Genomic DNA, 144179 nt, shown 5'->3' on the forward strand with positions numbered 1-144179 from the left:
CCCCCCGCCATGCCCCCCGCCATGCCCAACATGCCCCCCATCCCCGCCAGGCCCCCCGCCAGGCCCAACATGCTCCCCATCCCCGCCAGGCCCCCCGCCATGCCCCCCCGCCATGCCCAACATGCCCCCCATCCCCGCCAGGCCCCCAAGCCAGCCAGTGGCCCCAAATCCATATTGAATTAAACTCACTTGTTGGTCTGGAGGACCGTAGAGTAGCGCATACTGGGGGAGGACCCCATCCACAAGTTTCTCCAACTCCTCTCCAGTGAAGGCAGGGGCCCTTTCCCCAGTCGCAGCAGCCATTGTCCCTTCCAGACCGAGGTCACAGCAACACTTGCAGTATAGGTCCTCTCCTGTGAAAGTTCAAGTCGCAAGTGGATAAGTAGATAGAAAATGGCGGTCACGTCCGCGGCGGTGCGTCCCGCCACCGCCGGCGCCCTTCGCCATTGGCTCCTGAAACCCATAGGCTTCAATGTTAACCAATGCGGCTTCGCGCCGCGGTCTTCGCCCGCCGCCCGCCGCGGTGTGCCACGCCAGCGCATTGACCTCACATCCCATTGTCACACTTCACAGGTCAGGCAGCCGCCATTTCCAGGGCCCACATGGCTCAATTTCAACTGCGTCACACAGGCCTAGGCCTTGCATAGCCACTCAGACACGCCATTCACTGCATAGAGAATCGTATACTGTGCTAGCTGTGAGTACGTACCTGTGGGTTGCTTGACTGTGTGCTCCATGTTGTCCTTCCAAGGCACCGTCCGCTGGGTTGGGCGAGGAGACGGATGAATCCTCCCGTGTACCGACCGCTGGTGGACCTGTCGACAATGGAAGAACGCCACATTATCCTGACCTACCGTCTTAACCGTGCCACTATCCATGAACTGTGTGCCCAGCTGGAGCTGTTTCCCTGGGCCTCTGCCCCCTGGCCGGTGTGCCCACTACCACTGCCCCCAGGTCCCTGTTGTTGTTGGGGTGGTGGGTTATCCTGGGTGCCCTGTAGTGCTAGACACACCGCAGATTGACGCGCCCTGGAGACAGAGGCATGGGCCCGCTGGGTGGGAGCTGTGCTGGTGTTCCCAGAGGGGTTTGGGTCTGTAGTGGCCTGGGCCTGTGTGAGGGGAACCGACTGTCCAGAGGTCCCCGATGGTCCGGGCTGGTCATCGGTGTCCAGGTCGACAGAGCTGCTGTCATCGCTGACGGCCTCTTGGGTGGGGGGTGTGGAGAATTCTGGCCCCTCCGCCGCGGTGTGTTGACGGTCGGGTCCTGCAGGGGTATAGAGGTATGGTTATAGTTTCAATGTGTGTCATATGGGTGTATCTGTGGGTTCTCGTGTCCCCAAGTGCTGGCATTCGTGTGTGGGGGCTTTGGTGAGGGTGGCTTGTGGGGGGGATGTGTATATGCATTGGGCATGCTTTGGTGATGGGTGTCCATGCTTAGTGGACGCATGCAGGCCTAGGTTTTGGGATGTGTGGGTTGTGATGGTGAGACATTGGCGGGGAATAGGTGTGCTGGGGGTGGGGGTGAGGATGGTGGTGGGGGTGAGGATGGTGGTGGGGGTGAGGATGGTGTTGGGGGTGAGGGTGGGGGTGAGGATGGGGGTGGGGGTGAGGGTGGGGTTCGAGGATGGGGGTGAGGTTTGGGGTCTGATTTGGCATGCAGGTGGGGGGGAAGCAGTATTGAAGCTTCAACTTACCAGTATCCATTCCTCCGCCGACTCCTGCGAGGCCGTCAGGATGCAGGATGTTCAAGACTTCCTCCTCCCATGATGTGAATTGTGGGGGTTGAGGTGGGGGTCCTCCGCCAGTCTTCTGCACGGCGATGTTGTGCCTGGATACCATGGAACGCACCTTCCCCCGTAGGTCGTTCCATCGCTTCCTGATGTCTTCCCGATTTCTGGGGTGCTGTCCCACTGCGTTCACCCTGTCGACAATCCTCTGCCATAGCTCCGTCCTCCGGGCAATGCTGGTGTATTGTATCTGTGTGCCGAACAGCTGGGGCTCTACCCGAACGATTTCCTCCACCATGACCCTGAGTTCTTCGTCTGTGAAGCGGGGTTGTCTTTGGGGTGCCATGGGGTGGTGTGTATGATGTGTGGGGTGGAGTATGTGTATTTAAGTGAGTTGAGTGTGGTGGTGTGTGTTGTTTTGTGTGTGGATAGTGTGTGGGTGATGGTGTTGAGTGGCTGTGGCTGTTATTTTTTGGATGCTGGTGTCTCGCTCTTGCCTTCTTGACGAATTTTTTAGCGTAGGGGTTTGTGGGTGATGTGGGTGTGTGTTTTATATTGTATTGTGTGTGTGGGAGTGGTGTGTGTATGTGTATCAGGTGTGTGGGATTCAAATCGTCCAATGTGGCTGAGTTTTGTTCGTTTGTGTGTATTCTGACCGCGGCGGTGTGTCCCGCCAATGGAATACCGCGTTTGAATGACCGCCGCGTGGATTCGTGGGTCGTAATGGGATGGGCGTATTTCTGTTGCCGTGGCGGTGGAGGTTTGGTCACCTCCACCTTTCCGCCGACCGCTGGTCTGGCGGTCTGTTGTGGCGGTCGGATTTTCGGAGGTTTGCCTTCTGCGGGTCAGAATGACCGTGGCGGGTTTCCGCGACCGCGGCGGGATTATGGAGGATTTCTGACCGGCGGTAGGCGCCTTTTACCGCCGAGGTCAGAATGACCCCCAAAGTCTTTTAGCTGACTACTTGGCGCAGGATTGGGCGTAAGTCATACCTCGCACTTCTAGTGCGCAAACCTCCATGCTCAGGAGCACAACCCGGAGGGGTTTGCTCAGTCAATGCTGGTCCGACGACCCTCTCCGTCTCTTCAGATGTCGTTGATGGACCACCATTTGTGTCATCTATTTCGCCTTCCTCTTCAGCCGACTCCCTCAGGCCAGCCCTACGAAAATGTGACACGTTTCGGGTCACTCTCTGTCTTCCTCTGGACGCAGTTATCATCGACCCCTTTACTCCAATGACCTCCCATACCTCAGGCTCAAACGGTGTCCTGAACTTCCCTCCTCCTCGCCGACATCTCACCACGACTCGATCTCCTTCTTGAAACCCTCGATATTTGGCTTTTCGTTTTACGCTGGCCCTCTGATTAGTGATCGCTCGTCGTCTTTAAGTGGCCTTGACATCCAGCACAGGAGGTTTCCACTTAGGACCTGCTGGAATACAGTCACGTGGAGACACCTTGAACATCAGAGCAGAGGGGGCACACCCAGTGGTGCTATGGGGTGTTTGCCGATAAGCACTCAAGAACTGGTACAAACACTGTTCACTGTCTTCTTTTTGCTCAACTCCAATTCGGAGGGCCCTATTCAAAGTTCGCATAAACCTTTCAACGTCCCCATTTGCCTGAGGCCAGTAGGGCATTATCTTACGATGATGAATCGCCAACCAATCGAGATACGAGCGAAATTCTTGCCCCTGGAATGGGGGACCATTGTCTGTTCTAATTTCGTCGGGAAGACCAAACAATGCAAACGTCTTTTGCAGAACTGGCTTTACATTTTCAAACGCCGTTGACGATACAACCTCGACCACAGGGAATTTTGTATATGAATCAATCAAAACAGCGGTCAACCTTCCATCCGGAAAACTCCCAAAGTCCATGCTCACCTTTGCCCAAGGTTTCAAAGTAGCAGGTTCGGTTACCACTGGGCAACTCGGAGGTTCCATCGATGTGATGATACAGGAGTGACACTTCCCTACCATGTCATCAACTTGCTTATCCATACCAGGGAACCACACTTTGGCACGTAACCTTGCTTTGGTTTTAGCGGCACCTTGATGCCCTTGATGAGCCAACTCAACTACTCGAGACCAGAGACGCTGCGGAAGCACAATTCTTCTTCCTCTCAGAACCAGCCCATCATTATCGGTTGACAGTTCATCACGCACCTTCCATATACTTTGCATAGCCAACTTCTGATCTGGGCATGACACATTGGTCTTCTCTAGAAAATACTTCCATTTCTTGCGGCTCAACGCCTCTTTGACATGACTCAGCACCACATCATCCTGGGTAGCACTTACAATGTCAGTTACGAGAAGAGCATAGGGACATGCCGACTGTACGACCATGCTGACGAAAACCTCAGTACTTTCTTCATCTTGTTCTTGGTGAGCATCAAATACCTTCGAAGAAGGGTGACGAGACAGATAGTCTGCGGGATTATTCGCCCCAGGTCGATAAACGACCGTAAACCTATAAGGCTGAAGCAGAACAGTCCATCGTTCAATTCTCAGAGGTGCAAGACGTGGGCTACCCGCAAACAACGAAACCAAAGGCTTGTGGTCAGTGACCACTTGAAACTCATGCCCATACAAATATAGGTGAAAATGGCGGCACGCCCATCGAATGGCTAGCGCTTCGCGCTCAATCTGCGCATACCTGGTTTCAACCGCCGACAAAGCCCTACTGGCATATGCAACAGGGATCCACTCCTGATGTCTCTGTTCTTGCAACAGAACGGCTCCAAGCCCAACGGGGCTCGCATCAACCACCTCTTCCGTTCTCCTGCTGGGGTTGAAATAAGCCATGGTCGACCTGTCTAGCAATGCAGCCTTAATGTCCACAAACGCCTTGTGTGCATCCGGAGTCCAGTCCCAACGGTGTTGCCCTTTCGTGAGCTGTCAAAGAGGTTCAGACATGGTGGCAAGTTGTGGTATGAACCTTCCACAATACGTGGCCATTCCTAGAAAACTGCGAACTTCCGTGGGACTTTGTGGAACAGGGGCTTGACGGATTGCTTCAGCTTTCCGTGGGTCTACTTGCAGGCCTTCTTTCGAAAAGATATAACCAAAAAAAATCTACAGAGGTTTGATATAAAGCACACTTCCTTTTGTGCAGTGTCAACCCTGCCTCTGCTAGTCTTTGCAACGTTGCTCTAAGATGGCGATGATGCTCCTCTCTCGTCCGGGAGTGTATCAAGATGTCATCACTCAGATTGATTACTCCTGGTAATCCAGACAATGTCTCTCTGATTGCATTCTGAAATACCTCGGCGGCCGAGGATACCCCAAAACTTAGGGGGTCATTCTGACCCCGGCGGTAATTACCGCCATGGCGGAGGTTGGCGGTAGCACCGCCAACAGGCCGGCGGTGCTCCGCCAGGCATTCCGCCGCGGCCAGAAGCGGAAAGCCGGCGGTGTACCGCCGACTTTCCGCTGCCCGTCAGAATCCTCCATGGCGGCGGAGCGCGCTCCGCCGCCATGGGGATTCTGACACCCCCTACCGCCATCCTGTTCCTGGCGGTTCTCCCGCCAGGAACAGGATGGCGGTAGGGGGTGCCGCGGGGCCCCTGGGGGCCCCTGCTGTGCCCATGCCACTGGCATGGGCACGGCAGGGGCCCCCGTAAGAGGGCCCCACAAAGTATTTCAGTGTCTGCCTAGCAGACACTGAAATACGCGACGGGTGCGACTGCACCCGTCGCACCTTCCCACTCCGCCGGCTCAATTCTGAGCCGGCATCCTAGTGGGAAGGTTGATTTGCCCTGGGCTGGCGGGCGGTCTTTTGCGGCCGCCCGCCAGCCCAGGGCAAATCTCAGAATCACCGCCGCGTTCTTTTGACCGCGGTGCGGTGTTCTGACGGCGGTACCTTGGCGGACGGCCTCCGCCGTCCGCCAAGGTCAGAATGACCCCCATAGTCTCTTATATCTTCTTAGCCCCACATGTGTCGAGAAGGTGGTGATATTTCTACTTTCAGGGTCTAGTTCCAGCTGATGATACCCAGCGTTGAGATCCAGTTTCGAGAACCACTGTGCCCCATTCAGATCTGCAATAATGTCATCCATTGTGGGCGTTATGTGTCTCTCCCTTCGAATAGCCTTGTTTGGCAACCGCATGTCAACACAGAGACGAATCGCTCCAGGTTGTTTAGGTTTTGGCGCGATCACCAACGGTGATACCCAAGGTGTAGGCCCGTCTACCTTTTCAATGACTTCTTGGTCTTCCAGCAGTTGCAATTCTTTCTCAACGACAGGGCGCAAATGGAACGGCACTCGACGATGTCTTAGCGCCACAGGAACCACACTGTGGTCTATGTGCAGTTTGATGCGCTTTTCTTTCAACCGTCCTAGCCCCTCAAAGAGCTGCGGGAACTCATTGAGAAGCCGTTCCACCTGAGTGTCATAGACTTGACGTGCAAAGAACACCAGTTCTAACCCTTCTGCCGTGTGACATCCTAGCAGAGTGCCACGATCCCCAGCCACCACATAGAACTTTGCCTCTGTTGACTTGTCCTCACTGTTCACAGCCACTTCCACAGTTCCTTTGAGAGGAAGGGGTTCTCGTCCTCCATAGTTATATATCTTGGTAGTCGTCGGAGTAAGTAGCGGGGCAGGTATTAGTTTCTGGAGAAGAGTTTCATCCATGACGCTGACAGACGCCCCTGTGTCAATGAGTACGGATACGAGCATGCCATTGACATGAACGTCGCTCATGGGAGGCGGTCTCTTTTTTTGTTGCCTCCCTCCCGTGAAAGAAATTACAAAAATGTCCTCTTCTTCGTCTTCATCGAAAACTGGGCCACTCGCCATCGCGTGGTCCCTTACCTCTTCCGTACTTTTGGATACAGCTCTGACATTAGCATCCTTTCCCTTCTGATCTCCTGGCTTATTCTTTCTGGATCTGCACACTCTAGCAAAATGGTTTGCCTTGCCACAGCGGTTACACGACTGTCCTTTTGCCGGGCACCCCATGTTCGCTCGGTGTTCATTGCCACAGCTTCCACAAACCCTATCACTGGGTTTGGCAGGGTTCGGTTTACGCGGTGCTGCCTGGCGTGCCTGGACAGCATCCGCCTGTTCCTCCTTTACCTGGACAGCACGAGTCGATGACGCTGCAGCTAACGACTGACCTCTTACGGCCGCCATCGCGTCTGCTCGTACCGCAGACAGTTCATGCGATCGTGCAAGAATCAGAATATCATCAAGGGACATACCCTGCTGTCGAAGAATAAGCTTTCTTAAGGCATTGGACCTGCAGCCTTGGATGATCTGCGCTCGGATCTCTTCTTGCTGGTTAAGCCCTGTGCATGAGCTCACCAGTTTTCTCAACCTGGCGTAAAACATATCCATCAACTCAACTTCTGTTTGTTGCGCCTGTCTCAATTTAAAACGTTCATAATCAGAATTAAGTTGAGGATCAAAGTGCCTATTTAGAGCAGTTACCGCTGCATCAAAGTCAGACTTGTCCCCTGTATCAGGGAGCGAATCAAAGAGCTCCTGTAGTTCATCTCCTCCCATCAGCAGCATTACAGACCTACGTACAGCCCCATCCATTTCTCTTGTTGCGCAAAAATAGTTTTCTAGGCGATTTATCCATAAACGCCATCTGGGCGCAGCAGTGGCCGGGTCAATCAGTTGACTAAACGGTGGTAATGACGTGAGTGAAGAGTGAATACTATTATTTAACTGCGCTGGGAGTTGGGGATTCCCTGGTGGTGGTGGTGGATTGGCATTGTCTTGGGGTGGGGCACTCATATTTGCACTCTCACGCTCCACTGATTTACAAAGTTAGCATTTTATTCTTATTAATCCTTACTCTCCTATCTTTGGATTCCACCCTCCTTTTGTTTTAGCGCTTTATGTTTTTTTTTTCAGAATATTCTTTTTAGTTGATGATGGCTCACCCACTACTTGTTCATTGTTTACATTTTTTTTTCTTTTCTTCTCTTTTTTTTTTTTAATTGGAGGTCACTGCCTGCCAGCTGTACCTCCGGCTTTCTTTGGCACCAGTCTCCAGTGTTTTTAATGCAGAGACCCGCGTTCCCCGTGTTCTTTTAGATAAGTTCCCCTGCCCCGGGGAAAATAACTCATTGTTCTCTGCTGCTCTCTCGCAGCGGCAGGACGCTCAGAGGAGGAGCGCCCGACAGGGAGAGCACTCTTACGTCACTGCTGCTCTCCCGGCAACAGGACGCTTCAGGTCGGAGCGCTCGATGGAGTGTTTCGCTCCACGTGGTTTATATTCTGGGGCAGGCCCTCCCAGCAACAGGACGCTTGAGGTGAGAGCGCTCGACGGAGCGTTTCGCTCCACGTGTTTTTTTTTTCTCTCTCTCTGGGGCGGGGCGGGGCGTGGCTCACCGTATACGGTTTCCCGCGGCAGGGAGCCAGGCCGCACACTCTCCCGGCAACACACCAGGCGGTCAGTCTCCACCAGGCCAGGACCGACGATCGCCCTCGTCCCCGAGACTATGCCGCGTCTCCACCTCCACAGCGGCCGACTCCACACCACGTTCACGCCGGTACGTTTATTCTTTTTTTTTTTCAGGGTAGCTTCACCTCATCGCTCACTTGTTGTTTACCCTTAAGATGCGTGGCATGTCGATATCCCGCTCGTCGCCAATGTAATTGTGTTGGGGTGCCCTAACAATTAGCACTCGGAGACCATGCTTGCTTGCTGACACACATGAGACTGCGTCACCGCAGTTCTCTCTTTATTTTATACTTGTGCTCCGTGCCCCTCCCGGACACGCAGAGCACGTTGTACAAACAGGGAGAGCCCGCATGGCTCCCCGCTTACTCTCTACATCCTGCACTGAGCCAGGCTCTTGGAGCTCGTGCAGAATGGGAACTATCACTGATTGTTTTTTACTTTACTAGGCCTGCTCAGGGTGTAATGAACAAATCAGAACACAAATGTTTTTGTCAATTGCAGTTTCTATAACTCATTCCCTGATTTTACAGTTCTGGACTACTGAAAGAGTCCGATCATATGAAGATTTGCTCGTAAAAATGTCTAGAACTCGGAAGTTCCAGGAAGCCTATGCCTAAAGGGTAGGGAGCCTAAGACATTCCTGGCCTCGTGGCATTATTTTGCTTTAATTCAACACGGGGTGGCCCGCCCCATTAATATGCAGGGAAGCAAAAGATAAGCTATATCTATGGTTGGGATACTTGGTGTTATTTAGTATGTTTGTACTTTACATTTCGCACTTTAGTATATTTGCACTTCAGCACAGCTGCACCTTTAGCATATGTCTACTCTATTATGATCTTTGTGGCTCTTTAGATGCAGTATATTATGAAATCGATGTGAGGTCTATATTTTCTGTGGGGTGATCTAAGGGTGTATGTGTTTGATATAATTATTGTATCAGTTGTGACAGAAAGCAGGGTAGAAGCTGCTTCGTATCACCATGTGACCTGTTTTTTAAAGATACAGAACACTCACAGAATGTTTCTCCCTTGTTTACAGGTGTGTTTAGTATGTTTGCACTTTACATCTGGCATTTTAGCATATTGTCACTTTTTTGCACGTATGCACTTTCCACGCATGCACCTCTGTATTTTTATTTTTGATAGTACATTATGAAAATGATATGAGGCATATATTTTGTTGGTGTTTTCTTCATAGTACATATTATTTTCTCATCAGTGTACTACTGTCGAATTAAGACAGGTATAACCTGCCATTTCTGCTCACTAAAATAAAGAAGTGACAGAACATGCCCTTAGTGGTTGCTTGGCATTATTAGTGATGAACAGTGAATAAGCAGTTCAAGAAATTCAACTATGGCTTATTTTTTAGAACTGGAATAACTTTGTACAAGGACGTAAGAGATCGCTAGGTATTTTATATGTTTTAAAATAAAATAAAATCATATAACTATTACTATTAACGGAAACATTGATACATCTCATGATAACGGGTGAAAGCATTGCCCAAAACGCAAGAAGTATTTGACAAACGAATCTGAGTGGACTGAAGATGGTTCATTTAAATTCATATTAGATCAAAGACAAGCAATTTGATGTAAATCATTGAAAGATACAACCACATTGACTGCCCCAATTGCGTAAGATGTGCTTATCTGATGTTCATTATACTTTATACACTTTGTTATTGCCCCTGAGAATTCTTGGTGAGCACTCCAGAATGTAATTAACTTTTCACAACATTGGAAGAGAGGGGTGATTTCAAAAGTATGTCACCAATTTATGGAGCTATTCATTTTGGCACTTTTTAAATCAAGAAGAGTGTAAGGTTTAGCCTTTTTTCCAACCAGAGCAAAGGCATTTTACTTAATAGGAGTCGGAACAATGCATGCTAGAACCACGCAAGCCTAAACAACGCAGTCGGAACAACTACCGCATTGTTACCACGAATGGCTTTACCATGAATGCCTGAACAATGATTTTTCGTTGTAAAGGCATTGCTGGTAAAGGCATACGTGAACGGCATGCGTGTTTCCAGCATGCGACTCCCTCCACCCCAAGCCCTAAAACAATCGTACCCCAGCCCCCCACCCCGCCCCTAAAAACAATTCTACCACTACCCCAACCCCCACCCCTAAAACTTAAACTACCCCTCGCCCCTAAAACTACTGCGACCCTCCACCCCCCTAAAAATTAAAAATACCCGACCCCCCACTCCTACCCCGATCGCCCACCACCAAAAACTAAAAATACCCCAACCCCCACCCTTGCCCTTAAACCTAAAAATACCCCAAACCTGCCACCCCAACCCTAAAACTACAGCAACCCCCACCCGCCCCTAAAACTACTGTGACCCCCCACCCCGCCCCTAAAAATTAAAAATACCCCAACCCCCCACCCCGAAAACCACAGCGACTCCCCACCCGCCCCTAAGACTAAAAATGCCCTGAATCCCCACCCCGCCCCTAAAACGGCCCCAGCCCCACTTACCTGATCGTGTCCTCCGATGAAGCTGACTCCCTTCTTCTGTGCCTTAACCACGCATGTGTGTTGTTCAGCACATGCGTGGTTAAGGCACAGAACAATAAAGTCGTGGTTAACGAATGCGTTGGTCCGCTTTCGTTGTTCACGACTTGGTTGTTCCGGAGTCATGGTTGGGGATGTTGCCCCATTTTACTAAGTGCAGGTGTTATATGACCACGATGCATAAGGACAATAGAGTGACAGCCAGACCATATTTTTGGTACAGTTGCTGCACATTAGCCGTAAGAATAAGAAATTATTCAAAGTCTCTAGAGACACTTTAAAACATTTATGATTTTCAGCAAATATAAAACTAAAAATATTTGGAGGGCTCAAGTGTAGTGTAAATGGCAATTGGGACAATGCAGATGATTGAAGAATCACACTCAAATTCTGACTAAATTTAATGTGTATTGTTCCTCCCAAGCAATAGTGTTTCTATGATCAAAAGGATTGAATACATTTGAAATCCGCCACTGACATCACAATGTCCATCTTTAACCTCGAGAACAAATTAGCAAAATTTGCTAAGACAGAGGCAACTGATTTGTCGGAAAATACTGAACCCTCCAAAATATACTGTATATGGATGTTTAGGAGAGGGTCCTGCTGTCTTTACTGAGCAGATATGAGTTCTTGATTGAACACTTTCTTGTCTTGGAAAGGCCACTGGGGGTCAAATATTTGCATATATCCTGGTTGGTGAGCTTAAGAGAAACAGAGGGGAGCAAGAATTCGCCAGGTCTTTGTGCTTGCAAAAGTACATCCACGTATATGCCACACAAATTCACTTGAAATTACATTCACAGTAGTTCCACACAGTTAGGATGAGGAGGAATGTGGTGTAATTATAGGGAAACTATGGACTCTACAGTGTGTGAAGGGTGGGTAGACGTACACGCAGTACAGCCATACTTGAATCCCCTGCACCAAAAAAATATGAAATTATTTCCACCAGCCAATAACATCTCAATATTGGTTTTATGGGTAAATGACTCCCTAAAAACAATTGGCAGCAGGACCCTTCAGGGTACTCACTGTCTCAGCAGCAGCTTTGGGTCTAATGAGGATACTAGCATCCAGTCTGGGGTATCTAAGAAAAAGAAAAAAAATGACACAATGAGCTCCTTCAAACAGCTATTGATTTCCACCCCTTCAGCGGTCTTGCCTGCAAGTTCGTGACTGCTTGTATTCTTATGGGAATGTGAGAAAACACATACATAATACTGTATACATTCTAAACGTTTCTGTGTGCAGCCAGTTTGTTCCATTGATTCACATTCCTCGTGAGGATGGCCCACACGAACAAGTAAGTTTTGTGAAAAGGGTTAGGGCAAAACTCACTTTTTTCCTTACTCATTTAGAGTTTGGGAAACAGTTGGGTTTTTGAGGATGGAGCCTCAGCCGGCAACAAAATGGTAAATCATTGATCTAACGACCTGACTGCCACAAAACTGCCAAGTCCCTGCCTCATTTTGAACCTTTTGACGTCAGACAGCAGAGCCTCATTTAGCCTTGCCAGCAGAGACCTCAGACGTAGTAACCCGTCTGCCAATGCTCTATGTTGGGCAGGGCTTCTGTCACTGATTACCCATGATCTGGTGCCCCAAGACAGGCATGATGGTCACAGGCAAGGTAAAAGTCGGTATCCCTGTGGCATAGAAAGGAAAAATCTGGCGCTTCTAATACTAACTTTTGCTGTGTAAGTTTGTTTCGGAACAAAATGAATGCCAAGTGGGGCAAATAAACAGTGCACTCATTTGGCATTCGATTGTGCCTTCAGAGTAACCCGTCCTTTAGGAGATGCACTCAAGTGACAGAGATTCCTGCCATGCGCCTGGGAATCTCTCGATGTAGTGGACAGAGAAGAAGAGGAAAGAGAGATTTTTAGTTTGTCATCATCCATATTCAGGACATTAAACACATTTATGAGGCCAAAGAACCATAACGTCCAACTTTTTTCAGACAAAACAACATCTCACTATCTAGGCTCCTGAGCACAATTTCGCTTTCTTGCAAGCAGCGTCATAATTAAGGATTTTGAGGGCACTGGGCAAGGCATATTTTGGGGGCCCCTGTAAGTGACAATTTGTTAATGTAGTACCCACTTCTTGTTAACACAAGAATAGCTATTCTCATAGTGTAATGATCAGAGAATCTAGATTTCATTAAAGACACAGAGGCTACCATTATGCATTAACCCTTTTATTTGCCACTCCTGCAGCACCTTTAAAGAACTTTCAAACAAAAAATTCTAAACTAGAATCAGAACTCGCAAAACTGTCGCAGTTAGCACCAATTTCAAATTGGTGCTAACCCATTCGCAAAAGGGGTCCCAATGGGACTCCTTCCCTTTTGTGAATGCATGCAAAAACATTTTTTCAGAGCAGGCAGTGGTCCCACGGACCATTGCCTGCTCTAAAAAAATGAAAGGAAAACTTTTCATTCTTGTTTTTGAACTGCATTCCGTTTTCCATTAAGGAAAATGGGCTGCATTAAAAAAAAAAAGCTGCTTTATTTAAAAGCAGTCACAGACATGGTGGTCTGCTGACACCAGCAGGCCACCATCCCTGTGAGTGCCGCCATTCCCAATGGGGTCGCAAATTGCGACCTACCTCATGAATATTCATGAGGTAGGTCATTTGTGACCCCATTGCAAATCGCAGACAGTGTCATGGACACTGTTGTACATCCTGTTTTGCGACTCGCAAATTGCGAGTCACGAAGACTCGCATTTTGCGAGTCGCAAAACTGGATCTTCGTTCATGTGGCCCTTACTGTTTTAGAGGCGTAATGCATCTGGATGAAAAGGAGTTTATGCATGGAAGAATCGTTTAACAAGGATTCGAAGATTCAAGTTTTCTTAACATGTTCGTGTCTTCTACATTTAAAAGAGGACTACCGTTCTGGGAATGGACTATTTATGCATTAAAGAGTTCTGATTCTAGTTTGGAATTTTTTGTTTGGAAGTTCTTTAAAGATGCTGCAGGAGTGGCAAATAAAAGGGTTAATGCATAATGCAACATTCTGATGCTACTTCCCTAACTACTGCCATGGTGAATTGTATATTAAATATGGTGCACACATGGTGGAGTTAGGGGGGCGCTAAGGAGCGGCACCACTTTTCATAAACTACCCCATGGTGTTTCATCACTTACAATTTTCAGTAAGGGAAAGTGTTTTAGAAAAAAGGCAGGCACAAGCAAAATGCTAGAAATCAAGGCAAATCCCTAAACAAGAGGTCCAAGAAGCTTTTTTTGAGTGAAGATTGCAGGAGGCCACACTCCTTTTATCTAACAGCTAAGCTAGCAACCAACCATGCGTGGCTTTTTTTTTTTAAAAAAAAGGCTTAATATCACCTAATGATGGAATCAAGGTCTCGCGTCCAGGATAAATCTCGTCACTAGCCGCTGCTGAACCGGAGGTAATGACTAGTTAATAGGGTTTTACATCTTGCCATTCTTTCCAGCCCTTGTCCACATGAATCAGCCGAGGCCTTTCCTCCCCTCCATTCTTAACTAACAATTTAAGCTAGTATGATTTACACGTCAAAGAGCATCTGCGGGCGCGTCGTGACTGTAATCCAAGAAGAAGAAGAGAGAGTTTAAGAGTAATAGAGAGCGATCCTTCCTCTATGGTTAATGTTCTTGAGCTAATCTGGTTTGAGGGGACATTCGGAAACTCCCAGGATCTTGCATCCGACTTAGCATCTCAAAGCTTCACTTGCTTCGTTTGTTTATACTTCACGTCAATCATTGAACAATGTGGGAGAGGTCCTTCAGAAAACTGGAAAGAGAAATCATTGAGAGATATCTTATTAGACAATAAGAACAAGTCACTTCCTGAGTCACACTGGCATCCACATGAACAGGGTTTGCTGAATAGCCAGATGCAAGCGCCATTTCTTGAATCTGCGGAGTGCAGGTACAGGCACAACAGAGAGTGTCACATCTAATGTGGTTTTGATTGGGGGCACAAAAGGGGGGCCACAATGGATAAAACTTGTGGGGTCCCTTACAGCCTATAAACCAGGGCCAGAATGGCCTGCTGGTCACCAGGCATTATAGTGAGCTGGCATGATAAGGGTCAGTTTCTAAATAAACAATGCAAAAAGAACGGTTTTACAGTACAATTTAAGCATGTTTTAAAACCAACCCCACACTGGGTACTCAATTCCACAGCATGCACAGCTTGAATGCATGTGGGGTGGAAGGGGTTGAGTGGATGGTCCTATGCCCAAGTCCTGTAACTGGTACATTTCAGTTTTTTAAATAAATTAACACCATTACATTTAAATTATTTTTATAACTCTGTTTTTATTGAGTTTGAAGAACATGATCAACAATAAACATACAGTGCAGTGCTGGTTATTGCGAGACATGGCAGTATCATTTTATTACAGTACCAGAGGGCCTCATTCACATAAATCCAAGCCAAGAGACGATGGCAACCACTGCAACTGAATTTCCCACAGGGCCCCCCACACCCACTAAAGATCCACCTGAGACCCGTCATTACACGGATTATGTACAGTAGAAACATGATCTCACCATAGTTGCCTATCAAATATCCAATTGGTTCAAAGTGTACCTTCACCCCCTTCATCCTCTGTACTTTTTGCTGAATTTGGGTCCTCCACTCCAGCGAACCATTCCAACAATGTGTCCCAGGCCACCACATCTGTTAAAGCCCCCTCATCCCTGCATGTCAGGCGCATATGCTGTTACTCCGCAGCGCCCCATTCCATCAAATCTTGCAACCAACAGGGGATTGAAGGACTCCGGGCACTCATCCAACTAATAGCTACCCTGTGCCTGGCCAACACCAATGCCAACTGCACAGCTTGTATGAGACATGTCAGTGGCGTCACCTACTTACCCAATCCCGTGACCTCTTCAACTCTCCCTACCACTTCCTCCCAGAATTTAAATACCACCCTACAGGTCCAAGCCAAATGTAGGAAGGAAGCACCAAAAGTGCCACACCTAGGACACCCCGCCCTGCGTCACGGGTCAATCCTGTTTAGTTGGCTAGGTGTGACGTATATGTCCTGTGCACGAAGTTGAAATGCAACAACTTAAATCTATTATTACATGACACCGTGCGCACCAGTGATAACGCCAGATCCCAATCAGCGTCCTCCATGCATTCACCCAATTCACGCTCCCACGCTCTACGTGCCACACTCATCGCATTCGGGTGTTCATCCCGAATGGCTTTGTAGAACCGGGTGATCAGGTGCATACCCTCACCCCAATTAATCAGTCCATTCAGCACCGCCAAGGCCTGCAGGGCCATTAGAAAACAACACCAACTATCACGAGCCACACTCTCCATTTTTGCATAGTGTAAATACTGCCCAGGACCCAGACCAAATGTATCCTGAGCTTCATTAAAGGAAATTAACTCTCCATTGGGGTATGGATCTCCAACCACCTCACAGCCTCCCGACCTCCAAACTTCCATTGACATCAGATTTTCTATTTCCCTAAAGGGTTCCAAGTCCCATATCCTCAACTCCCTGTCAAACGGACCCGTCAGAGCACATTCTTGACGGCCTGCACCGAGATCCAGGCTGTGGCCTTGACCAGATAGGGACCGACCAATTCAGACCGACCACACGCCATCAATAGATGAGCCAACTTCCGTCCGTCCAGCAGTCCTGCAAACAATCTCTTTTCCCAATTGTCGGACTCCGTCATCCACTTTGCAGTGTGCTGCAGGTGCACCACGTTGTAAAAATGTGTGATGTTGGGGATCAGCAACCATCCCCCCTCGAGATCCTTCTGCAATACAGGCATCACCACCCTACTACGTTGACCGGCCCAGACTAGAGAGATCAGCAAACTATCCAGATGGTAGAAAAGCAGAGCGGACAGCGGAAACAGGGAGTTCTGAACCAGGTACAGTCACCGTGGCAGGAACACCATTTTTGCCACTGCAGCCCTACCCATTACAGAAAGAGGTAATCTGTTCCAGAACGAGACTGAACGCTCCAGGCCAGTAACTACACGTTCTACGTTATATTTTCCATGCGCCACCACATTGTGAGTGACCCACATGCCACGATACCGAAAACTCTCAACCTCCCACCTGAGTCCTACACTTGGCAAATCATCTTGTGGGGCACCGTAAAGGGACCCCAAGGGAAACAGGAGTGACTTCTTCCTATTTACTTTAAGACCTGAGATCACTCCGAATTCACTCAACATCTATAGCAACAAGGGCACAGAAGCACTAGGTTCCTGAAGATATACCAGTGTATCATCTCCATATAGGGAAACAATGTGTGTAGTCTTCCCCACCTGGATCCCCATGGTCCTAGCTCCTCTCAGAACCAGATCCCCAGCGGTTCTACCGCTGGGCAAAGAGAAGTGGCGAGAGCGGGAATCCCTGCCTAGTACCCTTGACGATCTCCCAGGAGTCAGATACCTCACAACCTACCTGGAACCGCGAAGAGGAGGCAGTATATAGTAACGTCACCCATGCGCAAGAACCTGGGCCAAACCTCATACCCTACAACACCTCTAAGAGATAGTCCAACTCAATAGTGTCAAAGGCCTTCTCTAGGTCCAATGACACTAGTTCCATCCCATCCTCCTCACCTTCAGTTTCATGCAGAACATGTGCCAGGCGACAAAAGTTATAGGTCATGCTGCGCCCAGGAATAAACCTGCATTGATCTTCGTGCACCAAACTCTGAATCACCCCACGAAGCTGAGTAGCCAAAATCTTACACAATGGCCCTCATTACGACCCTGGCGGTATAGAACCGCCAGGGCCGCGGGACGCGGTGGCACCGCCGACAGGCCGGCGGTGCCCCGCGGGGCATTCTGACCGCGGCGGCTTAGCCGCGGTCAGTAAAGGGAAACCGGCGGTCTCCCGCCGGTTTCCCGCTGCCCCCAGGAATCCTCCAAGCCGGCGCAGCTTGCTGCGCCGGCTTGGGGATTCCGACTCCCCCTCCCGCCATCCAGTTCCTGGCGGTTCTCCCGCCGGGAACCGGATGGCGGGAGGGGGAGTCTCGGGGCCCCTGGGGGCCCCTGCAGTGCCCATGCCAATGGCATGGGCACTGCAGGGGCCCCCGTAAGAGGGCCCCTACAAGTATTTCACTGTCTGCTTGGCAGACAGTGAAATACGCGACGGGTGCAAATGCACCCGTCGCACCTTCCCACTCCGCCGGCTCGATTACGAGCCGGCATCCTCGTGGGAAGGTCGTTTTCCCCTGGGCTGGCGGGCGGCCTTTTGGCGGCCGCCCGCCAGCCCAGGGGAAAACTTGAAATACCCGCCGCGGTCTTTTGACCGCGGCGCGGTATTTTGGAGGGCGGAATTCTGGCGGGCGGCCTCCGCCGCCCGCCAGAATCAGAATGAGGGCCAATATCTTTACATCACTATTCAGCATGGTAAGCGGGAGAGAGGAAGAAGGGTCCCCGGGATCACCCCCAGGCTTAAGCATCAAGCACACAATGCTCTGGCGCATGGTTTCTGGCAACAAGCCACGGACTCGGGCCTCCTCGAACACCACCAGGAGCCTCTCCTGCAGGAGTAGGGAGAATGTCTGGTACAACTCAACCATAAAACCATCACCCCAGGAGATCTACATTTGGTCATCGCATTGATTGCCTCACTCACTTCTTCCACAGTAAGAGCAGCCTCCAAAACATCCCTACTCTCTTGCTCCAAACGCGGGAGCCGCATCTGCTGCAGAAATCCCCTCACGCCCTCATCGGGGGTGGCGCGCCAGCTCTCGATACCCTTTGCAGGTGCTCCATCAGCACCCAAAGGATGTCCGTACGTTTAGTGATCATTTCGCCACTCGTGTTCCTAATGTTCACAATGGAGGGCACTTCAAAATCCACGCCAATAGCTTGCCAGATATGTAGACCCCCGCACTACCACCTTCAAAGCATCCCACTCAATACCCCTAGACGTCATTGTGTTCCAGATCAAGTCCATATATTCTTTAATGGTCTCCCCCACCTTCACACGATTCCCTGCGTTAGTCAGGAACTCCGCAGGCATGTGCCAGGTACTTACTGATCCAGCTGCATCAGACCCCCACCGCAGCCGCATCATCACTGTTGTGTGATCAGACAAAAACCTACCCAAGTGTGTGACATCCAAAACCTGCGTGCTACTCAGGCCGCCCAGAAGAAACCGATCCTGCCGAATATAAGTGTTATGTGTTTTGGAGTGGCACGTGTACTCCCTATCCTGCGGATGCAGCTCCCTCCATCCATCCCATAATCCTAAATTACTGCTAACTTCTGTTAGGGATGTCACCATCAAATGCTTAGTTCCCAGCCCCGGCGGGAGACAGTCCATTTCCCCATTCTGTATACAGTTATAATCTCCAGCCCACACAAAAGGCCAATCCACACCCTCCCCCAAGATCTCTGGTATTCTGGCATAAAAGGAATATTCATCTGTGTTAAGCTGCATAAGTGTTAAGGATAATGATGGGGGATCCATCCAATATGCCCTCCATGAGAACGTACCTACCCTCGACATCTGCTTCACTGTACACGTGGGTGAACGGGACCCCCGGGGCCACCCATATGGTTACGCCCCTCGCATAATGGTGTATGAGAATGAGAACATCTGACCCTACCATTTTTTGGGATAATTTTTGTGCTTCCTCCTCAGTCGAGTGTGTTTCCTGAAGACAGGTAATATGAACCTTATGTCTCCTCAGAAAGGAGTGTACCCTGTATCACGTGGTATACCTCTTCAACCTACGGACATTCCATGTCAACATATTAATCTGTTGGCCCATACTGGTAGTTAACCTCCATCCCTCCCTCTGGATCTCCACCCCTGACCTCCCCTACAACTGTGAGAAGACAAGGAGAGTACACTTGGCCCATCTCACCCATACGCCTGCACTGCTGAAGCAAACTTCCAATGTTGATAAACTTCACCAACCAGACACCTCATACTCCCAACCCCTACCCCGAATAAACAGTAAACCAAGCACCTCAAACCATACTGTAGATCCATGCTGTAGATGCTGCCAGGACAATATACTAATCCCCAACTACCCAAATAAGAAGTCCTAACACAACTGTGGAGTGACCACCTCCCATCCCGGCTCCAACAAATGCCAGAATACCAACCCAGCGTAGATTGATATTATCCAAGGCCCCCCCCATGTTCAATACATTCCATAGTTCAAATGTTCTAATGACGCCCCAACATGACCTTGCTCTTAGGTCAGCCGCACCCCTCCTCATGAAAAGAGTGCTCACACTAGCCCCCAGATTGAGTGCACAGCTGTAATTTCCAGATGTGAGCAACATAGTCAGACCTGCGCAGAGATCCTCTCCGCTCCCCATTCGAACCCTCTGCCAATCCAGCAGTCGCAACCGCCAATGTCCTGTCCTGTTGTATCACAGTTCTATGGGCAGAGCCTGTGGCTGCCGCCTGAGTCATGGCATCCTTCTGCTGACCGCCGTCTCTGGTTCTCCAGTCCGGCCCGTCTGCTCCAGAGGTCCCAGGAGCCATCCCACCTGTCTTCTCCACCCTGCCCGGAGGTACTTTGTCCCACATCTCCAGCCATCGCCAAATCTCCTCCTGTCTTTCGAAGAAGTGGGACCCGCCACCCAAAAGCACCTTTAAACACGCTGGAAACAGGAGCATATATCTAATGTTCATGGCACAAAGCTTTGCTTTCACCTCCAGGAACCCCTTACGGGAGCTATGTACCATGTTCGTGCAGTTAGGATAAATGGATATATTGCAGTTCTGAAATACCGCCCTGTCAGATTCCCGGGCTGACCGCAGGACACAGTCTCGATCTTTGTAGTTCAAAAGACAGCCAATGATAGCCCTCTGTGGTGCGCCAGGCTGGGGAGGTGCAATGAGGGCCCTAGGAGCACGTTCCACCACAAACACCCTGGACAGCTCCACCGGCTGCAGCACATCTCTGATCCAACTCTCCACTAAAGTTTCAGCTGCGACCGCTCCGCACACTCTAGGAATCCCAGCAATAGGATGTTATTCCGCCGGGAACTTCCCTCTGTGTCCTCCAGCCTCGCCTCCTGCCGTCCAACTGTGGAATAGGCCGGCACCATCTGTTTGCGCAGGTCCCCACCTCCGTTTTCAACTCCACAATGGAGCCCTCCGCCACTTTGACCTTGTCAGACACCATCCTGAGGTCCGCCCGAAAAAGGTTGACCTCCACTGCCACCATCTCTATCTTTCCTTCGAGGGCCACCCTAGAGCCTTGAATAGCTGCGAGAATCTCAGCTTGTGAGGGCTCCTCGGTATTCGCTGGCTCACTCAGGCCATCTCCTTTCCCACCCAATCGGGTTTGGCTTTGCTGTAAGGGAACCAGAGTGGTATATTGCTCCGTAGTGTTACCTTGTGACGCTTCCGCCCGGTGGTTCCGCTCTATTCCACCACCGCCCAGGAGCCAAAAGGCCCCCCTGTCTTGACCGACTCAGGGAAAAGGCAAAAGTCCCCGGATTTACGTTGCAAGAAGTTCAGGGTCAACTAATCCTCCAGCTTCAGGGTGCTGTTGTATACCGTCTCCCGGCGCACCGCCTCGGAATTGGGAGAATCGGGCACCTCCAGTGCCTCCTCCCAACAAGTCCAATGCCACTCGTCTCAGAGGGCCCAAGTCCAGACCCCATGCCGTTTAATCAGGTTCCCCCACCACCGCAATCCGTGCAATGGCCGCTCCTCACCAACTCGTGTGGCAGTTCCTTTGGCCTATCTCAGTCCCCTCCTTCTCGCGGCTTCACGGGCCGTCTGCCCCTGACCAAGTGTGTGCCAACCACCAGCTCCCAGGCAGATCGCCAATCCAAAGGGGCACACCCGACAGCGCTGTCTCACGCCGTCCAATGCTTGCGTGTTGGCGCCCCAAAGTGCATCACATGCCGTCTACAGCCCGGGGGCCACATATGAGGAGGCCTCGACCCCCAACAGTGTGCACAAGGCAAGGAACAGGCTGCCGCCAACCAGCAACATGCACCTCTGAGCCCCGGCAGCCACGCCAAGCACGGCCCAGTGAAGCCTGCCAACATGGTCCTGATCAGGACACTGGAGTTTCATATCTGGGGTCGCTCCATAGGGACACACTCTGAGCACCGTCCCATGACACTGGGGGGTGCCAATCACCTCAGGCACCCCAGGATGCATCAATGCAGGATGCAGCCGGGAAGCTGGGGTTCACGAGGAGCGAGTCCCGCTGGCCATTTTGCTTGGCCGTGCCCCAAACCATTACATTTTAATTTACTGTAATTTTACTTTAACCTTTGTATTTTCAGTAAAAAACATGTTTCTTTTTTAATGTAAAGTAAAATATTATCATTCACACAAAAAGGACCAAAGGGGGCATTGAAAGACCCAACCTGCATCACTCCCAACTAGAGTCTATACAGACAAACGGGATGCAAGAGGTTTGGATTAACCAAACAACAACAAAGTCATATCAGTCCTCTGTAATAATTGAAAGAAGCCACAAAAATGTCTGTTTTAAGGATGGAAAACCCTCACTCACCATTTTAATTGTATGCTTCATCATCGGGTTCCTCCTAAAAGTTTGTGTTGCAGCCTGCCAATAAGAGCGAATAGATTTGTGTGAGCCTCTTGCTTATTTAACAGGAGAAAAAGTCCTTGTAGCCAATAAGATGGCAGCATTATTTGAAGTTGCATGCTTGTGGGAACCCTGAGATACTCTTGCGTACCCAACAGACCACAAATCTATACATTTTTAACCTTGATTTCTCAAATACTACTAAGCTGATTTTTACAAATCACAAAAAGGATACTTCCTGTCTAAATATATAGGTTTTTACCAAATTTGGTGTAATTGTGCTTAGCCGTTTTGTCTGTATCCTTGTCTGCTTTTCCCAATAGAAAATGCTGAGGAAAAAAGAGTTTGCAGTGCCCCCTTTCTCTAGGCCCCAATTTGACCGATCATCCCAAAGCTTTAAAGGGAAGAGCTGAGTTAGATGATTTTTTTCTTCAATTGTGCTGTGAAATTTGCACATACAGAGCCAACGTTATTCGCTAAAGAAAAGGATGCTCTTCCTATTGCAACTCTGACTAAGTTGCCACTGTGTAATATATGCTTACACAAAATGTCAGCATATTTGTAATGAGGGCCATCACTGACTTGAACCTGAATCTAATTTTACACATTCTATGAAGAAAATATCTTCAGTTGCCAAGTATGTCTTCACTCTTGGACATAGAGGCATAGCTAAATAGCTATTTAAGTTAAGTAGAACATGACACACTCATCTAGGCCACACCTTCCTGCTGCTATTGGATAACGTGTTCTTAGGGCCTGATTTGTAGAGTGGTTACTATGTCAGGGCAGAGGAGTATTTTACTCCATCGCCCTGATGAAGTAACCACACTCCAAATTAAGAAGTGACCACTGCCCCAGCATACAACTCATATTGGGAGGAACTGCCATTACAGCAGATCCTTCCAGTGCAATGACAGTGTGCAGCACAGCTCCATCACCTTGATGGAGCCACACGGCATACTTTCAATTTATTTTTTTATTTTCAAAATGAAAATCCAATAAAAAGAAAAATAACTACCAGTCACAGAAAACGAAAAGCAGTTAGCCAAAGAAACAATAGTTGAACCTATCCTACACCAGGTTGAACTGCTTGGTAGCTATTCCTCTTCAAAGCGTTAACTGCTGCTCCTTTCATGGAAGCAATCCAACCGAGTTTGCCTGGCCACAAAAACGAGAATTATGGGTAGTTTTTGGAGAAAGGAGACCTAGTAATTAAGGGAGACGCAGACTTCACTCGAATAACACCAACCTCTGTCCTTACCCGCGCAATAGTTCCACACCAACAGCCACCCTCCATCTTCCACAGGTTGACAATGATACCAGAGTCTAAAAAGCAAAGAAATATGCATTAAAATGTAGTTATCAATTGAATCATTGTGAGATCTCAAGTTGTCTTGTGTCAGGTGTGAGTAACTCATTCAGTCCTTTCATGTGTAATGCAGGGGTGAGCATGTGATTTTCCCTTTTGCCATCATGTATCCAGGACTATAAATGCCAGAGAATCTACACACAGACAAAGGATTTACTGAATCTCTTTCACATGCAGCATCACACATTTACAGCAGTAGAGAAAATATTGCAGCATTTTATTTTGTCAATTAGTTCTCTATAGCAAGTAGAAAAATGGGCATGCAAGGGGGAAAGCTAAAAATAATGCATTGGAGAGAAAACAAAGAAAAACAAGAATCGTAGTGCTGAAAAAGGGCTTAACACACATATGCAAATGATAAACATTACTCAGTATTATTCAAGAAAAAGGTACAAACCTCAGGGGATCAAATAGAGCAAGACACAGTAGTATAGATATCAGACCTATCTCTTCTAAAATCTCTAGATGACCTAGAGAGTACCACTGACTCAGAAACTGTGGTAGAGAAGAACATTTTAAAATAGTACTAATAGCAGTAAAAATAGTACACACGTCAACCAATTGTAGTTTAGAAATAAAACCAGAAAAACAGCTTTAAAAGGAACAAAAGATTGTACTATGTAAACTGATAGACGATCATACCATAGAAATATAACATGCTCGCAAAGCAGTTAGCATGAGCTAAACAAAATGAAAGAGAAACACTCAGACAACTCTCAAAATTACCATGACAAGGAGGACTTTGAGTTCAACTCTCTAAAAACACAAAGAAAGTATACAATGAAAATTTACAAAGTTGGAGGAAGGAAGGTCTAATAGATGAAGATGAATACAGATTCCTCAACAGTCAATATCCTATTATGGCAACAATTTACTTTGTCTAAACAGTACATAAAGACCAACATAATAAAGAATCTTCACTCCTCCATCTCTTATTTTATTCATCTCAAACCTCACCCTAAAACTATAATCTTCCACATAACTTTTTCCAGACTGATCCTTTTTTTTTATCACTCCATTATTCTATTTCAGTGCAACTAACAGACTTGCAAGTCCACTGCTCAAATTAACTCATATTTTCCCATACTAATCTACCAGTAGTTCTTTTTTAAGTTCCAGAGTAGCATGCTACTCACCAAAAAGTGCTTTAACACCTCACCAGGAGTAGTAAGTGCTATATAAATACAATTACAATAAACCACGAGAAGACTAACAGTTTCTGCCTTCAGTTACCGTTTTGAAAACATGCCAACATATAGAGAATTTTTCTTAGCACCTATGGTAAGTATTTTAAACCCGTATCTCCAAGCCTAAGGTAACTTTTAAGCTGTATCAACAACATTCCTTGAAACAGCAGATACCACCTGATAACTAAGAATCTGATTTCATTATATGCATCATTCGAACATGGGACTAGCCAAACAACATGTAAGTACTTTGTGGCCAAGGGTGCACTAAATTCTGTAAACAATCTAAAATGTTAAAAGAAATGTTTAATATCTGCCTTACAAATAACATTTCACGTCTGATACACAAATATACAAGCAAAAATGTGGCACTGCCATGGGTATTTCTTTTTCAGCAAGTTATGCCAATCTATCTCACTAAGATAAGGGAGGAAAATGAAGTAGCGTGGAGTGAAAAATGCAAGAATACATTTGCTAAATCAGGTTCAGCTACATTGATGACTTTCTAATCATATGTGATGGCACCAAAGAAGAATTCTGGAAGTATTTCGAATTTCTGAACAACAATAAAATGAATCTTAGAATTGCGTATGATGTAAGCAGTGAGAGCGTAACCTTTCTGAATACAATAATCTATATCAAAGATAGCAAATCTAAAGCACCTTGCACTGTAAGTAAACAGCAACAAACAGCACAATTTATATATGCAGTCATCCACATGAACAAAACAAAACGTCATTTATGGTTCGCCTGCAAAAGAACTGCTCAACAGAAGATGGGCCAGGACAACGTTTTTTCTGCATGTTTGTTAAACATTTTTGCATCCGTCGAATGGGAGCACAGGAAACTTCCCTGCAGTGTCCTGGGGATGGGGTCTCTGGGACACATTTAGTGCGTCTGTACAAGGGGCCACAGTATGGCTCAGGGAGGGGAGGGTTGCACATGCCATTCCCAATTGACAGATTGGTCTGTGGAATCAGGTCTCTGGGGACTCTTAGAGGTTTGGGGAGGGGGTTGCATGCCCCCCTTTGCTTATTTTAATGCACACTCTCTGTGGTTTGGGTCCACATGCCCTCAGGAATGTTTGGGGAGTAGGGCCTCATGACCTCACCCCTTAATTTTTAACTTTACTCCTGAGGGATGAGGTCCGCGGGGGCTGGGAATGGCCTGGGGAGGGGCACCACACATCCTCTCCCCTCACTGAATATTTTGCACCTGCCAGGCCTTGCTCCACCCCAGTGACACCTTGTGTGAAAATGCTGGAGCCATGCTTTCTTTTTTAAATGTTACTGTAGTTTCACAGATCCCCAGTAAATCTGTGGTGAAATAAAAAAATATTCTTGGCCCCAGGGGAGTCACACTGGGACTACCCCCAGCCCTAAGAGGGACAAGGAACCTACCCTGCCCTCATGTACCTTTTTAGCCCTTTTTTTACAGGACCAAGGACTCAGTCGCCAAGCCCAAAAATGGGGGCTGACAAATCTTTGTTGATGTGATGGCAGCTAATCAGATCTTATCTTAAGATCTATCAGCTCTGTGGATCCTCTGTGGCATGAAATACACAAAGTGTTTGAGCCTTAATTTGTCAAAAACTGCTGAATGAATTTACACCAAAACACAAAAGCACACTTTAAGGACCAATATCAAGCTTTCTGCCAAACTGGGTGTATTTATATTCAGCTGGCTGTTTTGGTCGTAGTTGTGTCTAATAGGAAAATGAATGGAGAAAAATGATTTTGGTAGCACCCACTTTTCCTCACACATCCCGATTGACTGATTACCTTGAATCTTTCCAGGAAAGAGCTGAGGTGGATGAAGTTTTCTTTTGGAACAGTTTGTGAAAATGTGTCAAATGGTGCTAAAGTGATTAGCATGCAAATATATTCAGTTCAGTTAAAAATGTATTGTGTAGTTACTAAAAACCCTTCCAAACAGCGAGTTTCTAATTAAAATCTAATAATCAAAGTGCTATGTGCAGCTGGCCATTGTTCACATACAATACCTAATTTTAAGTCTACCATTTGGCAGAATCCCATCGTACCTAGAACAATCGAAATACAGTCTGCAACAAGTAGTAGACTATATATTCTTTAAAATAAATAAAGGCAGTATAATAACAAGCGTTACCAGTGAAGTGTCTCCTTTTAAGTCAACACTTATATTCAAATTAACATCTTAAGGGCAGACCGTTCTGTGATAGGCTCAACTTAACAGACTCCCAGTAAAGCTGAAACACACTTTCAACAATTAAGTACCCCTGAAAATTGACTAAAACAATCAGTTAAAAATTCAAAAATACAATTAGCAGGTACATGGTATGTAATTGTGATGGCATGTCTTCTGTGATAGGCTGTATTAACATGAAGGTTGTCTAATGCTATGGCAATGCATTACCTTGGATAGGATGCCCCCATAGATAGCTAACATGCTTGGTAATTAAGGACTAACCTTTATTACGCTTGGGTGCTGGAGCCGCTGATTGATTAAGCAACTGTCTTATTGATTTAACAAATTTGGCGCATCTCACCAGGGCCCAGGGAGCAATGGGCTTGAAGCAAGTGGCAGATGCGTTCAGATATGTGCGCACCCCAGTGGTCAGAAAAAGCAGTTTGAGCAAGAGTCTCAATTGATAGTCAGGAGCAGGACAGCAACATAGCAGACGCACCCATGATTATTACTTATAATTGCATAGTTTACGGCCTCTGTTATCACCTGAGCTTACCCAGGCTAGATTAAAATCTTTTATGGGGAAAACTAATAGTCTCACATAAAGGATCGGACTTCGCATTTCAGCATTTATTGCTTTCGTCAAATGGGGTTGTGGTTTCTGTTTGAGATGAGAATTGTTCAACGGCTGGAACAATGCTCAGTTATCTCCCATTAGTCGGTCTTGTTCCCAGGAGATAATTTTTATTTGCTTCTTGATTGCCCTCTTCCAGGCAGAGTATGGGAAGAGCAGCTTCTTCTATCCATAGGGTCAAGATTGCAGTTCTTAGTTGGATAAACCAGGGATTACCAGGAGTTTCAAAGATACATTTCAAAAAGTTTTTTAGAGAATACATTTGAGCAATTCTAGTTCTGATAGAGCATTTCAGCAGGGAGGGTTTACATTCTAATGTTTGGTTGACTAACCCCAGTTCTAGTCCTGATCTTTAATGACAGGCGTTTCTTGGTTGGTAAAATATTTGTTTGTATAACTTTGCTGTGAGTTAGTTCAAAGGTTGACTCCAGTACTCCAGGATATGCCTGGTGACCAGACTGCAGGAAGTAGTCTGGTCACCAGGCATATCCTGGAGTACTGGAGTAGAATTTTAAAATAGGAACACCCGATGCACTGCTTTGCAAGTGATTCAGCATGCATATATATGTGTTTGTGTGTGCTGTGTATGTGTGTGTGTATATATATATATATATATATATATACACATGTTTTGGATTACAGAGGAGTCAGATTGAGTATTCTAAATCCAATTTAAGTAGGATAAAGTGTTGGACTTTGGAAGGGTTAGATTTACTACTCACACTCCAGCATTGTGAAATAAGCATCAGCAAAATCAGAGTAAGTGTTAGAATTTGGTGGGGTTAGATTTACTGTTCACACTCTAGCATAAGCACAAGTTGTTAAAATGCTGGACTTTGGATGGGTTTGATTTACTAATCCCACTCCAATGTATGCATCTATAGAGAAAGTGGTGGACATTGGGGGGGATTAGGATTACTATTCCTACTCCAAAGTTAGCAAAATCAAGGAAGGTTTTGAACTTCCTAAGGTTTAAATGTACTATTCCCTCTCCAATCTAAGCAACGCTAGGTAAACTGTTGTATTTTGGAGGTGTTAGATTTACAGTTACCCATCCAACATAAGCAAAATAACGAAAAGTACTTTGGAATTGATAGATTTGCTACTCCCACTCCAGTGTAAGCAAAGCAGTGAATGTATAGGACTTAGAAAAAGTTACATATCCCATTTAAATTCCTAATCATTAAAAAAGCATGTACATGCCTAACAACATAAAATTATTAACATATATTTAAAAAAAATATATATATGCTTTATAAATGAATGGTTAACGTTCAAGGCAATTGACCAAAAATTTGAATGCAAAAATAATTTAACAAAAAAAAAACAAAGGACCATATTTATACTTTTTTAGCGCTGCATGTGCGTCGTTTTTTGACACAAAATCAGCGCAAACGTACAAAATACAAATGCATTTTGTAAGTTTGCGCTGCTTTTGCGTAAAAAAATGACGCAAATGTGGAGCTAAAAAAGTATAAATTTGGGCCCAAATAAGTAACTTTCACATACATACTCATCCCTCACAACTGCCCAAAAAGCCACAAAACTCCCAAAATATAAATTAAATTATAAATAAAACAATAATAACTATTAAATAAAACAAACAGAAATAAAATTAATAAGTATAAAATGCATTTTACAAAGTTCACTATTAAATACAAATATAAACAAATTAACAAATAATTAAAAAACTTTACATAACAAATATTCAATTAAATTATTTACATAATTAATTCACAATTGAAGCAAATACCTTTCTAGTAAGATTTTCTAATGGTGTTTCCTGTCCAATTTCTTATAGGGGACTCTGATACGTTTAAAACAAGTATGATATTTAGGTACCATAATCATTCCCACATCAGATAGTGTTGACATGTTTCAAGCATAAATGAAGCCCGACCTGGGTCAGTGACCTCTATCAGGACTTTGGATCTTCACTTTTCTTCATATGATACCTAAATTTAGTTATTAAATGATACAGGGAATAAAAGTATCCAGATGTATACTTCGGCTTTTCGTTGATGACATTAAGACAATACCCTGTGCAAACAGGGAATGAGCCCCATGGAGGTGTTGGGAATCCCTCCGTTTAGTCACACATTCGTTAAGATAGGTAATCGCTGGGCGCAACCATACCTGTGGCAGACTTCCCTCTTCTGCTAGTCTAGTTCCACATGATAGCCCCTAGTTACCTCTTCACATATTGAACAGTGTAGTGATAATTCCCTTATGATGGTTGTAAGAAGGTTGCTTGATGGTTTAGGGGGTGGAAGCCCCACTCAGCCAACAACCATAATCCTTGTCAAGATGAAAGACAAAAGTCACTAAATTAACCTCTACTTAACCCTCTGGTAGCTTGGCACAAAGCAGTATAGCTTAACTTAGGGGCAAAGTGTAAAGTATGTATGCAGTGCACAAACAGTTATGAAGTGAAAACAGAACACAAGAAAAATCTCAGCCTCAGTTAAGAAAAATAGTGTAAATTTTAATATTTTAAGAAATAAAACGAGACCAGAAAGTCAAAAATCCAATTAGTAGAACTGGAGATATGCAATCTTAAAGTTTAAAATAAAAATATGGCGAAGAAGCAGAAAGCTTTTGAGGGTATTTGGTCATGCTAGACCAGGACAAAGTTAGAAGTTCAGGCTGACTGCGATAAAGCGCAAGCTGGGACAGGACCACGTTTGGCTAGGTGGGCAAGATCGACTGGCATTGCTGTGCAAGGCTTCGTGTCACTCAGCCCCAATGACACTTTCTAGTGAGTGGCAAGGCTTTGCAGGACTTTGCATCACTTGGTGTTGGTTCCAATGAAGCATTCAGCTGTGCAGCGAGGCTTTGCGGGACTTTCCATCACATGGCTTCTGCTCCGATGGAGCTTTCAGCTGTGTTGTGAGGCTTTTCAGGGTTTTGCATTTCACTGTGTCACATCCGATGAAGCTTTCAGCTGTGCAGCAAGAGTTTGTTGGGCATTGCATCATTCGGCATTGGTTCCAATGAAGCTTTCAGCTGTGCGGTGAGGGTTTGTGGGGCTTTGATTAGCTTCACATCAGATTTGATGGAACCTTGAGTTAGGCAAGTAGGAGTTCTCTCTGATGCTAGCCAAGGGTATAGGACCTGCGGAGACATTCTTGGGGATTAAGGACTCACTGCAGTAGGGCTGAGGCAGGTCCAGTTGCAGGTCCAGGCAGGTCCGGCACAGCAGGTCAGCTGGACAGTTGCTGGGAGGCATCTGGAGTTTGTTGTGTCTCTGTAGCTCAGACCTGGAGGTCAGCCAACTGGAGTCACTCAGGCTAGCCAGGGATGAAGTGACCAGGCACAGTCTTCTGACAGAGCATGGCCAATCTCAAGCAGCAGTTCAGTCCTCTGTGGAACAAGGCTGGCCTCAAGCAGCAAGACATTCCTGTGGGGCACAAGACAGGCCTCGAGCAGCAGGACAGTCCTCTGGTAGCAGCAAGGCAGTCATCTCAAAAACAAGTCAGGCCTCAAGTAGCTGGACAGTCCTCTGGGGAACAAGGCAGGCCTCAAGCAGCATTGCAGCTGGGGAACAAGGCAGGTCTTCTTCTGTAATGTACGGAGGTCCAGGAGTGTACTAAAGAGTGGCTCAGGAAGTGCCAGCCTTTGAAGTGGGGTTATTTTCTAAACTATGACCACATCTGGTTCTGGAAAGTTCTTTCCTTCCCCCGCCAAGGCTCCAACAAGTCTGAAGTGGCAAAAGGCTGATGTCAGGTTCTTTTGTGGTGTGCTCAAGCTCTATGAAATGTAAGTGTGGCAAGAAAAAAGCTCTGCCCCACTATCCTGGCAGGATGGCCCACCCTGCCAATACCTAGTCCCCCTTTGTCTCACTGACTGGGAGGAATACACAAAGGCTAACTGCCAAGCTATTCTGAATCATGGTACCCAGGATGCAGGGAGCAGGCACCAAATAGTTCAGACAAGAAAAGGGCAACTTTCTAAAATTGTCATTTTCAGAATTGCAACTTAAAATCTGACTTTAACTTTAAAGAGGATTTGAATTACAATTAATTTGAGTTTAAACATAATTTTCTTATCTGCTCCCCCACTGGGGAGATAGGCCATGCAATAGCGACAAATTACTTTAGGAGTTTTTCACTATCAGGACATGTAAAACTTAAAGCCAGATACCTTGGCCCATATTTATACTTTTTGACGCAAAACTGCGCCAACGCAGTTTTGCGTCAAAAAAATTAGCGCCGGCTAACACCATTCTGAAGCGTCATGCGGGTGCCGTATTTATTGAATGACGTTAGCCGGCGTTATCCGCCGGCGCCATCTGGTGTGCGTTAAAAAAAAACACGTACACCAGGCAGCGCCGGCGTAGGGGGATATGGGGCTTGGGCGTCAAGAAATGGGGCAAGTCAGGTTGAGGAAATTTTTGCACCTCAACCCGATTTGCGCCATTTTTTTTCACTCCCAACCCCCATAGAAATGACTCCTGTCTTAGCAAAGACAGGAGTCATGTCCCCTTGCCCAATGGCCAAGCCCAGGGGACTTCTGTCCCCTGGGCATGGTCATTGGGCATAGTGGCATGTAGGGGGGCACAAATCAGGCCCCCCTATGCCACAAAAAAAAAAAAAAAAACTTACCTGAACTTACCTTAATGTCCCTGGGATGGGTCCCTCCAGCCTTGGGTGTCCTCCTGGGGTGGGCAAGGGTGACAGGGGGTGTCCCTGGGGGCATGGGAGGGCACCTCTGGGCTCCTTCAGAGCCCACAGGTCCCTTAACGCCTGCCTTTTGCAGGCGCTAAAAAACTGCGCAAAAGCGTCCGTACGTAATTTTTTTTGACCCGCCCACTCCCGGGCGTGATTTTTGCCCGGGAGTATAAATCCGACGCACATGCCTCGGAGTCGATTTTTTAGACGGGAACGCCTACCTTGCATATAATTAACGCAAAGTAGGTGTCCACGCAAAAAAATGACGCTAACTCCATGGACTTTGGCGCTAGACGCGTCTAATGCCAAAGTATAAATATGGAGTTTGTTTTGCGTCGAAATTGCGTAAAAAAAAAGACGCAATTTCGGCGCAAACGGAGTATAAATATGCCCCCTTGTGTTTTAAATACAATGCATCTGGCCCTATGAGCCTTTGGGGCCTACCGTAAGGGGTGATTTATATGTATTAAAACAGAAGATTTACACTTGGCAAAAGGTCCCTTTTGACAGGTCAAAATGGCAGTTGAAAACTCAACTTTAGCCTGCCTAGGCAGACCTTATGGCCCATATTAATACTTTTTGACGCAAAACTGCGCTAACGAAGTTTTGCGTCAAAAAAATTAGCGCCGGCTAACGCCATTCTGAAGCGCCATGCGGGCGCCGTATTTATTGAATGACGTTAGCCGGCGTTATCCACCGGCGCCGTCTGGTGTGCGTTAAAAAAAACCACGTACACCAGGCAGCGCCGGCGTAGGGGGATATGGGGCTTGGGCGTCAAGAAATGGGGCAAGTCAGGTTGAGGCAATTTTTGCGCCTCAACCCGATTTGCGCCATTTTTTTCCACTCCCAACCCCCATAGAAATGACTCCTGTCTTAGCAAAGACAGGAGTCATGCCCCCTTGCCCAATGGCCATGCCCAGGGGACTTCTGTCCACTGGGCATGGTCATTGGGCATAGTGGCATGTAGGGGGGCACAAATCAGGCCCCCCTATGCCACAAAAAAAAAACTTACCTGAACTTACCTTAATGTCCCTGGGATGGGTCCCTCCAGCCTTGGGTGTCCTCCTGGGGTGGGCAAGGGTGACAGGGGGTGTCCCTGGGGGCATGGGAGGGCACCTTTGGGCTCCTTCAGAGCCCACAGGTCCCTTAACGCCTGCCTTTTGCAGGCGCTAAAAAACGGCGCAAAAGCGACCGTACGTCATTTTTTTGACCCGCCCACTCCCGGGCGTGATTTTTGCCCGGGAGTATAAATCCGACGCACATGCCTCGGAGTCGATTTTTTAGACGGGAACGCCTACCTTGCATATAATTAACGCAAAGTAGGTGTCCACGCTAAAAAATTACGCTAACTCCATGGACTTTGGCGCTAGACGCGTCTAACGCCAAAGTATAAATATGGAGTTAGTTTTGCGTCGAAATTGCGTCAAAAAAAATGACGCAATTTCGGCGCAAACAGAGTATAAATATGCCACTATATGTATTAACCGCTTCTGTGCCTTGGACGAGGTCACCTCGTCCAAGGCACAGGGGAACTTGGGGGAGCGCTAGCGTGCCCCCCCATGCACCCCCCTTCCCCCCAAGGCGGGGATGGAAGGGGAAGACCTTCCCCTTCCACCCCCGACCCCCCCGGCAATCCAATGACGTCAGCGCGCGCACAGCGCGCCGACGTCATCTAGTGTTGCCGGGCGCGCTGGAAGCCATTTGCTTCCAGCACGCGAGGAGGAAAGGAGCTCAACAGGTGAGTCCTTTCCGTTTTTTGGGGGGGGGGGGAAACAGACACGGGGGGAAAGGAAAGGGTTTTTCCTTTCCCCCTGTGCCTGTTTTCACAAGATTCCTGCTCCATGATCGCGGGCAGGGCCTGCGATCGTAGAGCAGGAATCGCCACTAGACCCAAGGGATTTTTTGTATTAGGTTTCTTTTGGGGGCGACCACTTGGGCAAGTGTCGCCCCCCTGGGCGTGATTTTTGCCCGTGAGTATAAATCCGACGCACATTCCTCGGAGTCGATTTTTTAGACGGGAACGCCTACCTTGCATATAATTAACGCAAAGTAGGTGTCCACGCAAAAAAATTACGCTAACTCCATGGACTTTGGCGCTAGACGCGTCTAACGCCAAAGTATAAATATGGAGTTTGTTTTGCGTCGAAATTGCGTCAAAAAAATGACGCAATTTCGGCGCAAACGGAGTATAAATATGCCCCCTTGTGTTTTAAATACAATGCATCTGGCCCTATGAGCCTTTGGGGCCTACCGTAAGGGGTGTTTATATGTATTAAAACAGAAGATTTACACTTGGCAAAAGGTCCCTTTTGACAGGTCAAAATGGCAGTTGAAAACTCAACTTTAGCCTGCCTAGGCAGACCTTATGGCCCATATTTATACTTTTTGAAGCAAAACTGCGCTAACTCTGTTTTGCGTCAAAAAAATTAGCGCCGGCTAACGCCATTCTGAAGCGCCATGCGGGCGCCGTATTTATTGAATGACGTTAGCCGGCGTTATCCACCGGCGCCGTCTGGTGTGCGTTAAAAAAAACCACGTACACCAGGCAGCGCCGGCGTAGGGGGATATGGGGCTTGGGTGTCAAGAAATGGGGCAAGTCAGGTTGAGGCAATTTTTGCGCCTCAACCCGATTTGCGCCATTTTTTTTTACTCCCAACCCCCTTAGAAATGACTCCTGTCTTAGCAAAGACAGGAGTCATGCCCCCTTGCCCAATGGCCATGCCCAGGGGACTTCTGTCCACTGGGCATGGTCATTGGGCATAGTGGCATGTAGGGGGGCACAAATCAGGCCCCCCTATGCCACAAAAAAAAAACTTACCTGAACTTACCTTAATGTCCCTGGGATGGGTCCCTCCAGCCTTGGGTGTCCTCCTGGGGTGGGCAAGGGTGACAGGGGGTGTCCCTGGGGGCATGGGAGGGCACCTTTGGGCTCCTTCAGAGCCCACAGGTCCCTTAACGCCTGCCTTTTGCAGGCGCTAAAAAACGGCGCAAAAGCGGCCGTACGTCATTTTTTTTGACCCGCCCACTCCCGGGCGTGATTTTTGCCCGGGAGTATAAATCCGACGCACATGCCTCGGAGTCGATTTTTTAGACGGGAACGCCTACCTTGCATATAATTAACGCAAAGTAGGTGTCCACGCTAAAAAATGACGCTAACTCCATGGACTTTGGCGCTAGACGCGTCTAACGCCAAAGTATAAATATGGAGTTAGTTTTGCGTCGAAATTGCGTCAAAAAAAATGACGCAATTTCGGCGCAAACGGAGTATAAATATGCCACTATATGTATTAACCGCTTCTGTGCCTTGGACGAGGTCACCTCGTCCAAGGCACAGGGGAACTTGGGGGAGCGCTAGCGCGCCCCCCCATGCACCTCCCTTCCTCCCAAGGCGGGGATGGAAGGGGAAGACCTTCCCCTTCCACCCCGACCCCCCGGCAATCCAATGACGTCAGCGCGCGCACAGCGCGCCGACGTCATCTAGTGTTGCCAGGCGCGCTGGAAGCCATTTGCTTCCAGCACGCGAGGAGGAAAGGAGCTCAACAGGTGAGTCCTTTCCGTTTTTTGGGGGGGGGGGGAAACAGACACGGGGGGAAAGGAAAGGGTTTTTCCTTTCCCCCTGTGCTTGTTTTCACAAGATTCCTGCTCCATGATCGCGGGCAGGGCCTGCGATCGTGGAGCAGGAATCTCCACTAGACCCCAGGGATTTTTTGTATTAGGTTTCTTTTGGGGGCGACCCTGGGGGCAATTTTTGTTAGTATTTGGCCCCCCCTGGGGGCAGATCCGCCGATTTTTCGGCGGATCTGCCCCCAAGGGGGGGGGGGGGGGCGAAAACCACTAGACACCAGGGATTTTATTTTGTGTGTGTATTTTGGGGGCGACCCCTTGGGCAAGGGTCGCCCCCCCACGGGGGCAATTTTTTTTAGTATTTCACCCCCCCCCCCGGGGCAGATCGCCTTTTTTTCGGCGGATCTGCCCCCGGGGGGGGCGAAATCCACTAGACACCAGGGATTTATATTTATTGTAAAGTTTCTTTTGGGGGCGACCCCTTGGGCAAGGGTCGCCCCACTGGGGGGCTATTTTTGGGCTGATCTGCCCCCAAGGGGGGGGGGGCGAAATCCACCAGACACCAGGGATTTTGTTTTTATTGTTTATTTTGGGGGCAACCCCTTGGGCAAGGGTCGCTCCCCTGGGGGGCTATTTTTTTTCTGTTTCGGCCCCCCCCCCAATGGCAGACCTGCCATTTTTTGGACGATCTGGCCCCCGGGGGGGTGGAAGCACACTAGGCGCTAGGGATTGTGTGGTGTGTATGTGTGTGGTGTGTGTTTGGGGGCACCCCTTGGGCAACGGTCGCCCCCCTAAAGTGGGGAAAGTTCGTATTGGCCATCTCTGCCCCTATTTTTGTAGGCCCATCTGCCCCCAAGGAGGGCAGAAACCACCAATGCGGCAGGGAATTTTTTTTTTGTTTTGTGTTGTGCTGGGGGAGCCCCCTTTGGGAAGGGTCGCCCTCTAGAGGGGGCACATAGTTGTTGCCCATTTCTGCCCCCCTTGGGGGCAGATTGGCCAATTTTTTTACGCCCATCTACCCCTGAGGGGGGCAGGATCCACTTAGGTACCAGGGACAATTTCTAAGTTCTTGGTGGTGGGGTGTTTGTCAACTGGCAAAGTATTTGTATTTGTGATTATAACAATTTATTTCTTCTTTTTCTTCTAGTTCAACGCTTTTGCTTCCTTTGCTGTGGATCTTTGCGGTTTTGGCAGTAGTTGTCCTGCGGTTTGCATAGTTGCATGTTTTAGGTAAGTGAAAGCAATTTACTCCAAAGGAGTATTGTTGACATGCATGAATGACATGATTGTAGGTGGTGTACTAAATGCAGTATTGTGTGTTTGACATTGTCCTTAGATTTGAGCACAGTGATGTTTGTGTTGTCATATGTCTAATTTGCTTTTTTATTTTTTATTTTTAGTGGGATATCATTGGTGATTGCTGTGTCTGTGTAGAGTAGTTGCTTGGTGAGTAGCTTTTTCAGGCAAGTGAGTGGTATAGTTTTTTGTAGTACATAACTCTTTGTGATAAAGCTGCACTTTGTTTATTACTTATTTTAGTGCTAGTTGTTGTTGGCAATCCATTTGTTGTTTGTGAGGATCATGGCTAGCTGCAAAGTGACCGCTCAGCAGGTTGTTCGCATGCTCTTTGAGTCGTCTTCAGACCATGATTACGACACTGACTCTGCATCTGAGGCAGAGGAGGAAGCAGGAGATTCTGGAAGTGAGTTTTCTGTCCGAGAGTATTCTTCTGATGAGGAAGCTACTCTCAGTGCAGATGAAGGGCCTGTGTTAGAGGAGGACATTGATGTGCCAAGAGTGCAGTAGCCTGGGGCTGAAGGGTTTCCCATTAGAAGACCTGACACCTGGATCGCCCCAAACATGGAGCAGCCACAGTTACCTGCATTTACTGGTCTCCCAGGGTGTAGAGTTAATACGGAAAACTTTTTGCCTGTCCATTTCTTGCAATTGTTTATGGACAATGTATTTTTGGAAGAGATTGTGGAGCAGACAAATTTGTATGCAGAGCAATATTTGAGGGACAACGCTGCCAGACTTAAGCCTCAGTCTAGAGCTACTCAGTGGGTTCCCACATATCTGGAAGAGATGAAAAGGTTTTTAGGTTTGTCTTTTTTGATGGGGTTGATCAGGAAGCCGTCACTGGCTTCTTATTGGTTTACTAGTCCCTTGAAGGCAACTGCTATATTTCCTGCAACTATGACACGTAATCTGTATTTGCTTCTTCTTCGTATGCTGCATTTTGTAGACAATGCTTTAGCCTTGCCCCGAGATCACCCTGATTGTGACCGCCTTTTTAAGATTAGGCCTGTCCTTGATCATTTTGTGGATCGGTTTTCAGAGGTCTATGTTCCAGGCAAAGAGATAAGTGTTGACGAGTCTTTGGTCCTTTTCAAGGGGCGTTTAGTTTTTAAGCAGTACATTGTTTGTAGTTTTGTGCTTATTTTATAATTAGTGGTTTCTTTGTTGTTTATAAACAAAAAAAGTGATGGCGGTGTGCGTGGGGTGGCGCTTGGCTGGCGGTGTGCGTGGGGTGGCGCTTGGCTGGCGCTGTGCGTGGGGTGGCGCTTGGCTGGCGGTGTGCTTGGGGTGGCGCTTGGCTGGCGGTGTGCTTGGGGTGGCGCTTGGCTGGCGGTGTGCTTGGGGTGGCGCTTGGCTGGCGGTGTGCGTGGGGTGGTGCTTGGCTGGCGGTGTGCGTTGGGTGGTGCTTGGCTGGCGGTGTGATTGGGGTAGCGCTTGGCTGGCGGTGTGCTTGGGGTGGCGCTTGGCTGGCGGTGTGCTTGGGGTGTCGCTTGGTTGGCGGTGTGCGTGGGGTGGCGCTTGGCGGTGCCAGCCAAATGGCATTCCACACTCCCATCAGCTGGTGTGTTTCTTGTATCAGGCATGTGGGCATATGTAAGTGATGGGCCCTTGAGTGGCGCGGTCTGTCGATGTGAGTGTTGTAATGTGCTGGGCCCGTGGCTGGCGGTTCGAATGGTCTTGTGCGTGTCATGTATGAAAGGTGTGTGAATAGACTGTAAAGCGGTTGGTGCCTTGTCGCGGCTTTACAGCTCACGAGCTGTGAGTCATTGGTTCAGTTTTTTGCCTTTCAGTTATTAGCAGTGCATTTCATTTTTGTGAAATCTCTTGTTAATAAAATTTGATCCACTGAACCATCAATCACCCTCGTGCCAAATCCAACCAGTATGTGTGGTAAAAATGACAAAACCTGCTTCGCTGTAATCAGGCGTCGCAGCACACCTGTGACACGCTAGGTGCCTCGGGTGGGACCCCGATGACGAAGCATGCCACCAACTTGGTTGGTGGGTGAGGGGTCTTCTTCACATAACCTAAGTGTGTTTCTTTTCACAATTTTAGTGTTGGGCACATCACGGACGTATGTGCACACATCAAAATGATATATTACAAAAATACCTGTGTTTGGGGGGGAGGGCCCTCCTATGTTTTTGGTCCTGGGTGCGGCCTTCATCTAGGGAAATCTACTAAACCCAGACATATTTTAAAACTAGACACCCCAAGGAGTCCAGGAAGGTGTGGCTTGCGTGGCTCCCCCAACATTTTCTTACCCAGACTCCTCTGTAAACCTCAAAATTTGCATAAAAAAGCATATTTTCCTGACTTTTTTTAGTAGGATCACCACTCCAGCACAAAATTCCTACTCCCCAGTTTTCCCCTCAGTCTCCCAAGTAAAATGACACCTCACTTATGTGGGTCCCCAAAGCAGAGTCCGTCTAAAGATGTATAAAAGAATATGCCCTTATAAACTCGCTGTGCTATCCCTTCTATCTCTTCAAGTTTTGGGCCTTATTCTGTTGCAGGCACCTGGCCCACCCACACAAGTGAGGTATAATTTTTATCAGGAGACTTGGGGGAACGCTGTGTGGAAGGAAATTTGTGGCTCCTCTCAGATTCCAGAACTTTCTGTCACCGAAATGAGAGGAAAGGGTGTTTTTTTAGCCACATTTTGAGGTTTGCAAAGGATTCTGGGTAACAGAACCTGGTCCGAGCCCCACAAGTCACCCCATCTTGGATTCCCCTATGTCGCTAGTTTTAAAAAATGCACAGGGTTGGTAGGTTTCCCTAGGTGCCGGCTGAGCTACAGGCCAAAATCCACAGGTAGGCACTGTTTTCTTTCAAAAAATGGGATGTGTCCACGTTGCGCTTTGGGGCATTTCCTGTCGCGGGTGCTAGGCCTACCCACACAAGTGAGGTATAATTTTTATCGGGAGACTTGGGGGAACGCTGGGTGGAAGGAAAGGAAATTTGTGGCTTCTCTCAGATTCCAGAACTTTCTGCCACAGAAATGTGAGGAACATGTGTTTTTGTAGCCAAATTTTGAGGTTTGCAAAGGATTCTGGGTAACAGAACCTGGTCCGAGCCCCACAAGTCACCCCATCTTGGATTCCCCTAGGTCTCTAGTTTTCAGAAATGCACAGGTTTGGTAGGTTTCCCTAGGTGCCGGCTGAGCTAGAGGCCAAAATCTACAGGTAGGCACTTTGCAAAAATCACCTCTGTTTTCTTTAAAAAAATTGGATGTGTCCACGTTGCGCTTTGGGGCGTTTCCTGTCGCGGGCGCTAGGCCTACCCACACAAGTGAGGTATCATTTTTATCGGGAGACTTGGGGGAACACTGGGTGGAAGGAAATTTGTGGCTCCTCTCAGATTCCAGAACTTTCTGCCACAGAAATGTGAGGAACATGTGTTTTTTTAGCCAAATTTTGAGGTTTGCAAAGGATTCTGGGTAACAGAACCTGGTCCGAGCCCCACAAGTCACCCCATCTTGGATTCCCCTAGGTCTCTAGTTTTCAGAAATGCACAGGTTTGGTAGGTTTCCCTAGGTGCCGGCTGAGCTAGAGGCCAAAATCTACAGGTAGGCACTTTGCAAAAATCACCACTGTTTTCTTTCAAAAAATTGGATGTGTTCACGTTGCGCTTTGGGGCGTTTCCTGTCGCGGGCGCTAGGCCTACCCACACAAGTGAGGTATCATTTTTATCGGGAGACTTGGGGGAACGCTGGGTGGAAGGAAATTTATGGCTCCTCTCAGATTCCAGAACTTTCTGCCACAGGAATGTGAGGAACATGTGTTTTTTTAGCCACATTTTGAGGTTTGCAAAGGATTCTGGGTAACAGAACCTGGTCCGAGCCCCACAAGTCACCCCAGCTTGGATTCCCCTAGGTCTCTAGTTTTCACAAATGCACAGGTTTGGTAGGTTTCCCTTGGTGCCGGCTGAGCTAGAGGCCAAAATCTACAGGTAGGCACTTTGCAAAAATCACCTCTGTTTTCTTTAAAAAAATTGGATGTGTCCACGTTGCGCTTTGGGGCGTTTCCTGTCGCGGGCGCTAGGCCTACCCACACAAGTGAGGTATCATTTTTATAGGGAGACTTGGGGGAACACTGGGTGGAAGGAAATTTGTGGCTCCTCTCAGATTCCAGAACTTTCTGCAACAGAAATGTGAGGAACATGTGTTTTTTTAGCCAAATTTTGAGGTTTGTAAAGGATTCTGGGTAACAGAACCTGGTCCGAGCCCCACAAGTCAAACAAAATGATGATGGACGGAGTGCTGACAATGCAAACACTCACCCCCAGTCACAGATCTGGGTTTAATCCATCGTTTTTTTGCTGCCCATGCCATTCCAGTTTGGACCCAGCCATATGCAAATCAGTCTTGACCCTGTTCCCTATGGGAACAGTCCAGCCCAAACTGCCAGGCCAGGTCTTCCCTGGACTGGAAACAAGCATCCTAGGACTGGTTTCAGAGTTTCACCCCTCATCAGCCAGGCTAGCTTGAATCCAGTGGCATCGGAAGCACGGGACCCACGTCTGGGCATACCCTTCCCACATAGGGCGACATTAGCCAAACAAAATGATGATGGACGGAGTGCTGACAATGCAAACACTCACCCCCAGTCACAGATCTGGGTTTAATCCATCGTTTTTTGCTGCCCATGCCATTCCAGTTTGGACCCAGCCATATGCAAATCAGTCTTGACCCTGTTCCCTATGGGAACAGTCCAGCCCGAACTGCCAGGCCAGGTCTTCCCTGGGCTGGAAACAAGCATCCTGGGACCGGTTTCGGGGTTTCACCCCTCATCAGCCAGGCTAGCTTGAATCCAGTGGCATGGGAAGCACGGGACCCACGTCTGGGCATACCCTTCCCACTTAGGGCGATATTAGGCAAACAAAATGATGATGGACGGAGTGCTGACAATGCAAACACTCACCCCCAGTCACAGATCTGGGTTTAATCCATTGTTTTTTTGCTGCCCATGCCATTCCAGTTTGGACCCAGCCATATTCAAATCAGTCTTGACCCTGTTCCCTATGGGAACAGTCCAGCCCGAACTGCCAGGCCAGGTCTTCCCTGGACTGGAAACAAGCATCCTGGGACCGGTTTCGGGGTTTCACCTCTCATCAGCAAGGCTAGCTTGAATCCAGTGGCATGGGAAGCACAGGACCCACGTCTGGGCATACCCTTCCCACTTAGGGCGACATTAGCCAAACAAAATGATGATGGACGGAGTGCTGACAATGCAAACACTCACCCCCCGTCGCAGATCTGGGTTTAATCCATCATTTTTTTGCTGCCCATGCCATTCCAGTTTGGACTCAGCCATATGCAAATCAGTCTTGACCCTGTTCCCTATGGGAACAGTCCAGCCCGAACTGCCAGGCCAGGTCTTCCCTGGACTGGAAACAAGCATCCTGGGACCGGTTTCGGGGTTTCACCCATCATCAGCCAGGCTAGCTTGAATCCAGTGGCATGGGAAGCACGGGACCCACGTCTGGGCATACCCTTCCCACTTAGGGCAATATTAGCCAAACAAAATGATGATGGACGGAGGGCTGACAATGCAAACACTCACCCCCAGTCACAGATCTGGGTTTAATCCATCGTTTTTTTGCTGCCCATGGCATTCCAGTTTGGACCCAGCCATATGCAAATCAGTCTTGACCCTGTTCCCTATGGGAGCAGTCCAGCCCGAACTGCCAGGCCAGGTCTTCCCTGGACTGGAAACAAGCATCCTGGAACCGGTTTCGGGGTTTCACCTCTCATCAGCCAGGCTAGCTTGAATCCAGTGGCATGGGAAGCACGGGACCCACGTCTGGGCATACCCTTCCCACTTAGGGCGACATTAGCCAAACAAAATGATGATGGACGCAGTGCTGACAATGCAAACACTCACCCCCAGTCACAGATCTGGGTTTAATTCATCGTTTTTTTGCTGCTGGGGGTGAGTGTTTGACAATGTTCAGCATTCCGTCCATGACTTGTTGTTTTTGCTTTGTCGCCCTAAGTGGGAAGGGTATGCCCAGACGTGGGTCCCGTGCTTCCCATGCCACTGGATTCAAGCTAGCCTGGCTGATGAGGGGTGAAACCCCGAATCCGGTCCCAGGATGCTTGTTTCCGGTCCAGTGAGGACTTGGATTGGCAGTTCGGGCTGGACTGTTCCCATGAGGAACAGGGTCAAGACTGATTTGCATATGGCTGGGTCCAAACTGGGGTGGCATGGTGAGCAAAAGAACGATGGATTAAACCCAGATCTGTGACTGAGGGTGAGTGTTTGACAATGTTCAGCATTCTGTCCATCACTTGTTGTTTTTGCTTTGTCGCCCTAAGTGGGAAGGGTATGCCCAGACGTGGGTCCCGTGCTTCCCATGCCACTGGATTCAAGCTAGCCTGGCTGATGAGGGGTGAAACCCCGAATCCGGTCCCAGGATGCTTGTTTCCGGTCCAGTGAGGACTTGGATTGGCAGTTCGGGCTGGACTGTTCCCATGAGGAACAGGGTCAAGACTGATTTGCATATGGCTGGGTCCAAACTGGGGTGGCATGGTGAGCAAAAGAACGATGGATTAAACCCAGATCTGTGACTGAGGGTGAGTGTTTGACAATGTTCAGCATTCTGTCCATCACTTGTTGTTTTTGCTTTGTCGCCCTAAGTGGGAAGGGTATGCCCAGATGTGGGTCCCGTGCTTCCCATGCCACTGGATTCAAGCTAGCCTGGCTGATAAGAGGTAAAACCGGTCCCAGGATGCTTGTTTCCGGTCCAGTGAGGATCTGGCTCGGCAGTTCGGGCTGGACTGTTCCCATGAGGAACAGGGTCAAGACTGATTTGCATATGGCTGGGTCCAAACTGGGGTGGCATGGTGAGCAAAAGAGCGATGGATTAAACCCAGATCTGTGATTGGGGGTGAGTGTTTGACAATGTTCAGCATTCTGTCCATCACTTGTTGTTTTTGCCGAGCCCCACAAGTCACCCCATCTTGGATTCCCCTAGATCTCTAGTTTTCATCAATGCACAGGTTTGGTAGGTTTCCCTAGGTGCTGGCTGAGCTAGAGGCCAAAATCTACAGGTAGGCACTTTGCAAAAATCACCTCTGTTTTCTTTCAAAAAATTGGATGTGTCCATGTTGCGCTTTGGGGCGTTTCCTGTCGCGGGCGCTAGGCCTACCCACACAAGTGAGGCATCATTTTTATCGGGAGACTTGGGGGAACGCTGGGTGGAAGGACATTTGTGGCTCCTCTCAGATACCAGAACTTTCTGCCACAGAAATGTGAGGAACATGTGTTTTTTTAGCCAAATTTTGAGGTTTGCAAAGGATTCTGGGTAACAGAACCTGGTCCGAGCCTCACAAGTCACCCCATCTTGGATTCCCCTGGGTCTCTAGTTTTCAGAAATGCACAGGTTTGGTAGGTTTCCCTAGGTGCCGGCTGAGCTAGAGGCCAAAATCTACAGGTAGGCACTTTGCAAAAATCACCTCTGTTTTCTTTAAAAAAATTGGATGTGTCCACGTTGCGCTTTGGGGCGTTTCCTGTTGCGGGCGCTAGAACTACCCACACAAGTAGGTATCATTTTTATCGGGAGACTTGAGGGAACGCCTGGTGGAAGGAAATTCGTGGCTCCTCTCAGATTCCAGAACTTTCTGCCACAGAAATGTGAGGAACGTGTTTTTATAGCCAAATTTTGAGGTTTGCAAAGGATTCTGGGTAACAGAACCTGGTCCGAGCCCCACAAGTCACCCCATCTTGGATTCTCCTAGGTCTCTAGTTTTCAGAAATGCACAGGTTTGGTAGGTTTCCCTAGGTGCCGGCTGAGCTAGAGGCCAAAATCTACAGGTAGGCACTTTGCAAAAAACACCTCTGTTTTCTTTAAATAAAATGGGATGTGTCCACGTTGCGCTTTGGGGCGTTTCCTGTTGCGGGCGCTAGGCCTACCCACACAAGTGAGGTATAATTTTTATCGGGAGACTTGGGGGAACATAGATTAGCGAAACAAGTGTTATTGCCCCTTGTCTTTCTCTACATTTTTTCCTTCCAAATATAGGAGAGGGTGTAAAAAAGTAATCTATTTGAGAAATGCCCTGTAATTCACATGCTAGTATGGTCACCCCGGAATTCAGAGATGTGCAAATAACCACTGCTCCTCAACACCTTATCTTGTGCCCTTTTTGGAAAAACAAATGTTTTCTTGATAGCTATTTTTTACTCTTTATATTTCAGCAAATGAATTGCTGTATACCCGGTATAGAATGAAAACACACTGCAGGGTGCAGCTCATATATTGGCTCTGGGTTCCTCGGGTTCTTGATGAACCTACAAGCCCTATATATCCCCGCAACCAGAGGAGTCCAGCAGACATAACGGTATATTGCTTTCGATAATCTGACATTGCAGGGAAAAGTTACAGAGTAAAACGTAGAGAAAAATTGATGTTTTTTTCACCTCAATTTCATTATTTTTCTTTTTCAGTTGTTATTTTCTGTAGGAAACCGTTGTAGGATCTACACAAATGACCCCTTGCTGAATTAAGAATTTTGTCTACTTTTCAGAAATGTTTAGGTTTCTGGGATCCAGCATTGGTTTCATGCCCATTTCTGTCACTGACTGGAAGGAGGCTGAAAGCACAAAAAATTGCAAAAATGGGGTATGTCCCAGTAAAATGCCACAATTGTGTTGAAAAATTGGGTTTTCTGATTCAAGTCTGCCTGTTCCTGAAAGCTGGGAAGCTGCTGAGTTTAGCACCGCAAACCCTTTGTTGATGCCATTTTCAGGGGGAAACCACAAGCCTTCTTCTGCAGCTACTTTTTCAATTTTTTTTTAAAAAAAACGAAATTTTCACTGTATTTTGGCTAATTTCTTGGCCTCCTTCAGGGGAACCCACAAAGTCTGGGTACCACTAGAATCCCTAGGATGTTGGAAAAAAAGGACGTAAATTTGGCTTGGTTAGCTTATGTGGACAAAAACATATGAGGGCCTAAGCGCGAACTGCCCCAAATAGGCAAAAAAGGCCTGGCACAGGAGGGGGAAAAGGCCTGGCAGTGAAGGGGTTAAAAGTGAAGATTTAGGCCAGGCAAAAAGTTTATTTTACCAGGTTCAAATGGCAATCCGAAACTGCACTACAGGCTTCAGTTGCAGGCCTGAGACACGTTTAGAAGGCTTCTTCATTGGGGGGTGGCACAATGAGTGCTGCTGCTCACTAGTAAAATGTAAGGTACAGGCCTTGGTGCATGTAGTGCTACATACTAGGTTCTTACAAGTAAATTAAATATACCAATCAGGTGTAAGCCAAACGTACCATGTTTTAGGGAGAGAGCACAAGCACTTTAGCAGTGGTTAGCAGAGAAAAAGTGCACATAGTCCTAATGCCAACAAAAAGAGTTCAGCAAAAGAAGGCAAAAGTCTGGGGAAGAGTTGCAAATAGGGCCAGGTATAACACTGGCTCACTGTACACTGTTGGTATTTTACATAAAAAACAATATTAGTTGAATGTATCACATGTGACATTTAAGTGAGCAGCCATGCCACCCCAGTTTGGACCCAGCCATATACAAATCAGTGTTGACCCTGCGCCCCTTGGGAACAGTCCAACCTGAACTGCCAGACCGGGTCCTCCCTGCGCCAGAAAGAAGCATCCTGGGACCGGTTTCAGGGTATCACCACTCATCAGCCAGGTTAGCTTGAATCCAGTGGCACAGTGAGCCTGGGACCCATGTCTGGGCATACCTGGGCACACTTGGGGCAGCAAATGCAAAAACAACAAGGTGATGGTTTAAATGCTTAAATTAATCTCAGCCACTGGCAATAGCTCTGGCTGTATCCCAATACATTGTTTTTTTGCTCACCATGCCACCCTAATTTGGGCTCAGTGATATGTAAATCAGTCTTGAACCTACTCCCCATGGGAACAGTGCAGTCTGAACTGCAAGGTCAGGTCCTTTTTGGACCATAAACAAGCATCCTGGGAAATGTTTTGGGGTATCAACTCTCATGAGCCAGTCTAGCTTAAATACAGTGGCACAGTGAGCTTGGGAACCACGTCTGGGCATACCCACCACACTAAGGGCAGCAAATACAAAAACAATAAGGTGATGGATGGAAAAGCTTGAATTAATCTCAGCCACCGGCAATCACTCATGCCGCATCCCAAACCATTGTTTTTTTGCTCAGCATGCTGCCACAGTTTGGACCCAGCCATATGCAAATCAGTCTTGACCCTGCTCCCTGCGGGAACAGTCCAGCCCAAGCTGCCAGGCCACGCCCACCCTGGGCCAGAAACAAGGATTCTTGGACCGTTTTCAGGGTATCACCCCTCATCAGCCAGGTTAGCTTAAATACGATGGCATAGTGAGCTGAGGTCCCCTGTCTGGGCATACCCGGTGCACTTAGGGCGTAAATGCAAAAACAACAAGGTGATGGAAGGGATGCTTGAATTAATCTCAGTCACTGGTAATCCCTAGGGCCACATCTCAATCCATTGTTTTTTTTGCCAACCAGGCAACCCCAGTTTGGACCCAGTCAAATGCAAATCAGTCTTGACCATGCTCCCCATGGGCACAGTTGAGCCTAATATGCCAGGCCAGGTCCTCCCTCTGGCTGGAAACAAGTATTCTAGGACTGGATTTGGGATATCACCTCTCTTGAGGCAGGCTGGCTTGAATCCATTGGCACAGAGAGCCCAGGCCCCACATCTGGGCATACCTGATACAATTAGTGCACAAATGCAAAAACAACAAGGTGATGGAAGGAGTGCTTGAATTAATCTCAGTCACTGGCAATCACTCAGGCTGCCTCCAAATCCATTGTGTTTGTGCCCAACATGCCACCCCAATTTGGATCCAGCCATATGCAAATCAGTCTTGACTCTGCTCCGCATGGGCACAGTCCACCCTGAACTGCAAGGCAAGCTACTCCATGGCCCGGAAAAATGCATCCTAGAACTTGTGTCAGGGTATCACCCCTCATCAGCCAGGTTAGCTTGAATAAAAATGTTGTCGGTGCCGTACATTGGGACGCCGCCGGATGAAATTTAAATGTTGACTTTACTTGCGGTTTGTTTTGAGCCTCAGAGATGTGTGCAGTGGTGTTTCGGAGCAAATTAATGCTCTAAACTAGAAGGTATCATGGGACATAGCTCGTCTCCCTTGACTGTTTTAGAGTGTTGAGAATGAAGGGTGATTGTATTAAAGTGTCCCGCTCAGCCGAAGATTTTGCGAGGGAAACATGTTCTAAAACGTGATACGTATTTTTAGCTGACAGGATAGATTAACGAGCGGTGTGAGGTTTGAAATATGGTGTAATTAATGATGAGTTTTTTATTGGTTTGGTTTGATCAATTGGGGGAATGGTCTGAATGTGTTTTTTCTTGCTAAAGAGGTTTGAAAGTTTAGATTGTGTTTAAATGAGGGGAATTTATTGGAATAAATAGTATATATGTATTGTTTTTAAGAGACTCTATGAGAGTAAAGAATATCTGGAATGAAGGATACATTACTTTATCTGGAGAAAAATATTACTAAAAGAAGTGGATGGGAATAAGGATTATTATATACTGTAAGTAAGAGTTTTGTGGTAGTGATGTTTCTTGGTGAAGTTGTTGTTGTTTAAGGAGTATCTAATTGAGTGAATCTATCCCTTTTAGATCTGAGGACATTGGAAGACACAGTGGAGAAGACGTGCGGTTGAAGGTTGAGTGAGTCTGAGGTGAGTAATGATGTGGTTTGTATTGCAGCATAGTTTTTAGAATATGAAAATATAATATTAAGGTTTGATTTTTTGTAATTGTGTTGCCTACCTATTAGTCCTGAGGAAGACCCGTGTTTTAGCTTGGAATTGGCCCAAGAGTTATCAGTTGGTCGAAACGTTGACTCTAACTTTGTAGCCTGGATTGGTTTTGTCTCTGTCTCTTTGGAATGGAGTGAAGGACACAAGTGCGGAAGTGGACCTAGATTTGAATAAGTGGTGATTTATTGAGATGAATGGTCAACCAACAGGCTTCCTTTAAGTTTAATCTGTTAGTGGATATGTGGGTGATTTATTCTTTGTTTCTGTGTTTCTAATCACAAGCACCTGCTCTTTGGCACTTCTTATGTTCTTCTTTTCTTTGATGTGATAGGGTAAGATTTTTTAGTAATATACAGTAATGCATGGAAAATAATTGTATAAATATATTAAAGGATGAATCCTGAATGTTATTTATTTCTATGCTGCAAATTCTTTGAAAAAACAGTTTACTGTTTATGCTTAGAGGATTAACCGGTATGGTGCCTTGTGCGAGGTGATCTCGTCCTGCACCTGGGAACCAGGGGGGAGCGCTAGCCCCCCACCCACACCCCCCAGTCGTGGATGGAAGGGGAATACCTTCCCCTTCCACCCCGACCCCCCCCCTCGGCAATCCGATGACGTCAGCGCGCTTACAGCGTGCCGACGTCATCAAATATTGCCGAGGGACACGCTGGAAGGTGAGTCCTTTCCTCTTTGGGGGTCGGGGATGGAACAGACACGGGGGGAAAGGAAAGGGTTTTTTCCTTTCCCCCTGTGCCTGTTTTCAGTGGATTCCTGCTCCAGGATCGCGGGCGGGGCCCGCGATTGTAGAGCAGGAATCCCCACTAGGCACCAGGGAGTTCTTTTGGCTGTTAGATTCGGGAGCGACCTCTTGGGCAAGGGTCGCTCCCCAGGGGGGGCCGAAATCCACTAGACACCAGGGGCGTTATTTTTGGAATGTTTTGAATGTTTTTTAGGGAGCGACCCCTTGGGCAAGGGTCGCTCCCATGGGGGGCTTATTTTTTCTGCATTTCGGCCCCCCCAGGGGCAGATCAGCCGATTTTTCTGCCGATCTGCCCCCAGGGGGGGCCGAAATCCACTAGACACCAGGGAAATTGTTTTTGCCACGTATTTTAGGGAGCGACCCCTTGGGCAAGGGTCGCTCCCCTTGGGGGCTAATTTTTTCTGTATTTCGGCCCCCTTGGGGGCAGATCGGCTGATTTTTTGGGCCGATCTGCCCCCAGGGGGGCCGAAAACAACTAGACACCAGGGAATTTTTGTTTTTTGTTTTAGCGCAGTGACCCCTTAGGCAAGGCTCGCTGCCCCGGGGTAGATAGGCCATGTTTTTGGCCAATCTGGCTCCTGGGGGGGTCGAAACCCACTAGGCGCCAGGGATTGTGAGGTGTGTGTGTGTTTTGTGTGTTTGGGGGCACCCCTTGGGCAAGGGTCGCCCCCCCGAAATGGGGGACAGTTCATATTGGCCATCTCTGCCCCCCTTGGGGGCAGATGGGCCTATTTTTGTAGGCCCATCTGCCCCCAAAGAGGGCAGAAACCACCAATACGGCAGGGATTTTTTTGGGGGGTTCCCCTTTATTTATTTAGTGCTGGGGTGCCCCCCGTTTGCCCCTTTTGGCAAGGATCACCCCCTAAAGGGGGCAGAGAGCTGTTGGCCATTTCTGCCCTCCTTGGGGGAAAATCGGCCAATTTGTTTACGCCCATCTGCCCCCAAGGTGGGGCAGAATCCACGTAGGCACCAAGGTGTGTTTTGTGTGGGGGGGGGCACCTTTGGCAAGGGTCACACCCCAAAGGGGGCACGTTAGTGATGGCCATTTCTGCCCACCTTGGAGAAAGATCAGCCTATCTATTTTAGGCCCATCTGCCTCCTAGTGGGGCAGAAGCCACTTAGGCACCAGGGACAATTTCTAAGTTCTTGGTGGCGGGGTGTTTGTCAACTGGTGAAGTATTTGTATTTGTGATTCTAACAGTTTATTTCTTCTTTTTGTTCTAGTTCAAAGCTTTTGCTTCCTTTGCTGTGGATCCTTGTGGTTTTGGCAGTAGTTGTCCTGCGGTTTGCATAGTTGCAAATTTTAGGTAAGTGAAAGCAATTTACTCCAAAGGAGTATTGTTGACATGCATGAATGACATGATTGTAGGTGGTGTACTAATTGCAGTATTGTGTGTGAAATTGTCCTTAGATTTGAGCACAATGATATTTGTGTTGTCATATGTCTAATTTGCTTTTTTTTTTTGTGAGATATCATTGGTGATTTCTGTGTCTGTGCAGAGTAGTTGCCGGTGAGTAGCTTGTTCAGGCATGTGAGTGGTATAGTTTTTTAGTAAATAACTCTTTGTGATAAAGCTTCACTTTGTTTATTACTTATTTTAGTGCTAGTTGTTGTTGGCAATCCATTTGTTGTTAGTGAGGATCATGGCTAGCCGCAGAGTGACCCCTCAGCAGGTTGTTGGCATGCTCTTTGAGTCGTCTTCAGACCATGATTACGAGACTGACTCTGCATCTGAGGCAGAGGAGGAAGTGAGAGATTCTGGCAGTGAGTTTTCTGTCCGAGAGTATTCTTCTGATGAGGAAGCTACTCTCAGTGCCGATGAAGGGCCTGTTTTAGAGGAGGACATTGATGTGCTAAGAGTGCAGCAGCCTGGGGCTGAAGGGTTTCCCATTAGAAGACCTGACACCTGGATTGCCCCAAACATGGAGCAGCCACAGTTACCTGCATTTACTGGTCTCCCAAGGTGTAGAGTCAATACGGAAAACTTTTTGCCTGTCCATTTCTTTCACTTGTTTATGGATGATGTATTTTTGGAAGAGATTGTGGAGCAGACAAATTTGTATGCAGAGCAATATTTGAGGGACAACGCTGACAGACTTAGGCCTCAGTCTAGAGCTACTCAGTGGGTTCCCACATATCTGGAAGAGATAAAAAAAAATTAGGTTTGACTTTTTTGATGGGGTTGATCAGGAAGCCGTCACTTGCTTCTTATTGGTCTACTAGTCCCTTGATGGCAACGGCTATATTTCCAGCAACTATGACACGTAATCGCTATTTGCTTATTCTTCGTATGCTGCATTTTGTAGACAATGCTTTAGCCTGGCCACGAGATCACCCTGATTGTGACCGTCTTTTTAAGATTAGGCCTGTCCTTGATCATTTTGTAGATCGGTTTTCAGAGGTCTATGTTCCAGGCAAAGAGATAAGTGTGGACGAGTCTTTGGTCCTTTTCAAGGGGCGTTTAGTTTTTAAGCAGTACATTGCTAGTAAGAGGGCACGGTATGGGATTAAATTGTATATGCTGTCAGAAAGCAGTACAGGATATGTGTATAATTTCCGGGTCTACACTGGGAGGTATTCCAGTATTGACCCTCCTGGTTGTCCGGCCACTTTTGGAGTTAGCGAAAAAATTGTGTGGGAACTTGGTAGACGACTGTTTAACAAAGGTCACCATTTGTACGTAGATAATGTCTACACTGGAGTGCAGTTGTTCAAGGAGTTGTTTAGAGTGGACACTCTTGCTTGTGGCACAATCCGTTCTAACCGGAAAGGCTATCCAAGGGAGCTTGTCTGTAAAACAATTGAGAGGGGACAGTGCAGTCTCTTGCGGAATAATGAGCTGCTAGCTCTGAAATTTTCAGACAGGAGGGATGTGTACATGCTATCTACCATCCATGATGAGAGTACTTCCCCTATGACTGTTTGGGGTCAGGTTGCGGAAGTGCGCAAACCTGTGTGCATTTTGGACTACAATAGGCACATGGGTGGTGTTGATAGAGTAGATCAGAGGTTGGAACCTTACACAGCTCTTCGTAAGTCTTACGTGTGGTATAAAAAGTTGGCCCTACATTTATTTCATTTGGCAACTTTTAATGCTTTTATTGTGTTAAAGGATTGTTCACCTGAGTCAAGGATGACATTTGCTAAATATTTCAGTAGTCAGTGATAGAGAGCCTTATTGTGGTGGAACGGGCAAGAGTTCCTAGAGTAGAAGTGGTTGAGGAAGTGGCTAGATTGAAAGATCGCCACTTTCCAGATCACATTCCTCCCACTCCCAAAAAAGACTTGCCCACAAAGAAATGTAGAGTATGTGCCCGGAGATCAATCCGGAGGGAGAGCTGAATGTACTGCCCCGAATGCCCTTCAAAGCCTGGGCTGTGTGTGCCCGGCTGTTTTAGAAGTTACCACACAAGGAAACATTTTTGGGAAATACCGTGAGCGTAAACTGCCTGTTTGATATTTTCATATGTTCAGTTTCACGGTTGGCATTACTGTCATGTATTTAGTTAGAGCTTTTGTGTTTGTAATTTTGTACTTATTTTATAATTAGTTAGTGGTTTCTTTGTTGTTTATAAACAAAAAAAAAGTGATGGGGTGTGCGTGGGGTGGCGCTTGGCTGGCGGTGTGCGTGGGGTGGCGCTTGGCTGGCGGTGTGCTTGGGGTGGCGCTTGGCTGGCGGTATGGGTGGGGTGGCGCTTGGCTGGCGGTGTGCTTGGGGTGGCACTTGGCTAGCGGTGTGCTTGGGGTGGTGCTTGGCTGGCGATATGGGTGGGGTGGCACTTGGCTGGCGGTGTGCTTGGGGTGGCACTTGGCTGGCGGTGTAAGTGGGGTGGCACTTGGCTGGCGGTGTGCTTGGGGTGGCGCTTGGCTGGCGGTGTGCGTGGAGTGGCGCTTGCCTGGCGGTATGGGTGGAGTGGCGCTTGGCTGGCGGTGTGCTTGGGGTGGCGCTTGGCTGGCAGTATGGGTGGGGTGGCGCTTGGCTAGCGGTGCCAGCCAAACGCCAGTCCACACACTCATGACATGGATGACGAGCTGACAAACATCAGCCAGCAGACCCTCTAAGATGTCCTTGGGACCCTCCAAGCCCCACCTTCAGTCGCAAGGAGGAGCACAGATACAGCAGCCATCACAGAGGACCCACCCACCACACCAATTGTACGACCTGCCAGCTCCAAACCAGCTGAGGACTCTGACGACACTGGCACCAGCTTTGAGAGAACTGTAGTTGGAGTACAGCGGGAGCTGGCCAAGGAGGTGTGGGTGGGGATGGAAAATATGGCAGCAAGCCTAGAGGGGGTGCCTTCGTGCATGATGTCAACTGCAGAACAGGCAGCAGCCATGCAAGGGCGAACATCAATCCTGCAGGAACTCGAAAGAAGTGTGAAGGAAATCAGCACAGCTGTAAGAAAGTTGACACAACACCTCCAACAACAAACCTTTCAACGTGTGCACAAATGCAATATTGACCCCCTCAGGGCCGACCTGGCTACCTACCACAGTGATGTGGCTGCTATTCTTAAGAACCAGCAGCTCCTCCTTGCTGCAGTACTGCCCTTAATAGCCCCACAGTTGGCAGCTACCGGGATGTCTGACTCCACGTCTTCAAACACTGAGGTGTGTGTTGCCCCTTCACAACCACCACCACCAAGGGCAGAGGAGACAACACACACATCAGAAGATGAAGACGTGGAACAGATCACCTTCACCCGTAAGAGTACCTGGTAGCACTAGTCCCTGCCACCTGGCCACTTATAACCAAGGTCCTGTGCTTTGTAACATGCCAGTCTTGCAACAGCTGCTCACAAGCACTGTTCTCCAGCCTACTGTTTATCTTGTCACTCTGCCCTGTGATTGTCTCTCACTAACTCATTGGCAAATCCTGTCCCTCTGCACTGTCTGACACTTCACCCAGCATGTCCAATGACATGTCCGTTTGCACTTGTGTAGGATCACAATGGAACGTGTCAAACTAATGGACTCACAATCATGGACAATGTAAATATAGCACTACAGCACTTTAAAATAAATAGCGCTTACACAACAACTTTGTCTCTGTGTAATGTGACACATCAACCGTGATGGAGATCAGTGATGTATACCTTATGTGAATGATTATAGAATGTCAATACAACTGCCCTGAAAGAATTTGGGCTGATAACTATGCACTGTGGTCTGGATTATACCCTCATCTGCCCTTCCTGAGGGTTAATTCTGAGGGAAATATAAACTATACAGTGTAATGAGGTGTTGGACAGAATAAGTCTTCCTCAAGGGATGTCTAAGCCAAAAATGATTGCCTTCAAATGTTTCTTCAAGCCAATCTTTACGTATGTGGCATTTGACCCAAATTTTTCCTAACACACACCATACATCAGGAATGGATGTGTATGAGTGTACGTCTAAATATGTAACCTGGCTGAACAATGTAACAAATGATAGGTGTGAGTTATGTATACCATACTACATGAGATCATACTACCACTCACCTTATAAAGCTTCACTTGAACGTCAGACGTAACACAGTGTCCTCAATACCAAATCTGGTCCCAAAATAGGGGAGATTGAAAACGTACATCAATAAATAACAACACTTTGGGATCCATAGTAACCTTGACTGGTGGGTGCAATGGATGGCAGAATCTTAGCAAAGTAGCTTTGGTGTAGATGCCAATGTAACAGCTCAATTGGGATTTGGTTGCAGGATGGGACACAAATGCAAATACTAAAGAGAGACTGTTCAGCCGTGGCAAGGCCCTGATCCCCAAGCATTTGACACATACTGTAAAGGATTACCTAGATATTTATTTAACAGTAAAAAAGGAAGATAAAACCACAGGAAACACCTTACCTACCCTAACCTATCCTAACTACACATTACCCACAACAGGCCCTGACTAACCTAAGCTAAACTTACTTATCACATTTAACTAAACAATCTAAACATCAACCTCCCACCCCCCTTATACGACGGGACACATGGAGGACAACATATACTAACCTAAACACATACTATCTTATACTAAACAAATATATATTTGTTTGTATTTTTATATTTTATATATATATATATATATATATATATATATATATTTGTTTTTTTTTAAAACACCAAAACCCCAACATCATCCCCCACCTACCCCCCCACACATAATAAAAAACAGATATTAAAAGTATCATACCCCCCAACCCACTACTACTAACTAAACTAACAGTCTATTCTAACTCAACACTAAGCCCCCTAAAGCCACTAATTTAAAGAACCAGGAAAGAGGAGGGAGGAGAGGGAATCATGGCTGAGTGTATATTGTTCACAAGTTCGCCCTCCGCAGGGTCTTCTTTATGGCACGCACCCTCTTATTAACTTGTGCCACCTCCTGCTGCAGCGTGTTCATTTTCCTCAACATGCGTTCAATGTCACGTTGCATTCCTTGGAAATCTGCACGGTCAATGACTCGCGTTGTCGGTGCCATGCATGTAGGAGGAGGTGCAGGTGGTGCTGGATAGGTTCAGGAGCAGTAGAGGTTGATGGTCCTGCAGTGGTGCTTGCTATGGTTGCTGCCACATGGGTGGTGGTGGCGGCGGCTGAGGTTGCCCTCCACAGTCCGGAGGCTCTTTTATGGCGATAATGCCGTGCCATGTTCCGGAACCCAGACTCCACATCCAGAATGTGGCGGTAATGCATCGCCCGGCACTGAAACTCCCGAATCAGGATGCCATTCATATTGGCTGCTGTTAAAAAAAAGATGAAACCAAACATTATGTACTTCATTGTGTGATATAGCTACTGAAGTAAATCTGACAATACATCTACTGTACCAGAAACAGCCATATCATCATACAGATCACAGATTGTCCCTGAGGAAGTACATGCCAACGCAGCCTGCACATGTCCTAGCTAACAGCACAGCAATGCTCTAAAAGACAGCCCTCAAGATGTGTAGCAACTTAAAAGACCTATGTATCATAGTTCAGCCATTTGTCACGTACAAAATGCTGCAAGTCCTCTACATGTGACAGGCCAACTAATGACTATCTTCTGGATGACAATCAAGTGACAGAAGATCTGTGATTTGTAAATGTAATTGCCAGGATAGAATGCAGTTGCTAATCATGAGTGGGTATCCTAGTTTGGGACAAGTGATTTCCAGATTTACATGTCTGTGTACTAAACTTGGATCATCAGTCCTAGGTACACATTTCATAACCCTAAGCCTGTGCCGGGAGGGTGGACATGCAACAAATACTTTCTAACATCTAGGACAGCCAGGAAGCTTTGGACAGCTGTACATGGGTTTAGGCAGTCCACCACAGGTAAGGAGGATGTCCAACTAGGATACACCCAAACCTTTGACAATCCCATCCACATTTATGTTTGGAAATGCACACAATTGTCAACATCATTTAATACCACTAATACATGTTTTACAACAAGCAGATAGATACAAGCACACATCTGGCCATGAGCTGCATGCACACCTATGACATTGTATCCAAGTGCCGCAGACATGTAGCTCAATATGTTGAGCTACATGCTGCTAGAAAGTCAAACATACAGTCAAACATGTTCATTAGTGATCAGGGAGGCTCAAGTATGTGGGTAAGACTTTGGCATCCCTATTCTGTGAGATTCAGGGTCTGACTTGCTGACTAAATCATAATTATGGTCCTCTGCTAAATGTTTTAAATAAAAGGTTTATCAACAAATGTCACCCTAGTCACATGGCCATGCCTACAGGGCTGCACTACAATCCCAAAATATGACTATACGCTAATGATTGTCCAACTCAAAGATGGAAAAAAAATTATACTCCACTCAAGTAACATACCCGATCACTTACCAGCACATCATACCTTGCTATGTGTCCAACACACAGGAGTCAATCACACAACAGCTGCAAACACAACACAGAACAGAAATATCAACACTTAATGGAGATCTCTGGGTCCGCAAATCGAGCCACCTCTCCGATTGTGTAGGGGGCAGGTCCAGCTGTAAAGCATGGAAGGGAGAAATGTGCTCAATGTCTGTGCACTGTAGAACACTTCCAAATACAATTACTTTGTGTAACATTAAATCTGAAAGTCCAGCCTCTCAGGCATGATGATACTGCAACAGACATACCACTGCAAACATGTACAGACCCGGTCACTCCATGTGGTGATACACACATATCTGCACACGTGCAGTGGCCCTAACTATCATGTGGTGGCAAACATGCTCCATCATTTGTTTGCAGACTCATGTATGGAGTGTACTCCTCTTCACATTTGTATTAATGAGAGCCATGCAAAGCCACTTCCCTGGAGCACTGCAATACCAGTCACTCAGGTATTGTGGCTTGTGCATCAAAGGACAATCATTTACTGTGTGACGCACCTGTGGGTTGATTTAAGGTCATGATTTATCATGCTTTCAATGGTCCTTAACATGTAGGGCCTGTGTTGTGTCTAGGTTACATATGCTACATTAACAGGGTACCCTGAGCCACATATGCCCCCTATTACACCATAATGGAAGGGATCCTGTACATTATTTGGTGACAGTTTGAGGCTAGCCATGGATTGGCCAGTTTTAATATTTCGATACAACAAGGAGATATATGTTGACAGTGTATATTGTAGTCATCCATGACAGACTGCATGGGCACAGGTGTAGTCATTGCACCTGAAATGTGTCACTCATTGCCCTGTTTAACCAATATGGGTTTTGGAAATCACAGATGAGCCACATTCATCATCTTACATTTGCCAGTTTGGTTGATCAGCGGATATACAGCAAACTGACACTGTGATATTATTAATATATGATTTAGTAAATGTACCACTGTGTCAATCATGATGATGTAGGTTTCAATTTGTATGTACCTTTGGAATGACAGCAGTCACAGGAATGCTGGTCTTCTGATCTTAGCATATACCCTTGTCTGTGATAGCAACCATACTGGGAGGTTAGTTATTAAACATATGCTGCACTAGATCAGCATGGGTGTGGCAAACTAAACTGCAAAGTATTAGTCAACTTTATATGTATGAAGGAATTGGTCCGGGATCCCTTGCATGACATCATGCACTTAATCCATTGTGATCATGTATTCCCCAACGTCAGGTATCCCATGATGATCCCATAACTTATGAGAAGTACATGGCAATAGAGTAAAACAGATGGCAAATGCATTAGCTCGGGTCCAGATATTATGACTAAGACCAATGTAAAACACACAGGTACAATGAACAGAGGGCCATGGATAGTTGTTACCCCTCACTTTGTATAATTTGCTTCATTTTATGTGCCATAGCTATGGTAAACTGCACCAACCATTTTGATATGAACCCGTGTGCATTACTTTTGGCATCCATCCCTAATTTAATTGCGGCACAACCAAGTTAAACTATCAGCCTAAGATGTTAACTGAAATCAGAAATACCTTGTTATGTATGTGTCAGAATCCAGTTCAGACATGTATCCGAAATAATTGGGGGACAGGTTAATTCTTGAAAATATCTGGATTAAAAACATATCTTTCCTGGTACACTCACAGACCATGCATAAAACATATGTTAGAGCCACATTTGCATCATCGATTGACGTGAAGGCAGCACTAATTTTCAGGCTCCAGTTGTGTTTTGTAAGTTAGGGCAGCTGTTGCGTCAACAAATGACGGTAATGTGTAGAAATGATTGTATAACTCCCGGCAACTGTATGTTTAACTTGCATTCCACATGTCCAAAAACATTACCTGCAGCATATGAACAAATCTGCTACTGTCACTACAGAGCATTTAAATGTGCACATTACTCTGAATTGTACTCACCAACAGGGCCACCAATCACAATCCCCAGGTGGTCCAGCGGGTCTTGCTCCCTGGCAACCAGGTCAACCCAATAGTGTTTTAGCTGGTGGTCGTTGCACGTGTGTTGTATATTCTTTTAAGATGGTACAGGCCCTTTGCCCACCGGAGCCTCCTTTGCCTCTGTGTGATACCCCTGTATCACCCGGCCACCTGCTTCAGTCATTAATAGGAGGAAGTGGCACACCAGCCAAATAAATCCCCACAGCTCCTCCTCTGCCATTCTACCAAGACGTGGCCTACACAACATGCTTGAAAAAAAAGAAGGAATTAAGGGGTACAGAGGAAAATGAAGGGAAAGGAGGAGAGGGAAATGAAAAGTAAAGAACACTACAACAGCCCAACTATCCCAAAACTAACACTACCCACAACAGACTCTCAACAGTTCAAAGACGAAATGAGTCACCAGAAATGACAAAAATATACTTACACAGGATACTACAGACACTAAGGAAACACCAAAAGACAATATAAAGAGCACATAGGAGAAAAATTCACAATATTCAGAGAGAGACAAGTCCAAACACAGCCACACAGTCAAGAAAAATCACAGACTGTGCAGTGAAAGTGAAAGTACACCCACTGAACCAATTCTATAAACAGAATATCCTATTACATCATTTCTTGCCTCCAATGCGGTGCGTTTTTATTCTTATGCGTCAAAATATTATAACGCAGTCTGTGAGTCATTTTTTTAACGTACATACTTAGAAATTACACTGCATCCATATTTTCAAATATTTTTCATAGTTAACCAATTTCATAGGGTACAGTGTGGGAATTAATGCTCAGGGCCAATGGATGTATCATGGCAGTGAGCGTCGTTTTGTGGCACAGATGTGGCATTTTTTTACGTATGTGCATCTTTTTTGATGTGTATGCATCATAATTTCTGTCTTTTACTGGGTTTGGGTCATTTCTCAATTTTATTAGTACATGACAGGTGTGACTATACAGAGATACGCTGTTTGCACCTACATTGTGCATTCTAGTGTATGGGCACATGAGGCAGATCATACTACTGTGGACCATGATCCTCTAGTTGTTGTACCGGATATGCACTCTTCACTGATGCAATAGATGCCCAAACGTGTGGATTACAAATTGATATTACCCAGTTTGAGCAGGTTGTGCATCAATAGAGGATAGCAAGGCTACACAACTCAATACAGTAACTCATTGCCTGTGTGTCAATGTGTGTGAATTGGCTCTAACAAATGTAGTTGTTCCACTGTGTGAACATCACAAGACGTGTTTTCTTAAATTTGCTTGTATGCATGTGTTGTCAATGTGGCCAACCATCAGATCCTATTCAGTATGGAAATGAGAAAGGAAATGTGTTTGTCATACACGTAGCAACATATGCCGTGTGAACCCAGATTTTTTGGGACATAAGCATCTCCAATGACAAACCATGCACAGGATAGATAGAAGACGGTTGATCATGGCAAAGTTCCAAGACGAGGACATCAAATGTCCTGGAATGTTGGATACCACTTCTTGGGCACTTGTTTGTATACTACCCATGAGTCAGGCTTTGGAAAATGCTATGTGGGTACGGTGTTTGTGACACCGAGTCCCAAAACCAATCCACAAATGTAATGTCACGCCACAGCTTGAGTAGTATAAATGACCTCTGTTTCTCCTGTGGCAGTGGAGGACCAGCAGACCAAGCAGCACATGTTCACATATTTCCAGTGGTTAATTGCACAAAGGTGTCCAGTTCAAGTGTGTGGGCCAATGTTTAGCCTTTATCATTATTGGGTCCATGTTGTCACAGTTACGTGCAGGTCTAGTCATGAGTCTGTGGGGCCATTCCCTGCATTAACAAAGTATCCTTCACAGCTGAATTGAATGAAAGCCAAAGAGGAATAGAAAACACGCATGGCGATAGTCCAGCTATGGCACTGCAGAGGTTTTATGAGCCTGACAACAGGGCAACCTTGGTGTCCCCACAAAGATAATGAATCAGTAATTTTAAACCAGCAGGTTTCCTCACAACATTTGTACACAGGGTGGCCTCTAAAATTCCCACTGCATCCAAGAACATCAGTGCCTCTGTGCTGATTAATCTCACAGCTATTCATCATGCAAGCCCCATCAATATTTGGGGGCAATGTGAATCAATGTGTGGACCATCAGGGTACAAACATGTGTTTACATTTCATGCACATTATCTAAAGTTGTTTGTTGTGCTGGAGGCACCATACCCAATCCATGCATACAGCCATGGTACACTGTCACTATTTGTCACTCATGCATACATGAAACCCAGACAAGGGATCGGCCATGATTAGGCTATTTGAAGACAAGTTCCACCCCATGATACGATAAGAAAACTGATTAAGCTATACAATGTATTTGAGTATTCATTGTAGGCCTACCTGACACAATACCCCAGGAGGAGGGTGAGGGCATAAAAAGCAACTTTGAGACAAATGTAGCCACAGGGAACCTTTATGGTAACGCAAAGACTGGAACCAGCCAGGCTAACAGGATGTAGGGTCAATCAGGAACAAAAATTAAGAAGGCAAATACACAGTGAGCAGACTGATACTGGTCAAAGATGGAAAAACACTGTGGAAAATGAAAACTGTATTTGTCCTGTGTGCTGCAACGTTACACAATAACCCAAGGCCTGTGCTATCCAAGTGATTTATACAACAATGCATAACAGTGATATACATATAATGGCATTTTCTATTCCATTCCAGGCAGCTGCAAGGGCGGTGCATATTCAAATGGCTGATCTGCATGGAGGTGCACATAGGTGTGTGCAGCTTCACTCTCTCACAAGTCCCTGTAGGTGAGAATCAAGTTCAAAGGGCCAACAGTACCTTTCACATGGGAAGCAATGGACAGGTGATTACAGGTCCTACAGACTACAAGGCAGTGCATTATCTGACCAGAAGTCGATGCAGACAGAAGAACAATGACTATGGTATACCATACTAAAGAGGGAAGCACACTGGAGTCAGAATATGAGTCTGGGTGTGTGTAGATGATGGATTATCTGGGTACAAATAGTCAATTTCCTGGGCCCCCTCGAGAAGGGTGGGGAGAGACAAGGAACATGGCAGTGACAGGACTTATGACCTGGGATGGCATGTGCAGGGGATGTCTTGTGAGCAATGCTAGTCATACCTGGGGCACTTGTGCTATTCGTTTGCTGCTTACATGGATTTCTTGTCACACATACTCCTTGCAAAGATAGCTGATGTCACACTTACTGCTGTCAAGGGTCTGGTCATACCTTCTTGTTACCAATGCTATAGCACATCCACTGCCTCATGTATGAGGCATTTTTTTCCTTCGTGAATGATGGTGTCTTAGTCGTGTGCTATATACTTCAATGAACCACGTTGCCAACATGTATGTGTGAAATAACTGTGGTCCTCTGCTATTGTCCTTCAAATGTGAAATGGACAGGATATATGTCATTTACAGTGTGTGTGAAGTTGGTTGTACATTCAAACTCATCAAATGTGATGTGGATTTTTCAGTATCCTAATATGTAATCCTGCAATGCTCCATGAGGCTACATACTCTGATTATGAATCTTAGGGATAATGTGATGCAAAAATGATTACCCAGACCATGATATAATGATTAGAATAGGTGTTTAATGACATATGGTAAGACAGCGGTGATGGTGAGTAGAGTTAAAAGAGGTTTTGTACAATGTGTTGTCTCCGAAGCAATCCTGCAGCTGTGTTTGGATGCTCCCCCTCATGTTGATGGACAACGTCCTCCTTTTCCTCCTCTTCAGGCATTTGTGGGTCTGGTTCATAGACGGGAATGCTCCTCCTTACACAAATGTTGTGCAGGATGGCATGCATCAAAATGATCTTGCAGACCATTTCTGGTGAGTATAGGAGTCTGCCTCAGGTGATGTTGAGGCACCTGAATCTTGACTTCAGGATGCCAAAAGTCCTCTCGACCATGGTGCATGTCCCCCAATGTGCCTCATTATAGGCACGCTCTGATGCTGTGGTTGGGTTTGCAAATGGGGTTATAATCCATGGCTGGATCCCATATCCCTGATCAGCTGAAAGAGAAAATGAGTGTAAAAATGTTGAAGTTGCTTGTATTTTTGTAGAGTTGTAGTACTTTGTATACTCCCTTGCATTATGTCATGTGAAAGAGGTGTCCATGTGTCTTAACTGGGGGTGACATGATACTTCCATACACAGAATCAATTCCACAGTGGTGGTAACACGGTTGCATCTATATGGCCTGGACATCCCATCCAATTTAACATATGCAATAGAATTTGTTCAACATCAATGAGTCCCTTTGATTTGGCAAGGTGACAATGTACAACCCATCTCCATAAGTTGTCAGCACTGATGTGTTGACAATTGACTATGCACAAATATCCCATGTGCGACAAGTTCTCTGCAGACCTATTTCTCTGCCCTTGCCGAGTCGACTCATGTTCAAATGTGTACCTATACTACTGAACCTGTTCCAATTCAGCTGGCTAACTTGGTTGTGAGGTTGTCATTTACAGTGTGAGAAGATCCATATGCCTGTACATCTGTTGTGTGTGTGTGAAATTGTCTCAAACCGTATGTGTAGGAATGTGCACTTTCAATATTGTCACATCAATATGTGTTCTTAGCACAGTCCACTTGCTTATTGGTAGTGGGCAATGTCAGAGCAGGAGTGAGGTGAGATATTGATACAGCCTCATTGATTCCATGTCACCTTCATTGTAGTCATCATCACCATGCTATGTGTCTCATGGTGTTTGACCTGCAGCAAAACACATTGCACACACCTTACACAGTACTTATTGGTTGAAAGGGTGTTTGATTGAGTGTTATTGATGTGATAATGAAAGATTAAACTTTCAAGTTGTACTGCCAGTTAAGGCCATGCCATTGTCATTGTGTTGTTTTTAAATTGTTCCCTTGTGTCTGTGCAGTGGCATCTGTTGTTATTTGGAACTGTCATTTGTCCATAGGTGTGTATCACATTGGGTGAGGATATCAAACATGCCTAGCAGTGTCACAACCTCAGGCCCGTATTTATACTCTGTTTGCGCCGAATTTGCGTCGTTTTTTTCGACGCAAATTCGGCGCAAAACTAACGCCATATTTATACTTTGGCGTTAGACGCGTCTAGCGCCAAAGTATTGGCAAATAGCGTCATTTTTTTGCGTGAACGCCTTCCTTGCGTTAATGAGATGCAAGGAAGGCGTTCCCGTCTAAAAACAGACGCACATAGCGGTGCGTGGTATTTATGCTCCAGGGCAAAAATCACTCCTGCGCGGCAGGCGGCGCAAAAAAATGGCGCAAAGCATGAATAGCGTGACATTTTAACGCCTGGGTCAGGGCAGGTGTTAAAATGGGGCAAACACACCTGTACTTAATCAGAACACACAGAACAAACAACAGAGCAGCAGAGCAGCAACAGGGAGACATGGAGGTGCTTTTTCTTCAACGTGCACGTAGACGCAGAGCCCTGCAGCAACAACAGCAGCCACAACAACAACAGCAGGGACCCCAAAGACAGCGCAGAAGGCAGGAGAGGATATTCCGCCCAAGAACAACCCTGCATGGCCTCAGGGAACGAGACATCATCCAGAGGTACCGGTTGAACTGGCAGGCCATTCAGCAGCTGCTGACAAATATTGAACAGCAATTGGCCCCCACTTTAGTGACTCCACGCACTATCCCAACAGAAACAAAGCTGCTTGCCGTACTTCACATGCTGGCAAGTGGCTCCTTTCAGACAACTGGTGCCCTGGTTGGTGGAATCTCACAACCATCTTGCTCCGCATTCCTGCCTAAAGTACTGGATGCCATCATTGGACTGACACCCCGCCACATCTGCTTCCCTAACACACTGCAGAAGCAGCAGGAAACAAAACAGGGGTTCTACGCCATCAGTGGCTTTCCGCACGTCCTTGGTGCAATCGACTGCACACACGTACGCCTTGTGCCACCTGCTGCGAGTGAACACCTCTACCGCAACAGGAAGCACACACATTCCATCAACGTGCAGGCCATAGTCGATCACCAAGGACTGATCAGCAACATCGTGGCTAAATATCCTGGGAGTGTACATGACGCATTCATCTTCCGTCACTGCACCATCAACCAACACTTCCAGGATGGACGGTATGGCAATGGACTACTTGTTGGTAAGGACAAAAATCTACTTATATACTCACTGCACAGAAACCCTCTAGGATAAACAACAAATACACCACAATAGCAACACCTAGACAGGAACACACTGAGGTACTCACATCACTAGCCATGTGTCACAAGTCACCATTGAACCTCTCACACATTTGAATTTACTCCACAGCTTAGTGTGAAGACATTCATGACTGTGGTTGCCTAAATGTCACCTTGCAAATTGGAAGTCTCACAATAACCTGTACACTAATACAATGCATAACTTTTAAGGGATGGGATGGCCTGGCTATGTTCATATGGACGTTTTTAATACCCTTTCATGTTTCAACTCTGCATGGAACTATCATCACACCCCCAGTGAGGACACACGGACACCTGTGTCACAAATCACAATGCAAGGGAGGGCACACTGTACTTGAGAAACCAATACATCCTGCTGACAAACAGTTAGACAACAAACACTTGCTCAGCCAAGGAAAATAAACAATGCCAAAGTTTCCACCAACAACCATAGGTTGTCACATTAGTACACAAAATAGTCACAGACAACACAACACAACTACTGCCATCAAAGATACGTACAACAGTGCCTCCTACATCTAATTGATACCATTCTGTGTTTCTCTTTCAGCTGATCAGGGGTATGGCATCCAGCCTTGGATAATGACACCATATGGGAACCCAAATACTGCTGCTGAGCGGGCATACAATGACGCCCACAAGAGGACACGCAGCATTGTGGAGAGGACCTTTGGGATCCTAAAGTCAAGGTTCCGCTGCCTTGACATCACTGGCGGAAGCCTACTATACTCCCCAGAGATGGTATGCAAAATTATACTCACTTGTGCCATATTACACAATATTTGTGTCCAAAGGAACATTCCCCTCCTTGAACCGGACCCAGACATGCCTGAGGATGATGATGAGGAGGATGCTGGCCTGCAACAGGAGGGGGAACAACCTAACACCGCAGCAGGAGTGCGTAGGCGCCAACAGCTTGTGAACAATTTTTTTACTTAAGTCATTATAATCACTTGTATTCCACACTTGTAAATAAACACAGATCACAAACACCACATCATGCTTTGGTCTATTCATTTCTGACCACCTTTAGTTTGAAATAGCTGAAGATGAATGTCGTCTCATTGATCAAGAATGCCATTAAAAATCATCACACCAAAAATAAACATCACAACTGTATGCACAGAGGGTAGGATGTGACATGTTACATTACCATACACAGAGCCCAACAAGAGTACAAATGTGACAATTAGACATGCCGGATCCAAACAACTGAAACAGTCTCTCATCCAGCCCAAAATTGGAGATCATTTGAAAGTCACATCACACGGGTTCAGAGACAGGGTGGGACCATCCATGTGTACGTGAACATGTCATCAATGGCTTCTCTCAAGTGTATGATGTGAGCAATACACAATTGCAACAACATCAGCTGCCACTAACTCAGGAGGAGACCTTGAAGTTACAGTGACAACATACACACAGACAGGTCATACTGGATCCACATTCCCACACACATGTACACATATGTCATACAACCAACCTAATATTTGAAAGTAGACCATCACAGTTGTGTCCCAGTTTGAACCTAGCAGGAAGATTGTAACATGACACTAAACCAGTTTATGCAGAAAGGGACACAGACAAGCAAAACAATCTTCGCATTATCACATCGTGAACGCTGAGAGTCTTGCAAACTTAGGGGGTCATTCGGACCCTGGTGGTAATTACCGCCCTGGCGGAGGTCGGCGGTAGCACCGCCAACAGGCTGGCGGTGCACCGATGGGCATTCTGACCGCGGCGGTTCAGTCGCGGCCAGAAACGGACTTCCCGCTGCCCTTGAGAATCCACCATGGCGGCGGAGCGCGCTCCGCCGCCATGGGGATTCTGACACCCCCTACCGCCATCCTGTTCCTGGCGGGTCTTCCGCCAGGAACAGGATGGCGGTAGGGGGTGCCGCGGGGCCCCTGGGGGCCCCTGCAGTGCCCATGCCAATCGCATGGGCACTGCAGGGGCCCCCGTAAGAGGGACCCACAAAGAATTTCAGTGTCTGCTTTGCAGACACAGAAATTCGCCACGGGTGCAACTGCACCCGTCGCACCTTCCCACTCGGCTGGCTCCATTCTGAGCCGGCGTCCTCGTGGGAAGGGTGTTTCCCGCTGGGCTGGCGGGCGGACTTTTGGCGGTTGCCCGCCAGCCCAGTGGGAAAGCCAGAATGACCGCCGCGGTCTTTCGGCGGGAACCGCTTGGCGGGCGGCGACCGCCGCCCGCCGCGGTAAGAATGACCCCCTTAGTCATATGAAAATGGTATGCAACTTAGCTCCAAATCATCAATACTGCAAACGTCAAATGGGCTAATGAGATGAATGAATGGTCAACAGTCATTCATACCATATGGCCTTACATTCGCCCGCTGCTGCAGGTTTGCCAGGATATGATAAAAATACTCCATGGATACAGTAGCTATTCTGGATGGTCAAATCTACCACCCCCAAAACATACAGGAATCATGTACTTGTGAACTAAACACATGCATAAGGCACATATGTGGCCTCAATGTCACAAGTCCTACACAAATATGAAACACAAAATCATAATGGGACATGGTCAGCCCCCTAAAAACTGAAAGTGACTCTCCCACTCCCTGTTAGGACTACAGATAAAAGCATCCCCATCATAAAGGTGGGGACATTTTGGAGACGGAATACATAATGGTATCAAAAATCTCATTTCAAAATAGCCATCAGCAATTACACCAAATATGTTGTCAAATATGGTCAATACATTAGTTAACGTATCCCAAACATCACAGTGTGAAGGCCGTCTATACATAAAAGTACGGACATTTGTCAGATACAAACACAAATGTGTCTCACATCGCACCGTTTTACCATGATAAATCACCTTTCCAAAGCTAAACACATGAAGACATTTGGATCAATTTGCTCCATATTCTACGCATACAGCATGGCCGTCATAATTGGTTCATGTACATGAGTGCACACAATGCAGAGTCAGATACAAATGTATCCAAAAGTGTCTTGATATTTCACCTTCAAATTATGATTTACATCCACAATATTTTTGACTCTGCATCATGTGCACTACTGTACGTGTAATAAAAACCACGCACATGATGTATGCGTGGTCAAAATGACGCTATATGCACAATATGTTGGTCATCTCATGTACATTATCAATATTAATATTCATATCATATTTTTTGACTCCGCATCATGTGCACCACTGTACGTGTAATAAAAACCACGCACATGATGTATGCGTGGTCAAAATGACGCTATATGCACAATATGTTGGTCATCTCATGTACATTATCAATATTAATATTCATAGCATATTTGTTGACTCCGCATCATGTGCACCACTGTACGTGTAATAAAAACCACGCACATGATGTATGCGTGGTCAAAATGACGCTATATGCACAATATGTTGGTCATCTCATGTACATTATCAATATTAATATTCATATCATATTTTTTGACTCCGCATCATGTGCACCACTGTACGTGTAATAAAAACCACGCACATGATGTATGCGTGGTCAAAATGACGCTACATGGTCAATATGTTGGTCATCTCATGTACATTATCAATTATTAATATTCATATCATATTTTTTGACTCCGCATCATGTGCACCACTGTACGTGTAATAAAAACCACGCACATGATGTATGCGTGGTCAAAATGACGCTACATGGTCAATATGTTGGTCATCTCATGTACATTATCAATTATTAATATTCATATCATATTTTTTGACTCCGCATCATGTGCACCACTGTACGTGTAAAAAAAACGACGCCCATGATGTATGCGTGGTGTAATTGACGCTACATGCACAATATGTTGGTCATCTCATGTACATTATCAATTATTAATATTCATATCATATTTTTTGACTCCGCATCATGTGCACCACTGTACGTGTAAAAAAAACGACGCCCATGATGTATGCGTGGTGTAATTGACGCTACATGCACAATATGTTGGTCATCTCATGTACAATTGGAAATATTAATATTCATAGCATATTTTTACACTCCGCATCATGTACACTGTAATGCGTCAAAAAAATATGACGCACATCTGTGTATGCGTGAAAATATGACGCATTACGCGAAAATAAAAACGGCGGCCATTTTATGCAGGAAGTGATGTAATAGGATATCCTGTTTACCAAATCTGTACTGGGAGTTGACTTTCACTTTCACTTTGCAGTCTCAGAGTTATCTAGACTGTGTGGTTGTGTGAAAGGTGTGGTCCTGTGTTTTACTGCTTTAGTGTCCTGTGTGCCTTGTATTTTGTCTTTGTGTCGATCTTTTATTGTTGTCAAACATTGTCTCAGTCTGTTTAGTGTTGTTTGGTCTATACCTGTGATAGTTTGTATTGTCTGTGGGAGTCTGTTGTGGGTAGCATAGTTTGGGGTGTTAGTTGGGCTATTTTTCTCCTTCTTCTTTTTCTTTCACACCTCTACCTTTCCCCATTTCCCACTTTTTCTTTCATTTTTCTTTGGTACTTTTTTCAACCTCGCATCATGTCAGGTAGGCCTCGCCTGTCCAGGATGGGTGAGGACGAATTGGGGGGCTTCATATGGCTCGTAAGCCATTTCCTCCCACTGATGCTGGAGGCTGGGGGCCGTGTGATACAGGGGTATCACACGGAGGCGAGGAAAATACGTTGGGAGAAGGTGCGCCATCACCTGGTCCGGGTCTACGGGACTATGAGGAATGTCCATCAACTCAAGCACCGCTGGGCAGATCTGATCACCAGGGAACAGGACCTGCTGGACCACCTGGGACTCCGGATTGGTGGCTATGTTGGTGAGTAATAATCAATTACATGGGAATAATAGGAATGTGTGCGTGAACATGTGATGATTGGTAGCCAATCTGCAAAATAAGTAGCTGACTGCGTGTTATACTAGGGAAACCTAGGCCCATGGGCATACACATAAATCCCCATTTTTGCTACACATGTACACCCAATAACAGCAGTAAAATGCAACATCTATTAGTATTTTGCTAAGTAGCCCCCTCTCTGCGTCACAAAATGATGCAAATGCTGCGCTACAAAGGTATACATATGTGTCCAAATGTGTATTTGTTGCCGGGTGTGTATGAAGACCTATGCTACCAGGCCGATGCCTTATCTTTGCAACACATACCAGATGGCTGTAGCTGCATGGAATGTAGTGTTGCATTTGTGTCTGAAAAGCAACACGTGAACTGCTCAATTTGTACTCTACTGGTCATAATGGCCAGTGAGTACGTCATGTAGAAACAACATACCTACATATGTAGACGCCATAGCTAGACCGAAAATTGCAAACACATGATGATGCAACACCTGTGTGTTGCCTTCACGTCACATGAAGTTAGTCATGTTGTCCACACATATGTCACATGTGTGTCTGGTTGCTGTGTGTTGAACCTGTCCCCATAGCCTGTTTGATTGTGAGTGGTCATGCAGTCCTCATGGAACCAGTTGTGAAATGTTTCTCTCTGGGATGCACATGCTGAGATGTATGGATCACATGATTGTTCGGGCCTACTAATGGAGGAGTAACTTGGACGACACATGACTGTCCTGGCCACTGCATGAGTGTAGTAGGGTGTGTCACTGGAGCAGGAGACTCATCCAATGATAATCTAGAATACAAAGTCAGCCAGGCAGGATGAGCATGTGTGAAAGTGTATCATTACCATGTAATATTCACACACTGTCATTGTAACAGAAATTATTTGTCTGTTCACCCAGTCTGAGTATAATCTTCCTTTCATGCTTTACAGGTGGACCAGCCCTGTACACCGTTGGTGAGGTAGCCCATTTTGACGACCCCGATACCTACAGTGAGTGTTGCCTAAGTGCTATTTACATTGTTTGGAAATGAAGCATGATGGATTACTGTGTGTTCAGGACAATTCATGATATGATGTGCTGGCCGTTCATTGGCTTTGTTGTTTTGGTGTGATATCAAATTGGAATAATGTTTCGGTAAAGCAATCCCTAGTCATCTCTCAGATTGAGGGGCAGTAGGTCATTCAATTAGTGCGACTATTGGGAATAGCATGACTCATTTTGAACACACTGGTCAATGTTAGACTTGGTCAGGAACTTGCCATTAACTGAGTCAGCATATCAGACTGACAGTCTCCCAGATAGCTTAGGCACATGGCTTCGATGACAAGTGCTTCTTCCTAGTTGAGGATGGACTGTGTACACTGTAGGTCGGATCTTCCGGGGGCATGTACTTCCACAAGGTGACCTCGAAGTGTGTGTGACTTGAGTGCAATGGCCTAGGTGTTCTGTTGAATCATGTGAATGGGTGTTCTACCTCCTCTGTGTGTGTTGTAAAACATGCCTCACTAATAGTATGTTATGTTTGGCTAAGTCATATCATTTTGACATGTGTGGACCTGGGATGTGACAAGGTTGGGCTGACTCCAACGTGTTGCTAGCCCTTCATAGGTGTTGTGTGTGAAGGCACATGCTTGTTGCACTTTCAGTACACTCCTGGTTGTGCATTGATCATGGGATTGTTGTTTGTTCTTCCCACACCACCCACAAAGACTGGGATGTTACTGTGAAACAGGGTACCTAGGACTGTAGCAACCAGTATGTTACACGTACTTAACACCTTTTGTGACTTGAGTTTGTACCTAGGTCCAGATGTAGCAAAATGTCTCCACATTGCAAATAGCATAATTTGATGTTAGTGAGTTGCAAACGTCTGTTTCCTAATCCGAAATGTTATTGGTGGTCATGTACATATTCGCAAAATGCTTTTCTAAAGTAAAAAAATAAAGGAGTTTACCAGCCCTACTTGCAAATCACAGTGTTAGGCAATCCCATTTGCTAACGAGTACGTGGTTGCAAAGTGAGTAGCTGTTATCATCCACTTGAAGTGGCTGCTAACCAACTTGCTGACTGGAAGGGGTCCTCATTGTGAACCTTCACCTTTGTGAGTGGACCAAAATACTCCTGCACAAAACAGCCAGTGGTCTAGGGGAGCAATAATTATTGTGTAAATTACGAACAATCAATTGTTGTGAATTTAAACAAATCGCAGCTCATTTTCCTTTCAGATAAAGGGCCTACACTTGGTGAAAAATAACTTGCTTCATTTAAAAGCAGTCACGTCTATGGAGTCCTGCTGTTCCCAGCAGGCCTCCATCCCCGTGAGTGCCCATAGTTGCTAAGGTGGTGCAAGTTGGAACCCACATCATTGATGTTCATGAGGTGGGATTTAGGGACCCCATAGTGACTCGCAGACGGTGTCAGAGACACCGTTCAGCTTTGCAATTTGCTAGTTGATTTCCCATCAATTCCTACATCTGGCCCATAGTGTCGACATATGATTCATGGCCAGGGGTTCAATCTTAGCACACAACTATTTCGAAATGCCATTGAGTGAGGAGTGTGATTCTTATCACATAGAATGACATATGTAGTGAAGTCAGTATGCGGACGAGCTGGTGCCATAATGTATAATGGCTTAGGTATGAATTGTAGGAGTAGTTTAGGGTGATGTCATCCATCATGTAGAGACATGGATCTGCTATATGTGATATGCCCTTCAGTATGCATGATTCACATGTACTTCCTCTGAGCCTTCCCGTGACATATGTTGTAACAATTGCTGCAACCAATACATTGCTAGTAATGGTCAAATTACCCATTGTGGTATTCAACCCACTGTAAATTCTATGCTCAATATTTGCCTTTTCCCTTCACAGCTGCAAACCTGAGTGCCGCAGCTCGAAACCAGTTTGAGCGCCGTGCAATGAGGTACAGGCACATCCTGCAGGTGCAGTGTGGGTATCGGAGGATGGCCCGCAGATACAATTCGGAACGGGCCTCCGGGGCGTGGTATGCCACAACACAGGCTCCACCAACGGTGCCACCTACAACCACCAGGTCTGCCCAAGGGGACCCAGCGACGGACCAGCCATCTTCCTCAAGACCTGGACCCAGCCGTGTGTTGGGAGCAGGGCTGTCCCGTGGCCACTCCACTCCAGCAACAATCTCCACCTCCACCGGCACGCAGACCAGCAGTGACCCTCCAATTGACCCTGCAGCCTTCAACGCATTGTCTAGGAAACTGGACAGGTTAATTCAAAAGGTTGACAACCTGACGGAGGACATGGCGGAGGTCAAAAAGAAGGTGCGCTCCATCCGGCGCACACTTCAGAGGGCAAATCCTTAGTTATTTTGCCCTCCTGAACTTTTACCCCTCCCCTCTCCCCTCTTTCCTCTTTTCATACTGTTAGTTGGGTTTGGGGGGTTAGTTGTAGGATAAGTATAGGTAATTAGCTTAGTTAGTGTTAGGTAAGAGGGTGGGGGGTCCTTATACTTTCTATCTAATATTTTTGTGTGGGTGGGTGGGAGGTGGGCAATGTTGGGATTCCTGTTTGATAAAAAAAAAAATATATATATATAAAAATAAAAAAAATACAAACAAATATATGTTTGTTTAGGATAGTATAGTATGTGTGTAGGTTAGTAAGTGTTGTCCTGCATGTGTCTTGTCTCATAATGGTGGGTGGGGGGTTGATGTTTCGATCGTTTCGTTACATGTGTAGAGTAAGTTTAGCTTAGGTTAGTTAGGGACAGTTGTGGGTTAGTAGTAGTCAGGTTAGATTAGTGTAGGTTTATCTTTCCCTTAGTTGCCTCTTTTCTTACTTATTGGAAATAAAAAATTTGTTAACCCTTTACCAGATGCGTTAGGTGCTACCTTTTCATGGCCTTGACATCAGTGTAGCAGAAAGTTTTAGTATGACATTTGTGTCCTATGCTCGCTATCCCCAGGCTATTGAGGTTTAACATGCCAGCTACCCGTGTGCTAACTTGGTAAGTATCCACCGTGTGGGAGAGCCACCATTGGTAGTCTGCATAGATCATCAAGATTTGGGGTTGGTATGTATCCTACTTCACAAAGAGTGCTTCCAGAGTTGATTTTGTAGGTAAATAGATAGGTCGGACAGCATTGTGAAGTTCAGGGAGAGCTTTGTAGATGAGGTTTTGTTCACACTCTTGTCTTGTTGCTGTCATTGCTGACCTACATCATGTGTGTACTGCTTGAGCATGACTTTCCTTCATGGTAGTATACGCTGTAAGGGTGATTGATGCAGTGTAATTTGGTTAACATTCCTTTCATTTTACAGCATAATGTATTGTGTTAGTATCGCAAGGTGCCTACATTTCTCATCCACCATTAGTTGTCTAGAATAGCTATGGATGGGGCCTCATTCTGTCCAACACAGCATGATTGTGTGTGCTTAGTCCCTACATCAGTTATTTTCCTCAGTCTAGTAAAGCTATAATGCAATCCTGGCCACTGCACAGATGTTTCAGTAGACATGAAATCAGGACAGTAGTCTAGAGAATCAACATGGTTGCCACACAGCCACTTTGGAGTTATGTACTGCACAGTTGAAGTGTGAAATGACACAGAGACACAATTGGTGTGCAAGTGATATTTATTTTTAGGTGGAGTAGTGCAAAAAGTCCATTAACAATGTTAGGTGAGTCCGTTCTGGTGCATTCTTAAATGGTGATCCTATTTACAGGGTGTGGATGATGCTCCTGACATGCTGGGGTGATGTCACAGACGGTGCAGAGGAACAGGAATTGCCAAATGGTAGGAGAGAAACATTTACAGCCAATGTGGACAAGTTAAACAGTAGATTGCCGAACAGTCATTGAAGGTAGTTGGAGTGAGGCTGGCATGTGTCAAAACGTAGGACCTTGGTCAGAGTGGGGCATGGTGCAGGGACTAGGGCTTCCGGGTACTCTTGCGTGTGAATGTTATCTGTTCCATGTCTTCTTCTTCTGATGTGTGTGTTGCCTGGTGTGTCCTTGTTGTTGTTGGTTTTGAAGGGGCAACACACACCTCAGTGTCAGAAGACATGGAGGCAGACATCCTGGGGGCTGATCCCTGTCCAGTTATGAAGGGCAGTACTGCAGCAAGGAGAGCGTGCTGGTTTTTCAGAATGGCAGCCACATCCCGATGGTAGGCAGCCAGGTCTGCCCTGAGGGGTTCGATGTTGCATTCGTGCACACGCTGACTGGCTTGCTGTTGGAGTTGTTTGGTCAACTGTATGACAGCTGTGCAGATTGCCTTCTGTGTTACTAAAAGTTCCTCCAACAGCGATGTTCTGGCTTGCATTGCAGCTGCCTGATCAGCAGTTGACAGCATGCACGAACGCACCCCCTCAAGGCTGGCTGCCATAGTTTGCATCCCCACCCGCACCTCCTTGGCCAGCTCCCGCTGGACCCCAACGACTGTTCTTTCGAAGCTGGTGCCAGTGTCGTCAGAGTCCTCAGCTGTGTTGGAGCTGGCAGGTCTTACAATTGGGGTGGCGGGTGGTTCTACTGTGGTGGCTGCTTCATCTTGGCTCCTCCTTGTTACTGAAGGGGGGGTTTGGAGGCTTTCGAGGACCATGTCAATGGTCTCTTGTGTGAGGTTGATGTTCTCGTCATCCATGTCATCAGGGAACTCATGGACAGGCATATCGGCAGGAGATCCGTGTTCCTCTGCAAAGAAACAGGGTACAATTAGTGTGTCTGTGTTGAGATCATTTAGCACTAAGATACAAGCCTTTGGATGCCTTTACTTTGTACTCTGATTTTGTCTTGGTATCTGCTGTCTGTCATAGGGCATTGTTGTAGGCCTATGGCCCACCTGTGTGTCACATATATGATATGGAGCTATCAGACATGCCTGCCAGGACATCTCTAGGTGTTGATTTGTAATTATTTTGGAATATGCATTTTTTTGTCCTACTCCTCTCTCGGTGTTTCACTATTGTTATGGAGGGACATTTGTTTGGGTGGGCTCTCATTATCCTACATGTGATTCTTGGCTTTCTAGGCAGCAGGATAGCTAATGGTGTGGGGGACTAAGTTTGACCCACTTGTAAATAACTCTGTCACCCAGATATTGTATTTAGCTCAGACAGACTAGCAGTGCCTCTGGTCTCCCACAACAGAGGAATGTTTAGAAGTCCAAGCCCATGACATCTTTGGGACTTCTCAGGGAAGTGGTGGTCACTCAGGTCCTACACATTTCTATCTTTTCCGGTATGTTCCCATACACAAATGACACAGACAGTATTTGTTGGATATGAAGTTTCAGTGTACAACTGACTTGTAGGAATTTCGGTGTGAGCCCCAATAACCAAAACAATACACACAGTTAGAACTGAAATAGTCCGCAGGAAAGTAATACATTGGTACACAGCTATCATGGTGCCTAACAGTTTCTACTCTCCCTTCTGCTTGTTCTATATATAGCACTGCATGTTAAGTTTGGAGCTTTTCTGTCTGAATCACAGGGGAGACATCATCCCTCATATCAGAGGAATGGGCTGGGATCTGGTTGTGCATCAGCAGCAAGGCAGGCAGCATCTAGATGTGATTTTCTGTTTGTAAACTCCCCCATGCGTGTCTTGGGACGAGGAAGTGAATTTAAAAGACATATGTCATGGTGATGAAAAAGTTTCCCTACGCAGGAATGGCAAACCTTAACCCCTACCACATCTATCATCAACGAACCAGACGGTATCCTTGACTGGGGCACAGAGTGAATATGTTCTGGCAAACTCCAGTGCAGAAGTAGGCAAAACAGGGTGATTTGACTAATTGCCAACACCTTAGGACTGACTATTTGCTACATTAACTGATAGGAAGGGCAATGAGATTCATTTAGTGCAAAGTGCTCTGAGGCACTTAGATGTGAGCAAATTAGTATAAGTACATTCAGGGTAAGATGCACAAAGGCCTCCAGCCTGAGGCTATTGCGCAAAGTATACGTGTCACTTGCCACGCTACACTTTGACTGACTGTGGGTGTTGTGACTGCCCTGCCAGCACACTTGCCTCACAGGCCCTGCACCATACACTTTTTATTCACATTGCATGATTTGTACATGTTAGGTGGCATGACCTATGTATGTCAATGTTAGGATGTGGTATGGATGTAAACATTGTTGATGTTTGTATCTGATGGGGTCCCGTGTGTCTTACTGGATTGGCTTGTTTATCGTATGGATGTCCTATTTTTTGGTTAGACTGTGCAGATGTGTTTCATTGACCAGTTGCCTGTGTCCCCTCGTCAATGTTGTTGTCTGAGCAGTATGACATTTGTGATGTAGCATTGTTAGGCAGGCACGTGAGGGACCCTGATGTATGCAGCATGTGTGTGTCGTTAGTGCTGTGTGGCTCCTATTGCTGTTTACTTAGGCTTATGTATGTGTCAGTTATGGACATTCGGCATTTAAGTGTACTGGTAGCTTTGTCTTATTTCTAGGAGTAGTTGCAGATGTCATCCTCACCCCCTAATTTAGGAATGTATGTTCCAGGGTGGGGTTCCTGCCATTTGGTACTATAGCTGCCCAGAGATGAGAGGTGTTATTGTCAACTGTGGTGGCAGTTAAGTTGCAGTTGTTGTATTTGCTACTGCATTACAGGTAGGGACCTAGTTGATGGGGAATAGTTTGTGCAAAACAAGTGCCTGGATGTGGATTCAGGGTAGTGTCCTTCCCACCTGTCACTGGTTTCCCTTGGCTCTCTTGTTGTAATTACAGGATGTCCCCATGGGACTGTAGTGGTGGCAGTATTTTGTCGTGGCCCGGCTATGGTCAGTACTGGGCATTCCCCCCTGCCGTGCCCCTTTCCCCATGCCACTTCATATATGTGCTAAGTTACCTGCATTGTGTAGTAGGTATCCCCCCCCTGCTTACAGTCCCCATTATTGCATTGTAATTCCCCATGCGACTTACCCTGCATGTGCGTAGTGTCGTGGTAGTCTGCGCTGTCCAGTCCTTGTATCCCTGTGACGATCTCCTCTGGGATGACGGCTGCGACCATCTCCTCCATGTGGTCCAGAGCCTCCTGTTGTGCTGGACTCCCCCCTCCAGTCTGCATTGCTGCCTTCCTGTTCCTGGCCATTTTCTCTTTGGTCCTACGTTTACAGTCATGCCAGCGTTTCTTACACTCGGTGAATGTCCGGCGTTCTTCAGCCACACTGTTTATCTTGTCCACAATTTCTTTCCAGATGGCCTCTCTCCTACTGAGTGGCAATTTTGAGGATATGAAAAGTTGGTGCTGGTGTTCCGTCACCTCTTTCACCAGGATTTCCTGCTCCTCTGCACTGAAGCGACACTTTCTTTTTTTCTTTAACATGTCCTGGTTCCTGTGTGCTTCCTCCTGGCTGGATCCTGGTCTGCTATCATCCTCCTGGGGTCTGTTGGGGCATCTGGGATCCATTTTGGGTCTCCTCTCCTGTCAGTGCAGTTTTCGCGCAAAAATGTCACGCAATAGCGTGAAAAAAACCGGCGTATTCACGATAGCGCTGTCGTAAATCGACCCACAGTGATTTGCGTCACTTTTACGTGGGTTTGCCTTACGACAGACCGACGCTGTTTGCGTCACGAAATAATGACTCCCACCTGTTGGTTGCGCCGCCGTACGTCAAAGTATAAATTTGACGCCCGAATGACGCATCCAAATGGCGTTAGACGGCGCAAATTTTTTTGACGCAAAACTGCGATGGCGCAGTTTTGCGTCAAAAAGTATAAATATGGGCCTCAGTGTCTTCCTGGCCACGTGTCAATGTAGTGGTGTATGTGTTGTTTGTCCTAGAGGTTTGCTGTGCTGTGTGTATATAATTAGGCTTCTGTACTTACCAACAAGTAGGCCATTTCTGCATCGTCTATCCTGGAAGTGTTGATTGATGGTGCAGTGACGGAAGATGAATGAATCATGTACACTCCCAGGATACTGTGCCACGATGTTGGTGATCAATCCCCGGTGATCGACAATGGCCTGCACATTGATGGAGTGTGTGTGCTTCCTGTTGCGGTATAGATGTTCGGTTGCAGCAGGTGGCACAATGCGTACATGTGTGCAGTCAATGGCACCAAGCATGTGTAGGAAGCCGTTGATTTGATAGATTCTCTGTTTGGTCTCCTGCTGCTTCTACTGTGTGTTGGGGAAGCTGATGTGGCGGGTGTGAGGGAGATGATGGCATCCAATACCTTGGATAGAAAGGCAGAGAATGAGGGCTGTTAGATCCCGGCAACCAGGGCACCAGTGGTTTGAAAGGAGCCACTTGCCAACATGTGGAGGACAGCTAGCAGTTTGGTTTTTGGTGGAATGGTGTGGGGTGTCTGCAAGCTGGGTGCCAACTGTGGCTCAATGTTGCGCAGCAGCTGCTGAATGGCTTGCCTGTTGAGTCTGTACCTCTGGATAATGTCTTGTTGCCGGAGTCCCAGAAGGGTTGTCCTGGTGTGGAATATCCTCTCCTGCCTTCTGCGTTGCCTTTGGGGTCCCTGCTGGTGTTGTGGAGCTGCTGTTGTTGGTCCTGTGCTCTGCGTGCATGATGGATGAAAAGCACCTCCATGTCTTCCTTTTGGAGCTCTGGTTGTGCTTGTGTGAGATTTCCTTAAGTAGTGGTGTGTTTGCCCCATTTTAACGCCTGCCTTGACCCAGGCGTTTTTTTTAATGCAAATCGGGCTGTGCATCATTTTCCGTGCAGGATTTTTGTGCGGTAGCATAACTATGGCGCACAAGTGTTTAAGTCATTTTTTGGAAGGGAACGCCTACCTTGCATGTCATTAACGCAAGGCGGTTTCCTGCATCCAGAAAATGACGCACATGGTGGACTTTTGGCGTTCGCAGGGTCAGGCGTCATTGTATAAATATGGTGCAAGGTTTGCGGCGAATGTGCGTCAAATGTTTTGATGCACATTCGACACAGACAGAGTATAAATATGCCCCAAAGGGAGCTGAAGTATGCCCTGCATGTTCTGCATGTTCTGATTGGTCTTCCTGGGCTAAAGTGGTGGGAGGAGCTGCCTGTCCTTACACAAAGCAGTCTCCATCCCCCTGGAGAGTGTCTGGGGCCAGGGTGGGAGAGGCAGGCTCTTGTGCACTACAAAGACTTTCCATTGATGTTTGCCTACTAGTCAGAAATTAGTTTAAGTATTGGACCTCTGAGACCTCAACTTTAGAACAATTCTGGACTAAGGGCAGTCTGCCAGGAAGAAGAGCTGGATGCTCTTGGAGGAACTACCACTCTGCCAGTTGCTTTGTTGTGCTGGCCTGCTGCTTGCTGCTTCTGCCCTGGGAGTGAAAGGACTGGCTTTGCTTTCTACATTCTGCTTTCCGAGTTTCTTCAAGGGCTTGAATTGAGTTTGCTGGTTAAAAACCTCAGGGACATCAAAGACTTCATCTGCCAGTGTCTGGACTCTTCTGGTGAGAGTCCTGACTTGCGAAGTGGTACCAAATCCAGTTCTTGGGCCCTTGCAAGTGGAAACTGGTGTCCTGAGGAAGATAATCCATGCATCGATGTTCTGCAGCTGAAAATCTATGCAATGCCTGCCTTGCGGCAGGAGAATGGACGCAGCACCTTCCTTGCGGCTGAAAAATCAACACAGCGTCTGTTTTTAGGAGGAAGAACCGAGGCAGCGCCTGTTGGACCGACGCAGGACCTGTTCCACCACAGCTTTATCATCACAGCACATCTGGATTTTGCATACATCGTCCATGGGCGTCACTTTGTCATCGACCGGAAACTGATGCATCCCCTATCCTACAAGAAGATAACCGATGCATCACCACCCCTGCCAGTAAGGAACCGATGCATCATTTCCCCTGCCAGTAAGGAACAGACGCTTCACCTCGCCTGCGAAGAGGGAATCAACGCATCACCTCCTCTGCCAGTAAGGAACCAACAAATCACCTCCCCTCCGCAGGAAGGAACCAAGCATTGTTTTGTTTTTCTTGTGCCTCACCTCTTTTGTGGCCAGCATCGTCTTTGGATTTTGACGCATTACAGGTACTGTGTTTCAAAAAGATACAACCCTCGATTCCACTGGATAAAGACTCATTGTAGCTTCTAAAAGGTTATATCTTTACTTGTGTATGTTGGATTTTTGTTTTTTGGTCTTGTTTTATTCAGATAAATATTGACTATTTTTCTAAACTGGTGTGGAGCCCTTTTGAAGTGTTTTCACTGTGATATTGTGTACAAATACTTTACACATTGCCTCTGAGATAAGCCTGACTGCTCGTGCCAAGCTACTAACACAGTGAGCTGGGATTATCTTAGCTGTGTGACTCTCTTGCCCAGACTAGAGTGAGGATCCCTTCTTGGACAGGGTGCAAACCACTGTCAACTAGAGACCCCATTACTAACAGAAACCCTTCAAGTAATCAACCCCATTTCAAACAGAAACCCTTCAAGCAATCAATCACAGCTTTAGTGGAAGACTCTCTCATGAAGCTACATTCTGTCCACTTGGAATGATAGTCCGTAATGACTACTGCATACTTTATACTTTCCTGCAATTGGTTTAAGGGACCAATTAAATCCATCCACAATGTCTCCAACCGTGTTTCAGGGAAGTCCAAAAGAAACAGAGGAGTGTTGTATGTGTAAAGGGATCTGTCCAAACCCTTGCATTCAACACAAAATGCTACATAAGTCTAAACATCTGTATCCATTCCTGCCCACCAATAGAATTATCAAATCCTTTTCTTGCAGTCATGCCTCAATGCCCCACATGTGCCAACTCACCCCCAAAAAAACCTCAGTTCCACAGGAGGAATCAGTCAATTACATCTTAACACCAAATCACTCTCAATCGTCAACTCCTCTTTAACCTTGGAATTAAACTTCAGCTTATTTTCCAAATTGTCTTCTCCAGGCCAACCTTCAGCAATGTAGTTTTTCACAGTATTTAAGCACATATGAAGATCAGAAAATAATTTCCACTCTTGAAATGATATCGCCTTCTCTGATAAGACAACTCCATCAATCATACCCACACATTCCACTACATCCATGTCACCTTCTTCCTGAGCATTGTCTAATGGACATCTGGAAAGAAAATCTACTTTTAACATTCTTTCTCGCCTGAATGTGCTTCACCTGAAAATTTATTTCATACATTTTAGACATAAGCCTTACCAATGTTGGTCAGGCTTTGTTGAAATTGTCCTCATTCAGCTGAATTAAAGATTTATGGTCTGTTACCAAAATAAACTTTCTTCCCCACAACGATGTCACAAAATGTCTGTTTGCCAAAAAACATGCCAGTGCCTCTCTCTCAATAGTGCTGTGTTTCCCTTTCCAAATGAGAGAGAGACCTTGGCGTAAATGCAATAGTAAATTCTCTTCCATTAACAAGTGGACTCAAAACAGTAACAGGGGAAATTACATCATCGCAAAATGGATTAAGAGCTGGAACATTGATAATGGACCTCTTAAGATCTTCGAAAGAAGATTTTTCCTCCACCTCCATCTTAAATTTAACACTACTCCTCAACAGTTTTCTCATCTGCTGTTTGCAGTGCAAAATTGTCCACAAAACAGGAGTAATACTCATACAACCCAAGAAATTATCTTAGTTGATTTGTATCTTTTGGGATTTAGAGTATTTAATAGTTTTAACCAAACACAACTTGGGTTTGACCCCTTCCCCTGAAATGCAATGGCTAAGATATTCAACTTCTTTCAGCAGGAATTGACACTTGCTTTTCTTAAGAGTAAAACCTCTGCCTTGTAAAATGTTGAATACCTTTTCTAAAATAACCAAATGCTTCAGCTCAGACTTTGTAATACCATGGTGCCATCTTTATAAGCTTGCACATTTGTATTGTCCTCAAACAAATTGTTCATTCATTTTTAAAAGACTGATCCGACTGAGGTCAGACCAAACGGTATTCGAAGAAACCTAAATGCACCAAAAGGGGTGTTAAAACTTGTAAGAGATCTAGAGTCTTCACTGAGCTTATCTTGGTGATACGCAGAACTTATGTCTAGGGTAGAGAACACTTTTGCATTACCTAATATGATAACATTTCTTGGATCTTCAGCAGAGTGAAAAAGTCAACCAGGATGTTTTTGTTCAAGGACCTGAGTTCCATACACAGTCTAATCCCCCCACTTCTTTTTTCACCACCACTATAGGGGAAATCCACTGTGACGAGTCAACAGATTCTATGACACCCTCTTTACATAACATGTTAAAATACTCTTTCAGCTCATTCCTAATGCTCAATGGAACATTTCTGACTTTATCTACCACCGGGACAGCCTGATTGTTCAACACAATTCTATGTTCAGATCCCTGTACTGAGCCTAGTCTGACTTCAAATATAAGTCTATGTTGATTCAAAACAATTTAGGTGTTTTTTCTTGAGATCCATTGTCCTCAACTAAAGAAATGACGTCTGCAGCACCTGATATTATAATCATTCCAAAACATCCCAGGTCTTTCCACCCTAAAACGTTGTACCTTCTCTTAGCCACATACACCTTAGTAAAAATCCCTCTATATTTAGGAACAGTCTTTTCTTTGAAATAACCTGTCAATGTCAATGGAAAAACCACCAAGCGCAACAATGCAGATGTCAGGTAGTGAAAGCTGATCATGACACCACTCTTTGAAATATAAATTATCAACAACAAAAGTAACCAATGATCTGGACTCCACAGTGACTTCAACCATACATCACCAGCATTAATAGTACATACTGAATAACCACCTTTAGCGTTTCTTCGAGAATGCGCCATTTTCATAGAGAGAAACATCCAACTTGCAACTTCCACTAACCCATCTTGCTGAACAGAATTCATACCTTGTTCATTAACACCACTTTTTGCAAGGCCTTACATACCCTAGCAAAATGACCTACTTTTTAAAATTTGGCACAGGTTTTGCCAACAGCAAGGCAATCTTTGACATTATCTAGATGAGACTTGGATCCACATCAGAAGCACATATTATTATTGATATTAGTAAGTCCTTTTCCATTATTTTTTTCTTATAAGATGGGAAAGATTTATTTTTGGGATTTAGAGAACACTTTATTTAAAGACTCAGTCTCAGTGATCTGTCCAAACATCCCTAACACTTTGGATGCCATGATAAATCTTTCAATACTTCTGGAAATTTCCAAAGAGTCAGAAAGGCTGGGGTTTTTGCAGCAAAACAAGTTTTCCTGAATTCATCTGTCCAAACAGTTGGTCATGTGAATAATAATACACATTTCTTTCAAAATCACACATGGATGGCAAGATCCTGAGTTCAGCCATAAGTATGTCAATTGGTTCATATTGTTGTTGTTTGCATGTAAAGAATATGTGTCTTTCCGCACAAACTCTAGTGTCTTCCAATAACTAATTCTCCAGCCTGTTCACTGTTTCTGTATAAATATCTCTGTCCCCTCAATCAGAAGGAGGAAGCATAGGAAGATGATCAAAATGTATTTCATTTTCTGCTTCCAAACAATTGTAAATCATAGGTTGCTTTCTGGCAGGATCAAATTTGACACTATCAATTACAATGAAATAACCTTCAAAGGTTTTCAACCATTGTTTCCACTTTATTGTTTGTACACCAGGTTCAGGGAGAAAGGAAGCCAGTAAACTTGCTTTCTGCAATTTACTCTAAATATCAGAATGCCACAATTTCAAAAGAACAAGTGACTCCACAGTACATGCAGAGAAAGCTTCCAATAGCTTTCACTGAGACTACAGCCAATGAGCAGTGCTCCCAGAGAAGTTTCCACCTATAAGGTTGTTACGGCTATAAGCAATCACCAAGAATGGCCCAGTGGACCATTTGCAACCAGGAAAAGGCTTTCATACATCTGGCCCTAAATCACCTCTTCCATGAATATTAGTTAGGATGTGGACGCTCTAAGGTCACAGAACAAGCCAAAAACTACATACACCCCCATCCCGAGGACATAACGTCTGATTTGCCAAATTTTCTCACTTCATAGCAATAACATGGCAGCCACAAAAGAAAAGAAACATTTGTGGTATTTTTATGACAGGCACAAAACATTCCAGTCACAAAAAATACTATGGCATAGCCAGCAAACTAGCACTACGCAGAAAGTATGAAATAAGAAATGGGATGTCCGAAGCCAGTCAGAGTGCTGATTTCAAAGCGACACTAACCTGACTTGTCACTTCCAAGTGTGTCATGCATGCTTCTGGAAGTAGTTGTTCATTTATACCCGTGCACCCTCCTCTCTTCTTAATTTAAACTGGGAGTAAGACGGAGGGGCTACTGTAACAGATCCCTGCCGCAGCACGTATTTCACGCTGCTCAATGTGCGAGGCTGGTACAGGAGAGAGGAGTGGCTTGGAGGGAAGAAAGGTGACAAGGAAGTTGGTGGGAAAAATAAACTGCCATGGAGTGGGAGGGAACCAGTAAAAGTGACAAGGGTTGGGAAATTGTTAAAATACCAATGAGGGTGAAGAGAAGAGACAAAGACATGATAGGGAAAGGGCGAGTGCCACAAGAGGAAAGGAGGACGACTGTCAGGAGCAGGTGGGTGAGGGTGGATGGGAAATAAAAGACCTGGAGAGAGAGCAGGAAGACACCTGCTAGATAGAGGGGCTTGGATCCAAAACTAGGAAAGGAGGATGAGCTCTTGTGATTTCTTGGAGGCGAGCTCCAACACCAGGAAGGTCATAAGGTTTTGCAGGCCACGAAGAGCAGGAAAGAGAGTATGACCATACCTTTCTCTTGCCTACCCTTCTTTTGTTGACCCAGCACTGTCAAATAAGCTTCAAATATTTGTTTTCAGGTTTTGCGGGTACTTTCGTAAAAATCACCCGATTTGAATAGAAGCTCCAATTTTGTTGTTTCATTGCACATTGCAAAATTTCAAAATCCTGGAGGGTCTGGTTTTAACATAGGAGCTCCTCCCATCATTTCTTAAAGATAAGAAAATAGCCTTTATACTCCTCAGCCTCCCTGTTTCATGTCAACCATCTTATACTGGGGAAGACTCAACCATAGTATAGTGGTGTAAAATCTTGAGAAATCGCTAGGTGTATCTGAAACTGTTCATTAATGGATTCTCTCTTTAACTCCATCCAAAACCAAAAAATCATGATTGGGGCAACTAAGCAGTCGATGAGCTCTGTGCCTCAAAGATAAGTCCTCTCTTGCCTAGTGTTTTAATATCTACATTTGTGCCTTAGCTTTGTTAGTCAAAGAGCACCAGCTGAGCTTCCAAATATATGGAGATGACACACTGATCCATTTCAAACTTGACAACCCACTTAATAATACCTGTGCTTGGACATCTTCCTCTATTGTATGAAGAAGAACATCCTCTGTGTGAACGGAAACAAAATAGAGATCCTACTAGGGAAACCTCTCTTCTGACTGGCCGCAAAATCTCAGAAAACCTCCTTCAGCCATACAAATAGTATTATTTAAATGTAAGAACTTTCTTCAGATCATGGGCCAGTATCGCAGAACATCGGGTAGGGGCTCTGCCCTTCTTATAAAACTTTACTCTCCCTTGATTTCACAAATCTGTATATTAACTCATCCACTTCTCTGAAGTAATTAAAAGCAATGCCCAGCAGTTTCTAAAGCTCAAATATAAATATATAAATGAGACACCATGACTACATACACGCACATACACACAATTTTCCATTGCTCCTTATAGTCAGCTGCGCCAATTTCGTACACAGCCCCTGTGTGCCCGGCTGTCCTAAAACTCATTTCTTTGTAAAAGGGGACTGCTGCCACCCACATCGCTGTGCCGTTCCTTTTCACTTCTGGGGACAGGCTGCTAGGCCTTACCCGGGACACTGAAGATGCTAGTAAGTGGGGACGGTGGGGAGGCACAGCTGAGGAGCGCCTTGTTCCAGAAGTGGTGTTGCTGAAGTGGGGGCCACCACAGAAGCCTTTGTGCTGTGCCAGACACACATGGTCCACATTATAGCAGCCTTTCAATACAAATCTGAAGGATTGGGGGCTCATTCTGTCTGACTATCAAAGCATGTGTGCTATGTGAGGAGCAGACACCAATTAGCGCTGCCTTGCGAAGAGGCGGAGTGGGGGGAAGAAAGAGTGTAACTGGCCAGAAAACACAGAGCTATTTAACCTTAATTAGGAGCGAGGTGAGGGCCTTTTTCCCCTCGCGTTCTGAAAAGGCCACGTTGCTAGGAATGTGCTCCCCGGGCAGGAGAGACAGTGGCCGCTTGTTAGAGTTTCAAAGACTTCGCAGGAGGCTAAGGCGCAGAAAGGCGTCTGATGCCACTTAAATGTGAGGACTGCTTATTGCAGCCTGCCATTCTGTCGGGGTGGCTGCTGGGCAGGCGGGGAGGAGAAAGCAGCCCTGCCAACTGGCAGTAAATTCCGTGAACATCATAAATGTAAGTGCTTTCTGGAGAGCTGTACAGCTTGTACATAAAACTATCCTTCTGTCCCTGCAAACTGACAAGGGGACTTTTTTTGTTGTTGGCAAATGAAACATTTTAGAAAGGTCTTGAACGCTGAGGCAGAAATTCGAAGTGACTTACAACATTTATATGTACAAAAGAAATAAAGACCAGGGAGGAAACTCCCCTCACTCCCCTCCTAGGTGTCTTGGGCGGAGGCAATTCTCAACCTTTTTGCTCATGCCACCTGCTCTGTAACCGAGGCACATATGTGTTTAGGTAGCGTAGGGGACGAGGCCAGAAGCTAATGCATAAATACCAATGTACTCTCCTCTTCTACTTGCCCTCGTCTGGTGAGAAAAATTAAGACAAGGACATCTTCTTGAATACAGTTCACATATAGCAGGTTGAGGGTTGGCTAACCTCTAGGCACCAGGTAAGTTGCTGGTGCTTCGCAAATGTTCATGTAAATGCGCTCTGGGTTTGAGGATCTGTAAGGAAGAGTGCATTCTTTCCCTTATTATCAAAGGCCCCGAGTTCTTTTAATGCTTCATCCATTTGTTTTTAGGTGTGGGTTAGAGCATAGCTGTCAGTACGACCTATAGTTACCAATTCTTTAAAACATACAGAGAATGAGCGTTGGATCCACCCACATAAATATTTCTCAGCCACATCATGACATTGGCTATATGGGGGATTTAACATCAATGCAGTATTTGAATTCCAATGTACAGAGGAATATTATACATCCCAATAATATACTAAAATATGACACATTAAATTGTTTATCTCATAGACATTGCATTCAGAAAGCAATTGTTTTCGTTTTGTCGCTGCACCCGGCTTTTTAAAAAACAAATCAAACAACAACAAAAAAAACTCAGGCCTCAAAATGCAAGCCAGACTTATTGGCTTTGTCAATGCTGGTCTCAAACGTGGGGAAGCAAAGGCAGGAGTCTGGCGTGACAGTTTAGCCACAGACGAGCGAGAGAACTTATTTCTTCTCTATAAACACACAAAACCCAACATGCACATTGGTAAACGCCACCAAAACACAGGAAACATCTTGCAAACGAAAGCGAGCTGCTCTAACACAGTACAAATATTTTTTACAAATCCAAATATTACTGTTTGTTACTACCACTGAATTTTCAGTCTGAATTACATGAAGAACACAAATAACAAGCATTGGCAAAACCAAAAGGCAGTGCCAGTAGAACCCATTGGATTTGCCAATGCCTTTTTGATGTGCTTTTTCCTAACACTGCAGCATCCGCAAAAATAAATGAAAAATGAGATGACACGGACACTTCTAGCAGTCAAATCATTTCACTGGTGTGTGCAGGTGTAATATTGTATGCTCATGCCAGTGGCATGCTACAGGCTCCATTTGCTTTAATATTTTATTGACCCACCCAAGATGGCGGACGCCACTAGGGAATAAAATCCAGCAATTGTAAGCAATTACTGGGATGTAAACCCCTACAAGTAAAATCATTTCTAGCTTTCGTGTCATGAATTTTCCATTCTATTAAGAACACGAAGGTGAGGATTATGCTTCTCTCTCTTTACTGCACCAACACACAGCAGCCAATGAAAACACTTCAAACAGAAACCTGTGTTTCCCAAGATCCCCAGTAGTCCATAACACCGTCCATTCATATCTAATCCCCATAAATATATGTCACCAGCAACCAAGTCCTTCCTCTTTGCAATGGATTCAACCAAAATAACCTGATTCTTCAACTGAGCGAATCCTAAGCCACAAACCTTCTGACATCGTCAGCCAACAAGTTTCCAACTTCTGAAGAAGGCTAGTTCCAAGCTCCATAGCTCATGCACTCTTATCCGCACCTAGGATAGATGAAGTGAACCAATAATAACCATCTCCAGTAATGAATCAATGGGAGGGTATCAACAATATGATATTCCATAAAATAAATGTTACGAAGCATCAGTCAATAACATATTTATTTTATTTAATACAATACGGGTGGGATAAGCCTCGCCTCAGGTTCTTTAATAGAATTGAAAATTCTTTTATTTTATGTCAGGACTGGAGGCTTCTGATCTACTATTTCTGAGGCTACATCTACAATAGGTGTGTGGTAAAACACTTTGAATGAAGAATCAGAGAACCAGTCTGCCACTGCCATAATGTCTTCTAAACGAGAACCTGTAGGAAATGCTTTGGAAGCAATAGCCCCACCAACTGAATGTGCTCCAAAAATAGAAATATCTATACCAGCCTCCTTCATCAACCATTTAACCCATCTGGCTAGCGTAGTTGATGAAACTGGACCAAAAGGCTTCGGCGGCGAAATGAGCAATTGACCTTAGAAGTCCAGAGGAACTTCACGAGTAGATTCTTCATACACTTTCAAGCACTTAACAACACATAACTTTTGGTGATGAGAAAGTACGGGGTAGGAAACACATTTAGAATCTGTCTTTGTTCTTTTGGAAATAGTAAAAGACACGCTTGAAGGAGTAAATATTCTACCTGCCAAATCCAATGCTTTCACATCCAAAACTCGTTGAAAGGAGATTGGACAAAGAAGCACTAAGGCCCATATTTATACTTTTTGATGCACAACTGCGCCAACGCAGTTGTGCGTCAAAAATTTTACCGCCAGCTAACACCATTCCAAAGCGCTATGCGGGCGCCTTATTTATTGAATGACGTTAGCCGGCGCTGCGGACTGGTGTGCGTCAAAAAAAATGACTCACACCAGGCAGCGCCGGCGTAGGGGAAAATGGAGGTTGGGCGTAAAAAAATGGGGCAAGTCAGGTCTGAGGCAAAATTCAGGCCTCAACCCGATTTGTGCCATTTTGTTTGACGCCCAACCTCCATTGACATGACTCCTGTCTTAGCAAAGACAGGAGTCATGCCCCCTTGCCCAATGGCCATGCCCAGGGGACTTATGTCCCCTGGGCATGGCCATTGGGCATAGTGGCATGTAGGGGGGCCCAAATCAGGCCCCCCTATGCCACAAAAAAAAAAAAAAAGAATACTTACCCCAACTTACCTCAACTTCCCTGGGATGGGTCCCTCCATCCTTGGGTGTCCTCCTGGGGTGGGCAAGGGTGGCAGGGAGTGTGTCCCTGGGGGCATGGGAGGGCACCTCTGGGCTCCTTCTGAGCCCACAGGTCCCTTAACTCCTGCCCTGACCCAGGCATTAAAAAACGGCGCCCATCAGGCTGGGCGTAGTTTTTTAAGGCCTGCCCCCTCCTGTGCGTCAAAATGACATCAGAGTATAAATATGGGGCACAGGCCTTAAAGTCATTTTATGGAAGGGAACGCCTACCTTGCATATAATTAACGCAATGCTGGTTCCCCCTTCCAAAAAATGACGCACATGGTGGAACTTTGACGCCCGCGGGGTCGGACGTCAAAGTATAAATATGGGGCAGGGTTTGCGCCGATTGTGCGTCAAAAATTTTGACGCACATTTGGCGCAAACAGAGTATAAATATGCCCCTAAGTTTTGCTGCCAACTGTTTGCGTGAAAGATCTTCATTACAAGGCCAGTCTTTCAGAAATCGCAAAATTACATCAACCTTCCAAAGAACTGAATACTTTCGTTTGGGGGTTTAACTAACCTGATACCACACAGTAATTTGCAAACCAACGGATAGTCTCCAACTGATTTACCCTCAATCTGGGGATAGCCTGCCGATATTGGCAACCTAAGATTATTAATTGTTCGGTAGCCAAACCCTGGACTGCTAATTCTGAGAGGAACTTCACAATCATGCTGTTTTCCCCCACGGGATTGATACTTTGTTCACCACATCAACCGTCCATCTTTTCCAAGATGATACATACCACTTGTGAGTGGAAGGGGCCCAGGGCTGAGACAGGAAAAACAATGCGCTGTCTGAAATTCCTGACATCTGCCAACATTTCCTGAAAGTCTCCATGCCATGAGGGACAACAGTCCTGTTACTATTAGGGGAGGAGGTAACCCTGCTGGATCCTGTAATAGAGACGGGTGAGAAGGAATTCAAATCGGTGGGGCACAAGAGAGCTCCATCGCCACTGGGAACCATGGCTGAGCTTTCCAAAGAGGAGTCACCAGGACTATCTCCGCCGATTGTCTCCTCACCTGAAAGAGTACTCTCTGAATCATGGAGAATGGGGGGAAAGCATAAAAGAACACCATCTACCACGACTGGAGAAAGGCATATGACCCCATTACCAGGTGATCCAGTCTCCAACTGAAGAACCGGGGAAGCTGAACGTTCAGCCGAGAGGCAAATAGATAGACAGACCATGGACCCCACAACTGACTGAGGCTGGAAAACCTCTGAGGATCCAGTTTCCAGTCACTGCCGTCTCTCAGGAAACAAGAGTTTAAATCCACTATCAGGTTGGACCATCCCAAAATGTATTCCGCCAATACCGAAATCTGGTATACTCCCACAATTCCTTGGCTATTGTCACCAAAACCTGTGATCTGATACCTCCTAGACGATGTATATAACGTACCGCTGAAATGTTGTCTATGCAGAGCAAAATGCAGCAACTCGCTTTGCGAGGGGATAGGGACCGAATCGCAAAGGTTCCAGCCAGAAGTTCCAGCAACTTCTCCTGAGAGGACCATCTCCCCCATGTTTCTACTGATCCGAAACAGGCTCCCCAGCCCCAAAGGCTGGCATCCGACTCTATCACAACTTCCAGAGTGGATGCAGAAATTGCCCTGCCACTCCAGGCATCCATATGATCTAACCACAAGGTTATCTCTGCTTTGTCAGATAGAAGAATCTGTTCTGAATGAGATAGACCATTTCAAAGATGCAGGATCTTCAAGCGTTGCAGAGTCTGATAATGGAGGGGTCCCAGAAAGATCGCTTGAATGGAGGAGGCTAGAAGACCGACAAGGCAACCCAGAGTCCTCAATGATATATCCGGAGAGACAAGGGCTATTCTCAACTCTTTTTTGATAGAGGTTCGTTTTGAAAGAGGCAACAAAAGTTGTGCTCTGATGGAATCTACTTGGAAGCCTAAGAATTCTATGTTCTGAGACAGAATCAAGATCGATTTCTCTGAGTTGATGAGGAAACCCAAGTCTTAGAAAAGTTGCATTGTCCCTGATAGATGTCTCCTTGGATTGTGCCATGAAAAGAATATCATCTAGGTAAATAATGAGGCAAACGCCAGTTTCCTTGAGAGATTGAACCAAAGGTCGCAAGAGTTTGGTAAAACACCAAGGGATGGATGAAAGCCGAAAGAGGAGGATGATAAACTCATACCATTGATTTCTCCAAAAGAATTGGAGAAATATTCGATGTGGCCCAAAAACCAGAACATCTAGGTAAGCGTCCTTGAGGTCTTATTGCACCAGATAATGTCTCTGCTGTAACAGATTTCTCAGCAGATGGATACCTTCCATCTTGAAATGTCGATTAACTATCCAAGAATGTAATTCTCTGAGAATGAGAACTAGGCGGGAACCTCTGCCTTTCTTCTGCAACAGGAAGATTGGGCTTACAAACGCCGAAGGATGCAAAGTTTTTCTGACTATGGCATGCTTTTGAAGCAGCACGGACACCTCTACATCTATGAAAGTGCTCTCTTCTTGGGAAAAATGAAGAACCTGAGGGGTTCTGGATTGATGTGGAAGAGTGTAAAATTCCAGTTTGAACCCCGAACTGTGTGCAATATCCAGGGGTCTTGAGAAATACTCTCCCAAAATTTCACATAACTTTGTATTCTGATCCCCAGGATTACCTGGAATAATTCTCACCTGTTGTGAAGCTGCCTGAAGTGGAGAATCCACCACAGTTATTGCCTCTGAAGCCACAGCCAAAACCTCGTCGCAATCTGGAGGGGTAAAATCCAGATGAGGAATGGGAAGATCCTCTTCCTCTTAGGGAAAATCCTCCTGAGGCCTGATGGAATCCACAGCCTGGCGCGTGACCTCTAAATGGCCCGGCCCTGCCAAAAAGGCCTCCACTAAACATTTTCTTCATTGAGGATTGGGCCTTGTCTAAGGCTGAAAAAGTCTCCATGTATTTTTCCAAGTTTTTCACAAATTTATCCACAAACAAGATATCATTTGCCAGCCTCATTGGAAACCAACTCTGCTAATTTTGGATCAATCCTCATGAGGAATGATTGTCTCCTTTCTGTAGAAATTGTACAATTGGCATTGCCAAACAGGCATATGGCTCTTTGAGACCATTGCAAGATTGTGTCTGGATCCATGGGCGCACTGGATTCCTCTGCTTGTAATGCAAGTTCAAGGATCCTTGTGAAGGGACCTGAAATGTCCAGCAACATGTTTTGGCATCCTTTCCAGGCTTGGTCTAAACCCATTTTGGGGTATTTTATGAACTTTTTAATTAAAGTTGCTAAATTTGGATCTAACTCCGGCGTATCTGCGACTTCCACTAGGAGTGATAGACTTGGACATTCAGAACGTAAATTACTGTGAAAGTTCTGATCGAATCCTTTACGGAGTCTGTCCTACACATAGTGCGCTACTTCACTGCAGGAAATCCACTTGGAAGATATCGAATGTATAATGGCCTCTGGATTGAGGGACGAGGTCCTTTGGGTCTGATTCTCTTCCTCAATGTTTTGGTATTTGCATTTGCATTTACCGAAGGGTTTAGGGTCATCTGCCTGAACTGAATCAGAGGAATGTGAAGAGGCTAATTGGGAGGTATCCAACGTGTCCATGGAAAGCCTTGGTACTGACCAGAAGCTTCCAGAGAAATTAAAGTCATATTCATGGTCCTTCAACACTGACGCAGCCATCTGCGTAAGATTCTCCGCCGATGATGTTGGACCTACAGCGGCTCTCTGAGCAATGCCCACATCAGATGTCAGATCATCTCTGGATATTTTCTCAATAGAGGATCGTCCCATGAATTCAGGATGACCATATCTCATCAAAGGACGGGTAAAAGGTCTGAAAGCCTTAATTAGAGCCTGGTTCATAGATTACTGAACATGGCTGCCCAGGGCTTCAACCAATCTTTTCTCCATACCATGTTCATCACTCACTTCAGGAGTTTCCTGATAAAAATCCTCTTCATCGGCATAGTATGCCATATTTAGAATAAGAGGAGTGGAGGAGCTCAAAGGGGGAGCCACCTAGCAGGTCAAATAATAATTAGCAAAAGGTGCTTAGTTGTTGGTCTGAATAAAGAGTGGAGGGAGCACCTGCCAAAACCCCTAGGGCAAAGCCCTACACCATTTATGTGCCCCGTTGGGTGTTCTGGGACCTTTACAATGAGTCTAACCCGCACTGCGCTCTGAAATACACCTGGAAATGAAACTTATCATCAGAGCGCATGGTCGGGCTAAAAATAGAAAGAATATGTTGTCCTCAGCAGCGCGCAGTACCTGAGAAAAAGAATAATGTTTGGGGAACAAAATCAGGAGAGTCGTGGAGCGCAACTCCTCAAACAAGCACAGTCCGAAGAATCCAACGTTTTTTGAGTTGCGTGCAAGAGCACCGGTAGAGCTTACAGTGGGTCACACATAACCTTCAAAGTATCTCAGGGGCACAGCGACTCATCGGGATCGAGTCCTGCTCCCACTCCACTTGCCAACTTAAGTAAACAATAATAAACAACAATAAAACATATAGGCCCTCATTACAACCCTGGCGGTCGGTGTTAAAGCAGCGGTAATACCACCAACAGACCAGTGGTAAACAAAAAAAATCACAACCACGGCGGAAACCGCCAACACAGACAGCCACTTTAACACTCCGACCACCACGGCGGTAGCAACAAACACCATGGCGGTCACCGCCAACAGACAGGCGGAAGACGATGTGCCGCCCACACTATTACAACCCGCCAATCCGCCAGCTTTTCCGGGGCGGTATCAACGCCATCAAAAGCACGGCAGAGACAGTCTTTGGAAGGGAAACCACTCACTTTCTGACAATCAATGAAGAACCAGGACACCATGATGCCCGAGCTGCAGGTCCTGCCGATGCTGGTCTACCTCTTCATACACGAGGAATACCAAAGGAGGCAGTGGTGACGACCACAGTGAGTACTGCACCTAGCTCACAGGGGAGGGGGGTAGGAAAAAGAGAGTGACACACACATGCAACACGCAACACCCCACCCCCACCCACAACACCATACACAAAAACACATGCCTCAACATCACATTTACACCCCGTTACCCCCTGGAAGAACGCAAGGACAAAAGGAATTGAGTTAAAGCAGTGATATATTAGAAATAGGCAGATATACTTAACAAATAGAAAAACAGTATATACAAATATTTTCAATATGTACAGAAGGCCTTACACTGTCCTTTGCAAATGCCCGTGGCCCACTGGGCTGAAAATCATGGACCAAACCCACAATTGACTCCTGCTTCAATACAGAAAGAACACTGCAGGGGCATCAGGTCGGAAAAACACAGGCACCTCAGGGGGACGGGGAAGGGGGGGCACCTCAGCCTGAAAATGATACTACGCCACTGCACCTCGAGCGGGCTCCATGCCCCCAGCGATGTCCTGGGGAGTGCAAAGCCACAGTCTCTCTAGTGGGTGGGTTGCCCACTGCTTACTCCTGGGGAGTGCAAAGCCACAGTCTCACAAGTGGGTGGGGTGCCCACTGCTTGCTCCTGGGGAGTGCAAAGCCACAGTCTCTAGTGGGTGGGTTGCCCACTGCTTGCTCCTGGGGTGTGCAAGGCCACAGTCTCTCAAGGGGGGGACATCTCCACTGGTTCTGGAGGGGGCTTTGTGCCCAGTCAGCTTCATCCTGCCAAGGATACGGTGAGTGGATGCCTTCTTCCACTGGTTCTGGAGGGGGCTTTGTGCCCAGTGTCCTTCATCCTGCCAAGGATGGGTGAGTGGATGCATTTCTCCACTGGTTCTGGAGGGGGCTTTGTGCCCAGTCTGCTTCATCCTGCCAAGGATAGGGGGAGTGGATGCATTTCTCCACTTGTTCTGGAGGGGGCTTTGTGCCCAGTCTGCTTCATCCTGCCAAGGATAGGGGGAGTGGATGCATTTCTCCACTGGTTCTGGATGGGCTTTGTGCCCAGTGTGCTTCATCCTGCCGAGGGTAGGGTGAGTGGATGCCCTTCTCCACTGGTTCTGGTGGGGGCTTTGTGCTCAGTGATTCTGCACTTGGGGTGTGGCAGTTCACATTCCCTCACCTGGGAGTCTGAGGCACGAGATTTACAGGGAACAGGTAGCATGATACCCATGGAGGCAGGGCCAAACTCCATCCTGCGGCGACCAAGGCTGAAAACTGGTGGTAGTGCCGGTGCTGGTGGGGGTGCTTCCAGTGGTGTTGGGAGGTTCCAGGCCATCTACTGCAACCTCGGACGGCTGCCCACTGGGGATGCTGCTGCTGACAGTTGTTGTGGCAGTGGCGGGGCAGGTGGCGGTGCAGGTGGCGGTGCTTGCGGCGGTGCCTGCGGCTGGGATACTGGTGGTGCTGTCCGTGGTGCAGGTGCTGGTAGTGGTGGAGGGAGGCACCAGCCCGTCTCCTGCAGCCTCGGACGGCTGCCCACTGGGGATGCTGCTGCTGACAGTTGTTGTGGCAGAGGCGGTGCAGGTGGCGGTGCTTGTGGTGGTGCTTGTCACGGTGCTTGTCGCGGTACAGGTGGCAGGGCTGTCAGTTCTGATGGTGGGCAGCAGGCCCTCACTTTGAGCCTCCGAGGCCTGAAGTGCCTTGCCTTGGCTTTTCTGCTCCTTCCATACCTTGGCAGATGCTGCTGGGACATTGGCACTGGTAGCTGGAGTTTTGGAGGAGGCCTTGCTGGGTGGGCCGTGCTCCTTGTTCGTGCTGCATGCTGGCCCGATTTTCACCTTGGCAGGTGGCAGAATGGATTGGTCCTTTGCAGGGGTCAGTGGCACACTGCCTGGCCTGACGGGTGCCCCCTTTGATCCTCTGGGAGTTGCAGGTACCACAGTGGACGCCGACTTGGTGGCTGAGGTGCTGGCCTGGGATCTGGACACCCTGGCCGAGGGGAAGGACGAGGGGAGGAATAGGGAAGACAACATTAGCCAGGAAAAGTTTTTTGACACACTGGGACGGGAAGATGGAGAGGGTTTGGGAGTGGAGGAAGAGGGAGTGGTTGTAGGAAGTGTCTGTCTGCTGAGTTTGGGTGAAGGTGCATGGACTGGATGCTGTTATGAGGTGGATGCCTGTTGGGTGGGTGGGTGGTTGCGTTTGTGTACTTTGGGAGGAGGGGTCACAGACACACTGGGAGAGGACACGGGATGTGTGCATGGTTGTGGGGGTGGTGACTGCCAGTGAGGGGTGTGTTGTGATGGGCATGCTGGTGATGGAGGTAGTGGAGATGATACTGGGAGGGAAGTGGACAATGAGGAGGAGCGGGACACAGTGGAGGCAGTGGATGTTGGTGTCTTTGCATGGGCATGGTGCTTGTGTGAGTGCCTGTGAGATGAAGTGTGGTGCTTATGTTTGCCTGAGCCACTTTTGTGTGTTTATTTGGGTAAATGCTGGTCTGAAGGTGTGCTTGGGATAGGCTGAGGGTGAGAGGATTGGGCCTGGGTAGAGGAAATTTGGAGGGGGTAGGCTAGACACAGAGACAATGGCTGCCATCAGTGCTGAGGCTAGAGCCTAAAATGCTCTCTGTTGGGCCACCACACCAGAGTGAATGCCCTCCAGGTATGCATTTGTTTGTTGCAAATGCCTCTTGACACCCTGGATGGCATTCAGAATGGTTAACTGCCCAACAGTGAGGGATCTCAGTAGGTCAATAGCCTCCTCACTGAGGGCAGCAGGGCTGACTGGTGCAGGGCCTGAGGTGCCTGGGGCGAAGGAGATGCCCACTCTCCTGGGTGAGGGGGCACAGGAAACATGCTGAGGGGCTGCTGGGAGGGTGGTGCTGGTGGGGGGTGGCGGCTGTACCTGTTGTTGGGGTGGGCACAGAGGTGTCCGCCACCGCCAGGGAGCTGTCATCGGAGGAGGATTCGCTGTCTGTGGTATCCCCTCCTGTCCCTGTCATGGTGCTTCCCTCTCCCTCCGTCCCACTGGTGCCTTCACCCTAGGTGGATTCGGCCTCCAGGCCTATGTGGGATGCAACTCCTTCCACTGGTGCCTCTGCTTCTCTGCTAGATGATGCTAATGCACACAAGGACAGGGCGACAAAAACAAAAAGAGGGGGCGAGACAGAGGATACACTTGGTCAATGCCAGCAACAACACCACCGTTGGCGCACACTACACACAGGGAGCAGCCCTATGCACTAGGCCATGCCCAACCATTTACTAAGACAGTGACCAGCCCATGGGATACAATGCCTAAGGCCAGCATCTGCACACCAGAACCCCACAGGACCCTGCCCAGTAGTAGATGGCCACTTACACTGTTGGGGTAGGAGTGCTCCAGAGCCTGCCCAACAAGGGAGCTACCCTGCCATGTTCGCCCTGGCCTAGGGGCACCCACAGCCCACATCCCCACCCAGGTAACACCTTAACGCTCACAAAGTCATGATTCTGACTGTGTACTCACCCCCTTGTGGCTGCTGTGATGCCCTCAAGTGCCCATCCAACTCTGGATAGGCCACCACCAGGATGCAGAACATTAGGGGGGTCATGGTGCAACGGGCACAACTTCCACATTGGGAGGCCAGCCCCAGCTAGGCCTCCGCCGTCTTCTTTGACCAGCGGAGCAGGTCCTTCCATCTCTTGCGGCAGTGGGTGCTCTGCCTGTGAAAGACCCCAAGGGTCCGCACCTCCTTGATGATGGCACAACAAATACCCTTTTTCTGGTGGGCGCTGACCTAAAGGGAAAAGACAGCAGAAAAAGAAGTTACTCACCCGTCCGGACCGTCATACTCATTGGGCACCAGTTCCCACCCATGCCCTGACGCACATACACTGACCATCTTACATGCTGCACTCTGGCCAGGACGCCTCAGCACCCCCCAAAATGTGGCTTACATCCACAGCACTCCATACATTCATGGCCCATGCATCTTGCTCACAGTGTACTCACCTGTTTGTCTGGAGGACCGTAGAGTAATGAGTACTGGGGTAGGTCCCCATCCACCAGTTTCTCCAACTCCTCCACAGAGAAGGCAGGGGCCCTTTCCCCAGACACATGAGCCATTGTCCCTTCCAGACACAGGTCACAGCAGCACTTGCAGTGTATGTCCTCTCCTGTTGAAGGTCAGGTAGCAAGTGAGTGAATAGTTAGAAAATGGCGGTCACGTCCGCGGCGGTGCGTACCGTCACCGCTGGCCTACATCGCTCCTGGAACCCATAGGGCCCAATAATAACCAATGCGAAGTTGCACGGCGGTCATCAACCGCCTACCGCGACTGCGCACAATGCCAGTGCAATTAACTCATTTCCACTTGTCCCTCCTCAAAGGTCAGGCAGCCGCTATTTCAGGGTGGCACAGGGCATGGCACCTAACTGCGTCACAGCAGACATTGGCACATCAACTGACTCTTGAGTTCACATACTGCTTCAGTAAAGTAAATCATTCAACATTAGTGCAAAAGAAGTGGAAATATGACCCTCTGCTCACCGTTCTCTTCCATAGGCTTAAACCGTTGAACCAACATATGAGATGGCGGCATCCTCCAGTGTAAAGACCCCTGGTGGACCTTGCAACAATGGAGGACAGACATATTATCATCACATACAGACTTGATCATGCCACAATCCAAGAACTGTGTGCCCAATTGGAGACAGACCTGATGTCAGCTATCCACAAGCCCACAGGAATCCCCCCTCTAGTGCAGGTCTTGTCAGTGCTCCATTTCCTGGCAAGTGGTTCCTTCCAAACAACAGGGGCCATGGCATCAGGGATGTCTCAGCCAATGTTCTCCAAAGTGTTGATCAGAGTGTTGTCTGCCCTGCTGAAACACATGAGCAGCTACATCGTGTTCCCCCTGGTGGAGGATTTGGCCACAGTGAAGGCTGACGTTTATGCCCTGGGACATATCCCCAACATCATTGGTGCCATTGATGGTAGACATGTAGCATTTGTCCCTCCCCTGGAGAAATAAACAGGTTTACAGGAATAGAAAAAGCTATCACTCGATGAATGTGCAGATGGTGTGTTAGGCGGACCAGTACATCTCCCATGTGAATGCCAAACATCCTGGCTCTGTGCATGACACCTTTATCTTGAGGAATAGCAGCATCACATATGTGATGGGCCAACTCCAGAGGCACTGGGTGTGGCAATAGGTGAGCCAAAGGTCCCCACCCAGTATATGTTGATGTCTGAGAATGGGATTGCCCCTAAGGGTTAGTATATTTACAGGTGACTCTGGTTACCCCAACCTCTCATGGCTACTGACCCCAGTGAGGAATGCCAGGACAAGGGCAGAGGAACGTTACAATGAGGCACATGGGCCTACAAGGAGGATTATAGAAAGAACCTTTGGCCTCCTGAAGGCCAGGTTCCGGTCCCTCCATCTGACAGGTTGTTCCCTGTACTAGTCACCCAAGAAGGTGTGCCAGATCATCGTTGCATGCTGCATGTTGGACAACCTGGCCTTGATACGCCAGGTGCCTTTTCTATAGGAAGAAGTGCCTGGAGATGGTCTTGTGGCTGCGATGGAGCCTGTGGACAGTGAGGAACAGGAGGCAGAGGAAGAAGATGTTGACAACAGAACAAGTATAATGCAGCAGTACTTCCAGTGACACTCAGGTAAGAGACTGTAACTCCACTTAACATTTAAGTAATCTGTTGGACATTGTAGAACACAGCCTCTTACCCTATGTCTATGGACACTGACTGTTCCCTTTGGATTCTCTATTTTCAGATCTCTATGCCCCATTCTGGCTCCTGCTATATGTACTGCTGCCCACCAAAGGTCATCCTGTAGTATACATGTACGTTGCAATCCTTTGATAATGTTGTACTAATACATTTGTGAATCTTTAGACTGACTCCAGATTGGTATTTATTTCAAAGGTGTTTATTTAGATGTTAATAAGTATAAGTGTATGTGCGAGGGGGTGGGGTGATGGTGTAGGAAAGTCCAGGGTAGAGTCCAATCTCTTGGTATCACAGGTGCATTGTCCAAGGGCGCATAGGAAGGGGACCAATGGCAGTTCAAGGTGGACAGGGTAACAGAGTGAGACAGAAGGGTGACTATTAGGAGAGTCCTATTTCCTGGCAAGTGTCTTGGCAACGTTCTCTGTCTTCTGCGTGGATCGCAGGGACTGTTTGCGGGGTGGTTCTCCTTCTGCAGGAGGAGGGTGCTGGTGGCCTGTTGGTCCTGTGGCAGGGCCTCCTCTCCACTAGCGCCGGCGGAGGTGGAAGGCTGTTCCTCGGTTTGGCTAGTGTCAGGCACCCTTTGTTGTGCCACTGCCTCCCTCATGGTCTTGCCCATGTCAGACAGCACCCTTGCAATGGTGACCAGGATGGTGTATGTTGTTGTTAGGTCATCCCTGATCCCCAGGTGCTGTCCCTCCTGCAGCCGCCTGGGTCTCCTGCAACTTGGCCAGTATCTGGCCCATGGTCTCCTGGGAATGGTGTTATTCTCCCAGGATGTTTGAGAGTGCCTCATGGAGAGTGGGTTCCCTGTGCCTGTCCTCCCGCTGTTGCCCAGCAGTCCTCCCAGCTTCCCTGTTGTCCTGTGCCTCTGTCCCCTGAACCGTGTGACCACTGCCAATGACCCCAGGTCCCTGACCGGGCTGGGTTTGTGGGGTTGCCTGGGGTCCCTGTAGAGGTGGACACACTGCTGATTGACGTGTCCTGAGGACAGTGGCATGGGCCCACTGGGTGGGTGCTGTGCTGGTGTTTCCTGAGGGGGAGGCTCTGTGGTGGATCAGGACTGTGGCAGGGGAACCGACTGTCCAGAGGCCGATGATGGGCCAGGTTGGTCATCCTGATGCAGATGTGCAGAGCTGCTGTCGTCACTGTGGGGCTCTTCGGGGGGGGGACTGGATGTAGCTGGCACCTCCTCTCCGGTGATGGTGAGTAGGGGTCCTGTTGGGATGAAAATGCATTGTTAATGTATCTGCTTGGGCCATATTGTGCATGGGTGTGTTTCAATCTATGATTGTGATTTCCCTGTCGGCTTGCCGTTGTGTGAGTGGTGATTTTGTGGGCTTGGTGAGTCTCTCTACTGCGCATGCTGGGGTGATGGGTGCCCATGCAGGTCTGTGATGTGGGTCCATGCATTGGTGTGGCATGCAGGGCTTGGTATTGGGATGGGTGGGTTGTGATAGTGGGGTATATGTGAGGTGTTGGAGTGATGGGGTGAGGGTAGTGGTAAGAATTTGTGATGGCATGCAGGTAGGGTGGGGAATGAAGTAGTAAAGATTAGACTTACCAGAGTCCAGTCCTCCTGCTACTCCTGCGAGGTACTCAGGATGCATGATCGCCAAGACTTGCTCCTCCCATGTTGTTAGTTGTGGGGGAGGAGGCGGGGGTCCGCCGCCAGTCCTATGCACTGCAATCTGGTGTCTTGCTACCACAGAACGCACCTTCCCCCGTAGGTCGTTCCACCTCTTCCTGATGTCATCCCTGATTCTCGGGTGCTGTCCCACGGCGTTGACCCTGTCCACTATTCTCCGCCATAGGTCCATCTTCCTTGCAATGGACATCTGCTGCACCTGTGATCCGAATAGCTGTGGCTCTACCCGGATGATTTCCTCCACCATTACCCTTAGCTCCTCCTCTTAAAACCTGGGGTGTCTTTGGGTGCCATGGATGTGGTGCAAGTGATATGTGTGAGGATGTGTGGGGTGATGTTTGGGGTGATTTGTTGTGGTGTATGCTGTGATGTGCGTGAATGGTGTATGGGTGATGGTGTTCTGTGCCTCTGATTGAGTGGGTGCTCCTTGCTTGTCTCTCTCAGCTTGCTATCTTTTTTTCACAGTAAGGGGTTGTGGGTGATGTGGCTGTGTGTTTTTTTTATTGGATTGGGTGTGTGGGTGTGGTGTGTATATGTGTGTCAGGTGTGTGTAGTTTGAATTGTTCAATGTGGTGTGGTTTTGTAAGTGCGTGTGTATTTTGAGCGCAGCGGTATGTACCGCAATCGTGCGAGTTACAGACTGCCGCAGTGATTCATGTGTCATGATACTGTGGGCGTACTCCGGTTGGCGTAATGGTGTGGGTTTTGCTATCGCCAGTTTATCACTGACCTTTGGTCTGGCGGACATGTGTGGGTGTCTGTATGGTGGCGGATTTCTATGTGTGGCTCATAATACCCGTGGCGGATTACCGCCACGGTCATGGTATGTTGGCAGCCGTCAGCACGTTAGGTGGCATTTACCGTCAGGGTTGTAATGAGGGCCATAGTGTTGATAATTTAAAGAAGAACACTTATCTTGTGCTGTGAGCAGCAAAGAAAGAGGAAGGACTTGGTTGCTGGTGACATATATGTTGGGATTACATATGATTAGACATATGGATTACTGAGGAACTTGGGAAGCGTAGCTTTCTGTTTGATGAGTTTTCATTGTTGTGTATTGGTGGAGTAAAGAGATAGAAGCATAATCTGAAGCCTTCGGTCCTGACAGAGAATTCTTGGTAAACCCACAGAAGGTTTTTTGCAACCAGTGCGTGCTGTCTGGTAGGCTCACCCTAAAAATGTGTGTATTAGATTACAGCCTTTTCAGCTTTGCATTGACAAAGCCCAAGCCCCTTTTTTCTCCTTTCTATAAATGTATAAGGTCTCATTAATTTTACAATTTTTGAGGTAAAGGGCTTTGTACATAAGTTTGTTTTTTTATGTCTGAAGTAAGTAGAAATAATCACGCAGGAAATTAACACTGGGTCTGGTGTTTATTTCCTTAAACAGATGTCGACAGTCAACCCAGGTTGCTCGCAGTCAGCTCCCAACTGTGTCCCTCACCAACATTCCTAGAATCCTCATAACGTAGAGGTTCCATAAGGGAACACAAGAAATGGCATTGAGGGCCACTAGTACTTCAATAACCTTAATTCACACAGTTATCGTAATTAAATATTACATATGTGTATTTTCTTTTTTTTAAAATAAAGAACAAGAGGACATATATACAAACAACAATAAAAAGAATGAGAAAAACACAAGTTAAACTAAAATAAATTCAAATAAATTTTCTGTATCTCAAAGGCACTTGACGGCACCTAGCACTTTTGCGTACATGCACTAGACTCTTTTGATTTTGAGTAGTCCCATCATTGACCACATTATCCAAAAAATGATTGGACCTTCCTTATTTTCTTTGCCTGAAATTGTAGTTACCTTTGCTATATTCCACCAGTAACGACCTAACACACTCACAGCAGACCCGCATACTTTATCCACCACTGTAGGGTCATAGAATTTTTGCTTACCCTTTTTTGACAAACCCAGGTTTTTTTATGCATACCATGTCACCAGCCTCAATGGGTTTTCCTGTGCCCCATGTCTTTGGTTATAATAATTTCTTTGTTTAACTCGAGCTATTTCAACATTAGCTAGTGCAAAAGATTCTAATTCTTTTGGAGTCTGTTGGTTCTTCAACAATTTGGTCTTCCAAGCTGGTCTATACTGTGTTGCTGGTTTTCTGTTTTTTTAAATGTTCAAATGGAGAAACACCTGTTGATGAATGAGGCGTTGTCCTGTAGAACCATAACATGGTTTGGACCGCAGAAGAAACCACACATTTATTCGGTAAAGCCCAGCTCACTCATTCTCCTAGGACACTGTTAAAGCGCTCAATCAAACCATTGGTTTGTTGATGATATAACAAACTTTTTGAACGTTTAATAGAGCTCCATTGTCTGAAACCAGTTCTTCTGGGAATCCCTCACATATGAAAACATCTTTTGAAAATGTCATCACGGATACTCTAAAGATATCAATGGTGGAGTTGATATTTTTAAGGACTTGTTGCAAGTTGAACAAACTACACATTTCCTGACCAACAAATCAGTGTTCCTGTCCATTTTTGGCCACCAATATGATTCACGTATCCTATGTTTGGTTAAAGTAGCCCCTAGATGTCCCTCATGTGCTTTTTGCACAAATTGGTTCCGAAGATCAACAGGAGGAACCAATTTGTCTGATCTCATGACAATACCATCTTCAATTGTTGTAGGAGGCGGCCTGGTTTGTAGTGGGTACCTAAGGTACTTACACCTTATACCAGGTCCAGTTATCCCTTATTACTGAAATGTAGACAGTGTCCAGAAGCCAGGCTCTCTAGGGGTAATGTGGATGAGCAGCCAAGGCCTAACTACGAGACATGCAAAGCTCATGCAATACCACTGCAGTCACACAGTACTCACACACGAAAGAAAATACTCAGTGTTACAAAAATAAAGGTACTTTATTTTGATGACCTAAATGCCAAAAATACCATAGAGACTATCCTCCCTTAGGAGGTAAGTAACACACAAATTACTTACACTAGTATGCAGAAATGCTGTAAAAACAGTTAGAAAACAGTGCAAATAGTGAAAATCAGAATAGTTAGAAATGGGCCTAGGAGGAACACAAACCATATACTAAGAAAGTGGAATGCGAATGTTGGTGTCCTACCTAGGCAAGTGTAGTGTTTAGAGGGGCGCTGGGAGTATTAGAAAACACCAAAGGTAAGTAATAGAATCCACCCCAGAACCTAGGAAAGCAGGAGAAAATCACAGTAACTTTCCTAGGACACACAAGAACACGAGAAAGAAGATAATGCAAGAAACAGAAGAGACTGCAATACATCAATGATAGGTTCCTGGACCCGAAGACCTGTGGAAGAAAGGGAACCAAGTCCAAGAAGCACAAAAGAGTCCAGGGAGAACAGGCGCCCCTGCTAACCCAGATGAATGTGCAAAAGAAGAACCACAGGTGAAGAACAACAGTCAGTACTGCACTGAAGAAGATGGATGTGGGTTCCTGGTTGGTGCTGATGATGTCCCACACCAGATGGATGACTGCACTCTGGTTTTCATTGCTGAATTACATCAACAAGTGTTAGCACAAGCAAAGCTCGCGGTTAGTGGAAAATGGCGCTTACCGGGACCAGGAAGGACCTGGTGGACTCTTCCCAGGAGGAGGAGTCAGCGGGGGTTCTTAACAACTCAGAGAGCCCCCAGAAGACCAGGCAGTGTGCACAGGAGTTCCACAGACCGGGGACAAAGAAGGTGCAAAAGGAGGCCCACGAAGCACTACAACAAAGGGTCACATGCCACTGGAGAACCACGCAGGAAGCTGTGCATCGCAGGATAGAAGTGTACGATGAACTTTGTGGAAGAATGCCAAAAAGCCGTGGCAACTGCAAAACACATAAGGGACAGAGCATAACTACCGGGCTCCTGATTAGCAGGATCTCAGCAAGCACAGTCAAACACACTGACAAACAGGCCAAAAGTGGGGGTAACAATGCTAGAAAGAGGCCACTTTCATACAACTGTCAATTCTCCAGCGATATTATAGAATAGTTGAATCATCACACTTACTGTTTTTCCCTTGGCCACCCTTCCACTATATACTTACAAACATCTTTAAGTACATAATCGTTTTCAGTGGCCTCCTTCCAACTTTTTACTGAAAATGAACTTACATTTTCAATTTTAATTTCTGCAATGAAACATGCCTCCTCCTCATTGTTATTGTTTTCTAAAATTACTTCTGTTACAGGAAATCTTGACAAGTAGTCAGCTCTAACATACTTTCCACCAGATATGTGGACTACCTCAAAAAGAAAATGGAGTAATCTTGTAGCAAACCTAGCTAACCTGAGTGTACTGGCAATGGCATTAGTTTCATTGAGAATAGCTACCAGCGGTTTGTGGTCAGTTTGAAGAATGAAATGTCTACCTCATAGGTAACTCTTAAATTTTTCTATGGCCCACCAACATGCTAAAAGTTATTTTTCTATGACAGAATAGTGACTCTCGGAATCTCTAACAACTCTTGATGCAAAGCCAGTGGTAAACTCTTGGACACCAGACCTCTGTGGTAGCACTGCACCTAAACCCACATTGCTTGCATCAACCGTTAGAATGCATGTCAGATTACACAATCATATGATTTAAGCACCCCTACCAATGATATTTGCCATTTGATATAACTGAAGGCCTTAACACAATCAGCATCCCATATAAAATCCACATGTGATTTCAGCAACTACGAAATAGGCCTTACTCTTGAAGCAAAGTCTGGAATGAACCGTGAATAGCATTCACAAAGACCCAAGAATGATTTGACACTTGTCTTATCTGTTGGAGGAGGCACTTTCATAATGGCATCAATAAGCCCCGGTTTTGGTCTCACTCCATCAGATGAAATTACATGTCCTACGTATTCTACAGACTCCCTTAAAAATACACATTTATTTCTTTTTAAAGCTACACCAGAAGATTTGAAAATAGATAGCACTTTTCATAACACAACATCATGCGCCTTTCGCTCTTTGGCGTATATCAATATGTCATCATGAAAGACAGTTACATTAGAAATACCTTTGAGCATAGTGCTCATCACTCTTTGAAAATACTATGCTAGGCCGAATGGCATGCAACAAAAATGAAAAGTGTCCATGGAGAAACAAATGCAGTAAGGTGACGACATTCTGGTTCTAATACCACTTGATGATACGCCGAAGCTAGATCAAGTTTAGTAAAGTACCTTGCTCCTGAAATGGTCAACAACATTTCACAAATCTTGAGAAGAGGGTGAACATCAACCCATATCTCTCTGTTTAGTGCTCTAAGATCCACACACACACAGAGTTCTCCATTTTGTTTCAAGCTATAACTAGCGGTGAGAGCCATAAAGAAGATTCAGCTGGTTCAATAATACCCTTGCGACATAAATCCTCCAACTCTCTTTCTAAATCTTCCCTGAGACTGAAAGGTACGCCTCTAATTTTTTCCTTAATAGGTATGGTATTGTCTTTCGTCTTAATCTTATGTTGAAAACCTTTAATCGTTCCAAGTTCTCCTGAAGAAAACCTCAAGAAACTGATTAAAAAAATTCTCAATGATGTTGTCTTCACGTACAACAGATACTTGTTCACTTGTACCAGGCTGTAAAATTAAACCAAAAAGTCCTTGGTGAAACCAATCCAACATGTTAAGACCTTTTAACTGCACATATACTGTACTTCGCCAAAGATCCTTCTTCCCTTAAACTTCAAGATGCATTCCAAAGTATCCTTGCAATTCAATGTTTCTTCATCATAGGATACTGGAGATCTATCTGGTGGCATCAAATCATGTTCACCCCATTTTTGTAGAAATAATTCTAGAGTGGCCATAGTGATTCGGCACCAGAATCTACCAGTAACCTTGTAATTTTGTCACCTATCTGAACCTCAACATAATGATCTATACAATGTTCAGGATTACCCTGCTTGACAACATCAGACACCAGAAGCACCATGTTATACACCTCATCTATCAATTCATCCACATTGGTTGCACAGTCCACACGCTGCACTGACGTTCTTAGTTCTCTGTTTGGCGTTCTGGCAGACCTTCGCAAAATGTCCAGTTTTTGTACAAATATGACATTGGACATTTTTCGCTGGACACACCCTTCCTCCTTTAGCATGAGGCAGATTACCACACCTGAAACAAACATTAGGTTTCTTGAAAAATGAAATGTTTTGAGAAAATCTATTTCCTAAATATTGATGTACAATTGTCTTGCTACCCTTACTCTCTCTAGCTTAACACTATTCACCTGCTCTAGGGTGTTTTCATCTAATTCCTTTGCCGCTTTTGAAGAAGTTTCTATGTTGTTAGAGTATTTGGACCCTTAGATGAAGGTAATTGAAATGTCAGTAAGACGGGCTCAAAAAATGTGTAAACTTAGTTTACGACCACTACACACCTGTAAATAAACGTTCCAAGGGAGTGCAATTGAGTTTATAAATGTATGCGAGCAGAACTTTGTATAACTGATTACAACTCAATAGTTTTAGTGCATGTACACTAATGTGACAAATGCTGGATAAGATTCATTAGTGTATTTCAAAGTGAGTAAATATGTTCACCATCTATAATGCAAAATCCTCTAAAATGGCCGCCATGGATCTACTGACAAACAATGAGACTTGTTTCTAAGGGAGATGAGCTTATTTTTCCTGAATTTCCAAAGTGGCCGCGATGTTGAAATGCTCAGTGCGTTTTTTAACCCCTTCGCTGCCAGGCCTTTTCCCCCTCATGTGCCGAGCCTTTTTTTGGCTATTTGGAGCAGTTCGCGCTTAGGCCCTCATAACTTTTTGTTCACATAAGCTACCCATGCCAAATTTGCGTCCTTTTTTTCCAACATCCTAGGGATTCTAGAGGTACCCAGACTTTGTGGGTTCCCCAGAAGGAGGCCAAGAAATTAGCCAAAAAACAGTGAAAATTTCGTTTTTTTCAAAAACATGGGAAAAATGGGCTGCAGAAGAAGGCTTGTGGTTTTTCCCCTGAAAAGGGCATCAACAAAGGGTTTGTGGTGCTAAAATCACCAGCTTCCCAGCTTTCAGGAACAGGCAGACTTGAATCAGAAAACCCAATTTTTCAACACAATTTTGGCATTTTACTGGGACATACCCCATTTTTACGATTTTTTGTGCTTTCAGCCTCCTTCCAGTCAGTGACAGAAATGGGCATGAAACTAACGCTGGATCCCAGAAACCGCAACATTTCTGAAAAGTAGACAAAATTCTGAATTCAGCAAGGGGTAATTTCTGTAGATCCTACAAGGGTTTCCTACAGAAAATAACAACTGAAAAAGAAAAATATTGAAATTGAGGTGAAAAAAACATCACTATTCTCTACGTTTTACTCTGTAACTTTTACCTGCAATGTCAGATTTTTTAAAGCAATATACCGTTACGTCTGCTGGACTCTTCTGGTTGCGGGGACATATAGGGCTTGTAGGTTCATCAAGAACTCTAGGTACCCAGAGCCAATAAATGACCTGCACCCTGCAGTGGGTTTTCATTCTATGCCGGGTATACAGCAATTCATTTTCTGAAATATAAAGAGTAAAAAATAGCTATCAAGAAAACCTTTGTATTTCCAAAATGGGCACAAGATAAGGTGTTGAGAAGCAGTGGTTATTTGCACATCTCTGAATTCCGGGGTGCCCATACTAGCATGTGAATTACAGGGCATTTCTCAAATAGACGTCTTTTTTACACACTGTCTTACATTTGGAAGGGAAAAATGTAGAGAAAGACAAGGGGCAATAACACTTGTTATGCTATTCTATGTTCCCCCAAGTCTCCCGATAAAAATGATACCTCACTTGTGGGGGTAGGCCTAGCGCCCGCGACAGGATATGCCCCAAAACACAACGTGGACACATCACAGAAAACAGAGCTGTTTTTAGCAAAGTGACTACCTGTAGATTTTGGCCTCTAGCTCAGCCGCCACCTAGGTAAACCTACCAAACCTGTGCATTTCTGAAAACTAGAGACCTAGGGGAATCCAAGATGGGGTGACTTGTGTGGCTCGGAGCAGGTTCTGTTACCCAGAATCCTTTGCAAACCTCAAAATGTGGCTAAAAAAAACACATGTTCCTCACATTTCTGTGGCAGAAAGTTCTGGAATCTGAGAGGAGCCACAAATTTCATTCCACCCAGCGTTCCCCCATGTCTCCCGATAAAAATGATACCTCACTTGTGTGGGTAGGCCTAGCGCCCGCGACAGGAAACGCCCCAAAGCGCAACGTGCACACAGCCAAATATTTGAAGGAAAACAGAGGTGTTTTTTGCAAAGTGCCTACCTGTAGATTTTGGCCTGTAGCTCAGCCGCCACCTAGGGAAACCTACCAAACCTGTGCATTTCTGAAAACTAGAGACCTAGGGGAATCCAAGATGGGGTGACTTGTGTGGCTCGGACCAGGTTCTGTTACCCAGAATCCTTTGCAAACCTCAAAATTTGGCTAAAAAAACACATGTTTCTCACATTTCTGTGGCAGAAAGTTCTGGAATCTGAGAGGAGCCACAAATTTCCTTCCACCCAGCGTTCCCCCACGTCTCCCGATGAAAATGATACCTCACTTGTGTGGGTAGGCCTAGCGCCCGCGACAGGAAACGCCCCTAAGCGCAACGTTGACACAGCCAAATTTTTGAAGGAAAACAGAGGTGTTTTCTGCAAAGTGCCTACCTGTAGATTTTGGCCTGTAGCTCAGCCGCCACCTAGGGAAACCTACCAAACCTGTGCATTTCTGAAAACTAGAGACCTAGGGGAATCCAAGATGGGGTGACTTGTGTGGCTCGGACCAGGTTCTGTTACCCAGAATCCTTTGCAAACCTCAAAATTTGGCTAAAAAAACACATGTTCCTCACATTTCTGTGGCAGAAAGTTCTGGAATCTGAGAGGAGCCACAAAATTCCTTCCACCCAGCGTTCCCCCACGTCTCCCGATAAAAATGATACCTCACTTGTGTGGGTAGGCCTAGCGCCCGCGACAGGAAACGCCCCAAAGCGCAACGTGGACACAGCCAAATTTTTGAAGGAAAACAGAGGTGTTTTTTGCAAAGTGCCTACCTGTAGATTTTGGCCTGTAGCTCAGCCGCCACCTAGGGAAACCTACCAAACCTGTGCATTTCTGAAAACTAGAGACCTAGGGGAATCCAAGATTGGGTGACTTGTGTGGCTCAGACCAGGTTCTGTTACCCAGAATCCTTTGCAAACCTCAAAATTTGGCTAAAAAAACACATGTTCCTCACATTTTTGTGGCAGAAAGTTCTGGAATCTGAGGGGAGCCACAAATTTCCTTCCACCCAGCGTTCCCCCACGTCTCCCGATAAAAATGATACCTCACTTGTGTGGGTAGGCCTAGCGCCCGCGACAGGAAACGCCCCAAAGCGCAACGTGGACACAGCCAAATTTTTGAAGGAAAACAGAGGTGTTTTTTGCAAAGTGCCTACCTGTAGATTTTGGCCTGTAGCTCAGCCGCCACCTAGGGAAACCTACCAAACCTGGGCATTTCTGAAAACTAGAGACCTAGGGGAATCCAAGATGGGGTGACTTGTGTGGCTCGGACCAGGTTCTGTTACCCAGAATCCTTTGCAAATCTCAAAATTTGGCTAAAAAACCACATGTTCCTCACATTTCTGTGGCAAAAAGTTCTGGAATCTGAGAGGAGCCACACATTTCCTTCCACCCAGCGTTCCCCCACGTCTCCCGATAAAAATGATACCTCACTTGTGTGGGTAGGCCTAGCGCTCATGACAGGAAACGCCCCAAAGCGCAACGTGGACACAGCCAAATTTTTGAAGGAAAACAGAGGTGTTTTTTGCAAAGTGCCTACCTGTAGATTTTGGCCTGTAGCTCAGCCGCCACCTAGGGAAACCTACCAAACCTGTGCATTTCTGAAAACTAGAGACCTAGGGGAATCCAAGATGGGGTGACTTGTGTGGCTTGGACCAGGTTCTGTTACCCAGAATCCTTTGCAAACCTCAAAATTTGGCTAAAAAAACACATGTTCCTCACATTTCTGTGGCAGAAAGTTCTGGAATCTGAGAGGAGCCACAAAATTCCTTCCACCCAGCGTTCCCCCACGTCTCCCGATAAAAATGATACCTCACTTGTGTGGGTAGGCCTAGCGCCCGCGACAGGAAACGCCCCAAAGCGCAACGTGGACACAGCCAAATTTTTGAAGGAAAACAGAGGTGTTTTTTGCTAAGTGCCTACCTGTAGATTTTGGCCTGTAGCTCAGCCGCCACCTAGGGAAACCTACCAAACCTGTGCATTTCTGAAAACTAGAGACCTAGGGGAATCCAAGATGGGGTGACTTGTGTGGCTCAGACCAGGTTCTGTTACCCAGAATCCTTTGCAAACCTCAAAATTTGGCTAAAAAAACACATGTTCCTCACATTTCTGTGGCAGAAAGTTCTGGAATCTGAGAGGAGCCACAAATTTCCTTCCACCCAGCGTTCCCCCACGTCTCCCGATGAAAATGATACCTCACTTGTGTGGGTAGGCCTAGCGCCCGCGACAGGAAACGCCCCAAAGCGCAACGTGGACACAGCCAAATTTTTGAAGGAAAACAGAGGTGTTTTTTGCAAAGTGCCTACCTGTAGATTTTGGCCTGTAGCTCAGCCGCCACCTAGGGAAACCTACCAAACCTGTGCATTTCTGAAAACTAGAGACCTAGGGGAATCCAAGATGGGGTGACTTGTGTGGCTCGGACCAGGTTCTGTTACCCAGAATCCTTTGCAAACCTCAAAATGTGGCTAAAAAAACACATGTTCCTCACATTTCTGTGGCAGAAAGTTCTGGAATCTGAGAGGAGCCACAAATGTCCTTCCACCCAGCGTTCCCCCACGTGTCCCGATAGAAATGATATCTCACTTGTGTGGGTAGGCCTAGCGCCCGCGACAGGAAACGCCCCAAAGCGCAACGTGGACACAGCCACATTTTTGAAGGAAAACAGAGGTGTTTTTTGCAAAGTGCCTACCTGTAGATTTTGGCCTGTAGCTCAGCCGCCACCTAGGGAAACCTACCAAACCTGTGCATTTCTGAAAACTAGAGACCTAGGGGAATCCAAGATTGGGTGACTTGTGTGGCTCGGACCAGGTTCTGTTACCCAGAATCCTTTGCAAACCTCAAAATTTGGCTAAAAAAACACATGTTCCTCACATTTCTGTGGCAAAAAGTTCTGGAATCTGAGAGGAGCCACAAATTTCCTTCCACCCAGCGTTCCCCCACGTCTCCCGATAAAAATGATACCTCACTTGTGTGGGTAGGCCTAGCGCCCGCGACAGGAAACGCCCCAAAGCGCAACGTGGACACAGCCACATTTTTGAAGGAAAACAGAGGTGTTTTTTGCAAAGTGCCTACCTGTAGATTTTGGCCTGTAGCTCAGCCGCCACCTAGGGAAACCTACCAAACCTGTGCATTTCTGAAAACTAGTGACCTAGGGGAATCCAAGATTGGGTGACTTGTGTGGCTCGGACCAGGTTCTGTTACCCAGAATCCTTTGCAAACCTCAAAATTTGGCTAAAAAAACACATGTTCCTCACATTTCTGTGGCAGAAAGTTCTGGAATCTGAGAGGAGCCACAAATTTCCTTCCACCCAGCGTTCCCCCACGTCTTCCGATAAAAATGATACCTCACTTGTGTGGGTAGGCCTAGCGCCCGCGACAGGAAACGCCCCAAAGCGCAACATGGACACCAAACAACAAATCCCCGGTGCCTAGTGGTTTCTGCCCCCTTGGGGGCAGATTGCCCTAAAATTGACCAATCTGCCCCCAAGGGGGGCAGAAATGGTCTAAACACAGTTTGCCCCCCCCCCAGGGGAGCGACCCTTGTCTGATGGGTCGCTCCCCATCTCTAAAAAAACAAACAAACAAACAAAAAAAACACACAAAAAAAATTTGCCCTGGCAACAAGAGGTTTCTGCCCCCAGGGGGGGCAGAAATGGGCTAAAATAAATTTGCCCCCCCAACCCCCACCCCCCCACCAGGAGCGACCCTTGCCTACGGGGTCGCTCCGCCTGCGTGACATTGGCGCCAAAAAACAAATCCCCGGTGCCTAGTGGTTTCTGCCCCCTTGGGGGCAGATTGACGTAAAATCGACCAATCTGCCCCCAAGGGGGGCAGAAATGCTCTTAATACAGTTTGCCCCCCAGGGGAGCGACCCTTGTCTGATGGGTCGCTCCCCATCTCTAAAAAAACCAAACAAAAAAAATTTGCCCTGGCGCCTACAGGTTTCTGCCCCCCCTGGGGGCAGATCGGCCTAATAATAGGCCGATCTTCCCCCAGGGGGGGCAGAAATGGCCTAAAATAAATTTGCCCCCCCAACCCCCACCCCCCCACCAGGAGCGACCCTTGCCTACGGGGTTGCTCCCCCTGCGTGACATTGGCGCCAAAAAACAAATCCCCGGTGCCTAGTGGTTTCTGCCCCCTTGGGGGCAGATTGACATAAAATCGACCACTTCTGCCCCCAAGGGGGGCAGAAATGCTCTAAATACAGTTTGCCCCCCAGGGGAGCGACCCTTGTCTGATGGGTCGCTCCCCATCTCTAAAAAAACAAACAAACAAAAAAAAAAATATGTATATTTTTTTTGCCCTGGAGCCTACAGGTTTCTGCCCCCCCTGGGGGCAGATCGGCCTAATAATAGGCCAATCTGCCCCCAGGGGGGGCAGAAAAGGCCTTCCCAAAAAAATGCCCCCCCTGGGAGCGACCCTTGCCCAAGGGGTCGCTCCTGTTGCGTGAAATTCACACGCAAAAAAAACCTCCCTGGTGTCTAATGGTTTCTGCCCCCCTTGGGGGCAGATTGGCCTCATCAAAATAGGCCAATCTGCCCCCAAGGGGGGCAGAAATGGCCTAAATATAATTTGCCCCCTAGGGGAGCGACCCTTGCCTAAGGGGTCGCTCCCGACCTAAAAAAAAAGAAAACATCACAAAAAAAAAAAAAAGGTCCCTGGTGCCTAGTGGTTTCTGCCCCCCTTGGGGGCAGATCAGCCGAATCAAAATAGGCAGATCTACACCCCAGGGGGGCAGAAATGGCCTAAAATAACCCCCCCCCCCCCCTCAGGGAGCGACCCTTGCCTAAGGGGTCGCTCCCCTTGCGTGAAATTCACGCAAAAAAAAAACTTCCTGGTGTCTAATGGTTTCTGCCCCCCTTGGGGGCAGATTGGCCTCATCAAAATAGGCCAATCTGCCCCCAAGGGGGGCAGAAATGGCCTAAATATAATTTGCCCCCTACGGGAGCGACCCTTGCCTAAGGGGTCGCTCCCCACCTAAAAAAAAAAGAAAACATAACAAAAAGAAAAAATAAAAGAAATGATCCCTGGTGCCGAGAGGTTTCTGCGCCCCCTGGGGGCAGAAAAGGCCTTCCAAAAAAATGCCCCCCCTGGGAGCGACCCTTGCCCAAGGGGTCGCTCCCGTTGCGTGAAATTTGCGCAAAAAAACCTCCCTGGTGTATAATGGTTTCTGCCCCCCTTGGGGGCAGATTGGCCTCATCAAAATAGGCCAATCTGCCCCCAAGGGCGGCAGAAATGGCCTAAATATATATTGCCCGTAATGGAGCGACCCTTGCCTAAGGGATCGCTCCCCACCTAAAAAAAAGAGAACATCACAAAAAAATAAAAAGCTCCCTGGTGCCTAGAGGTTTCAGCCCCCCCTGGGGGCAGATCGGCCTAATAATAGGTCAATCTGCCCCCAGGGGGGGCAGAAAAGGCCTTCCCAAAAAAATGCCCCCCCTGGGAGCGACCCTTGCCCAAGGGGTCGCTCCCGTTGCGTGAAATTCGTGCGCAAAAAAAAACTCCCTGGTGTCTAATGGTTTCTGCCCCCCTTGGGGGCAGATTGGCCTCATCAAAATAGGCCAATCTGCCCCCAAGGGGGGCAGAAATGGCCTAAATATAATTTGCCCCTTAGGGGAGCGACCCTTGCCTAAGGGGTCGCTCCCCACCTAAAAAAAAAGAAAACATCACAAAAACAAAAAAAAAACAAAAAAAAAGGTCCCTGGTGCCTAGAGGTTTCTGCCCCCCCTGGGGGCAGATCGGCCTAATAATAGGCCAATCTGCCCCCAGGGGGGGCAGAAAAAGGCCTTCCTAAAAAAATGCCCCCCCTGGGAGCGACCCTTGCCCAAGGGGTCGCTCCCTTTTGCCAATTTCATTGAAAAAAAAAAAATCCTTGAGCATGCCGGTTCTCAACCGCCACGATGGAGAGCAGATGTGTTCCACATGGCAAAATGACAAACAAACGACTGTTCCTCACCAGCAAAGCCACTCCTGTCAATCCCCTGCTGCTGTGTGCAATCATCGCGACCTCCATCGTCCGATGCCTCGCTCCCAATTTTTTTTTTTATGGCTGAGCTTCACCTCATCTTCGCAGCTCAATCTCCCTTGCACACGTGGTGGTTCATTGTCACTGGGAAGACCATCCGCTCGTCACCATTGAAGTAAGTAGAAATAATCATGCAGGAACTAAACACTGGTTCTGGTGTTTATTTCCATAAGCAGATCTCAACAGTCAACCCAGGCTGCTCGCAGTCAGCTCCCAACTGGGCCCCTCACCAGCATTCCTAGAATCCTCATAACATAGAGGTTCCAAAAGGGAACACAAGAAATGGCCTTAAGTGCCACTAGTACTTCAATAACCTAGTTATCATAATGAAATATTCCAAAGTCATTACAAGCCGGTGACATGAAGAAGTACCCAGAGTGCTCCGATTTTCTTATATTTAATACCTTAGTATGGTGAACGGACACAAGTGCATTTTTAAAACCAAAAATTATTTCAGTGCTCTGGACTTTACTTACTTTTCACCATCCGACTTTGGCCCAGGTAAAGAGAAAGAAAGGCTGAAAAGGAGCAGTGAGGAGAAAGAGAGATAAATAATGACAAGGGTGAAAAGAAGGATGAAAAAACCCCAGGAGGGAGATGAAAAAGCAGGACGTTTAGGGAGGTGGATGAAATAGACAGGAGGAAGATTCAAGACTAGGCATCCTTAATATCTGCCAATAATGGTATTTACAGGACTGTCAGAGGGCTCCTAAAAAAACTTTGGGCCACTGCACTTTCTTTATTTCCAAACTGAGCACTGAGTTTTCTGAAGTGCTTTATATTAACTTGGCTGATAAACCTTTGAAATTGAATCATGTTCAGTTTACCTGAGAAGATTTATGTTTCAGTGCTATGTATATATTTAATGTGATTTGTACACTGTTCGAGTTCAGTCTAGTCTAATATTTTCAAGGTGCACTGTCACCCAGGGTATCCTTGCAATGATTAGCCGGCAAAATCAGGGTAGAGCCCAGGTTAAACAGTTGCTGAGAAGGGAAACCATTCCAAAGCTTTCTGTAAAGTCAGGTTATTGTTGATCAAATGGATGTTGAAAAGTCAAGACTGAAGGCCGGCATGACCATGGTTGATCTTGGGAACGGTAGAAGGTGGAATGAGGAGGATTTAAGAGAATGCAATAGTATGTTGTGGCTTAATTTCTGTTGTGAATACCGGAAGCGAGATTGGTGGAAGGCTTGATGGACATGGCATAGGCGTTTGAACCTGATTTGGCTTGGAATAGAGAACAAATGTAGGCAAGCATTGGCAAAATCAATAAGTCTTGCCTATGCAAGAGCTATTGGCTTAGCCAATGCCATTTAGTCAAGTTGAACAACAGCGTGGCTTAAAGTCAGTGGTGTAGAGGAGAGTGGCAGATGGAGAGGAGAGTGGCATAGAGTGACGTAGAGTGGAGTAGAGTGATGAACAGTAGAGTGGTGTATAGTTGAGTGGTGTAGAGTGGCAGAGAGTGGAGTGGCATAGAATAGAGTAAAGTGGAGTTGAACTGAATACTGTAGAGTGGAGTGTCACAGAGAGGTGTGGAGTAGAGTGGCATAGACCAGTGTGGCATCGAGTGGTGTAGAGTTGAATGGCGTGGAGTGATGTAGAGAGGCACAGAGTAAGGTGGTGTAGAGTGGAGTGGGTAGCATATAGTGGAATAGAGTAGTGAAGAGTGGCATTGTGTGGAGAGGCATACAGTTGAGTGATGTAGAGTGGAGTGGCATTGGGTAGTGTAGTCCCAGAATGTTTGTTTCTGGTCGAGGGAGGACCTGGCCTGGCAGTTCGGGATGGACTATTCCCATGGGGAACAGGGTCAAGACTGATTTGCGTATGGCTGGGACCAAACTGGGAAGGTATCTAGATTCTTGAACTGGCTAAATTAAACATGCCTTACTGGACAACTTAAGAGCTATAAGCCATATATTTAAAATGAATAATGGTCAGTGCTCACTGCAAGCATCTCTGCACAATTCGTGAGTCACAGGTTTGAACATAGGGAGGGTCAATTCTGCATGTCATCCTTTCAGCATCAGTGGACTATGTACCATTAAATACGACCAACCAGTCTTCGTACTCTGGTCTAAATCATAAAGTCAACCCAGTTTTATTTCTTGTGGCTACTTGCCCTGAGTCAAGCATATGACTGCAGACATATCCCCTTCGCCCCCCTCCTGTACATAGTAATGTATTCTAATTGCACTGATATAGTACTTACTACCCCTTCCAAGCTTTTGAAGTGCTTATCAGCGAGTAGCACGTTACTCCCCTTTGTAGCTAGTCCAGTGGATTATTGGTGATTAGGTTTAGTCTTGCGCATTCCTGGAAAGCATTCCCTGCATCTACTTCAGTTTATTTGTGAAACATTTAAATGAATTAATAGGAGTTAGAAGACATTGTTAGCAGGGTATGTGGCATCATGTCAGTGTCTGGTGCGTGAATAGATATTATAGAGTTTCAAAGAAGGTTGTGGTCAATGGACTGAGGTGTAGGCACTTTCAAAGAGATATATAAGGGAGAATAAAATCAAAGGGATATGTGAGTTAGGGTATAATAAAGGACAGGGAAAGTCGGACATACGGAGGATGGTAAAAAGGATGGGGGAGTTCGATAACAGGAAAAGAGAGGAGCATTTGATAGTAGAAAATCAAGGTCAAATTTTCATGCAGAGCTTTAGGAACATAGGCCCATATTTATACTTTTTGACGCACAACTGCGCCAACGCAGTTGTGCGTCAAAAATGTTACCGCCGGCTAAAGCCATTCCAAAGCGCCATGCGGGCGCCGTATTTATTGAATGACGTTAGTCGGTGCTGCGGACTGGTGTGCGTCAAAAAAAATGACTCATACCAGCCAGCGCCGGCGTAGGGGAAAATGGAGATTGGGCGTCAAAAAATGGGGCAAGTCGGGTCTGAGGAAAAATTTTGGCCTCAACCCGATTTGCGCCATTTTTTTCGATGCCCAACCCCCATTGAAATGACTCCTGTCTTAGCAAAGACAGGAGTCATGCCCCCTTGCCCAATGGCCATGCCCAGGGGACTTATGTCCCCTGGGCATGGTCATTGGGCATAGTGGCATGTAGGGGGGGCAGCAAATCAGGCCCCCCTATGCCACAAAAAAAATACGAAAAAAAATACCTACCTGAACTTACCTTTCTTTCCCTGGGATGGGTCCCTCCATCCTTGGGTGTCCTCCTGGGGTGGGCAAGGGTGGCAGGGGGTGTCCCTTGGGGCATGGGAGGGCACCTCTGGGCTCCTTCCGAGCCCACAGGTCCCTTAACGCCTGCCCTGACCCAGGCGTTAAAAAACGGCGTCCATCAGGCTAGGCGTCGTTTTTTAAGGCCTGCCCCCTCCTGTGCGTCAAAATGACATCAGAGTATAAATATGGGGCACAGGCCTTAAAGTCATTTTTTGGAAGGGAACGCCTACCTTGCATATAATTAACGCAAGGCTGGTTCCCCCTTCCAAAAAATGGCGCACATGGTGGAACTTTGACGCCTGCTGCGTCGGACGTCAAAGTATAAATATGGGGCAGGGTTTGCGCCGATTGTGCGTAAATTTTTTTGACGCACATTCGGCGCAAACAGAGTATAAATATGCCCCAGAGTATAGAAGGCTTTTAAGAAATGGCATGCAATCTCAAGGTTTAGAAAAAAATAGGCATTATATTGTATTGTATTGTATTGTAATCGTATTTATATAGTGCTTACTACCCCTGACGAAGCGTCAAAGCGCTTTTCGGTGAGTAGCACGCTACTCTGGAACCAAACACGAATTAGTGATGGAATAGTATCGGGAAATAATGAGTAAAGTTTTAGTATTATTATGATTTAATTTGAGCCGCGGATATGAGAGTTTGTTAGTTAGATTGACTGGAGTAATGGAGGGGTGGAGGAGGAAAGAAATCCAGAAGTGTTAATTGGGAGTATATTCTTAATTTACTCAACCCAAAGGCTTGGGATGAGTAAAGGGGATGGAGGAGGAAAGAGTATGTGGACGGGTTAGGGAAAGCATAGTAGCAGGGTGAGATAAATGCGGGAGAATTTAGTAGGGTTGTGTGGGAGGTCACGGTAGTGAGGTTTGGTGAGTTAGATGTGGAAGCGGAGGGAAGAGCTTAGGCAGAGTTATTTAGGAGATGAAAGTAGTAGAAAGGATTTGGGATGAGTCAGAGTGAGAATGGAGGATAGTTTGATAGAGACATAACATATGATGATGGGTAGATAAGTGTGATAAGATGAGAGCAGGAATTCATAGATATCTAGTATAGCAACCCACCCAGGAGCCATGCAATGACCCACGAACATGCCAAGCACAGAAACAACATATACACATACATATATATATATATATATATATATATATATATATATATATATATATATACATACACACACATGAGTACACACACATATGCACATACAATACATAATTAGAACCATGGGTAAAATATACTTAGTCAAACAGGTTTAAAGAGTGTGTGTGTATTTTATTATTATGACATAGTAGCGATACATATTTTCTAAATAAAACTATACATAACTAGAAATATACACATAATCTGAAAACAATATTTATCAACATAGGCATATGCAGTTCATAGTTGTTTGAATATGGTGGTTATGAAGGAAAGAGCCAACTCTTGAGTAGTTTTCTGAAGACAAGAAAGTTATCTGTGGCTCTTATAGTTGGGGGTAATGAATTCCATAGTTTGGCTGCTTGAACGGAGAAGGATATACCACCTATAGTCTTTTTCTTGTATGGTGGTGTTCTAAGGCGGGGTGCCAATCTTGAGCGGAGGTTTCTTTGTTGGATGTATTTGGTTATTTTGTTTCTGATAAAAAGCGGTCCTGTTCCATGTATAGCTTTGTGGGTAGTACAAAGCAGCTTGAAAGTGCATCTTCTGGCAACGGGTAACCAGTGTAGTGCTCTCAAGGTAGGGGAGATATGGGCTTGCGGCTTTACATGTAATAGTAGCCTAGCTGCGGAATTCTGGATACGTTGTAGTTTTTTCATAACAGATAGAGATGATCCATGGTAAAGGCCATTGGCATAATCCAGTTTGGATAGTACAAGCGAGATAGTAGCTTGCACCTTGTGTGGAAATCCAAGGTGGGGGAAGATGCGTCGTAAAGTCTAAAAGGTGATGAAGCTTGTTCGTGCTAATTTGTACACATGGGCATTCATAGTTAACTTGGAATCCATGGTGATTCCTAGGTGTTTAACTTCCTTGGATAATTGAGGAGGTGGTCTGGGATCGTCAGGCCAGACGCACAGAGGGTCATAATTTTTCCAGTCACCACATATGAGTATTTCTGTTTTGGAGGTATTTAGTTTGAGATGGCTCCAGGTCATCCACTGATCAACGGCTCTGAGGCAACTGAAGATTTGTGAGTTTTCAATGTTTTTGGGGCATTCTAATTTAAGTAGTATTTGTGTGTCATCTGCATAGTTGTAGCATGTGAGATGGAAATCATTGATCAGTTCTGGTAAAGATATCATGTAGATGTTGAAAAGCAAAGGTGATGTGATTGACCCTTGGAGGACCCCTGCTTTTGTGAGGTAGGGTTCGGACGATAGTACTTTTATTATCTGCTTGTAATAAGTACTAGAATTAGACCAAAGGCTTGTATGTCTACAGGTTTTTGAGGTCTAACAATGGCATAAGATATTAGGAATGAATGGATTTGGGATGGGACCAGGTGTCTGATGATATTTTCACCAGAAAGTCTTTTTTATGATTGGCAAAACAGTTGGCTTATTTGCTGGGAAAATCAATATGGTTTCTAAACTAACATCAAAGCAGAGGTTTTAATAATGACTACTGTTGTAAAAGAACATACCTCTCTTGTAGGCAGGAAGTCAGGTAGTCAGTTACGTTGGTTAGGATGTAGGGGCCAGATGTAGGAAAGTATTTGCGCCTCGCAAACGGCGAAAAACACCATTTGCGAGGCGCAAAAGCCTCTCCGCGATGCAGAAATGCATTTTGCGAGTCAGATCCGACTCGCAAAATGCCTTTCTGACTCGCAAATAGGAAGGGGTGTCCCCTTCCTATTTGCGACTCGCAAAGCTATGCAATTCGCGGTCGCAAATGAAATCGCAGTTACCATCCACTTGAAGTGGATGGTAACCCAGTCGCAAACGGGAAGGGGTCCCCATGGGACCCCTTCCCCTTTGTGAATGGAAACACAAATATTTTTTCAGAGAAGGCAGTGGTCCAATGGACCACTGCCTGCTCTGAAAAAAAACGAAACTAAAGGTTTCGGTATTTTTTTCCAAGTGCAGCTCGTTTTCCTTTAAGGAAAACGGGCTGCAGATGAAAAAAAAAAAACTGCTTTATTAAAAAGCAGTCACGGACATGGTGGTCTGCTGTCTCCACCAGGCCACCATCCCCGTGAGTGCCCATACTCGCAATGGGGTCGCAAACTGCGACCCACCTTATTAATATTAATGAGGTGGGTCTTTGCGACCCCATTGCGAGTTGCAGAAGGTGTCTGAGACACCCTTCTGCATAGCAAATTGCGACTTGCAATTTGCGAGTCGCACGGACTCGCAAATTGCAAGTCGCAATTTGCTTCTTTCCTACATTTGGCCCTAGATTTCTTCAGATATAGGGGGTCATTACAACCTCGGCGGTCTTTTAAGAAGACCGCCGAGGGACCGACTGTCACGCCGCACAGCGCGTCCTCAGGACGCGGTGCGCCACGTGCCTTCTGTGCACCTCGCGAGGCCCCAGATTTTGCTTGGGGCCTCACTCTGCTTTTCCTTGCGTCCCTGGTACCCCCTGACCCCTCCTTACCTGTTCTTTTTTCTTCTTTTCTTCTTTGGGGCATTTTATTGTACTTTCTTTATGTCTTTTCCCCCTTCCCATGTTACCTTTTTCTTCCCAGCATTCCTTGTTCCCTATTCTCTATGGTTCCTACTCTATTCTGTCCTATGTACTTTTCCCTATCTAAGATGGTGTCTTTTTACTTCCTGTTGGTCATTTCCTGTTTCTTGGTATTTAAGGGCTCTGTTTTCTTCCTTTCCTTGCACTGCAACACTATCTTCTCTGATTGTGTCTTCGCTCCTGATTCTTTGCCTTCGGTTCTGAATCTTGTCCAATTTCGTGTTTACCTGCATTTTTGTTTCTTTTTGATTCCTGGTTTTTGTTCTTGTTTCAGGAATCTACTGTTTGAGGTTTTTTCCCCTTTTTAGGGTTTTTTTCCCTCTGGCGCTATTTCTAAAGGGCACGGTCTGTTCTTGGCGTTTCCATTGCTTACAGCACCGTGGGTACTAGAAAGAGTCGCCCCTTTCTGGGCCAAAGCCGAACCTTCAAGACCCACGCCACTCGATCTGCGGATTCCAGGTGTAAGCAGCACGTGAGTCATGACACCGCCATGCGGAAGACCACCAGTTTGCCGCTCAGCGTATTATGACCGTTGGCTGCCCTCCGTCGTTTTTCCGACAGAGAGCCGCCAACAGCCATACTTGCGGGCGGCGGGGAAGTGGAGGTTGCTCCACCTCCACTGCCACGCCAACAGAACACCGCCCAGCTAATCACGTCCTGTGATTCTGCGCGGCGGTGTTCTGTTGGCGGTGTGGTGTTGGCGGAGCTGCCCCCATGGCTCCCGTCCCCTCCCGGCGGATCGACGGACCAGGTAAGTCGATCGTCTGTTAGGGGAGGGGGGTGGAGGGGTGTTGTGTGTTGTGTGGGTGCATGGGGGTGTGCGTCTGTGTTTGTAGGGGGGGTGTGAGTGCGTGTACGCTTGCGGGGGTGTTGCGTGTTTTGGAAATGAGTGCGTGTCTGTCTGTATGTATGTCTGTATGGATGTGTGCGTGAATGTGTGAATGTGGGTGTACGTGTCTGACTGTGTGTGTGGATGTTGGCATGTATGTCGGTGTGTGTGCGTGTATGTGTGTTGGTGGTGCCTGCGTGCGTGTCGGGTGTGTATGTGTAAGGTAATGTCGGGGATCGGGGTGAGGAGGGGGGCCCTGCCACCTTTGGAGGGTGGCAGGGGTGGTGGGGGGTGTATGGGAGGGAGTCGGGGTGGGGGTGGGGGGTGGGGGAGACCCCTATCAGTGCCAGGGAAAGAATTCCCTGGCACTGATAGTGCTTACTGCCATGGATTTCATGGCGGTTCCTACCGCTGGAAATCCACGGCGGTAAGCCGGGTCACAATACCGGCGGCGGTATTGTGACGGCCGCCGGGCTGGAGACCCAGGTCTCCAGCCCAGAGGTCGTCTCCGCCCTGGCGGGCGGAACGGAGAAGCGGCGGATGATCATGGCGGTAACCGCCATGGTCATAATACTAAAAAAAAGACCGCCAGCCTGTTGGCGGTCTTACCGCCGCTTTAACACCGTCCGCCAGGGTTGTAATGACCCCCAAAGTCTCTTAGGTTTCAAGTAATTAAGCTCAGCCCCCACTCACCAACTGACACTCTCCCCACTCAAGCACTCATCAACATTCCATTACATCACACACTCTGGCTGAGCAGCAGGGAACTACGTTACTATGGACAACATCAATGCAATGAGAACCAATTAAAGTATTAGAGGTTGCTCAGGGGGTAGAGCACCTGGTGCAAAGACTGTGCATAACCTGCAAGTCAATGGTTTTAATCCAAGTTGGGCAAACTTGGCCTTTCATAATTCTGTTTTCTACTTTGGGAGAGCACCATTAAGTATTACATTAAAGAGCTTATACAGCACTTCCTACCTCTGATGAGGCCACAAAGTACTCCAATACACATTGGCGATCTTTCCAGAGTGTATAGTACTGTTTGCAGTGCGGTCTTGTTGGTAGATTTTAGGTGAGATGTGTGAGGTAAATAATCATGTTTTAAACATGCTACGGGGAATTGGCAGCTGCGCTTAAGCATGAGGTGTTGCAGACAAGATTTAGAACAGACAAACATCCTCTGACAAACACATACCCCTTCTTCAGGAATTGCCTAAATCCCACTCACGTCATAGTTAAAGGGCTGAGAAGAACCAGGTATCTAATGCTCCTTTGAACTCAAGGTAGTTGATGGTGGTCACCCTGAATATCAACACCAGAATAGCAATTTGACATAATATTAATGATAAAGTAAAACAAATATTAACAGGTAAGTATAGATTTGTTATACCTAACTGTATACATACCTACACGATACATATATCTTCAAAGGTACGTAGAGGTGGAGTTAGGAACCGTAAATCTATACTTCCCTATATGCTCTTACCTTTCGGTATTTGTCCCTCGATATTTTGCCTCGATGTTTTCCCACCATGATGTTCTGAAGGGTCCAGAATCAGTAGTACAAAGGTAGTTGATAATTTTCCTATGTCAGCAGGAGACGAGTTCTAGCAGTTGGTCAACTAAAGAGAGAAAGAGCTTTTAAAGGAAGGGATGAGCAAATATGGTGCCGGTCTTGTACTGATCTAATTTTGTGGCAGGTATGTTAAATGAAGAAAGGATCATTGGACTGTTACAGGAAAATAATTTGTTCTGCAAAATATGTTTCTATTACAATTGTATTCTGATACATACATTACCAGTATTCAAAGGTAAAAATTAATTGTCAGAATGTTTCATCTCTGAAAGAAAATTAACTTGTGTGCTTTACAAGATACAGAAATGCCTAAACCTTGGAATCGGATTCTCACATATTTGAGTTTTCATTTCTTCAGACATTTGTAGAGGACTTCTTTTGGAACATGAAATAGTAAGGAGAAGAAGAACCTCAGGGAGCAGACCTTGTATAGTCTTGCCTCCAGACATCTTTTGAAGTCAATTAACAACAGACCTATTGTAATCAGTATAGCGTTAGAGAGGCTTTTGTCCGCCAATTTCTAATACTTTAATGGCGTACTTGTCTACCTCTGTTTCTAGCTATTGATTCAGTGGCCTTCCTACCTATTCTTGTATGTCTTCCTCGCTAAGAGCAATTAGGTATCTCTTTGTTTGGATTGGATAACTTTTGTCCTCCACTAGTGATATCAGGACCATGCATTTTAGTGCATGAAGGACTTTTTTTCTCTGTTGCTTTCTCTTCCTGTCTGCTTGCCCTCTTCTTTTCCTGTCTCTGTCCATTTTCTTTTCACACATTCACTAAAATAATGCAATATACATTTAATATCTTTCTCCCACTTGGATTAAAACATTCGTTCCTTCCTAATTTAAGATCCGCCTTTTCTTCTTCTGGTCCTTTACCTCCAAGTCAACCTTCTGCCCACCTACATATTACTTCTTGAAAGTGCTAATGAATGTCATGAAATATTGCAGTTCATGCAAATCCTTCTGGTGACCAGCATGGAATTTATCAATCCATCACTCTTCCATTTTCAAAAGCGGCATTTTTCTTTGCAATACCCTCCCTATAGGGCTACCGGTGAAAAGAATGAATTTTGGAACCAGCAAATGTAGTAAAAAGGCACGCTCAACAAAGAAAGAATAATAACAGAGTATTTTGGGATACATGTAACAGCACCACCTTCAACTAGTCCTAGCTTTTTCAGCCAATAACATGCTTGCATTATAGAACTTGACGTTTTGGAATGACCAAGTAAATGTAATATATTACGAGGGCATTGAATTCCCTCTCCAGACACGGCTAGGAGATGGATTCTTTTATGGTATGACATTCAAAAACTCTGAGAGGCTGAGCCAAGAAGCCTCTTTAGTCTGGGATTCAAGCTGAATTGAGTCTTCCTATTTAGAAATACATTGTATTTGAGGGAGTTTTAAAATATACAATTATAGCTTGTGACTATGATGGATGACCTAGATGTGAGAGTCTATCTTAACACTCCTAAGTGACTCTTAGGAGATTAAAGTCTTTCTAGACCTGCAAACTTAAAAAACAAATCTTTGTGTTAGAGTAGGGAGATTGGCGATGGGGAGGCAATGGGATCTTGAGCTGATTACTCTTACAACCTGTGAGGGAATTCTCTAGTGTGCGTCCATGAAGAAGAGTCAGGGAGGGCTTTGTGCAGAGCACTGCCTGAAAACTACTGTACCCCGCTTCCCCCATAAAAAAGGCAAATGCTTCTGAAGCTGCTGCTGTTGTTGTCTCGTGGAGATTAAAAATCCCCTCATAGACATCAGCTTTTCACAGCCTTGATATAGGAGTGGGAAATCCACTCTGCAAAGGGGTTTCCCGCTCATGCTGCCACTGTGTGACATTGGCTCATCGCTGGAAAAATTTGTGAACAAAACTGATATCGTTTGACATACGATGGACCCATCAAAGTTGGCAAGTCTGATTTTTACTGAGCATCCTTCCTGCCGGTCGTAATATTAAAGGCAGAGATTCATTTAGTATCATCATTCATTTACCCTGTGAAGTAGTTTTGCATGCATGTGGTTACCAGAAAATGGGTCCATGGGTAGCTTCTGGTAGCAAAATGCAGAGAGTGGAGCAAGGAATGACACCGCAGAAAGCGGAGGTAAAGACTGCAAGTAATAGCAGGCTCAAGAGGGGAAGTAAAAGGGACAGAAACAATCACAGAGGAAAGAGGAGCCAACAAAAAGGCTTGAAGTTGCAAAATAGTTGCTCCTGCTTTTCCATTCCATGTTCAAATCAGTCAATACGTTGGTATTAGTATAATGTGACTAATGACCTGGGAAGGTATCCAGGCACTGGGTAGCAGGGCTCAATCAGAAAGCCAGGTCTTGAGTCTCTTCCAGAAACCCTCCAGCAAGCATGATGTCCGGAGCTGGGTGGGGAGGTAAGGCAAGTACCATATTGGAGGTAAAACAATACAGTTTATCAGCTAATAGCATCTGATGAGGAAGACATATTCCTCTGGCGGAACAAAGATGTGACTGTCAAAGCCTCGTACCAAAGGCTGAAATAAGATCGTCAAAAAAGCAAAATGTTGAAAGGAGCAGTCTCAAAACCCACTCCAGAACTCAAACCCTAAGACTGAAAGAACAGAAGATCCCAAAAGTATTTCATGAGATATAATGTGACATAAATCAATGGACAGATAGGCAAAATAGCACTAACATTAGTTTCCCTCATAGGCTTGTATATATTGTAGTGTTTGCAATAGTCTTATTTATGGGTGTAATTAATCAAACCCGGATCCTGGCTTTTGAATGGGTTTTACAGTTCCAAAATTCCCCACATACATCTTTGCTATTCAAGGGAAATCAGGGCTGGTCTGAGAACAATCTTTTGCTGGACCTATACAATATAGGCCCAGGGAAAGTCCTCTAACTTAAAATAGAGAATAACCTCTCAAACCAAGGGGACAGGGCTGTAGAATCCAAAATACTAAATGCAGCCCTAAGTGATTATTAGAACATAACGTCATCATTAGTCCACAACTGTAAAACCTCACTTCAATCAGATACAAAAATACATACTTACAAACACAGCAACATTGAATACAACAAAAGTGTAGGAAAATATATATGATTTAATACTATAATATGGTTAAAAATCCTTAATGTCATATATAAATGTATAGACAGAAGTATCCTACATATTATCACAAAAATAAGTAAGATTAATCTATGACAAAAGCAATCTGTCTTCAAATATGTACATGTCTACTATGTGTATCACTGGGAGTCCATGCATTTTAGTTAATAACGTGTAAGGATATACAATGCATGTAGACCAGTCTTTGCATTTTGTCGAAGTGTTTTGTTAGAGTTAACTTATAAATCCCACCTTCCTCAGGCCTAATGGACGAATATCACTTCCATATGTTAAAATAAGCAATTTCATTTAACATCCAAAGTTGATAAAGTCCTCTGCTTTCAAAGGTGTGAAGACTATGGGGGTCATTACAACCCTGGCGGACGGTGTTAAAGGTGCAGTAATACCGCAAACAGGCCGGCGGACAAAAAAAGGGAATCATGACCGTGGCGGAAACCGCCAACATAGACAGCCACTTTAACACTCCGACCGCCACGGCGGTACAGACAAGCAGTGCAGCGGTCACCGCCAACAGACAGGCGGAAGACAATGTACCGCCCACAGTATCACAACCCGCCAATCCGCCACCTTTTCCGGGGCGGATTCACCGTGGATAAAAACACGGCGGAAACAGCTTTTGCAATGGGAAAACGCTCACCTTAACACACTCCACGAGGAAGGAGGACACCATGGAGCCGGAATTACAAATCCTACCTGCCCTTGTCTTCCTGCTCATTTCTGAACACCAGCAACTGCGGCGGCGAAGACAACGGTGAGTACTGCACCTACGACATAGGGGAGGGGGGAGGCAAAAATCAGGGACACACACACTCAACACTCCAACCCCCACCCTCGCACATTATAACACACACAGCTATGCATGTCAAAACATCACAGGAACAACCCACAACCCCCCCGGAAGAATGCAAAGACCAAAGGAAATCAGTCGAAAAATTGTAATGTATCAAAATACAGTTACCAAATATATACAGATATATATATATATACACAATCAAAAGTATATACATTACGAGAAGCAGTGCAGGTATGCACATATCAATGTCTGTGCACCACTGGTCCAAAAATGCATGGGCGAGGCCCACAATAGATACCTGTCCACAAACGGAGAGAACACTGCTGGGGCATCAGATCGAAATACAACAGGCACCTCAGGGGGAAGGGAAGGGGGGGGCACCTCAGCCGGATTACAGCACCACGCCAGATCCACGACGGGGCTCCATGCCCATTGATGTATCCTGGGGAGTGCAAAGCCACAGTCTCTCAATTCTCTACAGTGGGTCGGTTGCCCACTGAACAATCCTGGGGAGTGCAAAGCAACAGTCTCTCACGTGGATAACAGTCTCCACTGGTTCTGGAGGGGGAATGGTGCCCACACTGCATTTAGCTCCCCGTGACGGTTCATTTACCGTCACAGTCCCAGCTGTACATGGGATAACGATGCTTGATGTGGCGGTGTTTCCTTGTTCAGCGGTGCTTTGCATGGCGGTCTCTGATCTGTTCAGCGGTTCTCTGCCCTGTTCAGCGGTGCTGTGCCCTGTTCAGCGGTCTTCACCATGGCGGTGATTCCCTTGTTCAGCGGGGCTTTGCCATGGCGGTCTCTGATCTGTTCAGCGGTTCTCTGCCCTGTTCAGCGGTACTGTGCCCTGTTCAGCGGTCTTCACCATGACGGTGATTCCCTTGTTCAGTGGTGCTTTGCCATGGCGGTCTCTGACCTGTGCATTGGTGTGTGGCATGACGGTCCCTCATTTTCCAACGGGCCTGTGGCAGCCGGGGCCCTCCTGGGCACTGACTCCGGCGGTGGTCTCCTGACCAGTGACGCTACTCGTGCCCTCCTGGGCACTGACTCTGGCGGTGGTCTCCTGACCAGTGACGATACTCGTGCCCTCCTGGGCAATGACTCTGGTGGTGGTCTCCTGACCAGTGACGATATTCGTGCCCTCCTGGGCAATGACTCTGGCGGTGGTCTCCTGACCAGTGACGATACTCCTGCCCTCCTGGGCACTGACTCTGGCGGTGGTCTCCTGACCAGTGATGACGGTGCTGGCGGTGGCGTCCCGGCCGCCGGGGTGGATGGCGTCCTTCTCCGCTGTGCTGCTCTCACCAGACTGTGCAGACTTCCTCTGGCCCTTCACCACCTTTGGAGAAGTCACAGCTGACTCTGCAATCCCCCTGGGACCCTTGTGAGCAGTTTTGCCGCCCGGAGTCTTCACCCTGTCCCGTCGGCCACTTTCCAACTTGAGATGCTTTACAGGGGGTGGACTGGGAGTGCTTTGGCTCTGTGTCACACTGCCTGCCCTGGTGGCCGGTGCACTCCACACACCTGTAACACGCACCACTGGTACTGGAGTCTTTTTGGCTGAGGTGCTACTACGAGACTTATGAATTGGAGGGGTGACCCCTTCCCATTTGCAAATGGGTTTCCATCAAATTGAAATTGGTCGGTATTTTGCGAATGTTTTTAATCCTCATTTTGGTCGCAAAACATTCACACATACTACTGCGATTTGGTATTGGCAAAGGACAACTTAAACACACCCCTACCTAATATTGAATCACAAACCCAACTTGTTATTCGGTAAAGGGCTACTGAATCACAAATAGGGATTTCTACATACCAAAATGCCCTTTTGAGTTCACAAATGTCATCGGCACCTTTGCAATCAGGCAAAACGTCTGTACATGCAGCCCTATGTTCTTAACAGGAGACAGAAATTGTAGACCCCATTGGATAATCTGGTTAGGCAATATAGTTTTAATGTTATGATGGAAAGAAAATGTAAGGAGAAAATGATGGAAGTAGGCATGATTGAGATAATATTAAGTGGAGACATTGGCTACACAAAAAAGTAGAACACATGGAAAGGAAGATGAGGATAAAAGGAAAAATAATGTGAAAGTGGAAAAGGAGTAGAAAAAAAGTGGCATGGTAGGGCAAGACTGGCCATTCTGAAAAGCTGGCATTTTCCCAGTGACCAGCTTTTGGGCTGCTTTCAGAGTTCAATTCCATGACATAACCATGACAGCCCCCATGTCCCCATTCTAGTCACTATGCCTATAGTGTGCAGCTGGTTTGCCAGGACTCATTTTGTTTCCAGTCCAGTGGTTGGACTTGTGCACCAGAGGTCTGAGAAAATCAGTGGAGTAGGGAGGACACCTTTTGAGATACTTCTTGCGCAACTGGAAGAGATGACCACAGGGTGGGCTCTTGATAATAGTGGATTGGGACTTCTATGCTGCAATTTCACACATGAAATTAATTCCAGGATGAAAAAAACCCTCAGGATTATCAGCAGCTTTCTACGGCATGGAAAATATCACTGGAATTCGACTTTTCTGCAGTAATATCTGCATGTCATTCCCAAATTCCCTGCTATTTTCATAGGAGTGATCCCCCCAAATTTCTAACTTGTTAATGAAAACATTACATTTCTTGTTCAGAATGTTTTCTAATCTCCTTATTTTGATACCAAAATGTCAACTGCCTTAGTGTTACCAAAGGAGAAAGGAGAAAATATCCATGATAACTTGTGATAAAAATAAACAAATAAAGATGTCTATCTATCTATCTATCTATCTATCTATCTATCTATCTATCTATCTATCTATCTATCTATCTATCTATCTATCTATCTATCTATCTATCTATCTATCTATCTATCTATCTATCTATCTATCTATCTATCTCTCTGGTCACAACTAGGAAGGTACAGTTAGGGCCTACTTTCCATAGGGATTTTAGAATGCGTTTTAGAAAAAAGGTGTGTACACAATTACACCAAATTTGTCAGAAGACTAGAACTTTAGTTAGAAAGTGTGCTTTTTGTGGTTTGGGATAATTGTGCTCAGCCGTTTTTGAGAAATGAATGTTGAAATGTTAGTGATAGTTGAACAATTAGTCCAGCGGGATTACTGCGGTACTCCTGCAGTACAGTAAATGTAATAAATAGAGCAATTGAACTGGCCGAGAGGGCTTTTTCTCATCAGCCCCTTTGTTAATCTGTGACCGATACTGGTACAGCGGTACAGAGAGATCTGATTGGCTGGCATCAACATAAACAGAGATATTGCCACCACCATTATAGGACACAGGGACTTGGTCAAGATATAAGGGGGTAAGGTAGTGTACCCTGACCTCTTATATTAATGGGGGGCTCTAAAGGGGGCCTCAAGGCTTAAACAAATTAAAAAAATATACTTTGCTGCAGGTCCAGTGGTATGCTTGTGGGATCCAGAGCGACTGACTTATGGTCCTGCGGACTCCTGGAAATCACACAGGGGACACACTGGGTCTGGCAAGAGTACCACGGAACCATGAAAAATAAATTTAAAAAACCCAAGGACGTGTAGCATAACTGATGGCGAGACAGCTACCTCCAGACACTCAATCCCCATTAAGAGGTTAAGCCCCTACTGGGCACAGCCTTCTCCATGTACCAGACCCTTATGTGGGTAGGCAATCTCTCAAGCTCAATAAATTCAATGTGGATGGCCATGGCCAAGCCCCTACTACTTTCAGCCTTTGCCCTGTACTTGACCTTTTGCAAGTAGGCTGTCTCTTGCGTGCAATGAATAAGATATGGGGGACACACCCCCAGTACGCAAAATCTTCATTTTGTACATATGTTTTAATTGTGACTTGACTGCCTATAGACACCCAAGCTCCATTAGGTGGTTAAGCCCCTATCACACACAACCTTCACCTTTGCACATCAATTTATGGAGAGCCCACTCCCCCTGATACCCAATCCACATTAGATGTTCAAGCATCTACTATGCAGAGCCTTTGGCCTGTGCATACCTCTTCACAGAGAGCCTACTCTTCCAGGCACCCGAATCTCAGTACCCAAACCCAATCTCCATTAAGTGGCCAGGCATCTACGATGCATAGTCATCACCCTGTGCATAACTCTTCCTGGAGCGCCCACCCCTTTTATACACCCAATCCCCCCTGGGTTATCAAACATCTACTAAATGCAGCCTTCACCTCTTGCACAACTCTTCACAATGAGCCCACTCACTTCAGGCACCCAATCTCTCTTGAGTGGCTAAGCCCCTTCTATGCACAGCTTTTGCTCTCTGCACAACTTTTCATGGGGAACCCACTTCCTCCAGATACACACTGCCCCATAGATTGACAAGCCCTTACTTTGTACAGTCTTCACCCTGTGCACAACTCATCACAGGAAGCCCACTTCCTCAAGACACTCAAGTTCTCTTAGGCAGTCAAGCTTCTAGTATGCTCAGCTTTCACCCAGTGCAGAACTCCTCATGCAGAGATCCCTCCATCCAGACACACAGGCCCATTCAGTTTCTAGGTCTCTACTACACACAACCTTCATCCTGCGCACATCTTTTTATAGTTATGGAGAGCCCATACCCTCAAGACGCACAAGCCCCCTAAAATGTAAAGCCCCTGCAATGCACAGCCTCTGCCTTGATCACATCTGTTCACAGAGAGCCCACCCCTTCAAGACACTCTAGTCCCATCAGGTTTTCAATCTCCTAGTCCACACAGCTTTCACCCTGTGTAGGACTCTTCAATAATAGCCAACTCCCTTGAGCCACCCACACCCAATTAATTAACCAATCCCCTCCTATGCAAAGCCTTCATCCTGTGAACAACATTTTATGGAGAACCCACTTCCTCAAAACACAAAAGGTTCCTTAGGTGGTCTGCACAGAGACCTCACTTCCTCCAGACAATAAATAAAATTTAGGTGGTCAAGTCTACTAGGCACCATCTTTGCCCTGTGCACAATTCTTCACAGAGAGCCCACTCACTCCAGGCACCAAATCCCCTTCGGTGGCCAAGCCTCTACTACGCACAACCTTTGTACTGAGTATAACTCTTCAAAGAGAGCCTACTTCCTAGCAAACACAGCTTACTGCTTTCACCCTGTTCAGAACTGTACAAGGAGAGCCCACTCCTTCAAGACTGATTATAGGGCCAAGTCCCTTCTATATACAGTCTTCATTCTGCCTGCAACTCTTCATGGATAGCGCATTCTTTGCAGACACTCACACGCCATTAGGTGGACAAGTTCCCACTATGCACAGTCTTTGTCTAACTCTTGGTGGCTAGCCGACCTTTTGTGGGCAAGCAATCAAACAGCTGTAAGAAGCACTTGCAACTGATATTTACTATATATATTATCACTTATGCACAGGCCAGCCTGTTTAGACACTGAAGCACACAAAATCTCACTGACACTCCCTTAGGTATGAAACCCTTAGTATTCATTTCGCTCATCTTTTCTGACTTGTTCCTGTGAGGGGAGGTTGGGATAGAATGCTTTTTTCCATAAAGGTTAGATTGGTCTTGTGGTACAGTACTGGTTAAATACCTGTAAAATATGTTATTCAATTGTTATAATACTACAGGGGTACTGCAGTACTAAAAACATGTTTTGACAACAAATGTATTCAAAATAATTTGTATAATTGGGAGGGAGAGTGGCTCTTAGAAGAGCAGTAGTCCTAATAGTGTGTTGTGCACACTTATAGGTAGAACTAGAAAAACACATTGGTGCTGTTAAAGATGATGCTGCTCTCTGCTGCTATGAAATTAATTCCATCTCCAAGGTAGACTCATGGGAAAGTCAAAGCACATGCTGTTGTGGTATATGGAGTTCATCCCATGCTCAAGGAGAATATGAAATAGCCAGGCCCTGCTTTCAACCACCAGCAGGAAGCAACACCCACACTGTGAGGTTGGCCCCAGGGCCTGGCTTGCGGCCAGACCTTGTGGCCAACCCCTTTACAGGAAGCCAACTTTGCTCCCCTCCTTTGGCCTCATTAGGCTCGGGAACCTCATCCTCCAGGGACAAACTCAATTGGAAAGGGGTGGCAGCCACAGGGGCCCACTGCCAGAGCCTTATTAGGCTGCAGGGACCCTATCCCCTAGGGTCAGAAGTGGTTTCCCTGGTGCCCATCTGGGGCACCCACAAACCACATGCTGGGGGCAGTGAGGGGAGCCCCTGTGTCCCTGCAGCCTGATCCAGTTCCCGGCATGCTTTATGAGCCAGCACTGTTCCTGCCTAAATGGAGTAGCTGTTTTGTGCATGCCCCCTCCAGGTGGGAGCAATGAGTAAGAGATGTGTTACCCTGCCCACAGAAGTGCAGGCATGGAAAAGAACAGACGCCTGCTCCTAGCCGGTGGGAGCATGTTAAAATCTCCCCGGCAGCTAGGAGCAGACCTGCCTTCCATGCTCAAACTGCTGGAAGCATCTTTTCTCCCATCTGAAGGGAGATTTAAAAATGCTCCTGCAAGGTGGGAACAGACATATGTTTCCTTGCCCACATCAGTGTGTCTCAAGCGTGGGCGGACATCTGCATCTGAGCAAACTCAGGGGGGGCAGTCCCCAGGGCCTTTGAAGGCTCAGGGAGGAGGCCTCCATCCCATTTTATTATACATTTTGCCCCCAAGGGTTGGACTCTCTGGGGCATTTTTAGACTCCAGGACGGGGGCAATCCCATCATTTATTTACTCAGTCCCTGTGGATAGGGTCCCCAAGGCATTTTAGACTCTGGGAGGGTGTCGGCACACCCCCTCCCTTCTGTTTTTACTGCAGCCACAGGAAAGGAGGTCCCCAGGGCCTCTCAGAGGCTTGGGGAGGGGGGGTCACATGCCCATCCTGGTCCAACATTGGATGAGGGATTTAAAAAGAAGCAGAGGAGTCAGTGCTTCTTTTTAAAAAAAATTGCAGTGGATTTGCTGATCCTCCTCAAATTTGTGGCAACATTTAAAAAAAGAAATGTTTTTTGCCCCTGGCGTGGTCCCTCTGGGACACCACCACCAGACCTGGGGGGTAAGGGTATTCCTCCCTTGCTCTTCATGCCTTGGATTTGCTTTTTTTTTGTACTTGGGAATGAGGTCCAAGTCTTAAGATGGCTGCCACCACTTCCTGGTTGATGTGGTGGCAGCTAATAAGATCTCAGCAGGAGATATCTCGGGTCCACGCCGCTTCTGTGGCATGAAATATACAAAGATTTTGAGCATTAAGGGGCATATTTATACTCTGTTTGCACCAAATTAGCGTCATTTTTTTTTAAAACTCTAATTTGGTGCAAAACTAACTCTATATTTGTACTTTGGCGCTAGAACCGTCTAGCGCCAAATTTATGGAGTTAAAGTCATTTTTTGGACGTGGAAACCTACCTTGCCTTAATGAGATGCAAGGTAGGCGTTTGAGTTCAAAAATGACTCTAAGGCCATATTATACTCCCAGGCTTGCTTTGCCCCATTTTTTAACGCCTGGGTCAGGGCAGGCGTTAGGGGACCTGTGAGCCTATTTCCATGGTGTAACACCATGAAATAAGCCTACAGGTGCCCTTCCCAGGCCCCAGGGACACCCCCACCCACACCAGAGGGACAGCGGAGGATGAGGGACCCCATCCCTGGAAAGTACAGGTAAGTACATGTAAGTACAGGTGAGTTTTATTTTAGTTCTTTAATGTGCCATAGGGGCCCCTGAAATGGGCCCCCATCCATGGCACAGGGTGCAATGGCCATGCCCAGGGGACCCTGGTCCCCTGTGCTGGCCATTGGGGTGGTGGGCATGACTCCTGTCTTTTCTAAGACAGAAGTCATGTGGTATGGAGGGTTTTGCATCAGAAAATGACTCTAGACAGGTTAGAGTCATATTTTTTTACTCTAACCTGCTTAGCGTCATTTTTTGGTGCAAAAACCCCTTCTTCCATACCGCCAGCCCCACCCGACTAACGTCAATTTTTTTTTACACTAGCCTACCCTCTGCACTGGCTTGATCCATTCCATAAATATGGTGCCTGGCTGGTGCACAGAAATGGTGCAAGCCGGTACTTAACATTTTAGTGCAAAACTGCGTTAGTGCAGTTTTGCCCCAAAATGTATAAATCAGGGCCTAAGTGCTCATAATAGTACTAAGTGGATTGACACCAAATCACAAAAAGCACTTTTTCTGGACCAAGATCTAGTTTTCTGCCGAATTTGGTTGCAGCTGTGATTTGGGTTGCTCTGTTAATTGGGCTTTAGCTGTGTCTATAGTTCCTATGGACAAATGAATCATGGAAACACATTTTGGTACCCCCTCTTGTCTTGGCCCTCATATGATAAATCACACCAAACTCTTTCATGCACAAACTAGTCAAAAAGTAGTACTTTTTAAAAGCTTCATCCAGATTCATCAAATGGCACAAAAGTTAACAGCAACACCAAAAAGGAATTTCCTATTGAAATTTGATTCTCAATATAACTATTCAGTGGTGTTTGCCCCTGGATGTATATATAAAAGAGACCTAGTAGCTGTTGCCACTAAGTAGTTATAGTTAGGACCGCATTTACCTGGGAAAACACTTTTTATATTGCTAATATCTTTGGCACTGTTTGATGAATCTCCATGAAACCGTTCTAAAAAGGTGCTACATTTTGACCAGTTTGTACATGAAAAGTTTTGAGGTGATCTGTCAAGCAGGGACTGAGAAAAAAGGGGGTGTCCCAAAACATAAAATCCCCATGCATTTTCTATAGACTTCTTTACACATGTCTACAGCAAAAACTGCAGAACGGAATGATACCAAATTCAGCAGGAAGCTAGATCTTGGTCTGCAAATTGTGTTTTTTTGTGATTGGTGTAAATCTGTTCAGTAGGTTTTGAGAACTGATGGGTCAAACGTTATTTTATATCTGGATAGCTGGGCTCCCGGGAGGGTCAAGAGACTCTTGTGGGAGTGGCACATTAAAAATAGAGCGTTCTGATTTAACCTGCAAGATTTATTTCTCTTGGACCAGCTTTCTCCCAGGTGAGTCAAAGTCCCACAAGAGCAAGCTCTCTGATTGGCTGCCAGCAACATGAGAAAAATATTGCTGGCAGCAATTACAGGACTGCAGACTTAGAAACCGATTTAGATCTTGACGAATCTGGTCCCGCCATCGTTTTTTCTGTCTGATAATCCATCCACCAACTAGGCGGTCTGTCCACTCTATTTAGATGCTGACGGTCCCATAGACGAAATTCTGTTGGCAAACCGCTATCACCAGCAGAATTTTACACCTGCTTCGATGGCGCCATAGGCAACAGTGGTTGGTGGCAAGACCACATCTAGTTTTACCTCTTGGCCAATCACGATGTGTCTTCCCACTGACGTAACTGTGCTGGCTAAACCTCCACACCTGCGTTGGCAGATTCGAAGGCATGTAAGGTCAAAACTTACCTTTTTTTTTCTTTTCACTTCCCTTCCCACCATGAACCCAATCATACAAGTCCTTACTTTACTGCTGCTACATGACCACAATGCAAATCAACCCCGTTGTAGTTGGAATCAAAGGTGAGTGACTTTTTTTAACTCTTACTATCTGAATTGTCAGTTTAGCTCTGAACTTGGGCATTTCTTTAAAAATACTTACAGGAAATAGTATAATAATGTCCAATGCATTTGCGTGTAATGTGGTGGTTTAATACATTTAAAGAAACACACCTGTATATATTATCTACATTTAGCAATTTGGTCCAAGTGGCCTTGAGCACCTACATAAAATGTCACATTAATCCCAAATTGAAAATGTGACTATGCCGGTGTGTTAAACCATTTCCCTAAACTAGCAAATCAATTACATATGCATTAAGGATTATTTGAACAACATCAATCTAATAAAATGTATTAATTGCACTATAAAATGCAACGGGTTGGTTTACAAGAAATGTACATTCAATGTCACTTCTAATCTTAAAACATTTCATATGTGTATTAATGTCACATTTACCTGTGTCTAATGCATTTTCTGTATATCATTACATTTAATTTACCTTTAAAGTTTTTTTATGTGCAATGCGTATTTGTTTGTCATCATTTTAATATAAACAAAACTGTATTAAGTTAAAATAAATGTGAACATGTTTAGTTTTAGTGTAAGTGTGCGCACTATGATGAATGCTTGCACCAAAAATGTCCCCAAAACAGGCTGCCCAGAATCAATTGTTGGGTTTTTGCCCAAGAACTTGCCTCCAAATTACCCTACCACAGAGCAATGACTTAGGAATTGGCCACTAGTGAGCCAAGAGCAAGCATCTCATGAATCCTTCTTGGGAGGGTGGGTGTGGGTTTGGTTTCACAGAGGTCAGAGACAGATAAGAAGTGAAATCGGGTGGAGGAAAAGGGATAGAAGAGGGTGGGAGAGGATTGGGTTTGGGAGGTAGGAGGAGTTACAGTGGGCGATGTGTGTGTATCTGTCTGTTTGGCAAATGATGTAGGACTGGTGTATGTGGTGTATGTTTGGTTGTGTGTTTCCTGGAAGATGTTTGGGGTTTTGGTGTGTGTGGATTTGTTTTCGGTTTGTTTTGCTGTGTGTGTGCTTTTGTGTGAGTGTATCTGTTTTGATGAGTGTGCTGTTGATGCAGTTAGTATGGTTGTGGTGAGTGTATGTTTCACAGATGCATGTGCGTTTGGTGTATGTTTGGATGTGTATAGTTTAGCAGGTGTTAGGTGTTGAGGTGAGGGTATGCTTTTGGGTTTGGTGGATGTTGTTTTGCATCTAGGTGTACATTTGTATGAGTCTGTTTGTTTTGATGAGTATGCTGTTGAGGTGGATGTTGTGGTTGTGGTACATGTGGGTGTGGGTGTGGTTGTGGGTGTACTGGTGGTTGTTTGTGTAGTGTTTGTGGGGGTGGTGGTTGTGGTGATTGTGTCTGTGGTGCTGGGTTGTGCTTGTGGGTATGGTGGTAGTACTTGCAGGTGTGGTGGTTGGTGTGGTGGTTGTTGTGGTAGTTGTGTTGCTTATGGGTACAGTGTCAACAGTGAGTGTATGTTGGATAGTTGTATGTTTGTGTTACTTTGTGTGCTTGTGTTTATGTGTGGGTGTGCTGCTTGTGTCTGCTTTAGTAGGTGCCTGCAAAGAAGTGAATGTGCATGGGACTGTGGTAGGAGTTGAGCTTTGAGATGAGGTAAGGACTGGAGTAGGGGCACAAAGTTGGGCCAGTTGGGGGCTGTGATCAATGCAGAGGCTATTTTTGTGAGGGATCGCTGCATGCCAGGCAATAAACTATGTATAGGATCCAGAAATGCAACCATTTCTTGAATTGGACAACTAAGGCACTGTATGCCATTTACGATTGTTGTCTGGCCTACAGAGATGCTGCATAACAGGCCAATAGCCTCGCATCTGAGCACAGCCTGGGATACACGGGTGGGGGGAGGTGCCTGCGACAAAGGAGACCCAGCCTTTTTAGTGGGGGTAGTTTGGTCAACTGGGGGGCAAGAGGGAAGATGGAGATGGGAATCTGGGTGGCAGACAAAAATGGACCTGGTAAAGATCCTAGAGGGGTCTGCCATCACTAGGGACTGGTCGCTTGAGTTGGCCTCCAAAGAAGATAACGAGCTGGGGGCCTCTGTTCCGGTCCCCTCACCTGCCATGCCATGGTGTCCATCAGTGTCTGAGGTTTCACCACCCAACACACAGTGGCCAGCTGCTTCCCCACCTTCGTGGCCAATGTCCCCTTCGCCAGCTTCTGAAGATCCCGAAAAGAACATCTTCTATTGGATCTGTGCAAATAAAAATGATCATAAGGGTTTTTAACAAAACATTTCCTAAATTTCATATTTCACTTGCTTCAAGGCTTTCAAACGTAGGTAGAGCTTTGTAGTGAATTCTAGTTTGTTTTAATGGGTTACAGGAGTTAGCTTAGCCTTTGGCTTGCAGACTCGTGCCCCGTCACCTAGTGATTTTTACCCTACTTAGCTTGCTCTCTTTTAGAGCATTTATTTAATTAAATCTTTTAAGATGGCTGCCCTGTTTTTAGTTAGGCCCATGTTTTAGTTTATCAGTGCCACCACGCTAAGGCATCAATATCATGTGACAAATATAAACAAACTATAGGTGTTCACTTGAGGTACTTTCCCTCTTCACGCTTTTGAGGGAATTGTTTATATAAATTACCGTCCGAAGCATGCCTTGTTATCTATTGTTTGGGAACAGACCTACGTCAGGGGCCCAAACAGATCTGTATAAATACTCCTCACTTAAACAGATAGTCAGAGGGATTCCGACCAGATGCCATCGATGCTGCACGTCACCTTGACGCTGACCCAGTCTTCGTGTCCCTACGGAGTCTGAGCTAGAGACCTCATTCCAAGGTAAAGAAGGGTTGGGGGCTCTTCTCATGGACATGGCAGTGGCAGATTAGGTTTAACACGCCTAGCACTCTTCTAGGTTAGGGATTAGGTACATGACCTTAGGGTATTAGGACATAGCCCATACTTTCTGTCTTCCTATATTATTGCAAGATGGTGAGGGTCTTTGTATTGATGACTCTTGTCTTTACCATTCTGTTTGTTGCATTGTTCATAACCCTAATCATTGCAGCCCATGCAATTTATCGCAGATTGCAGTTTTGCTAAAATAAAACCTATTGAAACTTTACTGCATCTTCTTCATTACCTGTGTTTGATTGAGACATGTTGTTAATGTGAGAAAGGGGTAATCTCCGTTTAACCATGACACTCCCTGAGATGTCACACTCTTGAGTCCATGCGTAAAGGCTGCCACAAGCCACCTTTTACTGTTTGAGTTTTGGTGAGGTGCTGCTTGTGAGCCGGGAGGGTTGGGACGACAGTTGTGACTTGTTGTAGGGCTGGCATAGTCACCTACAAACATAAATGCTGTCATCCTTTAACCAGCAGTCTTGCCTATAGCAAGAGTCCAACTAAGACAGTTTACAACTACCCCAAGCATCTGGGGAGCATATGAAGGACCTATTTGCTCACAGTTTTGTAATTTACTATCATAACTCCCATTTCATTTTGATCATTTCTCTTAAACACTTCAGATTTCTCATGAAATTGTTTAAGACCTCTGAAGGGTACAAATTAGTTGTTTTTACCAGTGAACTAATGCCACAAAAATAAATTTGTAGCAAGAAACCTTTGGACCATGTCCATTGTTTATCTTCAATGGTTCCTTTCATTAACTCCTTTTCCTCATAAAAAATGTATCATCTGGACATAACAAAGGACCCAAAAATGTTTGTTTTGGGCTATGTCTAACTTTGTCACCAATGTGTACACATTCCTGTCTGTTTCATTTAATAATGTCTGCCTACCAAACTCATTTTTGTAAAAACAGAACGGCTCCTATGGACATTTGTGAAGCAGTAAGACTTCATGGAAATCTGCAACTGTTTAAAAGAATGACTTGAATTTTTAAGTGAAAGCATATTTTCTTATGCTTTTGCTAAAATATGCTGCCATAGCCCTCATGCTCCTAGTCATTTTGGATCAAATG

This window comes from Pleurodeles waltl, chromosome 3_1 (assembly GCF_031143425.1).
Source record: "Pleurodeles waltl isolate 20211129_DDA chromosome 3_1, aPleWal1.hap1.20221129, whole genome shotgun sequence".
NCBI classification, from domain to species: domain Eukaryota; kingdom Metazoa; phylum Chordata; class Amphibia; order Caudata; family Salamandridae; genus Pleurodeles; species Pleurodeles waltl.